The sequence below is a fragment of the Oncorhynchus tshawytscha genome, linkage group LG01, assembly GCF_018296145.1.
Source record: "Oncorhynchus tshawytscha isolate Ot180627B linkage group LG01, Otsh_v2.0, whole genome shotgun sequence".
NCBI lineage: Eukaryota > Metazoa > Chordata > Actinopteri > Salmoniformes > Salmonidae > Oncorhynchus > Oncorhynchus tshawytscha.
In genome coordinates this window covers 76,070,717-76,188,468 of record NC_056429.1, presented here as the reverse complement: position 1 = coordinate 76,188,468, position 117,752 = coordinate 76,070,717, and the positions used below count along the sequence as shown (strand labels likewise).

At 41.3% G+C, this 117,752-nt stretch overlaps 2 protein-coding genes across 5 annotated transcripts; one reads left to right on the top strand and one right to left on the bottom strand.

The window, feature by feature from the left end:
* Positions 1-12,339: 12,339 nt before the first annotated feature.
* LOC112256913 (kelch-like protein 31) lies at positions 12,340-17,459 on the bottom strand. 2 transcript variants are annotated; one of them, XM_024430486.2, is made up of 3 exons: positions 17,353-17,459; positions 14,653-15,858; positions 12,340-14,490 (listed from the first exon to the last, which is right to left on the bottom strand). In XM_024430486.2, the coding sequence occupies exons 2-3, from the start codon at positions 15,825-15,827 to the stop codon at positions 13,758-13,760; spliced, it is 1,908 nt and encodes a 635-aa protein (XP_024286254.1). In that variant the 5' UTR covers positions 15,828-15,858; positions 17,353-17,459; the 3' UTR covers positions 12,340-13,757. The 2 variants fall into 2 exon arrangements, with proteins under 2 accessions (XP_024286254.1, XP_024286265.1); XM_024430497.1 differs by having other exon boundaries at positions 14,653-15,855; positions 17,353-17,447.
* Positions 17,460-38,606: 21,147 nt separating this feature from the next.
* LOC112256896 (leucine-rich repeat-containing protein 1) lies at positions 38,607-114,438 on the top strand. 3 transcript variants are annotated; one of them, XM_024430455.2, is made up of 14 exons: positions 38,608-39,208; positions 73,988-74,105; positions 78,051-78,129; positions 80,031-80,120; positions 83,819-83,875; positions 84,416-84,479; positions 85,007-85,081; positions 86,893-87,037; positions 87,810-87,928; positions 88,450-88,533; positions 93,691-93,806; positions 97,603-97,775; positions 110,483-110,622; positions 112,377-114,438. In XM_024430455.2, exons 1-14 carry the CDS (start codon positions 39,050-39,052, stop codon positions 112,527-112,529), a joined length of 1,572 nt encoding a protein of 523 aa, XP_024286223.1. In that variant the 5' UTR covers positions 38,608-39,049; the 3' UTR covers positions 112,530-114,438. The 3 variants fall into 3 exon arrangements, with proteins under 3 accessions (XP_024286231.1, XP_024286241.1, XP_024286223.1); XM_024430463.2 differs by lacking the exon at positions 85,007-85,081 and having other exon boundaries at positions 38,607-39,208; XM_024430473.2 differs by lacking the exon at positions 88,450-88,533 and having other exon boundaries at positions 38,607-39,208.
* Positions 114,439-117,752: the final 3,314 nt, after the last annotated feature.

Sequence of the window (117,752 nt, the reverse complement as noted above, 5' to 3'; positions counted from 1 at the left end):
GAGAACATTAGCGTCGTTGCTCTTATTGCATTTATTGATAACCTATGTGTATTGAACACTATTCCTGAGGAAAAACAATGCAGTGTGGATGTTTTGGAGAAAGAATTGCTTGGGTATTGAGTAGACTGAGACCCCATTTCATTGATCCCCAATCCTTAGGTAAAGCTGTACAGTGCAATATGAATGTCAATACACACAATAGGCTGACTGGGGAGGTGATTCACACAGTCACAGTCCCGCGAAAAGAGCAATAGTACAAAGCTAATATTTGTGTAAACTCTGCACAGTTGTGTTCTGTGGGTGCCGCCGAGTAGACTGATACCCCATTTCATTGCTTCACATTCCAACCTTGTTTCTAAAAATGTCATGATTCCACCAATTGTAACCTTTCAAAGAGGTACTTTTATTTTGAAGGCAAACTGCAAATTCCACAATTGTGCCTAATCCTTATTGTGTCTAGCTTCACAACACATTTTTTATTTTCCTTATTTTACCTTTATTTTACAAGGCAAGTCAGTTAAGAACAAATTCTTATTTTCAATGACAGCCTAGGAACAGAGGGTTAACTGCCTGTTCAGGGGCAGAACGACAGATTTTGTACCTTGTCAGCTCGGGGATTTGAACTTTCGGTCACTAGTCCAATGCTCTAACCACTAGGCTACCCTGCCGCCACATAACCTGGTCTGGTCGAGCCTCACTAGCCAGTTGAAGCTAGGTGGCTGCTTATAACGTTAGCTTTTGGCACAAGGGTTAAGTAGTTGGCTAGCTATTTATTTTCATGAACTGAAGTTCAATTTCAATAGGCGAACAACAAGTGGCTACCGAGCTAATACTTACTCACAAGGATTCCTAAATCATTGCTAAGCATAATGAAAATGACTGCAGTTTCCACTGGTCATTGTTTTCGGGCTGGTTGTATTGGTGCTAGCTAGATACCAAGCTAAAGCTAGCTAGCTACCCCAGAAGTTGCGATCAAATAAATAATGCTTTATTATTGTAAACATATCGTTCGTGGCTGGTGTTTGCTTGTTTGCAGACTTTTTGGTACAGCTTTGACAGTCCTACTGATAGTTGCGGTGGCGCTTGGCTTGCACGTGCAAATTCAGAACACACAGCATTCTATAATAGAACTGTGTTATTTGATGTGTAAAACTAATGCTTATTTAATGCATCAAGTAGTATTATTGTTAACTAGTGTTATCTGACTTATCTTTTTTGACACGGAAAGACCCAAACGGCGTTCCATAGTATGTCGTGAAACTAATAGCAGTGACACTTTTACTGTGTATCTCCGATAGGGCAACATCTGAATGCTATTACTGTGTAACTCAGGTAGGGTAACATCTGAAAAATAGCTCACTTGGTAGTGTGTACCGGTGCTCAACCAGTTGTGAAAGCCAACATCACCCACGACAGAGAACGGTTGATTGTCAAGGGCAATGTATTCCATTATATTGGTGTTAATGGATTTCGCTTTTGAGTTGTCTCGCTGACATTTTCTTACTCTTTCAAATGACCGCTCGATTTGTTGATTGCTTGATCCACACAACAGACATTGTGAGCTAGGTTAAGAATGCTGTGTTGCACGTGTAGCACAGCATTTTACGTGGGTCATTACGTCAAAAAACTCAGCAAAACAAGAAACGTCCCTTTTTTAGGACCCTGTCTTTCAAAGATAATTCATAAAAATCCAAATAACTTCACAGATCTTCATTGTAAAGGATTTAAACACTGTTTCCCATTTTGTTCAATGAACCATAAACAATTAATGAACATGCGCCTGTGGAACGGTCATTAAGACACTAACAGCTTACAGGCAGTAGAGGCAATTAAGGTTACAGTTATAAAAACGTAGGACACTAAAGAGGCCTTTCTAGTGAATCTGAAAAACACCAAAAGAAAAATAACCAGGGTCTCTAATCATCTGTGTGAACGTGCCTTAGGCATGCTGCAAGGAGGCATGAGGACTGCAGATGTGGCCAATAAATTGCCATGTCTGTACTGGGAGATGCCTAAGACAGTGCTACAGGGAGACAGGATGGACAGCTGATCGTCCTCGCAGTGTCAAACCACGTGAAACAACAACTGCACAGGATCGGTACATCCGAGCATCACACACGGCACAACCCAAGGGGGGGGAGGGGTGACGCACCCCTCAAGTGACGCACCCCTCTTAGGGACGGCATGGAAGAGCACCAGTAAGCCAGTGACTCAGCCCCTGTAATAGAGTTAGAGGCAGAGAATCCCAGTGGAGAGAGGGGAACCAGCCATGCAGAGACAGCAAGAGTGATTAGTTGCTCCAGTGCCTTTCCGTTCACCTTCCCACTCCTGGGCCAGACTACACTCAATCATAGGACCTACTGAAGAGATGAGTCTTCAATAAAGACTTAAAGGTTGAGACCGAGTTTGTGTCTCTCACATGTGTAGGCTGACCATTCCATAAAAATGGAACTCTATAGGAGAAAGCCCTGCCTCCAGCTGTTTGCTTAGAAATTCTAGGGACAGTAAAGGAGGCCTGCATCTTGTGACCGTAGCTTACGTGTAGGTATGCACGGCAGGACCAAATCGAAGAGATAGGTTTGAGCAAGCCCATGTAATGCTTTGTAGGTTAGCAGTAAAACCTTGAAATCAGCCCTTGCCTTAACAAGAAGCCAGTGTAGAGAGGCTAGCACTGTAGTAATATGATCAAATTTGGGGGTTTTAGTCAAGATTCTAGCAGCCGTATTTAGCACTAACTGAAGTTTATTTAGTGCTTTATCCGGGTAGCCGGAAAGTAGAGCATTTGCAGTAGTCTAACCTAGAAGTGACAAAAGCATGGATACATTTTTCTGCATCAGTTTTGGACAGAAAGTTTCAGATTTTTTGCAATGTTACGTAGACGGAAAAAAGCTGTCTTTGAAATATTCTTGATATGTTCGTCAAAAGAGAGATCAGGGTCCAGAGTAATGACGAGGTCCTTCACAGTTTTATTTGAGACAACTGTACAACCATCAAGATTAATTGTCAGATTCAACAGAAGATCTTTGTTTCTTGGGACCTAGAACAAGCATCTCTGTATTGTCCGAGTTTAAAAGTAGAACGTTTGCAGCCATCCACTTCCTTATGTCTGAAACACAGGCTTCTAGCGAGGGCAATTTTGAGGCTTCACCATGTTTCATCGAAATGTACAGGTGTGTGTCATCCGCATAGCAGTGAAAGTTAACATTATGTTTCCGAATTACATCACCAAGAGGTAGAAGATATAGTGAAAACAATTGTGGTCCTAAAATGGAACCTTGAGGAACACCGAAATTTACAGTTGATTTGTCAGAGGACAAACCATCCACAGAGACAAACTGATAAGATGTAAACAAGGCCAGAATTTATCCGTGTAGACCAATTTGGGTTTCCAATCTCTCCAAAAGAATGTGGTGATCGATGGTATCAAAAGCAATACTAAGGTGTAGGAGCACGAGGACAGATGCAGAGCCTCGGTCTGACACCATTATAATCTCATTAACCACCTTCACAAGTGCAATCTCAGTGCATTGATGGGGTCTAAAACCAGACTGAAGCATTTTGTACACATTGTTTGTCTTCAGGAAGGGCAGTGAGTTGCTGTGCAACAGCTTTTTTTTTAAATTTTGAGAGGAATTGTAGATTCGATATAGGCCGATAGCTTTTTTATATTTTCTGTTTCAAGGTTTGGCTTTTTCAAGAGAGGCTTTATTACTGCCACTTTTTGTGAGTTTGGTACACATCCGGTGGATAGAGAGCCGTTTATTATATTCAACATAGGAGGACCAAGCACAGTAGTTTAGTGGAATAGGGTCAATATGCAGCTTGAAGGTTTAGAGGCCATGCTTATTTTCATCATTGTGTCAAGAGATATAGTACTAAAACACTTGAGTGTCGCACTTGATCCTAGGTCCTGGCAGAGTTGTTGAGACTCAGGACAACTGAGCTTTGGAGGAATACGCAGATTTAAAGAGAAGTCTGTAATTTGCTTTCTAATGATCATGATCTTTTCCTCAAAGAAGTTCATGAATTTATCCCTGCTGAAGTGAAAGCCACCCTCTCTCGGGGAATGCTGCTTTGCGACAGAATCAAAATGCATTTGGGATTGTTCTTATTCCTCAATTAAGTTGGAAAAACAGGATGATCGAACAGCAGTGAGGGCTCTTCGATACTGCACGGTACTGTCTTTCCAAGCTAGTCGGAAGACTTCCAGTTTGGTGTGGCGCCATTTTCGTTCCAGTTTTCTGGAAGCTTGCTTCAGAGGGTCTTTTCTGTATACCAGGGAGCTAGTTTCTTATGACAAATGTTTTTTTTTTTTTTTTAGGGGTGCGACTGCGTCTAGGGTGTTGCGCAAGGTTAAATTGAGTTCCTCAGTTAGGTGGTTAACTGATTTTTGTACTCTGACGTCCTTGGGTAAGCGGAGGGAGTCTGGAAGGGCATCTATGAATCTTTGGGTTATCCGAGAAGTTATAGCATGACTTTTGATGATCCTTAATTTGGGTCAGAGCAGATTATTTGTTGCGATTGCAAACGGAATAAAATGTTGGTCCGATAGTCTAGGATTATGAGGAAAAACATTAAGATCCACAACATTTATTCCATGGGACAAATCTAGGTCCAGAGTATGACTGTGGCAGTGAATAGGTCCAGAGACATGTTGGACAAAACCCAGTCGATGATGGCTCCGAAAGCCTTTTGGAGTGGGTCTGTCGACTTTTCCATGTGAATATTAGTCACCAAAAATGTGAATATTATCTGCCATGACTAAAAGGACCGATAGGGATTCAGGGAACTCAGTGAGGAACGCTGTATATGGCCCAGGAGCCCTGTAAACAGTAGCTATAAAAAGTGATTGAGTAGGCTGCATAGGTTTCATGACTAGAAGCTCAAAAGACAAAAAGGGCTTTTTTTTTGTAAATTGAAATTTGGCATCATAAATGTTAACAACACCGCCTTTGCGGGATGCGCGGGGGATATGGTCACTAGTGTAACCAGGAGGTGGGGCCTCATTTAACACAGTAAATTAATCAGGCTTAAGCCATGTTTCAGTCAGGCCAATCACATCAAGATTATGATCAGTGATTAGTTCATTAACTATAACTTCCTTGGAAGTGAGGGATTAAGTAGCCCTATTTTGAGATGTGAGGTATCACAATCTCTTTCAATAATGGCAGGAATGGAGGAGGTCTTTATTCCAGTGAGATTGCTAAGGTGAACACCGCCATGTTTAGTTTTGCCCAACCTAGGTCGAGGCACAGACACGGTCTCAATGGGGATAGCTGAGCTGACTGTGCTAGTGGCAGACTCCACTAAACTGACAGGCTAGCTAACAGCCTGCTGCCTGGCCTGCACCCTATCTCATTGTGGAGCTAGGGGAGTTAGAGCCCTGTCTATGTTCGTGGATAAGATGAGAGCACCCCTCCAGCTATGATGGAGTCCGTCACTCCTCAACAGGCCAGGCTTGGTCCTGTTTGTGGGTGAGTCCCAGAAAGAGGGCCAATTATCTACAAATTCTATCTTTTGGGAGGGGCAGAAAACAGTTTTCAACCAGCAATTGAGTTGTGAGACTCTGCTGTAGAGCTCATCACTCCCCATAACTGGAAGGGGGCCAGAGACAATTACTCGATGCCGACACATCTTTCTCGCTGATTTACACGCTGAAGCTATGCTGCAATTGGTGACATCTGACTGTTTCATCCTAACATCGTTGGTGCCGACGTGGATAACAATATCTCTATACTCTCTACACTCGCCAGTTTTAGCTTTAGCCAGCACCATCTTCAGATTAGCCTTAACGTCGGTAGCCCTGCCCCCTGGTAAACAGTGTATGATCGCTGGATGATTCATTTTAAGTCTAATACTGAGGGTAATGGAGTCTCCAATGACTAGGGTTTTCAATTTGTCAGAGCTAATGGTGGGAGGCTTCAGCGTCTCTACAGGAGGAGTAGAGACCAGAGAAGGCTCGGCCTCTGACTCCGACTCGCTGCTTAATGGGGAGAATCGTTTGAGAGTTTCTGTCGGCTGAATGAGCGACACCGGTTGAGCATTCCTACAGCATTTCCCTCCAGAAGCCATGAGAAAGTTGTCCGGCTGCAGGGACTGTGCAAGGGGATTTATACTACTATCTGTACTTACTGGTGGCACAGACGCTGTTTCATCCTTTCCTACACTGAAATGACCCTTGCCTAAAGATTGCGTCTGAAGCTAGGCTTGCAGCACAACTATCCTCGCCATAAGGAGATTGTTCTCCTGTATATTATGAGTACAGCGACTGCAATTAGAAGCCATCATGTTAATGTTACTACTTAGCTTCGGCTGGTGGAGGTCCTTATGAACCACGTCCAGATAAAGCGTCTGGAGTGAAAAAGTTAAATGACAAAAGTAGAGCGAGGGAAAAACAAAAAATATAAACAGTAATTAAAAAGTAAAAACCCTAAAGTTGTCATGTAGCAAAGTAAGGTTAGCAACAAAACACACAGCAGCACGTAAACAAGTCTGCCAGAAATGTCCGGGAACTTGCAGGGGCCTTGGTGGAAGAGTGGGGTAACATCTCACAGCAAGAACTGACAAATCTGGTGCAGTCATTGAGGAGGAGATGCACTGCAGTACTTAATGCAGCTGGTGGATACACCAGATACTGACTGTTACTTTTGATTTTGACCCCCCTTATTCCATTTCTGTTAGTCACATGTCTGTGGAACTTGTTCAGTTTATGTCTCAGTTGTTGAATCTTATGTTCATACAAATAGTTACACATGTTAAGTTTGCTGAAAATAAACACAGTTGACAGTGAGAGGAAGTTCATTTTTTGCTGAGTTTAGGCTTCAGCGTCAGCTTTGACATTGGTTTTGCACATCGGCATTGCACTAGACATCGGGCTGATATCGATGTTGCCATTTTTAGCTAATATTGGCCGATTCTTATATGTTCACCGATAAATCGTGCATCCCTACATGGAACGATTTCATCTCTGAGCTCCTTCCCTGACTGAGATCAGAGAGGGATCTACCTTGTAGTTGCTTGTATTAAAGATTCACTATTATACCTTAAATAGTCTCTGCCTGGATTCTTTGGATACAGTTTTCCACAACAGAGGCATAAACGGTCGCTTAGGGTCCTCGGCCACTATGGGGCCGCCGACTCCTGAGTTTTTTAGAAACTCAGTCGGGGATCTCAACTTACTATTGAGAGTTGAATGGTAGAATACACAAGGTGCAAGTTCGAAATTTGGTGCAAGTTCGAATCTTGTTTTGTCAGTCACTGACAGTCTCTCAATTAACCATGTCAGCAAATAATTTTTGATTGGTAAGTTAGTTTAGCCAGTTATCTATATGGACCGGGAATGCAGGGCACATACATTTCCAGGGGCCCTTACCTCCAGAGAGCCCACATTGTTTTTCTTAGTCACCCTCACTCAGATATCATTAACATGGTATATGCCATGGCAAAATTAGTAGAACTGCAGGAAATATGGTTTAAAACTGAAAAAAATGGTCTGCCCTATGGTAGAATTTGTAGAATTACATTAAATGTATTATGAAATTGCAAACATTTTTCCTCGCCCCATGGCAGAATGAGTAGAATTGCATGGAATTTGTTATACAACTGCACAAATGTCTCTCTGCCACATGGCAAAAGGAGTAGAATTGCATGATATTTGTTATAAAATTGCAAAATGTGTAAAACTGCTTTAAACTTGTTTTAAAACTGCAACATTTTCTCTACTTCCTTTTGCAAATATGTCGAATTTCAGTATGTTAACTTTAAAAAGTGACTGCCCCTAAAAAACAACTAATCCCTTGAAAATGGCCTATCCGGCGTCGATATGAGTCAGAAACTGTAACGATGTTCGCTGAGAGTCAGGAAACATTTCAGGGAATGAATGTTTTAATAAAATAAACAGAATAGAATATAATACAAAACAAGAACTTCGAACAATGCACAGACAATGATGCCTGGGGAAGGAACCAAAGGGAGTGACATATAGGGCAGGTAATCAAGGAAGTGATGGAGTCCAGGCGAGTCTGACTATGCGCAGGTGCGTGTAACGATGGTGACAGGTGTGCGCCATAACGAGCAGCCTGGTGACCTAGAGGACGGAGAGGGAGCACACTGACAGAAACTGTTATTCTAGTGGCAAAATTACTACAAAGTGCAAATAGGATCATTTTGGATATAAAATCAGTCTGATCTAAAACCTTGGTGTGTCACAACGAGTAAATTATGGTTGGTTTTGGATTACAATTATGTCAGCAAATCATGACCCCTTTTGCCAAACTCCACTTGCAAATCGCCCCTCCGGCCACTTCGCTTCCCATCATTGAATTGGGGCTCCCATGTTTCATAGCCCCCAACCAAAGTGTTCAACGGATCACGGCCGTTTGAGATTGAAAAGCCCTTTACCGATTGACCATGCAATGCATGCTAGCAGCAGGATGCACTGCCAACAACTCAGTTTTGGCATGGAAACATTCCAAAAGAAAGCAAATTATTAGTAGGAAAAACATTTGCCATGATTGTGATGTTGCCAGATTGACTTTAGATATGCAGTATAACTTTAGCCAGCTAACTAAGATTGATGGGACCACTTTATTTTAGCTAGCCAACTTTAGCATTTCTAGCTATTTTTGACTAACTTTGATAGTAACAGTAATGGCAACATTGCCATCTCTCTAAAGTAAATTTTACAACATCACAATATGGCAAAGTTGTTTCCTACTAGTTATTTGCCTACTTTAGCAAAGTCATCGTATTTCCATGCCACTGTAAATTAGTGTAGTTTACATGAAACAGTCACATTAGCCTCCGAGGTGCAACCCATTTCTAGGGCACAAATAAATATTGAATGCAGCTATGGTGCAGCCTGGTCTCATAGCCTAGATGTAACATAGTAAATGTAAATCTGGGACACTCAAATTAGCATGATATGTTATGTTTGGTATGGTCACATAAGACAGAAGGTTACTTAAGGCAAAAACGAAGGAAGAATGGTCACCCTGTCGCAGGACATCCCAGTCATCACCACCTCATACGATTGCATGCTGCAGTTGTTTGAGAGATGTCCAGTATGCAGGTGAACATGCAGCATAAAGGAGACAAGCAAGGGGGCCCTCATCAGCATCATGCAGACATGCAGACAGGTTGTCAGCAACCTTCACCTGTCAGCGGCAACAGCTTTCACAGGCTCATCATTTGTACAAATACAGAAGGTAAACCACTTCATTACTATGATACATTTGATAACCCAATTGTGAAAAATAATATATGTAAACTGACATTATTTGTTGCGTATTTCCTACTTAGAAGCATAGAATGTCCAGGGCATAACCAAGCTTGATGGAACCAGCCTAAGTGCTGTGCCCACTATTCTATTTCACTTCACATTTTATGATATCTGAAGTAAAATATAAAATGGCTGTTGGTTCCACCAGGCTAATCATAGTCACCATTGATAATGAAATCAGTGCTCTCTGTGTGTGTGTTTGTGTGTGACTGACCAGTATCTTTGATGAGGGGCCAGGAGCTGATCTAAGCTGCTATGCCCATCAATGGCAAAAACCTCACCTTCAGCCTTACTTCTTTCCTGTTCACAAATGGTTGCCGATGGGGAGAACATAATTAGTTACAGTGCCTTCGGAAAGTATTCGGACCCCTTTACTTTTTCCACATTTTGTTAGGTTACAGTCTTATTCTAAACTTGATGGAATAGTTCCCCCCCTCCTCATAAATCTACACACAATACCCATAATGACAAAGCAAAAACAGATTTTTAGAAAGGTCTGCTTATTTATAAAATAAAATAAATGGAAATATCACATTTACATAAGTATTCAGACTCTTTACTCAGTACTTTGTTGAAGCACCTTTGGCAGCAATTACAGCCTTGACTCTTCTTGGGTAGATGCTACAATCTTGGCACACCTGCATTTAGGGAGTTTCTCCCTTTCTTTTCTGCAGATCCTCTCAAGCTCTGTCAGGTTGGATGGGGAGCGTTGCTGCACAGCTATTTTCAGGTCTCTTCAGAGATGTTCGATCGGGTTCAAGTCCCCAGGCTCTGGCTGGGCCACTCAAGGACATTCAGAGACTTGTCCCAAAGCCACTCATGCGTTGTCTTGGTTGTGTACTTAGGGTCGTTGTCCTGTTGGAAGGTTGAACCTTCGCTCCAGTCTGAGGAGTGGCTTCCGTCTGACCACTCTACCATAAAGGCCTGATTTGTGGAGTGCTGCAGAGATGGTTGTCCTTCTGGAAGGTTCTCCCATCTCCACAGAGGAACTCTAAAGCTCTGTCAGAGTGACCATCAGGTTCTTGGTCACCTCCTTGACCAAGGCGCTTCTCCCCAGATTGCTCAGTTTGGCTGGGCAGCCAGCTTTAGAAAGAGTCTTGGTGGTTCCAAACGTCTTCCATTTAAGAATGATAGAGGCCACTGTGTTCTTGGGAACCTTCAATGCTGCAGATATTTTTTGGTACCTTTCCCAAGATCTGTGCCTCGACACAATCCTGTCTCGGAGCTATACAGACAACTCACGTTTAGTTTCTGTCATGGCCTCCAGCATTTCTTGAGGAGCAAACCAAAAAATGAGGCTAAATTAGTGGGTGCAGTTCCCCTTTTAAGCATACATTTTTCTTTCTGCCTTCAAAGGGGGTGTCATCATAGAATTAGGAATTAAAATACTAGAATGAACCTTCTTATGATGGGTTAAAGGTCAGCCTTTGTGGTCAGAAAATTGGTCAACCATGGTTTGCCAGTTCTATGATAAGATATTGTTTAGATAATGCATTTAAAGAATTTATGTGCACTGTATGTTTGTTAGCTAGCTAGCCAGACAGTTTTAGAGGAATGATTCCATAAATGTTTCTTATTAGCTGCCAGTATGACAACATTCCAATCAAACTATGCAGTCAATCCACAGGTTTACACTGGCTGAAATCAGTTGATGATAGGACAGTTGTAAATGCAACAAGTACTGATATTGTATCATATTTTAGCACTCACACAGCTTTCCACGAAAACCAAAAATGCTTATAAAGTATATAAACTGTTTGCATATATTTTAGACACTATTTATACATACAATTTGTATAAACCCATATAAACTGTATTTATAATTATATGACAATATTTTAGGTTGACAATAAATCTATTACACAATTTCTGATATATCACATGCCTTACTTTTATTTTCCTGCATAAGTAATATCCGGATTATGCCTCTACTGCCTTTCATTCCAATTAGACTGGTATGGATTTCTCACTGGCTGTCATTTTCACCCCATTCTGTAAGTTTGAAGGTTTATGACACAGCCTGTCTAGTCATTTAATAGGATCTCTATGAGGGCCACTAAAAAAATTGCCCGCTTGGTGGGGGTCCCCCACCTTGCCTCGTCTCTTTCTGGAGGTACAGGGTTCTGGTCTGGAGCCAATGGGCCTTCTTCTCTACCTCTATTTATTTCTCCCTTTGTCTCCTTCTCAAGTAATATTATTGTTCAAGTTGATCATTAAACATCTTTATAACTTAAAAATGTTTATTTTCTTAACCAAACTACTATATAGTAAAAAACAACAATATAGGTTTTTCAGAAAGACTGAATCGCTCTTTTGAAAATAGCAAAACGGGGCAAGCAAACTTGATGGAATAATGAGTAAGTCATATTGCCATTTAGAGTGACCTACATTGCTGACGTTACTGTATCACATATACACACTGTTAAGCTTAGATCTGTAATTTATTACTGACAACTCACAGATATTGGTTTTGAGATTATCTGTATTATCGAAGTTACAGGGCTAAAATTGTTTTTGCACACTTCGACACTGTGAAGAGGACTGAAAATGTCGCCCTCTGTAGTCTACTACTTGTACTTATTCTCTACATGAGGTTTGAACCTGATAGTCACAACGATTCAACAATGTGTGGAGTTAGACCATGAAATAAGGTGGCTCATGTATGATTACTCAAGTTCATAGGCAAATATGTCTCACCGCCATGGGATTTACTGCAAATAGGCCAAGTAAGCTCAGACCTGTTCTGCAGACCTGGGTCAAATACATGTAATATACTTTCAAATATAGAATGTATTTGAGGTGTGCTTGATTTAGCTCACTAATTTAATTAGACTATTCCCTTGGTTCCATTGAACAGGTCAAACTAAATAAACTACTCATGTACAGTTATTATACTGATTGATGATGAATAACTTTTTTGTAGATGTATGCCTACAAATGAAATGACTTGGCTTCTGTGGCCTCATGAAAGTTAGCAAACTCATATCAAAGGTAAAATGAAATATGTGTTTGCATATAGGACAGTAAATTATAGCTTTGTATAAATAACAGAGAAATAGTCAAGTTCAGACAATATTTATGTCGGTTTTTTTTATAGTGGTGTATAGCCTTGAAGAAAAAGGCTATAGGTGCAGTGAAAGGTGTTGTTTTACAGAGTCAGCCATAGTAGTACAGTATGATGAGACAATCCAGCTTCATCTACAAGTGAGGGCACCTTTTAAAAATGTAAACATAAGAACAAGACAAATTATGAGCTTTCAGGGAAATTAAGAGGCACTGTTGCAGAGTGCCCACACCCTTAACAGCTCAGGTTAATAGCTTAATGTTCCAGTATTCACCATTTTTTCTACAAAACATATTTGACCACTGTCAAATTCATTTTTGACCCCATTCAACCCTCATCATAAATAACTACATTCTCCCAGACAGTACATAGGATCATAATTTGACCTATATTGTCACAGCAAAATAATCCTGCAGCAACAGGATTTGAATGTTTAGTCCACAATGTTGCTTGATCGGTGGTTAGGCTATTAGCTGACCAAAAGTAGTCTACATGAAAATTGCTGTTAATATAACCATGTGTTAGTATGGGTTTTCAGTGAATTTATGGGTTTCACTAAGCTCATCAGCATTTCCTGCTATGCAGGCAGATCTCAAAAGAGTGATCAAATTCATCCCAATTCACATAACTGTACTGTGTAGTGTGTTAAATGCTCAAGTAAAAGAAGCATCAAATACTAACCAACAGCACCAACTCCTGGTAGGTACAATATATAATTTCTTCATGATTTATTAATCTAGCAACAGAGTAATTCCTTTACCTTCTGCATTGACATCTAATTTCAGAGACATTTTCTTTTCAAGCTTGAAATGTTATTTCACAGTTGTATACCTGTTTATGATGTTTTAAGTATACAGTATTCCATCATCATATGTCCAGTCTTTGTTTATACTATATACAGTGTATTTAGCTTTATGTTACTGGAAAATAATGATAGTGACATTATAATAAGGGTTCAATATATGGGCATGTGTATGTGTATTGTACAAATAATGCTGTTACTATTAGCATATATACCGTCAAATAAGTATTATATTGGGAATAACAACTATGGTCGGTGGAGTATAGGCTCATTCAACTATTATGGCTGAATAGGCCCCAAAATAAAATAAATGTTCCCATCATAATAGAAGATTTTAATTAGTCTCACAACACAAAACAACTTCCTGAATTGTCACACATTAAAGCCTTAATAAAAGTAATGAAAACAATTTGAATATATCTGATTCAATTCCAGATTAGTTGCATGCGTGACATTTGTATGTTATCACTTTTTATTTTTCTGACCTTAAGTAGGGATGATCACTTTCTGCATTGAAAGCCATAAAGGATTTTCTGAAATGAACTGGCTAGAGAATTTTTGGTCTTGCTTCAATTAGCAAGTAAACTACTTTTCAAACGACCTACCAGACTCTATATGCTGACTGGCGCAGATAAAACTGAGCTGGACCTGGACTCTCGTGTTTTGCGTGTGGGTATGGTAACGACACAGCATGAGATGCCAACTGTAGCCTCTGGCAACTCATCGTCCTCAGTCCATTCATTGAGGTCAGGGTTATACACCTGGATGCATTTCTTGTACTTCTTCTCAATCTCGTTCCAGCCTCCAAGAAGATAGATCTTATTATTCATGCTGACGATACCAGCAGTGCTCACTCCTGTGTTCAGGGGGGCAGAGTAGCTCCACTGCCCATTGTGAGGGTTGAAACACTCAACAGCTAAGACATCCACCCTCTCTCCACGGCCACCCAGCTGGCTGCCACCAATCACGTAAGCCCGTTCTCCGACTGTAGCAGCGGAATGCCAGCCTCTAGGGGAGCTCAAACTGTTCTTATCCTGCCACACATCAGTGGAAGGATCATAGCTGCACACAGCCCTGGAGTACGCATTGTTGATGTAACCACCGCTAACAAGGATTTTGCCATCAATGACGGAGCTGGCGTGGCAGCACCGGGGGATTTCCATGGGGGCTTTCATCTGCCATTGGTTGGAGGAGGGCACGTAGCACTCCATTGAAGCCTGGCATCCATCAGAGTTACGACCACCAATAGCGAACAAGAGGCCATTGAAGGTGTTGAGACTGAAGTGGGTGCGCTTCTGGATCATGTTGGTCAAATGAATCCAGGTGTTGAATCGAGGATCATACCTAATTGCCCCAAAAAATCTATTAGATACATATTATTATTCAATACACAATTGAATGTACAGTACAATAGCCTATCATGGTCTGTGTAATATCCGGCCATACTTTAAGAGCAGAGAAAATACATTTACAATAGAATAAGCTTATATAGAATCAAATCCTCACCTGCAGAAGTTGCTGACAGCATGTTTAGCCTGGTTCCTGGCATCATTCTGGTCTTCACCACCAGCAACATAAAGGAAGCAATCCAGGACTGCCACACACTGATTGAAGCTCTTGGCTGGCATCTCTGTGAGCCTATTCCATACATCGTCATCATCCCTGTAGAGGACCTCTTTGCTGAGAGACTTCTCCGTCAAGGCCGGTCGTCCACCCACTGTCAGCATGACCCGGATGCCACCACGTACCTTTGTTCTGCGGGACTGAAGAATGTTCTGCTGGTAGGGCAACAGGTGGTAATTCATGGCGTCCACTAGGAGACGATGGCACTCGGGGTCCTGCATCATTCTGGGCACACTCTGGACATGGTTGACCAGGTCCATGGCTGAGATGGTCCCGAATCGGATGTTGGTCAGAAGATCTGGGGCGTATTTCAGCCTCTTCTCGTTGAAGTCCAACCACTTCATGACTATCTGAAAGGCTGTAATCTCAGAGGGCAACTGCAGGGAATCATCACTGAGGAAGTCGTTGATCTGCTCGTAAGTGAGCTTCAGGAACTGCTCCATCTCAGAGAACTCTATAAAGTTCTCCCTCATGAACTTCTGGGTGGCCTGCTTTGTTTCTTTGAGGTTGTAGGTGTCGGCGATGTTGGCCACGTACATGCAGTTCTCCGCACTGAGCTCCTGCATGAGGAAGTCGCTGCACATCTTCACCAGGGTGTTGATCTGCAACAACATGGCTGCTGCGATGGTGCTGCCAATGCTGTACAACGACAGGGTTAGTTTCCCTGAGTAGGCGTATGTGATGGCTGTGGCCAGGCCTGTGGGTGAAAGGTCGTTCAGGTCGATCTTTGTGAGGGCGGAATCGCTCTTTAAGATATTCTGAATGTACTCACTGCAGGAGGCCATGACAACTTTGTGGACATCGAAGGACTTTGACTTGGTGGAGACGGTCAGGTCACAGAGGAAACTGTCCTGCCTCATGGTACTAAGACCCTCCAAGAGATTGGGAGCATAAACAGGGTCAGTGACTTCACTTGAGATGCAGCTGAAGCCATTTCCTCCCTCCAACAAGGTATTCAGCCCATTGATATTATTGATCGGGCTATCCTCGACCATTATGGTTATTTCATTGATATCCCCTTTGTTTTTTTTGGCAGTCTTGTTCTTTTTGGGAGCCATGTCTGCAGCAGAGGGACACAGCCCAGATCTACTGTAAAGAAAATAATAATATGACAGAGAGAGAGCTACCTTTTGATATTAACAATCACAATCGCAACACCAAATGGTAAATAATACATTGAAGGCAAATCTGACTGATGTACAGTTTACTAAATATTGTCATACAAAATATTGTCAAAATCAGATGTGTAATATAGTAGGTAATAATCATTACCTGTATTTGTGGTTATAAGTAGGTCTGCTTTTAGAAAATATCAGTCAAATCAAAGTTTATTTGTCACGTGTGCCGAATACAACAGGTGTAGTAGACCTTACAGTGAAATGTTTACTTACAGGCTCTAACCAATGGTGCAAAAAAAGCTATTAGGTGAACAATAGGTAAGTAAAGAAATACTGCATTTATGCTGCATTTATGCAGTACTGCATACTGCATTTATGCATGTTATATATGTTTCTGAAATGTTGCTGCTGCCATTTGACAATGTATGTTGTGGAATAATTGACTAAGTGGTTGAATAAATCTAATCAAATTTGCGCCAAATACAACAGGTGACCTTACAGGGAAATGCTTACTTATAAGCCCTTTTAACCAACAATGCAGTTTTTAGAAAAATAAGTGTTAAGAAAGTATATATTCAAATAAACTGTGAATAAGGGAATGAAGTGGCTACATAAGGCTGTCTGAATAATAAATAAAAAATTGTGTGCATTTATACTGCAATTTGGATATTTTAACCAAAGTTCAACACGTTAATGAAAATATAACCTTTTTTTTCTTCTGACATTTGGAGAGGATTGTGACAAGGGCATCACATTCCCAAACCACGTGAAGGCCTATTCTATCTTAGTTGCATTTTTGGCATTTATATTTAATACAAATTTAAAGCAATTTTGTTAGGCAATCAACGTCAATATGATTACTATAAACTGCCAACTCCCCCACCCATCAAATAAATTAAAACAACAGTAGGTATAGTAGGACTATACCGGAATAATGCTATAGCCCAAGTCAGCAAGACAACATTCCTTTCTCTGCATCTGTCATGATTTATCAGTACCATGTCCAGGAATAGCAACGCTTGATAGTTCAACCATGACGTTCCTTTTATAGACTTTGTGGCATGAGGACCTAGCCTAATGTCCTTCTAAAAAGTTCTGTTATTATTACGATTTTTTTTTAAAAGAAGTCCTAATGATCAACTAATCAATGAAAATATCCACGTTTGTAGAAATTATCCCAAACATTATTGAAAAAGTCATCAGATCTACAGCCAATAATAATACCAGCCTACAATAAAATATTGAGCCTATAGTAGAAACTTGCCTAGTTATTGGGAAATCTGATGGAAATACACTGACAATACAACTATGGTTGCAAACTTACACATCAGGCTACTGTAATGTGTCACTGTGCCAATATCAAACCAAACCAGTTGACACACATGTAGGCAACTTTTTTCACTGACATACACAGAGAAAATTCAGTGACATAGGAATAATATGGCCTAAACGGGGACTTACTTACCAAAGATATGAGAAGCCGGTGAAGAAAAGACTTGCACCTCCAGATAGTGTGCAGGAGAGAGAGACTCGCTATACTCAATGGTGCCAGAAGAGTTGGGCAAGCTCCTCCTCTGAGCATATGCGAATAGAAGTATTGCACAATACGTGTGAGGAAGACTCATGAGTTTGGAGACTCTGAAGGCTGAAACCATACTCCTAATCAGGCAATCCGACACCCTAACAATAGTATATTGATTTGTAATATGACAGCTGGGATCACCCTGAATAACTTTTCATATAGTGTAGACTACATTCAAATCCATCTTTCCGGCTTGATATCACAGGCCTAGTTGTCAACCAATTTTAATACCTCAAGAGCATCGAGAGCATCCTGACCGGTTGCAGCAACTGCTTGGCATCTGACCATCTTTACTCCACACACAGGGATGCATACAAAGCTCTCCTCCGCCCTCCATTTGGCAAATCTGACCATAATTCTATCCTTCTGATTCCTGCTTACAAGCAAAAACTAAAGCAGGAAGTACCAGTAACTCGCTCAATACGGTAGTGGTCAGATGACGCAGATGCTACACTACAGGACTGTTTTGCTAGCACAGACTAGAATATGTTCCGGGATTCATCCAGTGGCATCTAGGAATACACCACCTCAGTCATCGGCTACATCAATAATAAGTGCATCGAGGACGTTATCCCCACAGTGACTGTATGTACATATCCCAACCAGAAGCCATGGATTACAGGCAACATCCGCATCGAGCTAAAGGCTAGAGCTGCCGCTTTCAAGGAGCGGGATACAAATCCGGACGCTTATAAGAAACCCCTCTATGCCCTCAGACGATCCATCAAACAAGCAAAGCATCAATACCGGATTAAGATTGAATCCTACAACACCAGCTCTGACGCTCGTTAGATGTGCCAGGGCTTGAAAACTATGACGGACTAGAAAGGGAAACCAAGACGCGAGCTTCCCAGTGACCAGACGAGCCAAATGCCTTTTATTCTCGTTTTGAGGCAAGCAACACTGAAAGCTGGGACCGAGAGACTGAAAAAAAGCTTCTATCTCAAGGCCATCAGACTGTTAAACAGCAATCACTAACATTGAGTGGCTGCTGCCAACATACTGACTCAAATCTCTAGCCACTTTAACAATAAAAAATGGGATGTAATAAATGTATCACTATTCACTTTAAACAATGCCACTTTATATAATGTTTACATACCCTACATTACTTATCTCATATGTATATACTGTACTCTATACCATCTACTGCATCTTGCCTATGCCGTTCGGCCATCGCTCACCCATATATTTATATGTACATATTCTTATTCATTCCTTTACACTTGTGTGTATAAGGTAGTTGTTGTGAAATTTTTAGATTACTTGTTAGATATTACAGCATGGTCAGAACTAGAAGCACAAGCATTTCGCTACACTCGCATTAACATCTGCTAACCATGTGTATGTGACAAATCAAATTTGATTTGATTTGATTCTGGGACTAAACACCTCCTTCAAAATCAAATCAAATCAAATTTATTTATATAGCCCTTCGTACATCAGCTGATATCTCAAAGTGCTGTACAGAAACGCAGCCTAAGCCCCCAAACAGCAAGCAATGCAGGTGTAGAAGCACGGTGGCTAGGAAAAACTCCCTAGAAAGGCCAAAACCTAGGAAGAAACCTAGAGAGGAACCAGGCTATGTGGGGTGGCCAGTCCTCTTCTGGCTGTGCCGGCTCCCTCTGCAACTGGATCCTGGACTTCCTAACAGGCTGCGCCGAGGTGCTAAGAGTAGGCTACAACACGTCTGCCACGCTGATCCTTAACATTGCGGCCCCTCAGGGGTGTGTACTTAGTCCCCTCCTGTATTCCCTGTTCACTCACGACTGCGTGGCCAAACACGACTCCAACACCGCCATTAAGTTTTCTGACGACACAACAGTGGTAGGCCTGATCACCGACAAGGATGAGACGGTCCATATGGAGGAGGTCAGAGAACTGGCAGTGTGGTGCAAGGACAACAACCTCTCCCTCAATGTGAGCAAGACAAAGGAGCTGATCGTGGACTACTGGAAAAGGCAGGCCGAACATGCCCCCATTAACATCGACAGGGCTGTAGTGGAGCGGGTCGAAAGTTCCAAGTTCCTTGGTGTCCACATCACCAACGAACTATCATGGTCCAAATATACCAAGACAGTCGTGAACAGGGCATGACAAAACCTTTTCCCCTCAGGAGAGGGTCCCCAGATCCTCAAAAGGTTCTACAGCTGCACCATCGAGAGAATCCTGACCGGTTGCATCACCGCCTTGTATGGCAACTGCTCGGCATCTGACCGTAATGCGCTACAGAGGGTAGTTTGAAGGACCATTACATCACTGGGGCCAAGCTTCCTGCCACCAAGGACCTATATAATAGGCAGTGTCAGAGGAAATCCCATAAAATCCAGTCACAGTTGCAGTTCAAACTTAAACTCAAAGAATCAAAGAAGCAAGGAAGGTATTTTAGACGCACTAACAAGTGTAATTGCCTGTTTTAATCTGATTCTTTATTGTACAATTACTCACATCCTGGACAGTAATAGATTGACACCAATGATTCAAATTTGGCAGCCCTCATTTGCTTTGTCGACCGAATCCCAATTATTGTACATTAGGCTACTGATTTACGAAAGAAATCACATGGCCGATTATATTTTAAACACGCATATTGTCTGTAGAGCTGCTTCCTAAATCAATTCATGAAATGCTTGTTTTGTTTGACACTAATGAATGTTTGAAAGAGTTTACAAACAACTATAGTTAAAGTTTACATGGGAGTTTCTTGTGACTGATTGTATGCTGCTGTGTCTGAGAAGGCATTGGGAAGGCACCACTTTAGATTGGATTGGGAGTGTGGAGAAGCAGGGGTAGACATAACAAAGTAAACGTAAATCTGGGACACGCCAATTAGTATGATATGTTATGTTTCATATGGTATGCATTACTTTGTGGATGTCCATCATCCATTTTGTATGATATGTTCCGAATTGCAATTCGTACAATATGTTACGAATTTGCAAAACATCTGATTTAATAAGAATTCCAAATTGCTGTGGCTAACAGTGACTAGGTGGCTAATGCTGACGTTAGCTAGGGGGCTAACATTAATTAGGCTAGTGGTTAAGGTTAGGGTTATGGGAAGGGTTATCTAACATGCTAAGTAGTGGCAAAGTAGCTAAAAAGTCGTAAGAGGATGCAAAGTTGCTAAAATGCAAAAGTTGTCCGTGATGAGTTTTGAACATGCAACCTTTGGGTTGCTAGACAGTCGCTTTATACGCCCACCCCGACCAAGCATCCTACTTTCAATTTTGTCATAAGTAACCTTTGGACTTATGTAACCATTCCAAACGTTACATATCACACTAATTTCAGTTTTTCCCGGATTTAAGGTTACTATGTTACATCTAGCCTATGAGACCAAGTTGGGGTGGAGGAGAGTGTTGGGGGGAAGGGGAGATGCTCTGGTGCTATAATTAACAACCCAGTCAGTTGCCCAACTTGTGGCTGCTGTCGGTCAATTCAGCACTGAGTTGCAGAAACACTTACTGGAATGGTTTTGTTTGAGATAATTATGAATACAGATGTAGCGCTCACCATCTGTCATGTGTGAAGACCTTGTTTTAAGTGTGTGCCTTGTGTTTCTGGGCTGCATGTAGGGGCCTCTGCTGCAAACATGCATGCAGTAGGCTACGTAGGCAGCCACATTTTACAACCGAGGTGGATGCAGGCATTGCCCATTTATAGTTCATAGTAAAAGGAGTAGCCTAGCTGGGCGGGGGGTGTTCCCATACATAGCTCCTTCTCGGAATGCACCTTCAGCAATTCTGACTTTCTAGTCAACCGAAACAAGGATTACCATTTTGGGATGTATGTCAATTTGTTTCAGCTTTCATACACATTTTCATTTGTACTTTTTCACACAAATTCTGCATGATGTCCATGGTAGTTCATGATAAACAATATTGTTGGCCATTATAATCGTGCAAGGACAGTATTATAATGTATCCTAATCACAAGTGATTGGTGGCACCTTTATTGGGGAGGATGGGCTCATGGTAATGGCTGGAGCGGAATTGGTGGAATGGTATCAAATACATCAAACACATGGTTTTCATGTATTTGATGCAATTCCATTTGCTCCACTCCAGACATAATTATGAGCCACCCTCTCCTCAGCAGCCTCCACTGATCCTAATGTACACTGAAGGTTTATGCTAAACATTATGGTTTATGCATAGACATCTGTTTATTTACAGATCCTGAAAACCATAAAAAACTACAGGAGTTGGCTGTAACCCTAGACATTCTTGCAGTAAGACACTCTTATACTTAATTTTTTGTGTTAATATATTATATATAATTTAGCATGAAGAGTTGTGGCTTGCATGCACTGATTTTTAATCAATTGAATGTATGTTTGTCTTGATTCTGATTAGGAGACCGGAATCAGTAAAGCTGGAAACTGTTTGCAGGAGAAGCAGTCAGGCTTATTAGTCAGACACTATAAGAAATTGGTTCCAAAAGAGACCTCAAGGTACTTAACGTACTTGCTTTGACTCATTTGGAATAATTTGTCTGATGATTGTGTCCACTGTCCATTATCAGCATGTTTGAATTTCTTCCTAATACAGCCATACAGACACGGATGATGCTTTGCAGAACAAGTTTTTGAAAACTGAAGTGGAGGTTCAAAACAGCTTAAAGGAGGAGTGCTCAAAACAGTTACTTGGGTATGACGCTACAAGCTTGGCACACCTGTATTTGGGGAATTTCTCCCTTTCTTCTCTGCAGATCCTTTCAAGCTCTGTCAGGTTGGATGGGGAGCGTTGCTCCACAGCTATTTTCAAAAACGGAAATATCACATTTACATAAGTATTCAGACTCTTTACTCAGTACTTTGTTGAAGCACCTTTGGCAGCAATTACAGCCTCGAATCTTCTTGGGTACGATGCTACAATCTTGGCACACCTGCATTTAGGGAGTTTCTCCCCTTCTTTTCTGCAGATCCTCTCAAGCTCTGTTAGGTTGGTTGGGGAGCGTTGCTCCACAGCTATTTTCAGGTCTCTTCAGAGATGTTCGATTGGGTTCAAGTCTGGGCTCTGGCTGGGCCACTCAAGGACATTCATAGATTTGTCCCGAAGCCACTCCTGCGTTGTATTTGCTATGTGCCTAGGGCCGTTGTCCTGTTGGAAGGTGAACCTTCGCTGAGCTCTTGAGCGCCCTGGAGCAGGTTTTCATCAAGGATCTCTCTGTACTTTGCTCTGTTTATCTTTCTCTCAATCCTGACCGGTCTCCCATTCCCTGCCGTTGAATCCCCACACCATGATGCTGCCACCACCATGCTTCATGGTAGGGTTGGCACCAGGTTTCCTCCAGATGTGACTCTTGGTATTCAGGCCAAAGTGTTCAATCTTGGTTTCATCAGACCAGTGAATCTTCTTTCTCATGGTCTGAGAGTCTTTTAATGCCTTTTGGCAAACTCCAAGTGGGCTGTCATGTGCCTTTTACTGAGGAGTGGCTTCTGTCTGACCACTCTACCATAAAGGCCTGATTGGTGGAGTACTGCAGAGATGGTTGTCTTTCTGGAAGGTTCTCCCATCTCCACAGAGGAACTCTGGAAGCCTTTCAGGGTGACCATCAGGTTCTTGGTCACCTCCCCGACCAAGGCCCTTCTCCCCGGATTGTTCAGTTTGGCCAGGCGGCCAGCTCTAGGAAGAGTCTTGGTGGTTCCAAACTTCTTCCATTGAAGAATGATGGAGGCCACTGTGTTCTTGGGGACCTTCAATGCTCAAAACATTTTTTTTGGTACCCTTTCCCAGATCTGTGCCTCGACACAAAGCTGTCTCGGAGCTCTACAGACAATTCCTTCGACGTCATGGCTTGGTTTTTGCTCTGACATGCATTGTCAACTGTGGTACCTTATATAGACAGGTGTGTGCCTTTCCAAATCATGTCCAATCAATTTAATTATGCACAGATGGACTCCAATCATGTTGTAGAAACATCTCAAGGATGATCAATGGAAACAGGATGCACCTGAGATCAATTCCGAGTCTCATAACAAAGGGTCTGAATACTTACATCAATAAGTTATTTCAGTTTTTTATGTTTAATCAATGTGCAAAAATGTCTACAAACCTGTTTTGCTTTGTCATTATGAACCGGAAAAGGCAGGTCTATTCTGGTTCCATGTGCTTTTCTGCCAACCATGATGTCCTTGAACCAGCAATGTATCCGGGAACTGCAGAACAGTGACTGCGAGTATGGCTCAGGCAGGGAACCAGAGCTGGCTTAGCCAGTACTAGAGCACTGTACACCTGATCAGCTGCTTCATTTTGAAGAATGCAACCCGGTAAGAATCCCAGTCTTAGGCTGATTTTGAAGAGTCCTGATTTAAGTGTTGTGCCTGCAAGGGTTAATGCTGGAAAGACATCTGATAACCTAACTTGACCCTTACTTAACCCATAATCTAACTTGATCCATACTTGACCTATACCCTAACGTGACCCATACATGGGTAAAATGTATGCATGCATTACTGTAAGTCACTTTGAAAAAAAAAAGATTATATTTACCCCTGCGTGTCTACTCACAAGTACTTCCTGTATATCTGATAGGATTGCATAGGTAATGGCTTCACCTTGGCATGTGATAAGCTTGGTGATGTTTTTTCATGTTTCTTACACCAAGTTCTTCCACCTCATTGCTGTGAATAGTGATGGCTTAGATTTGTAAGGTTTTGTAAGAAATATTTTGTCAGTATCTACTGTGAGCAGATTTGTCGTTGCGACTGATCAGCCAATTGTCTCTGACAGGTGTACGTTGGATTGACTGATCACTTATGGGAAAATCACTGTCAGCAAGACTTTAGGAATACCCAGCTGGAAGAGTACGAGTCCTGGAGAGAGATGCACATGAGGCGATATGAGGAAAGAGAGTGGAAGCTCCAAAGACTGACCAAACCATAGTCTCTGCCCATTCAGGAAAACTCAAAGGTGTGTGAAGTTGCTGTTTATGTATAATTGTATTACTTTTTTATTGATTAATATAATTCACAGGAAATCCTTATCGTTCAAGCTCTTGGACAGGTCAAAACGGAGCCCTAGCTATCTTACCAATCAGCCATGTGATTGGTAAGTTGCTCAGTTGATGTTAATTTGTTACTCTATTTTTCAAATGAGATTCTCCTCTTCTTTACAAACTCCGGTCACAGTTTGAAGTTACTTATTTGTATTTATTTAACCTTTATTTTAAGAGGGAAGACATATTGAGACCTAGGTCTCTTTATCAAATGCACCGTGTATAATACAACATAAATATACACATAAAACACAATATATACTGTATAGACAGTACCAGTCAAAAGTTTGGACACACCTACTAATCCCCCCCCCAAAAAAATGTTCAAGTGTCTCAAGCAAAACACCCCCACACAATCACACCTCCTCCTCCACTCTTCACGGTGGGAACCACACATGCAGAGATCATCTGTTTACCTACTCTGTTTCTCACAAAGACATGGAGGTTGGAACCAAAAATCTCACATTTGGACTCATCAGACTAAAGCAAAGATTTCCACCGGTCTAATGTCCATTGCTCATGTTTCTTGGCACAAGTCTCTTCTTATTGGTGTCCTTTAGTATTTTTTTTGTGTGCAGCAATTCGATCATGAAGGCTTGATTCACATAGTCTCCACTGAACAGTTGATGTTGAGATTTGGCTGTTGAACTCTGTGAAGTATTTATTTGGGCTGCAATCAGTGCAGTTATTCTAATGAACTTATCCTCTGTGGCAGAGTTAACTCTGGCTATTCCTATCCTCTGGCGGTCCTTCTGAGAGCTAGTTTCATCATAGCACTTGATTGTTTTTGTGCACTTTCAAAGTGCTTGACATTTTCTGCATTGACTGATATTCATGTCTTGAAGTAATGATTGACTGTCTGATTTTGACTGATTTTCTGTATACCTACCATGTCACAACACAACTGATTGGCTCAAATGCATTAAGGAAAGAAATACGACATATTAACTTTTATCAAGGCACACCTGTTAATTGAAAGGCATTCCAGGTGACTACCTCATGAAACTGGAACATGCCAAGAGTGTGCAAAGCTGTCAAGGTAAAAGGTGGTTACTTTGAAGAATCTCAAATCTCAAATATATCTTGATTAGTTTAACGTTTTTTTGGTTACTACATGATTACATATGTGTTATTTTATGGTATTGATGTCTTCACTATTATTATACAATGTAGGAAATAGTAAAATAAAGAAAAACCCTTGAATGAGTAGGTGAGTCCTAACCTTCGACTGGTATTGTATTTATATGAAAATACAAAAACACGGGAATGTCACGGACCAGGGCGCAGCGTACGTAGAGTTCCACATGTTTAATCAGATGAAACTCACAATAATAATAAACAGCAAACGAAACGTGCCGTTCTGTAGAGCTCACAGGCATCAACACAAAAACAAGATCCCACAAAAACCAGTGGGGAAATGGCTGCCTAAATATGATCCCCAATCAGAGACAACGATAAACAGCTGCCTCTGATTGGGAACCATATCAGGCCAACATAGAAATCAACACAATAGATCACCCACCCTAGTCACACCTCGACCCAACCAAAATAGAGAATAAAAGGCTCTCTATAGTCAGGGCGTGACAGGGAAGCACAAAAAACATCACAAATCACCCAGAAAGACAGTTACATTCCTCGAACAAATAATTCCCCAATCAATATTTTCTCCGAACTACACCAAAACATCAAGATAAAGTGACCTGGAAACAGTTGGACCAGTTGTTTTCAAGTGATGTGAGCAAGACTACTCAAAAATAATGGCCAGACACTGGGTTAACAAAGACATGGCCATCTGTCCTCCGACCATCTGAGGCTGTGAATTGGTCTCGGTTGTGAAACTAGCTACAGGGCTAAATGAGACCCTTTCAATTTGTCAGAGTCCTCGTTGGCATTGTCGGGCTAGAGTTTGTTTATTAAAATAACTAACAGGGTTGGGGTCAATTCTGAATTGAGTTGCGAATTGCTATTTAATTCCAATATCAATTCACACCTCACACGAAACAGAATGTTTTAATTGAGTTTGAATGAAAGGAAGTAGAATTTAATTCAATGAAATTCATATGGATTATTTATTATACACATCACCATTTACATTTTTATTTTGACATCATGTATTCTTACCAATACCATGTAGCATAAGGTTGTGTTTTCTCATGTCATTGAACTTATTCGTTTTTCATTGGTGGCCCAAAAACATCTGACCATGGACAACGTTTGTTTTATTCCCGTGGTCTACACACTACTCCCCCAAATGAAAATGATCAGCAACAGTAGCTAAGCAGGTTCATAACATGGCTTTTAGAGATTGATGTGATGGTGCTGGCTGAAATACCTTTGAGGTTTCATTCTGGTTAGAGACCAGGGCTTGTCCTCGGTCTGATGTCTACTGGTGGTGTACATAGTCTCTGCCCTGCCTTTACTCTGACATCTGTAGCATGCCGTTATTTCAGGCCCAGTGGAACATCAACAAATCATCCTAAAAGACATTGTATACTAGATTGGACTAATTTGACATCATTTGGCAGTGTCAATACAACAGAAATGGTTCGTTAACAGAAATTGCTGATGGTGCTTTCGAACGGATGCTATTCAAAAACAGGACACCAAACATTTTCAATGTTAATCCTTTACTTGGTCTGTGTGTGTGGTTTGCAGTTTATCACCAACAGTGTATTGATATGAACCCTTTAAAGAGGAAATGCCTTTAAAAAGCAACAAATCCCTTTCAAAAACACCTATTGTGGCATCGATATAAGTCAGAAACAGTTATTCTAGTGTAAAAATTTACTGAAGTGTAAATAGGATAATTTGGGTCACAAAGTCAGTCTTGTCTAAAACGGAGTTTGTGACATCCGTGTGTCACAACGGGTAAATTAAGGTCTGGTTTTGATTTGACAATGTCCATTTGCCCACTAACATGCGGTGAACAGCTGCGGTGATTGCTCTCTATCTAATAGCATAGACAGTGAGACAGACCTGCCCAGCAGCTCCTACTTTGTTTACATAAGACAACACATTGCACATTTTTTTACTTGAGAAATACTGCATCAAACTCTTTAGTTAAAACCTCCGGTATTGGAGTTGTTGGCTCTGTGGGTTGGGCGGATGGGGCACCAGCATCCTCCTACTGAATCCATCTCACGATGTGTCGTGTTATTGACTATCATTAAATGTGAAGACTGTATATTATCAAATCAATTCTCTAAGTGTAATTTAATTACGCGATTAAACTAATCATGTAACTTTAATTAACTAGGAAGTCAGGTGCACCATAGAAAAATGATGTTTATAGAGTGTCAATTTCCTGAATATAACTCTTTAGATCTTTTCGACAGGTTGCGTTCCTAGTTGATACATCAGGCATACCCATGTTGTCGCATAGAATAGATGTTCCGTGGCTTTTGGGATTCTTCGTACTAGGCTACATACATTTCCAGCTGCAGACTGAAAAGGCCTCATCTAAGATTTGTTCCTTCTGTGGCAATGTTTTAAAGTTCAACCACTTCTAGCCGTGTAGCCAACGCTACATGCTGTATGGTCTTAGAAATTAAACCATTTGCAACCTTAGATTACACCGTGGTTTGCGTGGTCTGGTGTGAATTGCGTCACGGGGGATTTTATACTTGGGTAGAAAAGGGCCCTTCTCATCGTGTTTGTGCCCACCTGGGTGTGGCTACTGACTGTGCATAAGTTACCATAAAACAACCAATTCTCATTTAGAAGACTACATCACATTGTTAGATTTTCAAAAGTATTCTTATACTTATTCATTCATTTTATACAACATTCAGATGTAAACCTGACAGCTGGGAAATTTACACTTTAGGAGATACAGTTATGTGTGATTCCTGTCCTTCATGGGATCACCAAATGAAACACACTCGACATGACTGTCCCTTAATGTCCCTTAAGTGTCCACGGACCATTCCAACACTCTCAAAAATATAAATATTGTTTAGTTCTCCCATTTTGGGGATTGGGAGTTTTGACAGGAGAAGCACTTTGTTCTCCATAGACTCTCCCTCAATACTCTCCCTCAATACAGCATGGCAGTTTCTACCAGGTATTTATGACCGTTGTAAAACCTGATGTGGGAGAGCGAGTGAGAGAGGGGGGGAGCCACGATATACACCCCAAAAGGGCCATGTCATGAAACCGGGGTCCTTGGGATATGTTGCCTCCTCTGGATTTGAGGTCTTACCAATGCCTTGCCCAGCTCCTCGACAAAGAGTCAACTGGAGCTTCCCTCTATTCCAATCTGGGTTCAACGCCATCCACATGACAAACGCTGTTACGACTTCCGCCGAAGTCGGTCCCTCCCCTTGTTCGGGCGGCGTTCGGCAGTTGACGTCACCGGCCTTCTAGCCATCGCCGATCCACTTTTCATTTTCCATTTGTTTTGTCTTTGTCTTACACACCTGGTTTCAATCCCCCAATTACTTGTTCATTATTTAACCCTCTTTTCCCCCATGTTTGTTTGTGAGTGATTGTTTCTTGTATTGCGGTCCGTTATGTGTTGACGTGTATTGTATTATTGTTGAGTAAATTACGTACATTACTCTTATCTGCTGTCCTGCGCCTGACTCATCTACACCAGCTACACACAGACGCATTACAAACATGTTGTACCCCGAGATGTCCAATATGTAGAATATCACAAGTGGCCAGCGTAGGGTTCTTCTTTTGCAGCTGTAGTCAGTCACTAGCTTGTCTAAATTGTCCACCCATCCTTTTGTGGCATTGTAATCCATTATGATTTCTGGTTTTTGATGTTCCTGGCCACAGATTCTCCCATCCCTACGCAGCATACTCATGAGTACCACATTTGTGCCTTTCTTTGGCACGTAGGACACTATGGACTTGTCGGCCGTGAACACAAACTTAGAGGAATTGATAGGCTTGTTCCGTGTATTCAACAGTTAAGGTGGGAGCTCTGGCTTGTTTTTTTATACTGTTGCTACCATCGTCAGATTTCTCGAGGAGCTCCGGTCCCAGCTTGTGCGAATTAAAAAAGTTATCACGTGATGTTGTGGCCACGGAGTCTCTTTGTCACGTTCAGGACAACCCGCATCCCTTGGTTCTTTTCAGAGGCTCCCCCATCTTGCTTCCTCGTATACACTTGCAAGTTCCATGCATACGATGAAGCAGCGTCACAGGCAGCCCAGATCTTGATTCCGTATTTTGCGGGTTTAGATGGTATATACTGCCTGAAGGGGCAGCGGCCCCTAAATGGCATAAGCTGCGCATCAACAGTAACGTTGGGCCCAGGGTTGCAAAACAGGGGAAGGCGGTCCACCCACTTGTCACACACTGACCTGATTGCAGCTAGCTTGTCTCTCTGCCGTCGTATTAGTTGTGTCTCTCCTCCAATTTGCACCTGGCTGGGGTAGAGTGTGGGAAAGTACTGCATTTTTTTAACAACGTATCAAAATAAGGTATTGAAATAATGTATTGTAATGACATTGTGCAAGTTCCCGCAAGACATTATGTAGTTTCACACACTACAAAGGGTAAAGAGTGCGAGAAAAGCGGGAGATAGCACCAAGAACCTGCCTATGTTGGAACAGCAGGCCCAGGGAGGAAGAAGACAGAGTGAGGGCACACACACACACACTTTTCCACACTTTTATTACCCTCAGGTCCAGTGGACCCAAACACCACATATGTAAAATAAATGTGTAGGAGGGTACATAGTTTGCACTCAATGAAAATGTGTTATTTTACATGTTCTTCACAGAAAATGAGCTGAGCGGTTGAGATAATTTTGACAACCAATTTTAAATTAAATTAAAAATATTAATATTGTTTGGCATATTTAATTTCTCAACCAATGCCATTTAATAAAATTACCATTTGGTTTTCATTATCGGACTCCTGTATTTTGAAAACCAGGAAGTGAATTTTAGCAAAACCGAACCTCATTAATCACATGTTTTCAGTACTAATTGTGTATAAAATGGGAAAGTACAAGACTGTAAAATGTTGTTGACGTCTAAAACATTTTGGAATGATGAAATTATTAAAACGTTGCTTCATAATTTTAGAAACTCGTGAAAAATATGCTCTACCAGGTGGTTGAGTTGTCCATTAAAGGAATGCTATTTACTCAAAGCTAGCTATTATGGACAATTTTTTGGTCTGTGCAAATACACACCAATTTTCATATTCATATCAGTATTTGCAGCACGTTTTGTACATAGTCCTCCCATTTTGGAGAACCAAAAGTATTTGGACAATTCACTTGTGTATTAAAGTAGTCAAAACTTTCGTATTTGGTCCCATATTCCTAGTATGCAATGACTACATCAAGCTTGTGACTCATGAATACACACCCATTCCCTGTTATTGGTAATGGTGAGATGTTATCATGTCTTGGGGTTATGATCTTTGTGCCTCATCATTATTCATCATTCATTCAGGATGATCAGTTCTCATGGTAGCATCCACATTAATGTAGAACTGTTCAGAAACATATTCTCTTCTTATTCGCAATAAAAGTAACCCTAAAATGACAACATTATTTACCGTTAAAAGTATCACAACTCAGGATATGCACATTCACGACTCAGGATATGACGCAGATGCCAGGTCAGAGTTCGGCAGGTACAGGACGGCAGGCAGGTCAGATCCAGGAAGACTAGAAAACAAAAACTTGAGAACAGGAGAAACGGGAAACATGCTTGTAAGACCTGACAAAACAAGACGAACAGAAAACGCAGGTTTCTCACCTTGTCAGGAAAGTTTGCGGGATTCCACCCGGAGGGGTAGATCCCGAGTGGAAATTCATACACTCTGCCCGAGGTGATAGCAGGGAGCAGGGGTCCGGGGGCGGTCCACCTGTCGCCGATACCTAGAGGTGGTCTTGAGAAGAGGGGACCGGGTTCTCTTCCAGGTTCGTTGACAGCGGTGGACAAACATCTGGGCAGAGCGTATGCTGACTTCTTTCTCTTGCTCTGGGATGAGCTGGGGCTGATATCCCAAGGAACACTCGAAGGGCGAGAGACTAGTGGCCGAGCAAGGAAGGGTGTTGTGGGCGTATTCCACCCACACAAGTTGCTGGCTCCAGGCGATGGGGTTGGCGGAGACTAGGCAACAAAGAGCCGACTGGCCGTTAAACTGGGGATGAAAACCGGAGGATAGGCTTGCCAACAACCCAATAAGGGTGCAGAACGCCTTCCAGAACCGGGATGAGAACTGAGGACCACGATTGGAGACCATTTTGACTGCAAGTCCATGGATCCAGAAGACGAGCTGGGCCGTCTCCTTGGTAAAGGGTAACTTGGGAAGGGGAATGAATTGGGGAGCTTCGGAAAACCTATCCACCACCGCAAGAATAGTGGTGTTGCCATCTGACAGAGGGAGAACAGTGACTAAGTCCAGGGATATATGAGACCAGGTGCGGTGAGGAACAGGGAGAGGTTGAAGGAGGCCAGCTGGAGCTTGTCGTGGAGTTCTATTCTGTGCACACATGCAGGCGGTGATGAATGCAGAGACATCAGGAACCATGGTGGGCCACCAAAAATGTTGTCGGATGAAAGCCAGGGTCCGACGGGAGCCTGGATGGCCAGTCAGTCTAGAGGAATGTGCCTATACCAGGACCAGGGAATCTGCAGACCCTCCCTCCCCCCACTTGGGGTCAGATGGTGTAGCAACGGGGCTATACAGGCGTGAGAGCGTGTCAGGCTTCACATTCTTGGACCGAGGGCGGTAGGAGATAGTTTAATTGAACCGAGTGAATAACAGCGCCCATCGAGCCTGCCTTGAGTTGAGGAGCATAGTGGTGTGGAGATATTCCAGATTCATATGGTCAGTCCACACTAAGAATGGATGTTCCGCCCCCTCTAACCAGTGCCTCCACTCATCCATTTCCCATGTCATATTTCCTCTCAGCAGGGTTAAGATGATGGGAAAGGAAAGCACAGGGATGCAGCTTTTGGTCTTGGGCAGAACGCTGGGATAGGACGGTCCCCACTTCAACGTCCGAGTCGTCGCCTTCCACCATGAACTGACAGGACTGTTCCGGATGGATCAAGATGGGAGCTGTAGTGAATCGATGCTTGAGATCCGAGAATGCCCGGTCAGCTGCTGGAGACCACGTGAATGGAACATTGGGAAAGGTGGGTTCTGAGAGGGAAGCCAGGGTGCTGTAACCCCGGTTGAAACGGCGGCGCAACCTGCCACGGGAAATGAGCAAACCCCAGGAAACGTTGCAGCTGTGCTATGGATGTGGGTTGAGGCCAATCCACTACCGCTCTCACCTTGCCAGAACCCATCTGATTGGCCTGGAACACTGCAGGAGCGTTGGTCAGTCCGAAATGACATAACAAGGTACTCGGAGTGGCCGCTAGCTGTGTTAAAGGCTTTCTTCCATAAGTCTCCTTCTCGTATTGAAACCATATGGTAGGCGTTTCGAAGGTCCAACTTCGAGAAAATCGTGGCCCTCTGGAGAGGCTTGAATGCCAAAGAGATGAGTGGTAGAGGGTAACGGTTTTTAACCATGATGTCATTAAGGCCCTGATAGTCGATACACGGGCGGAGGTTTTTGTCATTCTTCTCCACAAAGAAGAACCCAGTGCCGGCGGGGGAGGCAGATGGGTGAATACTACCTGCAACAAGAAAGTTCTCAATGTACCTTTCCATAGTCTTAGTCTCCGGACCCAACAGTGAATAAAGCCGCCGCCGAGTCAGTGTAATTCCTTGGAGAAGATCAATTGTGCAGTCGTAGGTTTGATGCGGAAGGAGAGATGTAGTGGGGGCCTTGTTGAAAGCCTCCCGGAGGTCATGGTACTTCGCGGGAATGACAGAGAGATCCGAGGCTTCTCACAAGTCCACAAGAAGACGTCCCGTGGCAGGTTGCGCCGACTTCAGACAATGTGTGGCAGAACAGGCTCCAACACATGATAGAACCAGTAACACAGTTGATCAGGGGATTGTGCCTGTGAAGCCATGAAAACCCCAAAACCACATGCACGTGTGGAGATTCAATGAGCAGGAACTGCTAGACTCACTGTGATTACCTGACACTCACATGTTAATAGGAAACATATTGTGGGTGACTGCCAATAGAGCGCCCATCCAGCGCTCTGACGTCCATGGGGATGGAGAGGGGTTGTGTGGAGATTCCCAGCTCTGACACCAGGATAACGTCGATAAAGGACTCGTCAGCCCGAGTCAATGAGCACCCAGAGAAATTTGGACTGGTCACCACACAACAGGATGACATGGATAGGGGTACGAGTAATGGAGGATTGGACACTCCCCGTACCGCTCACTAGCGTACTCGTACCTACTGATGAGCCTGGTCTTCTAATGGACAGGTAGATATATAATGTCCTGTAGTTCCGCAATACAAACAGCTCTTGGTGCTCAGTCTGCGTAAGCGTTCAGCAGGAGACAATCTAGCCCCGCCCAGTTGCATGGGCTTGGGTGACATCGGATTTTCCCGGTGTTGTAGACGCCAAGGACTTCCGGGATTCTTTGGAGATGAGTTGGGAGCCATGGATGAGCGAGTGTGACCAGGAACGGACTTCCTCCCTCCTACGTTCTCGCAGCCGCCCATCGATCCCTATGGTCAAGGCTATGAGAGTTTCAAGGTCCATGGGAAGCTCCTGGGCTGTGAGCTCGTCTTTAACCACCTCCAATAATCCATGAAGGAATGTGTCAAACAGAGACTCCGGGTTGCAGGCACTCTGCATAGTCTGCCACACTACGGGGGTCTTGACGCAGTTGAAGTAGCTTCTGAGCAGCCTCCCTCCCGGACGACGAAGAATCGAACACTTTTCCAACCTCCGCCTCAAACTCCTCCAGACTGACGCAAATGGTGGATTGTTGCTCCCACACTGCCGTAGCCCAGGCGTGTGCCCTCCTGGACATCAGCATAGTCAGGTACGTTATCTTCGAGCGACCGGAGGGAAACGAAGAGGGCTGCAGCTCGAAGATAAGGGAGCACTGGGAGTGAAACGCCCGGCAGGTTCCTGGATCTCCAGCGTAGCACTTTGGAGGAGGTAAGCAGCGTTTTCGGGAAGCTGGGGTAGGCTGGGAAGAGGCTAAGCTGGTAGTGGGGTTACTGAGAGTTTTGGTGTTATCGTAGTGGCTTGCTGCCTAGTAGATAATCTGCGGAATTGCTCCAGCAATGCACTGAAAGCGTGATCATGGCATTCTGCCAAGGTCTGGACTCTTTTCATAAGGTTTTGAAGTAGCTCCCCGTGTCTTCCAATGGTGGCTCCTTGGGAGGAGAGAGAGTTATGAAACAGGTCTGAGTCTGCTGGGTCAGTCATGGCCAGTACGTACTATCACGACTCAGGATATGACCCAGATACAGACACAGGAGGCGGATAGTTCGATTCTTTGAATATTTATTATCACAAAGGGGCAGGCAAAAGGCAGGTCGAGGGCAGGCAGAGGTTCGTAAACCAGGTCAGAGTCCGGCATGTACAGGACAGCAGGCAGGCTCCAGGTCAGGATAGGCAGAAAGGTCAGAACTGGGAAGACTAGAAAACAAGAACGTTAAAACAGGAGAAACGGGAAACGTGCTGTTAAGACCTGACAAAACAAGATGAACTGGCAAAAGACAAACAGAAAACGCAGGTGTAAATACACAGGGGACAAGCACAAGACAGGTGAAACAGATTAGGGTATGACAATACTTTTGGTTCCCTACATTGGTGGGACCATGTACAAAAACTGCTGTAATTTCTAAACGGTTCACCCGATTGGATGAAAATACCCCCCAAAAGACCCCCTTTTGGAGCTCACTGTAGTTATTGGACCATTTTTGTCATTTGTACAACAAGCTGTTTGCCCATGCTGTTTGTAAAATAATCGATGTGTATGAATGATGAGTATGTTGGCCAAAATCTAAATTGCACCTGGAATAATAAAATCCTCTTGCATGTCAAAGATGATGGTACAAAAGAAATACAAAAAAACTGTTGTTTTTTTCTTTGTATTATCTTTTACCATATCTAATGTGTTATATTCTCCTACATTCCTTTCACATTTCCACAAACCTAAAAGTGTTTCCTTTTAAATGGTACCAAGAATTTGCATATCCTTGTTTCAGTGCCTGAGCTACAGGCAGTTAGATTTGGGTATGGCATCTTAGGCGAAAATTGAAAAAAAGGGTCCGATCCTTAAAAGGATAACCATAACAAAGTGTGTCCGCTCCCTCATGCTTGTGTACCCAAAATGTTCCCGCTTTGGGGTATTTTTCATTAGGGCACTGTGGAATGACTCCAGATAACCTGAGTTTACAAAAAGAAAAGGTCAGAAGAGAGGGGTAGACTAAATTGATTACATAGTCTGGAAGGTACGCTGTGGTCCTCAGGCTACCTCTAACCACCTGTAACCCCATAACATAACCCTACAAACACTACCCAACTCATGTTTATACCATGCTTACTGTAAATTGAGCTAACTTAGCCGCCAGATTGTAAATATTTTGGACAATTTACCTTCACCTTGTGGAGAGCTAGGGGTTGGAAGTGTATGTTGGTGGAATTAGATTCTGTACCACCTACAACAAAATACACAACAATACCTAATTTATCCACACCCAGTCTGCTAGACTGGCTAGCTAAGCATACCTAACATGGACATTTCAATATTGCCAGCTTGCTGTTAGCTAACGAGAGCCACTAAACTGGCAGCCAGCTGAGACTAGACTGCTACCCAGTTGAGACTGGCTGAGAACCAACTAACCTACCATAGACGATTTATACACATTCATCATTGCTACCAACACACAGAGTGAGTTGGCAATATTGAACATTTTATTTTTAGTTACATTAGTGTTTTCGAGAAAAAGGTGGAATATATGGCTACCAAATTGATATACTCTTTACTTGGTAACATTAGCTAGCTTATGTTAGCTAACGTCAGTCAAAGATAGAACGAACAAACAAACGTGTTTACTCTGCTGAAGGTAGCTACCACCCTAGCATACTACCATGTCATAGGCGAAATTGACTGACAGTTTGTTTACCAAAAGATTGCTATATGATTTAGCTTATGGCTTTCAGAGGTCAATACAGGACTGTAGCGTTATCTAGCTAGCTAACTTACCCAGCTAAGCTAGCAAACTAGCAAACGTTAGGTTACCTCTAATTGAGAATCTTCTGTGTTCTAGTGAAGTAAAACATTTGCTGATGTTCCATCACTTCTGAGCAGCTATCGAAATGGATTCCACATCAGTTCAGCCTTAAAATCCTTCTGATAATTGTGGGTCTCCGCAGCCAAAATTGCAGTCAGAGTGCAGTACAACTGCAGTGGACTGCAGTATAACTGCAGTTAGAGTGCAATATAAATGCAGTATGCTGCAAATACTGCGTCCTAAATAACACAGCATTTTTTACTGCAGTAATTTTGCAGTGTAACTGCAGTTAGAGTGCAAAATAACTGCAGTTCAACTGCAGTACACTACAGTTATTCTGCAATTGCTGAGTCCAAAATACCACAGTGGACTGAAGTTACTGCAGTTTCAAAACGGCAATCTTTTTTTGTAAGAGTCTTGATAGCCCAAGCCACTGGCAGAATCGGGGTGAATCTCTGGTAGGTAGAAGATAACTCATTTTCGTGCTTGTTTGTAATTAGCACAGCCAGGCACAGAACACTATACAAGCATGATGACAAACAGTGAAAAACAAATGTTTTCCAAAAAATCTTGCCTGGAGAAGTTCTGAGATTTACTGTGTGTTGGTCGTTCGAGGTAAACAACTCCATTATTCAAGTTTGTTTGCATGCCACTTCTACCTAGCGGGCGGTATCAGCATTAGCTATGAATGGCGGACTTCGTGGTTCACTATGAGCAGACCAATACACAGGGAGTTGAAACTTCCCGATTCTACCAGTGAAATTAAAATGTGCTAGTCCTAGCTTGTGGTTTGGATAATTGTGATGTTTATGATAAAAACATAATGTTGTTAATATAGTAATGACTATATACCGTGGCAAAGCCAGGGTGAAATTCCCCTTTAAATTTCATAAACCATGCATGATTATTTTTGGCCTTACATCCACTTGTGGACATAATGTGAGCGTTCTTTTCAGGGTGCTAGTGTTGTCATTAAGTAGGCACTAGCGCCTCTTAGTGGATAAGAGAAGAAAATTAGAGGCAAGTCAGTTGTGCCCATCATATTATCAAGGCTCTCATTTTGTCAACTGGCAGTGGTTCTCAAAATGTTTGGTTACTGTATACCCTAATCACATTCTGCTCTACCCAAGGTATCCCATCATCTGCAACTGATCATTATGCCTATGCTCTTGAGTCTTCTCAAGTATCACCTGTGGGTATACCATATAACACCAGGGGCACAAGTACCCCAGGGTTGAGACCCACTGACCTAGATTTTCACCAAGTGGAGACTAATTATTAATCCTGAAAACAAAGGCAAGCAATGACTTGAGTTCAGACGCTACACCCTCACTATTTAGAAAATGGGTTCTATATTTGTATTCATTACTTTTGATAAATGGACATACATTTGGGTGCATTCAGCATGACAGAACGGTGTTTAACAAGTCAAACGAAACTACAATACTCAACGACCAGTGAAGAACAGTGTGATTGTGGCCCAGAGGGCGGTTGTGCATGTGGGCTGCATGAGTTTTGCGATTTCTGATGGTCACACCCATATTGATTAGGCCAGACTTCGCCACACCCACCAAAAGGGAGCAAACGTAGCCCTACCTCAAAGGCGGTTGAAAAATGATGCACACCCTTTTGGTAATTCAGTACACTACAAACCGTCAAACGTATCAAACGTTGAACCAAACTGAATGCACCCCAGATTTACATGTTCAATTCAGACAGGGAGACCATAAAGACAGGTTGACATTTGAGAGAAATGCTTTATTTAAAAAAAAAACATCCATGCCGAAATGCATTTTTAAAATGTTATTTAGTTATTTGTACTCTACCTACCTACTCTAAAGTATAACTCCAGAATAAACTGTATAAAAAAAAGGTCAAAAGATATGTATAACTGTAAGCTATTTCAGGCTAAAATAACACTGAGCTGAGGTACAGTCGGCCAACTGAAGAATGAATCAGAAGCCTATCTATAATCCTCTCTGGCTTCTACTTTTCTAGAGGGGGAGGGAGATATACAAAGGGGGGAGCGGTTAGGATTTGGTGACGTCAGATTGGAATGAGGGAGTGAATGTTCCGGGTCAGACTGAGAGGAAATTAACTCTGGGACAAGGAAAACAGTACGTTACACGAAATAAAACAGAGATGTGATCGTTTTCTGGACACGATTAGAAAAACTACTAACATCCCAGTGGCGACGTGATTAAAGGATAAAGAACCAAGCGAAAATCAGGTGCCTACAACTATTTAAAGTGAGATAGACAGCGTATGTATTCCATGGTGTCCAGTGCAATTTATTTACGCCTGTGGAGGTGGTTTCGATGTTTGTTTTCTTTGAAAATTCGTTCGAATAGCAAGAAGGTGTTTGGCAAGCCATCTAGCTAGTTCAGTTCGAGTAGTAGCTGTCCGTATTCAGTTGCGCCTTCCGTTTCTTTTATTTGACGTCTTTTCGGGCTATTTTTTAAGAACGGATTTTGCCATCACCCCGTGATGTTTCAGTGTATACCCCTGTGGCGGTGCAATCGTCATGTTGAATTGATCGATAAGCGGCACTGTTCTCTGTTATACGTTCCGGATGAGATCTACCGCTACAGTCGGAGTTTGGAGGAGCTTTTGCTGGATGCTAACCAACTCAGTGACTTGCCCAAGGTAAGCAGAATGTTTTCCAACTGGCTAAGTTAGCTGCTAAGCTAAACCTGTAGAATGCGAAGTTCACTGATAAGGTTTACATGGTGGCATGTCAGGAAAAAAACACAAGTTGTAATTTAAATGTAACCAATGACCACGTGTTGTTGTTCATGTGATGGAAAATACCATAACCTGCAGTTTAAACAGATCGTTAGGTACATGATTGCATCTCAGGGGGGACATCATTACGCAATATCGCCATTCGTCAGGACAGAGAGGGAACGCGTATGTCGTAGGCATTTTCCTTGGACAGATTTTTTACGTGGAATGATGCGCACGCCTTATTATTTGACATTATGCAAACTGCAAAACATCGCCTACTACAAAAATGACACTTTCTACTGTCATGCTATTTGTTCTTTATTATGACGAGCGAAGACTAATCAGCTGCAAACTTCTGTTTTATGTAGATTGGTTATTGAATAATCATTAGGATCAACTTGATTGTCACACATATCTGGCTATGTGGATACTATATGGTAGTTGTCAGTATTTGAAAGATTAAAGGTGAAATAGGCCTGCCACAATGATGAGTATCTCTGGCCCTGTGGTTTTGAAGTGACTACAACAGTTAGGCCTAGGCTTAGTCCAATAATGGACTAAAGGAGCTTAACTTTATTAACTCTATTCCAGCAATATTTAAACATCATCAAATCAACAAGGCTATATGTGCTTAGTTTAATACACTGAAAACAAATTTGAAAGATATCAAAAACAATTAGTCTAATCAATTTTGCAAAATATCATGTGTGTGTGTGATGACCCACCCTACTTAGACTATTTGAACGCCAATGCCATCTCCCTCTCTTTCATGTTGTCAACGGTCTATGGATCTTTCATACAGATACAGTACACTTTTATTTTTTGTTGTCACAGGCTACCTAGCTAAAATGCTTGATCGCCTGACTTCCTCCCATGGGCAACAATGAACCAGCTAAGTTAGCTAGCTGGCTAGGTAATGTGAGCCTACTAGGCTACATATTGAACTTCAATCATCTCAGGCCAGTGGCACAACATATTCACTTATGGTTAGATAAGAAACACTGTCTTAATCATTGGCCTGTACAGAGAATTAAGTCAAAACCACAAGTCCAAATCCCCATCTCCATCCATGGCTTAGGAAAGGGCCAATTTAGCAAGCTAGCTACTGCAGGACATCAACATAAGCAGACAAGTGATTTGATTGGTCTGAAGCCACATCCCAACTGGCCTCCCTTGGGGGGTGTTTTGCTGCACCTGGACAACCCATAGTTGAGCTCAGCTCAATGCTGATTGGCTAATTAAGATTTTTTTTTTTTTAATCAAGGGAGACCAAATGCTTGCTGGCATCAATCAATCAAATGCTATGGCAGCAACATGTTATACTCTTTTGGTCCAGACAGCATCAAATACATGGGCTACACATACTGAGACAGAGGGACACTGTTTCCCTCGCTCGGATGATTTCTTCAGTGAGATTTGGCCACTTGCGAATTGATGGAAAGTTCTGAAAACCCAGAGAGAGATGAAAGATACATTTTATCATTTTAATTTCACAAGTGCAAACTATCTTTTAACCATTTCACTTGAGTATTTATAGTCAATCGAATGCTTAAATTGAGTGATCTGGGGAATGCAAATAGTTTTCCTTCACAGAAAATACTTTGGTGCAACACATTCGGCAGAAAATAGCTTAATTTTCATCAGATGACAAGAAGTGCAATGCAATTGGGCTGGCAACCACACAAGTAAATGAGCTTACAATGAATAATGGCTATCATATTTCTAATGTTTATCATAGAATGTAGCCAGCTACATTTCCTAATGTTTTGCAGAAAGTTAATCTTGCATTTTATCTAAGTATTTTAGATCTGCGTTTACAAAATGCAGCAAGATTTAACAAGTTAATTCTGCATTAACATGACCCCTGAGTCCAACCTGTCTTTCAACTGTTTTCCATAAATAAGCACTGTAACATGGAAATATGGCTGAGCGGGAACCCTAACTCTGTAAAGGTGCATGTCAATTTAACCTTTTGCTTTTTGAAAATGATTTCTCACTGATATGGAAGATAAGGTCCTTTTGCTTCCAAAATCATACCACAGGTGATGAGTGTTAATGTTCAGACAGAATTGGGGCTCTTACTTATGGCTGAGATCCCGTTAACGGGATCGACTTGACAACAGCCAGTGAAAGTCCATGGCGCCAAATTCAAACAACAGAAATCTAATAATTAAAATTCCTCAAACATACAAGTATTATACACCATTTTAAAGATAAACTTGTTGTTAATCCCACCACAGTGTCCGGTTTCAAAAAGGCTTTACGACGAAAGCATACCATACGATTATGTTAGGTCAGCACCTAGTCACAGAAAAACACAGCCATTTTTCCAGCCAAAGAGAGGAGTCACAAAAAGCAGAAAGAGAGAGAATTAATCACTATCCTTTGATGATCTTCATCAGATGACACTCATAGGACTTCATGTTACACAATACATTTATGTTTTGTTCGATAAAGTTCATATTTATATCCAAAAATCTCAGTTTACATTGGCGCATTATGTTAAGTAATGTTTTGCTTCCAAAACATCCAGTGATTTTTCAGAGAGCCACATCAATTTACAGAAATACTCAACATAAATGTTGATGAAAATACAAGTGTTATACATGGAATTAAAGATATACTTCTCCTTAATGCAACCGCTGTCAGATTTCAAAAAAGCTTTACGGAAAAAGCACACCATGCAATAATCTGAGTACAGCACTGACACAAAAACAAGCCATACAGATACCAGCCATGTTGTGGAGTCAACAGAAGTCATAAATAACATTAAAAATATTCACTTACCTTTGATCTTCATCAGAATGCACTCCCAGGAATCCCAGTTCCACAATAAATGTTTGTTTTGTTCGATAAAGTCCATAATTTATGTCCAAATACCTCCTTTTTGTTCGCACATTTTGTTCACAAATTCATGAGGCGCAGGCCAGACTAAACGTCAAAATAGTTCCATTACAGTTCGTAGAAACATGTCAAACGATGTATAGAGTCAATCTTTAGGATGTTTTTAACATAAATCTTCAATAATGTTTCAACCGGAGAATTCCTTTTTCTTTAGAAAGGAAAAGAAACGCAGCTACCTCTCAGGGTTGAAACAGCTCTCATTCTCTCCCCCTTCACAGTAGAAGCCTGAAACAAGGTTCTAAAGACTGTTGATATCTAGTGGAAGCCTTAGGAAGTGCAATATGACCACATAGACACTGTATATTGGATAGGCGAAGACTTGAAAACCTACAAACCTCAGATTTCCCACTTCCTAGTTGGATTTTTTCTCAGGTTTTTGCCTGCCATTTGAGTTCTGTTATACTCACAGATGTCATTCAAACAGTTTTAGAAACATCAGTGTTTTCTATCCAAATCTACTAATATTGCATATCTTAGCTTCTGAGCCTGGGTAGCAGGTAGTTTACTCTGGGCACCTTATTCATCCAAGCTACTCAATACTGCCTCCAGCCATAAGAAGTTAACAGAACTCCCCTGTACAGAAGACTCCTTAGTCCAATAACTAATGTCTAATGTAATGGACCTGAGAGTCATCAAGGGCCAAACTTAGGCCAATATGGCATTGACAAGGCAGTTACTGGAAGAACTGTGCAGATGCGAAGTTTGTTAATTAACAGAATTACGGTAAAATCAGTTTTTTTTTAATGGACCACGATTTCCAAAAACAAAGATGTCTTCAGAAAAATGGGGTGTCAGTTTATTGAACTACAGTAAGTGAAGTGGATTTACACCCGGTAACAGAGTTTTATGGGAGTGGAATTACATCATGAATCCCTGATCTGTACTACACAGAAAAGCATAATTGTAGACATGATTGTCCTTCTCTTCATAGTGCATCCTGAATAGGTTCACAAAGGTAGAAATAAGAGGTCGACCGATTAATCGGAATGGCCGATTAATTAGGCCCGATTTCATAACAATCGGAAACCTGTATTTTTTTTACACCGATTTAATAAATCGATTTAATAAATTTTTACACCTTTTATTTAATCTTTATTTAACTAGGCAAGTTAGTGGGTTAACTGCCTCGTTCAGGGGCAGAACGACAGATTTTTACCTTGTCAGCTCGGGGGATTCAATTTTGCAACCTTTCAGTTAACTAGTCCAACGCTCTAACCACCTGATTACATTGCACTCCACGAGGAGCCTGCCTGTTACGCGAATGCAGTAGAAGCCAAGGTAAGTTGCTAGCTAGCAATAGCCTCTCTGGGACGTGGGATGGTAGAGTCCAACCTCGCCAACAGCCAGTGAAAGTGCAGGGCTCCAAATTCAAAACAACAAATCTCAGAATTAAAATTCCTCAAGCATACAAGTATTTTACACCATTTTAAAGATAAAATTCTCATTAATCCAGCCACAGTCTGATTTAAAAAATGCTTTACAGCGAAAGCACCACAAACAAATGTTACGTCACCACCAACTCACAGAAAAACACAGCCATTTTTCCAGCCAAAGAGAGGAGTCACAAAAACCACAAATAGAGGTAAAATTAATCACTAACCTTTGATCTTCATCAGAGGACACTCATAGGACTTCATGTTACACAATACATGTATGTTTTGTTCGCTAAAGTGCATATTTATATAAAAAAAAATCAAATTTTACATTGGCGCATTACGTTCAGTAGTTCTAAAACATGCGGTGATTGTGCAGAGAGCCACATCTATTTACAGCAAGACTCAATATAAATGTTAATGAAAATACAACTATTATACATGGAATTAGAGATATACTTCTCCTTAATGCAACCGCTGTGTCAGATTTCAAAAAAACTTTACGGAAAAAGCAAACCATGCTATAATCTGAGTACAGTTTTCAGACAACAAAGCAGCCAAAAAGATATCCGCCATATTGGGTAGTCAACATTAGTCATATATACAGTGCCTTGCGAAAGTATTCGGCCCCCTTGAACTTTGCGACCTTTTGCCACATTTCAGGCTTCAAACATAAAGATATAAAACTGTATTTTTTTGTGAAGAATCAACAACAAGTGGGACACAATCATGAAGTGGAACGACATTTATTGGATATTTCAAAAAAATTTAACAAATCAAAAACTGAAAAATTGGGCGTGCAAAATTATTCAGCCCCTTTACTTTCAGTGCAGCAAACTCTCTCCAGAAGTTCAGTGAGGATCTCTGAATGATCCAATGTTGACCTAAATGACTAATGATGATAAATACAATCCACCTGTGTGTAATCAAGTCTCCGTATAAATGCACCTGCACTGTGATAGTCTCAGAGGTCCGTTAAAAGCGCAGAGAGCATCATGAAGACCAAGGAACACACCAGGCAGGTCCGAGATACTGTTGTGAAGAAGTTTAAAGCCGGATTTGGATACAAAAAGATTTCCCAAGCTTTAAACATCCCAAGGAGCACTGTGCAAGCGATAATATTGAAATGGAAGGAGTATCAGACCACTGCAAATCTACCAAGACCTGGCTGTCCCTCTAAACTTTCAGCTCATACAAGGAGAAGACTGATCAGAGATGCAGCCAAGAGGCCCATGATCACTCTGGATGAACTGCAGAGATCTACAGCTGAGGTGGGAGACTCTGTCCATAGGACAACAATCAGTCGTATATTGCACAAATCTGGCCTTTATGGAAGAGTGGCAAGAAGGCCATTTCTTAAAGATATCCATAAAAAGTGTCATTTAAAGTTTGCCACAAGCCACCTGGGAGACACACCAAACATGTGGAAGAAGGTGCTCTGGTCAGATGAAACCAAAATTGAACTTTTTGGTAACAATGCAAAACGTTATGTTTGGCGTAAAAGCAACACAGCTCATCACCCTGAACACACCATCCCCACTGTCAAACATGGTGGTGGCAGCATCATGGTTTGGGCCTGCTTTTCTTCAGCAGGGACAGGGAAGATGGTTAAAATTGATGGGAAGATGGATGGAGCCAAATACAGGACCATTCTGGAAGAAAACCTGATGGAGTCTGCAAAAGACCTGAGACTGGGACGGAGATTTGTCTTCCAACAAGACAATGATCCAAAACATAAAGCAAAATCTACAATGGAATGGTTAAAAAATAAACATATCCAGGTGTTAGAATGGCCAAGTCAAAGTCCAGACCTGAATCCAATCGAGAATCTGTGGAAAGAACTGAAAACTGCTGTTCACAAATGCTCTCCATCCAACCTCACTGAGCTCAAGCTGTTTTGCAAGGAGGAATGGGAAAAAATTTCAGTCTCTCGATGTGCAAAACTGATAGAGACATACCCAAAGCGACTTACAGCTGTAATCGCAGCAAAAGGTGGCACTACAAAGTATTAACTTAAGGGGGCTGAATAATTTTGCATGCCCGATTTTTCAGTTTTTGATTTGTTCAAAAAGTTTGAAATATCCAATAAATGTCGTTCCACTTCATGATTGTGTCCCACTTGTTGTTGATTCTTCACAAAAAAATACAGTTTTATATCTTTATGTTTGAAGCCTGAAATGTGGCAAAAGGTCGCAAAGTTCAAGGGGGCTGAATACTTTCGCAAGGCACTGTAGCATTATAAATATTCACTTACCTTTGATCTTCATCAGAATGCACTCCCAGGAATCGCAGTTCCACAATAAATGTTTGTTTTGTTTGATAATGTCCATCATTATGTCCAAAAAGCTTCCTTTTGTTAGGGCATTTGGTAAACAAATCCAAAAGCGCATTCAGGTCCCGCCGAACGAAAAGTTCAAAAAGTTCCGTTACAGCCCGTAGAAACTTGTCAATCTAAGTATAGAATCAATCTTTAGGATTTCTTTTACATAAATCATCAATAAGGTTCCAACCGGAGAATTCCATTGTCTGTAGAAAAGCAATGGAACGAGAGCTAACTCTCTAATGACCGCGCCTCAGAGTCTGTGGAAATCTGCCAGACACCTGGCTCAAACATTCCCTTATGATCCCCCACTTCACAGTAGAATCCTCAAAGTTCTAAAGAATGTTGACATCTAGTGGAAGCCTTAGGAAGTGCAACATAACCAATATCCCACTATCTACAACAGGGGCTGAGTTTAAAAAAACTACAAGCCTCAGATTTCCCACTTCCTCGCCTGCCATATGAGTTCTGTTATACTCAGACATCATTCAAACAATTTTAGAAACTTCAGTGAATATACTACTAATAATGTGCATATATTAGCATCTGGGACAGAGTAGCAGGCAGTTTACTCTGGGCACCTTATTCATCCAAGATACTCAATACTGCCCCCCTGTCACCAAGAAGTTAAACTTATCTTATAAAAAACAATCAATCAATCATAATCACTAGTTAAATACACAGGGTTGATGATATTACTAGTTTATCTAGCATTTCCTGCATTGCATATAATCGATGCAGTGTGTATCATTGCTCCAATGTGTACCTAACCATAAACATCAATGCCTTTCTTAAAATCAATACACCAAAGTATATATTTTTAAACCTGCATATTTAGGTAAAAGAAATCCAGGTTAGCAGGCAATATTAACCAGGTGAAATTGTCACTTCTCTTGCTTTCATTGCACACACTCAGTGTATATGCAACAGTTTGGGCCGCCTAATTTTACATAATTATGACATACCATTGAAGGTTGTGCAATGTAACAGGAATATTTAAACTTATGGATGCCACCCGTTAGATAATAGTGTTTCAAACGCCACTCGCTCTGAGACTTGGAGTAGTTATTCCCCTTGCTCTGCATGGGTAACGCTGCTTCGAGGGTGGCTGTTGTCGTTGTGTTCCTGGTTCGGGCCCAGGTAGGAGCGAGGAGAGGGACGGATGCTATACTGTTACACTGGCAATACTAAAGTGCCTATAAGAACATCCAATAGTCATAGGCATATGAAATACAAATGGTATAGAGGGAAATAGTCCTATAATAACTACAACCTAAAACTTCTTACCTGGGAATATTGAAGACCCATGTTAAAAGGAACCACCAGCTTTCATATGTTCTCATGTTCTGAGCAAGGAACTGAAACGTTAGCTTTCTTACATGGCACATATTGCACTTTTACTTTCTTCTCCAACACTTTGTTTTTGCATTATTTAAACCAAATTGAACATGTTTCATTATTTATTTGAGGCTAAATTGATTTTATTGATGTATTATATTAAGTTAAAATAAGTGTTCATTCAGTATTGTTGTAATTGTCATTATTACAAAAAAAAATAAAAATCAGATTTTAATCGGTATCGGCTTTTTTTTCGGGTCCTCCAATAATCGGTATCGGTGTTGAAAAATCATAATCGGTCGACCTCTAGTAGAAATATACAATATCCTCCTTCGCCTATATGGGTAGTTTTCTTTAAAAAAAAATTTAACGTTTTTTTCTCCCCAATTGTTTTAGTAGCTACTATCTTGTCTCAACGCTACAACTCCCATACGGGCTCGGGAGAGACGAAGGTTGAAAGTCATGCGTCCACCGATACACAAACCCAACCAAGCAGCACTGCTTCTTAACACAGCGCGCATCCAACCCGGAAGAGGGTTTAGAGCTTGAGGTAGTGACATCATGCAAGTACTTTGGAGTACAGCTAGACAGTACACTGTCCTTCTCTCAGCACGTATCAAAGCTGCAGGCTAAGGTTAAATCCAGACTTGGTTTCCTCTTATTTTTTGTTTTATATATTTGTATTTATTTTTACATTTAACCTTTATTTAAGTAGGGACGTCAGTTAAGAACAAATTATTTTTTACAGTGACTGCCAAACCTGGACGACGCTGGGCCAATTGTGCGCCGCCCTATCGCGGCCGGATGTGATATAGTCTGGATCGTAATTGCTCCTCTTTCACCACAGCTGCCAAACTAACCCTGATTCAGATGACCATCCTACCCATGCTAGATAACGGAGCAGTAATTTCTAGATCGGCAGGTAAAGTTGCTCTCGAGTGGCTAGATGTTCTTTACTATTCGGCCATCAGATTTGCCACCAATGCTCCTTATAGGACACCATCACTGCACTCTATACTCCTCTTTAAACTCGTCATCTCTGTATACACGTCTCAAGACCCACTGGTTGATGCTTATTTATAAAACCCTCTTAGGCCTCCCTCCCCCTATCTGAGATACCTACTGCAGCCCTCATCTTCCACATACAACACCTGTTCTGCCAGTCACATTCTGTTAAAGGTCCCCAAAGCACACACATCCCTGGGTCGCTCCTCTTTTCAGTTTGCTGCAACGAACTGCAGCAAACACTCAAACTGGACAGTTTTATCTCTTCATTCCAATACTCAATCATGGATACTCTTATCCATTGGCCCAGCGTCGTAGCAGTTGGCCCAGCGTCGTAGCAGACAGTTTTGGCTGCTTCGTGTGATGTATTGTTGTCTCTACCTTCTTGCCCTTTGCTGTTGTCTGTGTCCAATAGTGTTTGTACCATGTGTTGTGTTGCTGCCATGCTATATTGTCTTAGGTCTTTCTCGTTATGTAGTGTTATGGTGTCTCTCTTGTTGTGATGTGTGTTTTGTCCTATATTTTTTTTTAAATCCCAGCCTCCGTCCCCGCAGGAGGCATTTTGCCTTCTTGTAGGCCATCATTGTAAATAAGAATTTGTTCTTAACTGACTTGCCCAGTTAAATAAAAAATGAAATAACACATATGGAATCATGAAGTAACAAAAAAAGTATTAACAAATCAAAATATAATTTAGATTTGAGATTCTTCACAGTAGCCACCCTTTGCCTTGATGACAGCTTTGCACACTCTTGGCATTCTCTCAACCAGCTTCATGAGGTAGTCACTTGGAATGCATTTCAATTAACAGGTGTGCCTTGTTCAGTTAATTTGTGTAATTTATTTCCTTAATGCATTGGAACCAATCAGTTGTGTTGTGACAAGGTAGGGGTGATATGCAGAAGATAGCCCTATTTAGTAAAACACCAAATCCATATTATGGCAAGAACAGCTCAAATAAGCAAAGAGAAATGACAGTCCATCATTACTTTAAGAAATGAAGGTCAGTCAAGTCACAAAACCATCAAGCGCTATGATGAAACTGGCTCTCATGAGGACTGCCACAGGGAAGCAAGACCCAGAGTTACCTCTGCTGCAGAGGATAAGTTCATTAGAGTTAACTGCACCTCAGATTGCAGCCCAAGTAAATGCTTCACAGAGTTCAAGTAACAGACACATCTCATCAGCTGTTCAGAGGAGACTGCTTGAATCAGACCTTCATGGTTGAATTGCTGCAAAGAAACCACTACTAAAGGATATCAATAATAAGAAGAGACTTGCTTGGGCCAAGAAACACGAACAATAGACATTAGACTGGTGGAAATGTGTCCTTTGGTCTGATGAGTCCAAATTGGAGACTTTTGGTTCCAACCGCTGTGTCTTTGTGAGATGCAGAGTAGGTGAATGGATGATCTCCACATGTGTGGTTCCCAACATGAAGCATGGAGGAGGAGGTGTGGGGGTGCTTTGCTGGTGACACTGATTTATTTAGAATTCAAGGCACGCTTAACCAGCATGGCTACCAGAGCATTCTGCAGCGATACGTCATCCCATCTGGTTTGCGCTAGTGGTTAGAGCATTGGCCACTGTTCCCCGGGCGCTGAAGACGTGGATGTTGATTATGGCAGCCCTCCGCACCTCTCTGCTTCAGAGGGGTTGGGTTAAATGTGGAAGACACATTTCAGTTGAATGTGTTCAGTTGTGCAACTGACAAGGTATCCCCATTTTGTTTTTCAACAGTGCAATGACCCAAAACACACCTCCAGGCTGTGTAAGGGATATTTGACCAAGAAGGAGTGTGATGCAGTGCTGCATCAGAAGACCTGGCCTCCACAATCAACTGACCTCAACCCAATTGAGGTGGTTTGGGATGAGTTGGACTGCAGTGTGAAGGAAAATCAGCGAACAAGTGCTCAGCATATGTGGGAACTCCTTCAAGACTGTTGGAAAAGCCTTCCAGGTGAAGCTGGTTGAGAGAATGCCAAGAGTGTGCAAAGCTGCCATCAAGGCAAGGGTGACTAATTTGAAGAATCTCAAATATATATTTTGATTTGGTCAACACTTTCTTTGATTACTACATGATTCCATTTGTGTTATTTCATTAGTTTTCATTATTATTCTACAATGTAGAAAATAGTAAAAGAAAAACCCTTGAATGAGTATGTGTGTCCAAACTTTTTATTGGTACTGTATTTCTGCCTTCATTTCCCAAAAGTGTAGACCCGTAGCTTTCATTTGACACCCAATTTGATATGACTATGAACTTCACATGTTGGTGCTCATGGGTCATTTTTACATGGAAATGACCCAAGGTAAAACATTAGTGAACACGGAGAAAACGTGCTTTTTCATCCCATTCATCATTCTCTAAGCTTTCATTTAATATCTTTCTGTGAGAGTAGAAGAGGGGAGCTCCCTTGCTTTGCATGCCATGCTGTAAGAAAGACCACAACCATAGTTGATGGTGCTCCTTGGCATGTAACTAATACGATCTAGGCTAGCTGAGTGAGCGCAAGACTGTCAAACAGAATAAACCCTCCAGATCACTGTTGTACTGTAATGTGCTCTGCTCATTGTGTGGTCCCATCACATTTGCTATCAATGTGGTGATGTAACACTTGCCTTAACACAAGACAGGCCTATAGTATTTACATTTGGTCATTTCCATGTAATAGGACCCATGAGCAGCAATGTGAAGTTTATAGGAGCATTTCAAATTTGGTTTCAAATGAAAGCTAGGAGTCTATTTTGGGGAAATTAAGGCATAGATACATTTTTCAACCGTGTTACATCCCAGAAATGTGTAAAAGGCAATGGCTTTGATTTCTGGTCACTCAGATGGGGAAAGGGGTCTTTAAAAAAGTATACTAGAAAACATCTTTAGATATTAAAAATACACCAACACAATAATGTTGAAGAAACGGCCCCTGACAATTAATATCAACTTTTTATATTACGTTTTTCAGAAAGTATTTGCCTACTGTAAGTTTAAGAAATGTTGCCTAATGTCTTGTCATTTTTTTAAACCAAAAACCGACATATCTTTAAGATATTTTCAGGAAGGATTATGAGAGTTCACAGAAGTACCAAGTAAAGGTAGACCTACAAATGTAGTTATAGTTAACATGATTAAATAATAATATTTAATAGTGTTATAGTTAACACTATTAAAGCTGACCCCCCCCCCCCCAAAAAAGTTAGCGTTTTTACCGATAACTATTTTGTTTATGAATTATTAAGTTATTAAAGCGCTTCACTCTGTTATCAAACCGGTAACAGTGACCGCAATTGAATTGGCCACAATGGGGGAATCAGAGTATTCACAAAACACAGTAAGGGTAGGGCAAATCACTTTTTGGTTGCAAATTATGGTGGAAAATAAGTATTTGGTCAATAACAAAAGTTTCTCAATACTTTGTTATATACCCTTTGTTGGCAATGACAGAGGTCAAACGTTTTCTGTAAGTCTTCACAAGGTTTTCACACACTGTTGCTGGTATTTTGGCCCATTCCTCCATGCAGATCTCTAGAGCAGTGATGTTTTGGGGCTGTTGCTGGGCAACACGGACTTTCAACTCCCTCCAAAGATTTTCTATGGGGTTGAGATCTGGAGACTGGCTAGGCCACCCCACCTCTTAGGAAGCCACTCCTTCGTTGCCCGGGTGGTGTGTTTGGGATCATTTGTCATGCTGAAAGACCCAGCCACGTTTCATGTTCAATGCCCTTGCTGATGGAAGGAGGTTTTCACTCACAATCTCACGATACATGGCCACATTCATTCTTTCCGTTACACGGATCAGTCGACCTGGTCCCTTTGCAGAAAAACAGCCCCAAAGCATGATGTTTCCACCCCCATGCTTCACAGTAGGTATGGTGTTCTTTGGATGCAACTCAGAATTCTTTGTCCTCCAAACAAGATGAGTTGAGTTTTTACCAAAAAGTTATATTTTGGTTTCATCTGACCATATGACATTCTCCCAATCTTCTTCTGGATCATCCAAATGCTCTCTAGCAAACTTCAGACAGGCCTGGACATGTACTGGCTTAAGCAGGGGGACACGTTTGGCACTGCAGGATTTGAGTCCCTGGCGGCGTAGTGTGTTACTGATGGTAGGCTTTGTTACTTTGGTCCCAGCTCTCTGCAGGTCATTCACTAGGTCCCCCCGTGTGGTTCTGGGATTTTAGCTCACCGTTCTTGTGATCATTTTGACCTCACGGGGTGAGATCTTGCGTGGAGCCCCAGATCGAGGGAGATTATCAGTGGTCTTGTATGTCTTCCATTCCCTAATAATTGCTCCCACAGTTGATTTTTTTCAAACCAAGCAGCTTACCTATTGCAGATTGTCTTCCCAGCCTGGTGCAGGTCTACAATTTTGTTTCTGGTGTCCTTTGACAGCTCTTTGGTCTTGGCCATAGTGGAGTTTGGACAGGTGTCTTTTATACTGATAACGGGTTCAAACAGGTGCCATTAATACAGGTAACGAGTGGAGGACAGAGGAGCCTCTTAAAGAATAAGTTACAGGTCTGTGAGAGCCAGAAATCCTGCTTGTTTGTAGGTGACCAAATACTTATTTTCCACCATAATTTGCAAATAAATTAATAAAAAATCTGATTCCCCCCCCCCTCATTTTGTCTGTTATAGTTGAAGTGTACCTATGATGAAAATTACAGGCCTCTCATCTTTTTAAGTGGGAGAACTTGCACAATTGGTGGCTGACTAAATACTTTTTTGCCCCACTGTATGTGTGTGTGTGTATATATATATATATATATATATATATATATATAATTTACCAGCACAAACAAGGCTTTAGATTTTTTTTTGTTAATTTCTATATATATAAAAAAAACAACTACAATATGACATTTACATAAGTATTCAGACCCTTTACTCAGTACTTTGAAGCACCTTTGGCAGTGATTACAGCCTCGAGTCTTGTATGACGCTACAAGCTTGAGACCTTTTATTTGGGAGTTTCTCCCATTTTTATCTGCAGATCCTCTCAAGCTTTGTTAGGTTGGATGAGGAGTGTTGCTGCGCAGCTATCTTCAGGTCTCTCCAGAGATGTTCAAATCTGGGCCCTGGCTGGGCCACTCAAGGACAATCAGAGACTTGTCCCCAAGCCACTCCTGTGTTGTCTTGGCTGTGTGCTTAGCCTTGTTGTCCTGTTGGAAGGTGAACCTTCTCCCCAGTCTGAGGTCCTGAGCGCTCTGGAGCAGGTTTTCATCAAGGATCTCTCTGTACTTTGCTCCGCTCATCTTTGCCTCAACCCTGACTAGTTTTCCAGTCCCTGCCGCTGAAAAACATCCCCACAGCATGATACTGCCACCTCCATGCTTCATAGTGGGGATGGTGCCAGATTTCCTCCAGAAGTGACGCTTGGCATTCAGGCTAATGAGTTCAATCTTTGTTTCATCAGACCAGAGAATATTGTTTCTAATGGTCTGAGAGATTTTGGTTGACTTTTGGCAAACTCCAAGTGGGCTGTCATGTGCCTTTTACTGAGGAGTGGCTTCCGTCTGGCCACTCTACCATAAATGCCTGATTGGTGGATTGCTGCAGAGATGGTTGTCCTTCTGGAAGGTTCTCCACAGGAACTCTAGAGCTCTGTCAAGAGTGACCATTAGGTTCTTGGTCACCTCTCTGACCTCTTGGTTAGCGAGGTCACCACTTGTTCCTTCTACCCGATTGCTCAGTTTGGCTGGGCTGCCAGCTCTAGGAAGAGTTTTGGTGGTTCCAAACGTATTCCATTTAAGAATGATGGAGGCTGCAGTGTTCTTGGGGACCTTCAATGAAGCAGACATTTTTTGCTACCCTTTCCCAGATCAGTTGAATTTACCAAAGGCGGACTCCAATCAAGTTATAGAAACATCAAGGATTATCAATGGAAACAGGATGCACCTGCTCTCATAGCAAAGGGTCTGAATACTTATAAATAAGGTATTTCTGTTTTTAATACATTTGCAAAAAATTGACTTTCACTTTCATTATGGGGTATTGTGAGTAGATTGTATTTTTTTCCAATGTAATCCATTTTAAAATGCGTAACGTAACAATGTGGAAAAAGTCAAGGGGTCTGAATACTTTCCGAATGCACTGTATACCACCTTCACTTATTTGCTTAACCAGAAACCAATTAACCAAATTGTCTATACAGACAGAGATTCAGTAAAACAAAATCACATTAATTGATTATCAAACAAGTCGGTGAAGTCACAGGCTTTTGGTCGGGAGTAGGCCTAGGCTACTAGGCGACTGCGAGTGTAGAGCAAAATAATCCATTAGTTAATCTCCATAACATGGCAAAATGTTCTAATAAATGAGCATACTAGACAAGATGATCATGGGCAGCACTCACCTCAATTTAGGTAACATTTTCCCAGCCTAATTGTAGCCTAAACAATATCCAAATGGAGATTCGGGGAAAACAAAAATCTGAGTCCACACGCTTGTCTCACAGCATGATGGTACTGTCCTAAGACGGTGCTGAATTTATAATCTAGTTGATCACACGCGGGTAGGCTATTGCTTCAAATGTATTACAAGGAGTGGATGACTTTGGGAGTTTCAGTAAGCAACAATTTGATACATGCCTTGAATTGCATTTACCTACTTATTCCAATATTTCAGTCATTCAGGGATATTTATTTCCATATAAATTATTTCATGCATCCATCTAGTTGTGGTTAAGAAAACAGTGGTGGGTAGGGCTGTTGTGGTGACCGTATTACCGACACCCCGGCCGTCACGAGTCATGAAGGCAGTCAAATTCCACATGACCATTTAGTCACAGTAATTAGGCTTCTCCAAGCTCTGCTACTGCTGGTCATTAGTAGCCTACCAAACGTGCTAACTGCCTGGTACTTAGCACTCTATTGTCCCTCTAATCACTCTGACATCAATGCAAAGGTATTCAAAATCTAATCAAACACTTCATGAGAGCCCTTGAGCTCATGTTGTGCAACATTTCTATAGGTTATGCAATTGCGGGAGAATACAGAGTTTTGATGGCCTCTTAAAAAGTGGATCCCATCTTTCTATAGGCTAAGCCTACGATATTTATTTTATTTATTAACTTTCCTAATATTAAGCACATAAGTTATACTCCTGTTGTAAATATAAGCAACCTGGCTGGCATAAAAATAAACCAGGGGGAAAAGCATCCACCATTCGCTATTTAAGTGCATAGATGACATGTTATTTTTCCTACGGCCCCTGTTTCGATCCAGGTGCATATGTTATTTAGTATATGTAAAGACAAGATTTAAATCAAGAATAGCCTGATGGGTAACAATATTAGCCTATCACTTATGAATTATATATTGTCACTTGTGAATGATGCCCAGCACAATGGCTTTTTTTTGCAACTTGTTTGAACCATAGTCGTCTAGCTCATATGTTTTAAGGTTTGTATCACAACTAAAGTGGCCAAATAACTTCTTAATTAAGCACATTAATCTGCTTTACAAGGGGTGTAGAGCCTAACTGGCATACATTAACAGCGAGTGAGTTTCCAATATTATGATAATAGCTAAAAATGCCAACATCGGTATCGGCCCGATGTCAGTTTAAAGCCGACGTTAAAAAACATTTTTTTTGTTGACCAAAAACGTCTGGGTGGATTTTCATTGGGTTTTTGCCTGCCATATCAGTTATGTTATACTCACAGACATTATTTTAACAGTTGTAGAAACCGCAGAGTGTTTTCTATCCAATGTTACCAAGGTTTTGCATATCCTAGCTTCTGGGCTTGAATAACAGTGGTAGGCCCTAGTGGTAGGCTATGCGAAGAGATGGGTGAAGTGACATGCCTTGCAAAGTTTAGAACCTGTAGGAGGATGGTTAACGGGCTAACCTAGCAACCATCAAGAGTTTAAGAGCTTTAGTGCATGCCAATGCCGCCTCGGCATTACGGCTATGTTTCATACTAAGTCGTAGGCAGAACTTTACCGAAATGATTACTAGGTTGTTGGGTGGAAATACAAACTTTTGCTTTGATACTGTCAATACCTTTCAGATATAAAGAAAATGCAGAAAAAAGTTGATTGTGTAATAAAGTTTGTGGAAAAATGTCGTAGTATGAAAGGGATAGTATTGTTATGGGTCAACATGATTGTTTCTTTGTTCTGTTGTACTCTAGTTCTAGCATCACACCTGAAGTTTATTGCCATTGTCTTATGTTAAGTAAGATGCTAACTTAGCCTAATATACAAAAGACAGTACGAGTCAAAACCGGACCCCTTTCTCCAATATGCAAGTTTTAAAGATCTAGGCTAGCGTGCTAGACCAGACCTAAACGCCTTCATCTATGTAATAATCTCCCCCTTTTAAAAACCGAGCCAGCAGAGATGTTGTACAAGGTAACCATGTCAAATGGCTTGGAATGTTTGACATTCCCCTTTACCCCTAGCCATGTTGGTTATTGTGTCCTCTTGGGGTCCCTCATTTAGAGACTGAGTCAGTACCAGTAGTTTGTGAGGTTAATTAATTTGGCAGCTGTTTGAACAAGTCTTCCTTGAGGATCTGTGACTTCGACTGGTCTTAATTATGCTTGTACAGTTGTTTAGAAAACCTTTGTTAGGCCACAGGAAAATGCCTAGGTTAAGCTAAATGTAGGGTAGTTTTGGTTGTCTTAAGTTTTCAAACTAATACCTTTTGGGTAATATTATGTTCAAGGTAGAAGGTAGACACTAAACTTGACTATATTATAGCCTAAAACATGAAATGGACTATTAGTGATGATCAAATAGCCTAGCTCACAGACCAAACTAGCATATCACGCTAACAATGCTGTGCATGTGACTATTAGACACATGCACAGCATGGTATCCAATTGTTAGTAGCTACTATCTTGTCTCATCGCTACAACTCCCGTACTGGCTCGGGAGAGACGAAGGTTGAAAGTCATGCGTCCTCCGATACACAACCCAACCAAGCCGCACTGCTTCTTAACACAGCGCACATCCAACCCGGAAGCCAGCCGCCCCAATGTGTCGGAGGAAACACCGCCCTTAACCACTGCGCCACCCGGGAGGTCCACCATTTTCTCTTTTTAAACAGTTGCTCTTCTTTTTGTAAAGAAACTGGTACAGAGACAAATTAGAAGTTTAGTTTGTTGGAGTCATTAGGCTATCCCTCAGTCTGACTTAACCCAATTAGATTCCAAATAATGACTTAGTAGTGGAGAACGGTTTAAGTATAACCTATTTGTGAGTTTGTCTGCATGGTGTGGAGGGTGGTTTAGAGGGCTGCGGGTCCAGACCGAGATCATTGCGGCACGGATGATTTTATTTTTCATGCTGCGGGCGGGAGCTGGGGGTCACACTGACAACTTTGGGAAGATATTAGAGGTCGATTAATTGGGGCCGATTTTCAATTTTTCATAACAATCGGAAATCGGTATTTTTGGACACCAATTTTGTCTTTTTTATTTTTACACCTTTATTTAATCTTTATTTAACTAGGCAAGTCAGTTAAGAACACATTCTTATTTTCAATGACGGTCTAGGAACGGTGGGTTAACTGACTCGTTCAGGGGCAGAATGACAGATTTTCACCTTGTTAGCTCGGGGGATCCAATCTTGCAACCTTACAGTTAACTAGTCCAACGCAATAACGACCGTTGCACTCCACAAGGAGACTGACTGCCTGTTACGCGAATGCAGTAAGCCAAGGTAAGTTGCTAGCTAGCATTAAACTGATCTTATAAAAAACAATCAATCATAATCACTAGTTAACTACACATGGTTGATGATATTACTAGATATTATCTAGCGTGTCCTGAGTTGAATGCTCAGTCAGATTATATGCAAGTATCTAAGTATCTGACTGAGCGGTGGTAGGCAGAAGCAGGCGCGTAAACATTCATTCAATAAGCACTTTCGTGCGCTTTGCCAGCAGATCTTCATTGTGCGTCAAGCATTGCGCAGTTTATGACTTCAAGCCTATCAACTCCCGAGATGAGGCTGGTGTAACCGAAGTGAAATGGCTGGCAGGTTAGCGCGCGCTAATAGCGTTTTCAAACGTCACTCGCTCTGAGCCTTGGGGTGGTTGTTTCCCTTGTTCTGCATGGTTAACGCTGCTATGAGGGTGGCTGTTGTCATTGTGTTCCTGGTTCGAGTCCAGGGAGGAGCGAGGAGAGGGACGGAAGCTATACTGTTACACTTGCAATACTAAAGTGCCTATAAGAACATCCAATTGTCAAAGGTTAATGAAATACAAATGGTATAGCGAGATATAGTCCTATAATTCCTATAATAACTACAACCTAAAACTTCTTACCTGGGAATATTGAAGACTCATGTTAAAAGGAACCACCAGCTTTCATATGTTCTCATGTTCTGAGCAAGGAACTTAAACGTTAGCGTTCTTACATTGCACATATTGCACTTTTATTTTCTTCTCCAACACTGTGTTTTTGCATTATTTAAACCAAATTGAACGTTTCATTATTTACTTGAGGCTAAATTGATTTTATTGATGTATTATATTAAGTTAAAATAAGTGTTCATTCAGTATTGTTGTAATTGTCATTATTACAATTAAAAAATAATTAAAAAATCGGCCGATTAATCATATCGGGGTTTTTGGTCCTCCAATCATCGGTCATCGGCGTTGAAAAATCATATTCGGTCGACCTCTAGAAGATATTTTATGTGAATGAAGAGGTGAGCAGGGAGAGGGAGAGATGGCAGTGAACTTAACTTGCACTGGTACACTCAATTTTGCTAGTTATTTATCTGATTATGTAGTACCTGTCTTGACTGCATCAAATTGAGAGAAGCTAGTTAAGCTAGCGTTAGGTAGACTAATTGAGACTACATAACTTTTAACTGTGTGCTTTCTCCCCTTCCCGAATCCTACAGAAAATAACAACCACTCTATTCAAATTATTAAGTAGCAGCCTACCTGTTGGCTTTTGGTGTTGTAGCTTGTCCTTCTCATTTAACTTTTAGTTCTGTCATTTTAATTCCATCTTCCTTTAATTAGCCTAGATATCTCCTAATAACTACACAGAGGCTCTATGACTGAAGCCTAGTGCTGGTTTGACTCGTGATTGAACGATAACAACAAGCTACATGCTCCACTCTCGTGAAACTCAAGAGCAGCAGCAGCATAAATTATACAATTTTCTCCCTCTGCTGGATGCGCAATGTAAACCATCTGCATTGTAAATGTCGCAGTTTAAACATAAAGAAAAACAATTAATCACATCCCTGGTGTCGAGGTTCAGCTTGGGCGGTATACCAGGGTATTTGGAAGTAGCCACGGGATGGTTTTTCAATAGCGTTTAAACTATTTTGTTTATTTTAAATTTCCAATGCATTTTTATATTTGTAGATACTTGTGTAATACGTTAGATAAATCAGATTGCGTTCTTCATTTTCACCTGTAATATTATTTTACATTATGAAGCTCACCGTAGTTCCCCAGAACATTTGAGCCGTTTACATGTTTGTTTGTAAATAGTACAACGGGAGAATGCGGGCGCAGGTGAGTCCAGCTGTGTATTTACGGGTTGTTTTTTATATTGAAAGTCAAGTGTCTTTTTGCAGTGTTCAGGGATGTGCAACTATAGTTTTCCTTCACAGGAAATACATTAGTGCAACACAGTCGGCAGAAAATAGCTTCATTTTCAACAGTAAATAAGCTTACAAAAAGCAAGGTATTTTTTATTGTTGCAAAGAACGATGCATGTCCATCATATTTCTAATGTTTATCATAAAAATAATGTAACCAGTTACTTTTTAAAATGTTTTGCTTAAAGTCAATCTTGCATATTACCAGGCTGGCTACACTGAGAAGTTGCTACACCAGTCAGAGTGCTGTGTTTTGATAGAATGCCCATTTGTGAATTCTCATCTGAGTGGAGAAGTGCAACTGAAGCACAAAATGAGTTTGATGCTGAGATTAAATTAAAATAAGAAGCATTTTAGATCTGCGTTTAAAAAACGCAACACGATATTTCTTAAGCATGAAAATCGAATAATTCTGCTTTAGGGCGACCCTTAACAAGCAAGTTAAACATATCTAAGTAAGTGGCTGAATTAATAAGCTCACGGGGCATCATATTGTGTTAGCTTTGACATGTTTGAGAAGTCAATGCCTGTTGGATGAGTAATATGTGCAGCTGCCACTGCAGCTTGATTCCCTTGCATTTTTGCCCCTCTCCTCTCAGTTCTAGGCCCGTCTGCTCCTCCCCTATCTTCTGAGAGCAGGCAGGCCCGTTGCCCAGACTCCACACAGACCGTGTGTATATAGTACTGCTCTTCCTTCAGACAAGCGTGCATCAAACTTTGTTCATTTGCACAATGTTTCTCGTTCACATTCGCTTGTAAATGTCCAAACTCACCCAAAATGACATTTGGTAGTTACCTACAGTGCCTTAGGAAAGTAAGACACCTTGACTTTTTCCACATTGTTACGTTACAGCCTTATTCTAAAACACATTTTCCTCAGCACTCTACACACACTAACCCATAATGATAAAGCGAAACCAGGGTTTTAGATTTTTTTTCAAATGTATTAAAAAAGAAACTCAGCAGAAAAAGAAAAGTCACTTTTTCAGGACCCTGTCTTTTCAAAGATGATTAGAAAAATCCAAATACAGATCTTCATTGTAATGGGTTTAAACACTGCTTCCCATGCTTGTTCAATGAACCATAGAAAATGTATGAACATGCACCTGTGGAACGGTCGTTAAGACACTAACAGCTTACAGACGGTAGGCAATTCAGGTCACAGTTATGAAAACCTAGGACACTCGAGGCCTTTCTACTGACTCTGAAAAACACCAAATGAAAGATGCCCAGGGTCTCTGCTCATCTGTGTGAACGTGCCTTAGGCATGCTGCAAGGAGGCATGAGGACTGCAGATGTGGCCAGGGCAATAAATTGCAATGTCCGTACTGTGAGACGCCTAAGACGGTGCTACAGAGAGACCGGACGGACAGCTGATTGCAGTGGCAGACCACGTGTAACAACACCTGCACAGAATCGGTACATCCGAACATCACAGCTGCGGGACAGGTACAGGATGGCAACAACAACAACTCAACTCCAGCCACTTTAATAATGGAAATTGATGTAAAAATGTATCACTAGCCACTTTAAACAATGCCACTTAATATAATGTTCAAATACCCTACATTACTCATCTCATATGTATATACTGTACTCTATATCATCTACTGCATCTAGCGATCTTTATGTAATACATGTATCACTAGCCACTTTAAACTGCCACTTTATGGTTATATACCCTACATTACTCATCTCATGTATATACTGTACTCTATACCATCTACTGCATCTTGCCTATGCCGTTATGTACCATCACTCACTCATTCATATATCTTTATGTACATATTCTTTATCCCTTTACACTTGTGTGTATAAGGTAGTAGTTGTGGAATTGTTAGATTACTCATTGGTTATTACTGCATTGTCGGAACTAGAAGCACAAGCATTTCGCTACACTCGCATCAACATTTAACCATGTGTATGTGACAAATAACATTTGATTTGAACTGCCCAAGTTACATCAGGAATGCACAATCCCTCCATCAATGCTCAGACTGTCTGCAATAAGCTGAGAGAGGCTGGACTGAGGGCCTGTAGACCTGTTGTAAGGCAGGTACTCACCAGACATCACAGGCAACAACGTAGCCTATGGGCACAAACCCACCGTCGCTGAAACAGACAGGACTGGCAAAAAGTGCTCATCACTGATGAGTCGCGGTTTTGTCTCACTAGGGGTGATGGTTGGATTTGCCTTCATCGTCGAAGGAATGAGCATTACACCGAGGCCTGTACTCTGGAGCGGGATAGATTTGGAGGTGGAGGGTCCGTCATGGTCTTGGGCGGTGTGTCACAGCATCATCGGACTGAGTTTGTAATTGCAGGCAATCTCATTACTGTGCGTTACAGGGTAGACGTCCTCCCTCATGTGGTACCCTTCCTGCAGGCTCATCTTGACATCACCCTCCAGCATGACAATGCCACCAGCCACACTGCTCGTTCTGTGCATGATTTCCTGCAAGACAGGAATGTCCGTGTTCTGCCATGGCCAGTGAAGTGCCCAGATCTCAATCCCATTCAGCATGTCTGGGACCTGTTGGATCGGAGGGTGAGGGCTAAGGCCATTTCCCCCCACAAATGTCTGGGAACTTGCAGTTGCCTTTGTGGAGGAGTGGGGTAACATCTCACAGCAAAAACTGGCAACTCTGGTGCAGTCCATGAGGAGGAGATGCACTGCAGTACTTAATGCAGCTTGTGGCCACACCAGATACTGCTACTTTTGATTTTGACACATTATTCGATTTCTGTTAGTCACATGTTTGTGGAACTTGTTCAGTTTGTCTGTAGTTGAATCTTGTTATGTTCATACAAATATTTACACATGTTAAGTTTGCTGAAAAATAAATGCAGTTGACAGCGAGAGGACGTTTCTTTTTTGGCTGAGTTTGTATACCTTATTCACGTAAGTATTCAGACCCTTTGTTATGAGACTCAATTGAGCTCAGGTGCATCCTGTTTCCATTGATCACCCTTGAGATGTTTCTATGGCTTTATTGGAGACCACCTGTGGTAAATTCAATTGATTGGACATGATTTGGAAAGGCACACACCTGTCTATATACGGTCCCACAGTTGACGGTGCATGTCAGAGCAAAAACCAAGCCATAAGGTTTAAGGAATTGTCTGTAGAGCTCTGAGGCAGGGTTGTGTTGAGTCACAGATCTAGGGAACTGTATCAAAAAATGTCTGCTGCATTGAAGGTCCCCAAGCACACAGGGGCCTCTATCATTCTTAATTGGAAGAAGTTTGGAACCACCAAGACTCTTCCTAGAGCTGGCCACCCAGCCAAACTGCGCAATTGGAGGAGAAGGAACCCGATGGTCACTCTGACAGAGCCCCAGAGTTCCTCTGTGGAGATGGGAGAACCTTCCAGAAGGACAACCATCTCTGCAGCACTCCACCCATCAGGCCTTCACGGAAGTGGCCAGACAGAAGCGACTCCTCAGTAAAAGGGATATGACAATCAGCTTGGAGTTTGCCGAAAGGCACCTAAAGGACTCTCAGACCATGAGAAACAAAATTATCTGGTCTGATGAAAGAGTTTGAACTCTTTGGTATGAATGCCAAGCATCACGTCTGGAGGACACCTGGCACCATCCCTACGGGGAAGCATGGTCGTGGCCCTCCTCAAGCTGATTCCACTACTGCCCTCATGGAACTTCACTGGACTTCATTCAAACTGGAAACCATATATCCTGTGGCTGTATTTATTGTAGCTGGGGACTTTAACAAAGCACATTTGAGGAAAAGGCGACCTAAATTCTATCAACTTATTGACTGTAGTGCTCGCCTGGAAAAACACTGTTGACCATTGTTATTCTGACTTCCGGGATGCATACAAGGCCCTCCCCCGCCCTCCTTTATGCAAATCTGACCATGACTCCATTTTGCTCCTCCCTTCCTATCGGCAGAAACTCAAACAGGATGTAACCGTGCAAAGGACCATTCAATGCTGGTCTGACCAATCAGAATCCACACTTCAAGATTGTTTTGATCACGCGGGCTGGGATATGTTCCGGGTAGCTTCATAGAATAATATCGATGTGTATATACCGAGACAGTTACTGAATTCATCAAGAAGTGTATTGGAGATGTTGTTCCTACTGTGACTATTGCAACCTACCCTAACCAGAAACCGTGCATACAGTTGAAGTTGGAAGTTTACATACACCTTAGCCAAAGACATTTAACTCAGTTTTTCACAATTCCTGACATTTAATCCTAGTAAAAATGGCCTGTTTTAGGTCAGTTAGGATCACCACTTTATTTGAAGAAAGTGAAATGTCAGATTAATAGTAGAGGTTATGATTTATTTCAGCTTTTATTTCTTTCATCACATTCCCAGTGGGTCAGAAGTTTACATACACTCAATTAGTATTTGTTAGTATTGCCTTTTATATTGTTTGACTTGGGTCAAAAGTTTCAGGTATCCTTTCACAAGCTTCCCACTATAAGTTGGGTGAATTTTGGCCCATTCCTCCTGACAGCTGGTGTAACTGATTCAGGTTGAAAGGCCTCCTTGCTCACACACACTTCATCAGTTCTGCCAACAAGTTTTCCATAGGATTGAGGTCAGGGCTTTGTGGTGGCCACTCCAATACCTTGAATTTGTTGTCCTAGAGCCATTTTGTCACAACTTTGGAAGTATGCTTGGGGTCATTGTTCATTTGGAAGACCCATTTGCGACCAAGCTTTAACTTCATGACTGATGTCTTGAGATGTTGCTTCAATGTATCCACATAATTTTCCTACCTCATGATGCCATCTATTTTGTGAAGTACACCAGTCCCTCCTGCAGCAAAGCACCCCCACAACCTGATGCTGCCACCCCCATGCTTCAAAGTTGGGATTGTGTTCTTCGGCTTGCAAGCTTCCCCCTTTTTCCTCCAAACATAACAATGGTCGTTATGGCCGAACAGTTCTATTTTTGTTTCATCAGACCATAGAACGTGTCTCCTTACTGAGCGGTATGACTGCTGTGTGGCCCCATGGTGTTTATACTTGCGTACTATTGTTTGTACAGATGAACGTGGTACCTTCAGGCGTTTGGAAATTGCTCCCAAGGATGAACCAGACTTGTGGAGGTCTACAACATTCTTTCTGAGGTCATGGCTGATTTCTTTTAATTTTCTTGTGATGTCAAGCAAAGAGGCACTGCGTTTGAAGGTAGGCCTTGAAATACATCCACAGGTACACCTCCAATTGGTCTCAAATGATGTCGATTAGCCTATCAGAAGCTTCTAAAGCCATGACAATATTTTCTGGAATTTTCCAAGCTGTTTAAAGGCACAGTCAACTTAGTGTATGTAAACTTCTGACCCATTGGAATTGTGATACTTAATTATAGTGAAATAATTTGTCTGTAAACAATTGTTGGAAAAATTACTTTTGGCATGCACAAAGTCGATGTCCTAACCGACTTGTTAAAAAAACTATAGTTTTGGCAAGACATTTGTGGAGTGGTTGAAAAATTAGTTTTAATGACTCCAACCTAAGTGTATGTAAACGTCTAACTTCAACTGTAGATGGCAGCATTCACGTAAACCTGAAAGCGCGACCCACCACATTTAACCATGGCGAGGTGACTAGGAATATGATAGGATACAAACAGAGTAGTCATTCCCTTCTCAAGGCAATCAAACAGGCAAAGGTCAGTATAGAGACAATGTGGAGTTGCAATTCAACGGCTCAGACACGAGACGTATGTGGCAGGGTCTTTAGACAATCACGGACTACAAAAGGAAAACCAGCCACGTCGCGGACATTGTCTTGCTTTTGGACAAGCTAAACACGTTCTTTGCCCGCTTTGAAGATAACACAGTGCCACCAACGTGGCCAGCTTCCAAGGACTGTGGGCTCTCCTTCTCCGTGGCCGATGTGAGTAAGACATTTAAACGTGTTAACCCTCGCAAGGCTGCCGTCCCAGATGGCATCCCTAGCAGCATCCTCAGAGCAAGCGCAGACCAGCTGGCAGGTTTGTTTACAGACATGTTCAATGTCTCCCTGTCCCCTATCTGCTGTCCCCACATGCTTCAAGATGGCCACATTGTTCCTGTACCCAAGAAGGCAAAGATAACTGAACTAAATGACTACTGCCCCGTAGCACTCACTTTTGTCATCATGAAGTGCTTTGAGAGACTAGTCAAGGATCATATCACCGCACCCTAGACCCATTTCAATTTGCTTACCGCCCCAATAGGTCCACAGATGATGCAATCACACTGCACACTGCCCTATCCAATCTGGACAAGAGGAATACCTATGTAAGAATGTTGTTCATTGACTACAGCTCAGCATTCAACACCATAGTACCCTCGAAGCTCATCATTAAGCTCGAGGCCCTGTGTCTGCACTGTGTCTGATGGGCTGTCCTAGGTGGCGAAGGTAGGAAACAACATCTCCACTTCGCTGATCCTCAACACTGGGGCCCCATAAGGGTGCATGCTTTGCCCCCTCCTGTACTCCCTGTTCACCCATGACTCCGTGGCTATGCACGCCTCCAACTCAATCAAGTTTGTAGACAACTCAACTGTAGTAGGCTTGATTACCAACAACGACGAGACCGCCTACAGGGAGGTGGTGAGGGCACTGGGAGTATGGTGTCAGGAAAACAACCTCACGCAACGTCAACAAAACAAAGGAGATGCTCGTGGACTTCAGGAAACCGCAGTGAGAGCACCACCCTATCCACATTGATGGGACAGCAGTGGAGAAGGTGGAACGTTTAAAGTTCCTCGGTGTACACATCATGGACAAACTGAAATGGTCCACCCACACATAGTGTGGTGAAGAGGCTGAAGAAATTTGGCTTGTCACCTAAAACTCTCGTAAACTTTTACAGTTGCACAATTGAGAGCATTCTGTCGGGCTGTATCACCGCCTGGTACGGCAACTGCACCGCCCACAACCGCCAGGCTCTCCAGAGGGTGATGCGGTCTGCACAATGCATTACCGGGGTCAAACTACCTGCCCTCCAGGACAGCTACACCACCTGATGTCACAGGAAGGCCAAAAAGAACATCAAGGACAACAACCACCCGAGCCACTGCCTGTTCACCCCGCTATCATCCAGCAGGTTAGGTCAGTACAGGTGCATCAAAGCTGGGACCGAGAGACTGCTACAGTGGGGAGAACAAGTATTTGAGACACTGCTGATTTTGCAGGTTTTCCTACTTCCAAAGCATGTAGAGGTCTGTAATTTTTATCATAGGTAACTGTGAGAGACGGAACAAAAATCCAGAAAATCACATTGTATGTTTTTTAAGTAATTAATTTGCATTTTATTGCATGAAATAAGTATTTGATCACCTACCAACCAGTAAGAATTCCGGCTCTCACAGACCTGTTAGTTTTTCTTTAAGAAGCCCTACTGTTCTCCACTCATTACCTGTATTAACTGCACCTGTTTGAACTCGTTAACTGTATAAGACACCTGTCCACACACTCAATCAAACAGACTCCAACCTCTCCACAATGACCAAGACCAGAGAGCTGTGTAAGGACATCAGGGATAAAATGTAGACCTGCACAAGAATGGGATGGGCTACAGGACAATAGGCAAGCAGCTTGGGGAGAAGGCAAAAGCTGTTAACGCAATTATTAGAAAATGGAAGAAGTTCAAGATGACGGTCAATCACCATCGGTCTGGGGCTCCATGCAAGATCTCACCTCGTGGGGCATCAATGATCATGAGGAAGGTGAGGGATCAGCCCAGAACTACACGGCAGGACCAGGTCAATGACCTGAAGAGAGCTGGGACCACAGTCTCAAAGAAAACCATTAGTAAAACACTACGCCGTCATGGATTAAAATCCTGCAGCGCACACAAGGTCCCCCTGCTCAAGCCAGCGCATGTCCTGGCCCGTCTGAAGTTTGCCAATGACCATCTGGATGATCCAGAGGAGGAATGGGAGAAGGTCATGTGGTCTGGTGAGACAAAAATAGAGCTTTTTGGTCTGAACTCCACTCGCCGTGTTTGGAGGAAGAAGGATGAGTACAACCCCAAGAACACCATCCCAACCGTGAAGCATGGAGGTGGAAACATCTTTTTTTCAGGATGCTATTCTGCAAAGTGACAGGATGACTGTGCCGTATTGAGGGGAGGATGGATGGGGCCATGTATCGCGAGATCTTGGCCAACAACCTCGTGGCTGGGTCTTCCAGCATGACAATGACCCGAAACACACAGCCAGGGCAACTAAGGAGTGGCTCTGTAAGAAGCATCTCAAGGTCCTGGATTGGCCTAGCCAATCTCCAGACCTGAACCCAATAGAACATCTTTGGAGGGAGCTGAATGTCCGTATTGCCCAGCAGCAACAGCCCCGAAACCTGAAGGATCTGGAGAAGGTCTGTATGGAGGAGTGGGCCAAAATCCCTGCTGCAGTGTGTGCAAACCTGGTCAAACCTGGTCAAGAACTACAGGAAACGTATGATCTCTGTAATTGCAAACAAAGGTTTCTGTACCAAATATTAAGTTCTGCTTTTCTGATGTATCAAATACTTATGTCATGCAATAAAATGCAAATTAGTTACTTAAAAATCATACAATGTGATTTTCTGGATTTTTGTTTTAGATTCCGTCTCTCACAGTTGAAGTATACCTATGATAGAAACTACATGCTTTGTATTTTATTTATATATATATATATATATATTAATTATTGGGTGTTGTGTTTAGCTTGATGACGGGGGGAAACACTAAAACCATTTTATAAGGAGTCAAGGGGTCTGAATACTTTCCCAATGCACTGTATGTATAACTTTGAGCTGGATTCCCTGTCTTTGCAATTTGTTTATTTTTGTTTGTGTGTACGTTAGCATTTTTTTGCTAGCAGACTCCATGGAAATTCGCTATTACGTGTGCTAATTTATTTAGCGTTCTGGTAATGTATGTCCAATTGGCTTTTTTTGTGGGGGGTTTTGGCGCCCCCTTGTGTACTAAGCCTGTAACCCCGGTGTGATTGAAGGACGGACTGAGGATATGAAAATCTGGATACCGCCCTATCCTAGTCGAGGTGCAATCAAAAAATTGTGAAAAGGCGCAGCGTGCACATAGGCTACCATGTTAAGTGAACGATTGCAAGATCGAACGGTTGCAAGATCGAATCCCCGAACTGACAAGGTTAAAATCTGTCATTCTGCTCCTGAACAAGGCAGTTAACTCACTGTTCCTGGGAAAATAAGAACTTGAAAATAAGAATTTGTTCTGAACTGACTTGCCTAGTTAAAGGAAGGAATGGAAGGAAGGAATGTGCAAGTGTCCGCAGTCTGTCCAACTCTGCTCTCTTCAAACTATCTAGCCTATTGGCTGATATAGACTATACCGATAACTTAATATAATGGGTCACATAAGAATCACAGGTAATTTAATATTTCTTCAGTTATTTGTGTGAATTTTGATGTTGCCTATTGGGTGCAAAATAGCTGGCACCATGGCTGGCAAGTGAGCTGTCACATTCGCCTAAAATAACATTGCGGTACTGGGGGGAAGCGGTCGGACGATAAGCCAGCAGGAGCGGGCGGGTACGGTATGAAAAGCTGTGGTTTTGGGCGGCAGCGGGATGAAGAAATCTGTCATGCGCAGATGGGTTCCTTGTGTTGGGTGTGCTCTGGGGGTGAATAACGGTAACAGGAAGAGCAGGTTAGGCTAGCTGACATTGTATTCTGGAGCAGCTGATTGACCTGTCTTGTTGGGACATTGGAATAGGCCTAGTCTATAATGAACACACTAGAGGCTTGTGTGCTCCTCTGTCTGGCCAAAGGATCATTGAAACCATGAGTTTCAGGCCAGGACAAACATTCTATGAAACCAGTGTAGGTTTTATCCACACATCAGATGGCCAAGGTTGTATTGTCCGGGTGTGTGTGTCTGTGCCTCCATCCCAAGAATACCAGTTTACAGTTCAGTTATCATTAGGCTAGGTTTGTTGTTGACATAGCAGAATGTGTTATTGTGAACAGGAAAATGTACATTTCCAAAGAACTCAACTACAATGTAATATTTTTATCAGTTAACCTCACACGGTCAACAAGAAAGGCACATGTGGACCTATTAGCTTGCCTATTTCATTCTCTAGTTTACATTTTAGCATATCATTGTCTCTTCTATTATTTTATTATTATTATTATTATTATAAGTAGGCCAAATCACAGCCTGGCTACCATTCAAACATAAAATGCAGTTGGTGTTGAAGCTGTAGGCCTAGAAAGTCCCAGTATTGATCTTTCTTTCACGTGAAGATGGGCAGGCCTTTGTCATAAAGACAACCTGCAATAGTTATGAAAGTTATATCAATGGTAAAGGATGATCAAAACATTGATGGATTTGAAGGACTCCTTATTACCTTTTGAGTTCATAGCACCTAAGAATCACTAGGCTATTTAGACTATTTAGGCTAACTCGATTTCTGTCCTGAAGTTATAAAACCTTGAACATTTCTGGAAGTTTACTTACCGGTAGAAGGTCTAGGCTACATTTTCATTTTAAATTAATGTAAAATATGGAAGCCTAGATTGAGTGTGCTCTTGAAAATGCAAATTGGAGTCCAGTTCACCATCACTGATGGCATTGTTTGCAATCAAAGTAAGCTACTTGTCCTTAAAATAGGCCTACTTCAATAGAGATTTTTTTATACCTGTTATGCTGTAGCTTATTATTCATATTCAATTAAGGTGGAGGGCTATTCCCTCACGACTTCTGTTAGTCTCACTATAGGTCTCTACTCCTAGGGTCGATGTGCATTTACACAGGCAGCCCAATTTTGATCTTTTTCCACTAATTGGTCTTTTGACCAATCACATAGCTCTTTTGCCCAAACGTGCAAAATCTCACAATTGGGCTGCCTCTGAAAACGAAGCCTAATTCAGAAACTTGTGCCAATTATTTGCATATCTCATACCCATCCAATTTATACCACCTTTGCACAAGCAGCCAAATTCTGATCATTTTTTCACAAATTGATATTTTATACAGTCAAATCAATCGATAATCAGAGGCTACACCAGTGTGAATCTGCATCTCTGATATGGTTCATGTAAAACTGAAATTAGGCCTAGATATAGAAATAAAAAAATCTGATTTTGAGTTTTTAGGGTGGCTGTGTAAACACTACATTTTCAAGAATACTATGGTTGTATGTTTTTGAAACAAGTCTTTTGGGGTTAATATTTATGAAACAGAGATGGTGTCTGGAAGTGTCAGGATAAGGCAGCAAGTAGGTCATCATCCAGATAAAAGAACAGGCTAGTTGATTACATCAGAGAACTGCGTAGGAACTGAACAACATTTGCCAGACCACTGACTACCACTCTTAAGCCTAATTGCTTTACTTTTTGCTGGTTAAAACTTATTTAGTGAGTTGATTGTGGTCAAGTATGGTCTTTCAGTTAGCCTGTTATTACATATGTTTAACAGTAGCTAGGTGTCCATCCAGTCGGCGACAGATTTTATGTAAAAACTATGCGCATTTTCCCACCAGACATTTTTCCATCAAACTGACTTGTTGATAAGTCTATGTATGAGGACGTAGTGCACATAGAAATAACTTTACTCTGTTTTTATAGCAAATGTTTACAGATAACAACCTCATCATGTAGGCTCTGGATAAGAGCGAGATTCTTTTTGTTGGTTAAACGGCAGCCAAGCATCCATCATCATGTCACCAGAACAGAACCCTCGATATTTATTGGAAAGGAGCCTCAAGCTCATCACCGTGTGCTTTCACCACCCTGTGAATTTCATCTTAACTTATTTTGTAGCCTTATAAACTGCATGCTTTCCCAAGTTGTAGTGGGATAACAACAAACAAATTGTCTATCAACATTTAATAAATTGTACTGACATTCCCTGTTTCCATCAACCCGGTTGTGATTTTAAAAAATATAAAAAATATTATGTGTCAGGTAATTCATCCACATGAAATGGTTGGATGGAAATCTGGTTAGTCACTCAACATTTTAAAGTGGCAATCAGAAGTTGAAACAATAACAAAGCCTTTCCCTGCCCCCGTTTTGGTAAAAAGTTGAAGCATGGGGCTGGAGAAGTGACCACTCTCAAATGAAAAGACCGAGGTTTTGACGCAAGGACTGACCATACATGATATCAAATGATAGTGTTAACCATATTTTGAGGTTATAGAGTGTTTGTTTAAATGTTCTTCGTTTGCAAACATTTGAGTTAAACAAGCTTATATTTTGCATTCTGATTGACTGTTCTTGTCTACTTGCAGTGTTTTAGGTACTGTGTGCACCCTAGGAATAATAGCTGCTACTTCGGCAAAAGCTAATGGCAATACGAATAAACCAATAAAAAGACAACAGTTATTTTTCAAGAATCAAGTGGTACATCATTCATTTTATAAACCCCAAAATGGATGTACAGTGGGGCAAAAAAGTATTTAGTCAGCCACCAATTGTGCAAGTTCTCCCACTTAAAAAGATGAGAGGCCTGTAATTTTCATCATAGGTACACTTCAACTATGACAGACAAAATGAGAAAAAAAATCGAGAAAATCACATTGTAGGATTTTTAATGAATTTATTTTCAAATTATGGTGGAAAATAAGTATTTGGTCACCTACAAACAAGCAAGATTTCTGGCTCTCACAGACCTGTAACTTCTTCTTTAAGAGGCTCCTCTGTCCTCCACTCGTTACCTGTATTAATGGCACCTGTTTGAACTTGTTATCAGTATAAAAGACACCTGTCCACAACCTCAAACAGGCACACTCCAAACTCCACTATGGCCAAGACCAAAGAGCTGTCAAAGGACACCAGAAACAAAATTGTAGACCTGCACCAGGCTGGGAAGACTGAATCTGCAATAGGTAAGCAGCTTGGTTTGAAAAAAATCAACTGTGGGAGCAATTATTAGGGAATGGAAGACATACAAGACCACTGATAATCTCCCTCGATCTGGGGCTCCACGCAAGATCTCACCCCGTGAGGTCAAAATGATCACAAGAACGGTGAGCAAAAATCCCAGAACCACACGGGGGGACCTAGTGAATGACATGCAGAGAGCTGGGACCAAAGTAACAAAGCCTACCATCAGTAACACACTACGCCGCCAGGGACTCAAATCCTGCAGTGCCAGATGTGTCCCCCTGTTTAAGCCAGTACATGTCCAGGCCCGTCTGTTTGCTAGAGAGCATTTGGATGATCCAGAAGAAGATCGGGAGAATGTCACATGGTCAGATGAAACCAAAATATAACTTTTTGGTAAAAACTCAACTCGTCGTGTTTGGAGGACAAAGAATTCTGAGTTGCATCCAAGAACACCATACCTACTGTGAAGCATGGGGGTGGAAACATCATGCTTTGGGGCTGTTTTTCTGCAAAGGGACCAGGACGACTGATCCGTGTAACGGAAAGAATGAATGGGGCCATGTATTGTGAGTGAAAACCTCCTTCCATCAGCAAGGTCATTGAAGATGAAACGTGGCTGGGTCTTTTCAGCATGACAAATGATCCCAAACACACCACCCGGGCAACGAAGGAGTGGCTTCCTAAGAAGCATTTCAAGGTCCAGGAGTGGCCTAGCCAGTCTCCAGATCTCAACCCCATAGAAAATCTTTGGAGGGAGTTGAAAGTCTGTGTTGCCCAGCAACAGCCCCAAAACATCACTGCTCTAGAGATCTGCATGGAGGAATGGGCCAAAATACCAGCAACAGTGTGTGAAAACCTTGTGAAGACTTACATAAAATGTTTGACCTCTGTCATTGCCAACAAAGGGTATATAACAAAGTATTGAGAAACTTTTGTTATTGACCAAATGCTTATTTTCCACCATAATTTGAAAATAAATTCATTTAAAAATCCTACAATGTGATTTTTCTAATTTTGTTTCCTCATATTGTCTGTCATAGTTGAAGTGTACCTATGATGAAAATTACAGGCCTCTCATCTTTTTCAGTGGGAGAACTTGCACAATTGGTGGCTGACAATACTTTTTTCCCCCACTGTACAGTAGCAACTGCAGCTTGCCCCTTTTAATTGGGTTCATAGGTTTCTGGAAAGTGTTTTTTGTTTTATCAATGATACTGTTCCATCACATTTTCAGGATGGGACAAATAGTAGGCCATTGGAAAAAATATGGTTCTCATTTGTTCACACTGAATGCTTTACTAGGTCCATGTCAACTATACACCCAGTCTAATATGTGTGTTTTGTCTTTTTCAGCCATTTTTTCAGCTGCTAAAGCTACGAAAGCTGGGCCTGAGTGACAACGAGATCCAAAGACTTCCTCCAGAAATTGCAAACTTCATGCAGCTGGTAGAACTTGATGTCTCTCGTAATGGTGAGAAGAGAGAACCACTGGTCTTAAACACTGTTGGAAGGATCTTCAACCCCACCAAATAAACTCACATTGATTCAACCACGGGTGCTATGAATGAACAAACATTTTAAAACTGTTGATATTTTGATAACAATCAATCAAATGTATTTTTAAAGCCCTTTTTACATCAGCAGATGTCACAAAGTGCTATAAAGAAACCCAGCCTAGAACCACAAACGGCAAGCAATGCAGATGTAGAAGCACGGTGGCTAGGAAAAACTCCCTAGAAATGCAGGAACCTAGGAAGAAACCTAGACCTTGGATATAAGATGTTATTACTATGATAGGCCTATATGTTAGAAAATGTAGCGAGTAAGTGCTAGACAAGCAATAGAAGTAGCTCAAACCACCAGTCATGCTCAGCACTATCCATCCTCTCGCTTTCACTGTACACATCAAACATATTCTCAGAGCCATAATGGTGTGGTTTCTCTCATAACGTCTGGACTAAAAGGGTTAACATTCCTCAAAGAAAGCTGCCAACACAGAGCTTCCTAGCAGGACCAAATCCAGAATGCTTCCCAGCAGGACCAAATCACATGCAACTCTCCATGTTTGGCGCAACAACCATGATAATTTAGTGGCGATTCAAATTATTTTAAATAGACATAGACCGTTCTCCTTTATGTTTTATCTGTTTACATTGTCTGGATCAGTAGCTTTTAGTGTAATGTCTAGTTGGATGGACTTTCTGAACTATTTTGTAATCTTGATTGAGGGATGTCATAGTTAATGATTTTATAGTTTGGTCAAGAAAGCTTGTCTTCATTTTATGTCCAATGTTTGATACTCGATACCAGTGGTTCCCAAACTTTTTATAGTCCCGTACCCCTTCGAACATTCAACCTCCAGCTGCGTACCCCCTCTAGCACCAGCGTCGGCCGACTCTCAAATGTTTGTTTGCCATCATTGTAAGCCTGCCCACACACACTATATGATACACTCATTCTTACGTTTAATAAATGTGTTTTTTTTCACAACGTGGGAAGTGACAAAGAGCTCTTGTAGGACCAGGGCACAAATAATATCATTCTAATCAATAATTTTGCTCTTTATTTAACCATCTTGCATATAAAACCTTATTTGTTAATTGAAAATTGCGAATAACTCACCACAGGTTAATGAGCAGGGCGTGCTTGAAAGGATGCACATAAATCTGCAATGTTGGGTTGTATTGGAGAGAGTCTGTCTTAAATAATTTTCCACACACAGTTTGTGCCTGTATTTAGTGTTCATGCTAGTGAGGGTTACAAATTCACTCTCACATAGGTACGTGGTTGCAAAGGGCATCAGTGTCTGAATAGCGCGATTTGCCAAGGAAAGATACTCTGAGCGCAGCCCAATCCAGAAATCTGGCAGTGGTTTCTGATTAAATTCAACTTTCACAGAACCACTTGTTGCAATTTTGATGATGCTCTCTTGTTCAGATATCGGTAAGTGGACTGGAGGCAGGGCATAAAAGGGATAACAAATCCAGTTGTTTGTGTCATCTGTTTCAGGAAAGTACAGTGAGGGGGAAAAGTATTTGATCCCCTGCTGATTTTGTACGTTTGCCCACTGACAAAGAAATGATCAGTCTGTAATTTTAATGGTAGATTTATTTGAACAGTGAGAGACTATCAACACAAAAATCCATAAAAACGCATGTCAAAAATGTTATATATTGATTAGCATTTTAATGAGGGAAATATGTATTTGACCCCTCTGCAAAACATGACTTAGTACTTGGTGGCAAAACCCCTGTTGGCAATCAGAGGTCAGATGTTTCTTGTAGTTGGCCACCAGGTTTGCACACATCTCAGGAGGGATTTTGTCCCACTCCTCTTTGCAGATCTTCTCCAAGTCATTAAGGTTTCGAGGGTGACGTTTGGCAACTCGAACCTTCAGCTCCCTCCACAGATTTTCTTTGGGATTAAGGTCTGGAGACTGGCTAGGCCACTCCAGGACCTTAATGTGCTTCTTCTTGAGCCAATCCTTTGTTACATTGGCCGTGTGTTTTGGGTCATTGTCATGCTGGAATACCCATCCACTACCCATTTTCAATACCCTGGCTGAAGGAAGGAGGTTTTCACCCAAGATTTGACGGTACATGGCCCCATCCATCGTCCCTTTTGATGCGGTGAAGTTGTCCTGTCCCCTTAGCAGAAAAACACCCCCAAAGAATAATGTTTCCACCTCCATGTTTGACGGTGGGGATGGTTTCTTGGGGTCAAAGGCAGCATTCCTCCTCCTCCTCCAAACACGGCAAGTTGAGTTGATGCCAAAGCGCTCCATTTTGGTCTCATCTGACCACAACACTTTCACCCAGTTGTCCTCTGAATCATTCAGATGTTCATTGGCAAACTTCAGATGGGCATGTACATGTGCTTTCTTGAGCAGGGGGACCTTGCGGTGCTGCAGGATTTCAGTCCTTCACGACGTAGTGTGTTACCAATTGTTTTCTTGATGACTATGGTCCCGGCTGCCTTGAGATAATTGACAAGATCCTCCTTTGTAGTTCTGGGCTGATTCCTCACCGTTCTCATTATCATTGCAACTCCACGAGGTGAGATCTTGCATGGACCCCAGGACAGGGGAGAGTGACAGTTCTTTTGTGTTTCTTCCATTTGCGAATAATCACACCAACTGTTGTCACCTTCTCACCAAGCTGCTTGGCAATGGTCTTGTAGCCCATTCCAGCCATGTGTAGATCTACAATCTTGTCCCTGACATCCTTGGAGACTTCATTGGTCTTGGCCATGGTGGAGAGTTTGGAATCTGATTGATTGATTGCTTCTGTGGACAGGTGTCTTTTATACAGGTAAGAAACTGAGATTAGGAGCGCTCCCCTTAAGAGTGTGCTCCTAATCTCAGCTCATTACCTGTATGAAAGACACCTGGGAGCCAGAAATCTTTCTGATTGAGAGGGGGTCAAATACTTATTTCCCTCCATTAAAATGCAAATCAATTTATAACATTTTTGACATGCGTTTTTCTGGATATTATAGACTGATCATTTCTTTGTCAGTGGACAAACGTACTAAATCAGCAGGGGATCAAATACTTTTTCCCCCTCACTGTACCTGCGTAATTTTGCACCCAACTCAATCAGGTTTTTACAATTTGACATTGTCCGTAAGCTTGAGTTCATTTGCACACAAAAAAAATCATAGTGATGGAAAGACCTGTGTGTTGTCCTTGTTAATGCAGACAGAGAAGAGCTCCAACTTCTCAATCAAAGCCTCAATTTTGTCCCGCGCATTGAATATACTTGCGGAGAGTCCCTGTAATCCTAGATTGAGATCATTCAGGCGAGAAAAAACATCACCCAGATGCCAGTCGTGTGAGAAACTCGTCATCATGCAAATGGTCAGACAAGAGAAAATTATGGTCAGTACAAAGAACTTTAAACTCGTCTCTATTCAAAAAAAGTGTCAATACTTTGCCCCTTGTTAACCAATGCACTTTTGTATGTTGTAAAAGCATTACATGGTCGTCTGTCAGGCATTCCCTTGGCAGCAAGAGCTTCTCGGTGGATGCTGCAGTGTACCCAAGTGGCGTTGGGAGCAACTGCTTGCACGCTTGTTACCACTCCACTATTTCTCCCTGTCATGGCGTTTGCGCCAGTACAGATACCAACATGAGCAGCAGCTACGTTTGGCTACATACGGACCGTCAGTGGAATTCCTGCAAGAGTAACGGTTGTGATTGGATGATAATTATTTGACTATGCTACCTGTATTTGACATTGTAATGTTATTTCGCTGAACTCTAAATGGTTTAATTTCATTTTTGGCAGTGAAACGAGGCTACTCGGGCGAGGAAAAAAACCTCACCCAAATGCATAGCCACGTTGGAAAATATAAATGGACAGTGTGTGTTGATCAAGATGTACCTAACATGTATTTCTTTTCATCCCCCATATAGACATCATGGAAATTCCAGAGAGCATTTCTAACTGTAAAGCTCTCCAAGTAGCAGACTTTAGTGGAAACCCATTAACAAGGTAACTGATCTTTGAATTCATGTCGGCATAAATGTTTATTAAATGGGAGTGAACAAAACAAACATATCGTAGCAACACAGTAGTGTAGCAGCACTGTAGTAAGTTATATCTTGGAAATTGACAACTAGAGAAGGAGTCGTTCAAAAACAAGCAGAAAACAAGCTATATTGAGAGGAAAATGGCGTAACTTTTATAAAGGTATTTTCAGACAGGATTTCTTTTTTGCTCTAACTGCTGTTCAATGGACCCGTTTTAGTGACAATTTTGTTGATGACATTGAAGAACTACAGTATTAGATCTGTATTTAACAGGTAATTTATACTAATGAATATTGTATGGGACATTTTTTGCTCCAGTTTGCCTGTCAGCTGTCTCATGGTGAGGTCTGTATAGTTTGCATCCTAGTGGAGGCCGTCACAATGCCATATGGTTCAGTTTGGGACTGGCCATGCCCTGGGATGTGCAATTTGCCTACCTAGTAAACAGCCTAGATCTCTCAAACTCAACTCTGGACCTCAAAGCCAGTTCCACTGCATTTTTACATAGTTCCCCTGTAATCAGGGACTCATTTAGACCTGGGACACCAAGTGTGTGCAATGAATTACCAAGTAGAACAGAAAAACCAGTAGGCTCTGGACCTCGTAGGGTAAGAGTTGAGTACCCCTGGCTTTACAGCTACTCAGTCGGGGAAGGGAATATGTAGTGCTCTGACCTGCAGATGATATCATATGGTTAAGCGTTGTTCTTTGGATTGTAATGTGGTACGGCATTACAAACCTTTCACACTCCCACACTGACAGAATCATTGTGTGTCTGAGATTGTCTCTGGGTGACCATGTTAGATAGAAGGGAATCGTGTCATAAAGGCTTAAAACTATACAGTGCATTTGAAATGTATCTATAGTCTAATTGTTATATATAACAATTCAATCAGATTTACATAGCTATTCAGACCCTTTACTCAGTACTTTGTTGAAGCACCTTTGGCAGTGATTACAGCTTAGACTCTTCTTGGGTATGACTCTACAAGCTTGGCACACCTGTATTCGGGGAGTTTCTCCCATTCTTTGCCTGATTGGTGGAGTGCTGCAGAGATGGTTGTTCTTCTGGAAGGTTCTCCCATCTCCATGGTGGAACTCTGTCAGAGTCACCATCAGGTTCTTGGTCACCTCCCTGACCAAGTCCCTTCTCCCCTGATTGTTCAGTTTGGCCAGGCGGCCAGCTCTAGGAAGAGTCTTGGTGGTTCCAAACTTCTTCCATTTAAGAATGGAGGCCACTGTGTTCTTGGTGACCCTTCCCCAGATCTTTGCTTCGACATAATCCTGTCTCGGAGCTCTACGGGCAATTCCTTTGACCTCATGGCATGGTTTTTGCTCTGACATGCTCTCTCAACTGTGGGACCTTTATATAGACAGATGTGTGCCTTTCATGTCCAACTAATTGAATTTACCATAAGTAGAAGGAGAAACATCTCAAGGATGGTCAATAGAAACAGGATGGACCTGAGCTCAATTTCAAATTTCATAGCAAAGTGTCTGAAAATGTATGTAAATGAGGTATTTATAATTTCTAAAAACCTGTTTTCGCTTTGTCGTTATGGGGTATTGTGTGTAGATTACATTACATTTTTAAAAAAAATCCATTTTAGAATAAGGCTGTAACGTAACAAAAAGTGAAGGGGTGTGAATACTTTACAAATGCACTGTCATCAAATGGAAAGAAAAAGTTAGTTTAAACTTTCCTGTCAGAGAGGAAAGTAGTCAGCCTGTATTAGCTTTATAGTATATTTTATAGTATTCGTATTGCCTATATATACAGTTGGATCCATTGATTTTTCAGGAATCTGCCACCATTTATTTCAGCTGCAAAGATTTTGATTTGAATTCCTCTTGTTTTTGCAGATTGCCTGAGAGTTTTCCAGAGCTTCAGAATTTAACATGCCTTTCCATCAATGACATTTCGTTGCAGGCTCTTCCCGAAAACATTGGAAAGTAAGTGCTTCTTTCTGGCATTAAAAAAATAAATAATTTGTTTCATAGTCCTGTCATACAGAAACGTGTTTAATGGTTTGGAATTTAGTTCTCACTTATGTGCTTTTGATGTTCACATGGTCTGTGACTTTGAACATAAAAAGAATGAGTAAGAAATTGTATGCTACTGTCGGTCATTTTTCTTAGTCACAGGTGGTTATGAAACTGCTTCCTGTTTTTAAGTTCTGAACAATGTAATGACATACTGTGACTACAAATTGTCTGTAACTGACATTTTTGGAAGTTGCTGACACTCACACCCTCCTTCAATGGACGTGGTTTGGAGCTGTGTGTGTTTCCATGACGATCTATTTTAATAAATACTGCTATGTTACTGTGTAATATCTTTTGGTAGTTTCATGATGATCCAGGGTATAATTTCATGGTGTTATTTGATTTATGGCATAATAACTTACAACTACCCTTGTATCAGTAAGTTCTGCTTCTTTCCTGTCCCCCTCTATCCCCAGCGACCCTGAAATTTCCTGTGTAATTTCCTCCAGCCTGCCAAGTTTGTTTACGTTTCACTTGCAAAAGAATGCCAGCCCTCTCTCTCTCTTCAAATAACTGAATAATAGATCATACAGTTATCATGCAGTAGACTGTATGTTGACTACAGACAGCAGCTACAGTCATAATCTCTCTTTAGGCTCCTACTAGGATTTATCATCATCAGATGAGGCACTAATATTATATGACGCCTCCAACACTCACCGGCCGTATATCGTTCTGTACTCGTTGACAGGCCCCTTTTGTGTTATGCACAATGCAGCAACAGATTTTGAAGGAACACTTGAAAAAATTGAACTAGTGTAAAACTAAATAGGCCTCTGTTTTGACTTGACATGTTTCTGTAAATTAGGGATTACTGTATGTAGCATAACTTTACATGGTTAATGTAAATATGGTGTTTTGCAGAATGATTCAGCTGTGTTTCTCTCTGTGATAAGTAGGTCTAGATTATAGACTGAGTAATGTTACTTATTGTGCTCGATTAAGTCATATTAAAGCTGTGTTGATCTGAGTTACCATGGTGACCTAGTAAGAGCTCTGTGACAGTTGGTGAAGATGTGAGAAGACAGACCTACTCGTGCATAAATGCACAGTATTAGGCCAGATATTGATTGTTCATCCATTCACTCACTCGCTCGTCTAGCTGTGGAGGGCTGAAATGCTGTCACCCAAATGGTGTAGGCTTAATGGATTTGTAGGGGAAAAAAACTATTTTCTACACCTCTGTTAATCTCTCGTTAATCTCTCGTGGACAGACGCACGTAACATAAATGGTATCGTAGTGTCTGTCAACAGACTGTGGGATGCGACTAAGGAGGAACTTTGTTCCGATGTGCAGTTTTTTTCATCACTGATCATTTGAACAAATCACAGTTCTGCATCTTTCAAAATTTCGAAGGGGATGGGACATTTGACCCATACTTGCCTGTAACTTCAGAGAGGGGAGGGTGGAGCTACCCCTTGACTTTTTCCACGTTACAGCCTTATTCTAAAATTGATTCAACTGTTCTTTCCCCTCATCAATCTACAGACAATACCCCATAATTACAAAGCAAAAACAGCTTTCTTGAAATTTTTGCCGAAAAAAATGAAATTACATTTACATACAGTACCAGTCAAAAGGTTGGAGACACCTACTCATTCAAGGGTTTATTTCTATTTTTACTATTTTCTATATTATAGAATAATAGTGAAGACATAAACTATGAAATAACACATTTTGAATCATGTAGTAACCAAAAACATGTCAGACAAATCAAAATATATTTTAGATATTTGAGATTCTTCAAAGTAGCCACTCTTTGCCTTGATGACAGCTTTGTACACGCTTGGCATTCTCTCAACAAGCTTCATGAGGTAGTCACCTAGAATGCATTTAAATTAACAGGTGTGCCTTGTTAAAAGTGAATTTGTGGAATTTCTTTCCTTTAATGCGTTGGAGCCAATCAGTTGTGTTGTGACAAGGTATACAGAAGATAGACCTATTTGGTAAAATACCAAGTCCATATTATGCCAAGAACAGCTCAAATAAGCAAAGAGAAATGACAGTCCATCATTACTTTAAGACATGAAGGTCAGTCAATCCAGAAAATTTCAAGATCTTTGAAAGTTTCTTCAAGTGCAGTTGCAAAAACCATCAAGCACTCATGAGGACTGCCACATGAAAGGAAGAACCAGAGTTACATCTGCTGCGGAGGATAACTTAATTCGAGTTAACTGCACCTCATATTGCAGCCCAAATAAATGCTTCACAGAGTTCAAGTAACAGAGGAGACTGCTTGAATCAGGCCTTCATGGTTTAATTGCTGCAAATAAACCATGACTAAAGGATATCAATAAGAAAAAGAGACTTGCTTGGGCCAAGAAACACAAGCAATGGACATTAGACTGGTGGAAATGTGTCCTTTGGTCTGATGAGGCCAAATTTGAGATTTTTGGTTCCAACCTCCGTGTCTTTGTGAGACGGAGAGTAGGTGAATGGATGATCTCCGCGTTTGTGGTTGCCACCGTGAAGCAAGGAGGAGGAGGTGTGGGGGGCTTTGCTTGTGACACTGTCAGTGATTTATTTAGAATTCAAGGCACAGTTAACCAGCATGGCTACCACAGCATTCTGCAGTGATATGCCATCCCATCTGGTTTGAGCTTAGTGGGCCTATCATTTGTTTTTCAACAGGACAATGACTCAATACCTCCAGGCTGTGTAAGGGTTATTTGACCAAGAAGGAGAGTGATGGAGTGCTGCATCAGATGACAATGGCTTCCACAATCACCCGACCTCAACCCAATTGAGATGGTTTGGGATGAGTTGGACTGCAGAGTCAAGGAAAAGCAGCCACCAAGTGTCCAGCATATGTGGGAACTCCTTCAAGACTGTTGAAAAAGCCTTCCAGGTGATGCTGGTTGAGAGAATACCAAGAGTGTGCAAAGCTGTCATTAAGGCAAAGGCTGGCTACTTTGAAGATTCTCAAATATATATTTTGATTTGTTCAACGCTTTTTTGGTTACTACATGATTCCATATGTGTTATTTCATAGTTTTGATATCTTCACTATTATTATACAATTTAAAAAATAGTAAAAACATTAATAAAAAACCTTGAATGAGTAGGTGTGTCCAAACTTTTGACTGGTACTGTGTACATGTTTACTTTTTGCCATTTGATTCGCAATAACCCATGATTGATTTTTAGGCTTTAATTTTCCAGTCCACAAGATTTTTAGATTTCTCTGCTCCTCGTTTAACTAATGCAGTTAGGCCTATATTTCACCACTGATGTCCAAGCCATATCTTCTGAGACTGGAAGCAAATATTTGCCTAGTTAAATAAAGGTTAAATTAATAAGAAATATATACCTTGGCAAGAAACGTCTAGTTACAGATTGTGCATAATAATTTATTCTCAGCAGAGCTTCATAGCTCCGCTGCTGCGATTACTAATTACAACTATTTTCCTTTCTTTTGGGAACAAAGACATTACCTCCAAGCCATTATGTGCTCCTAAAAGCCTCAATTCTTGGAATTCATCGACTCTGTCCTAGATGGCTTCAATCAGTAATCCTCATGATTACTGTATTTTCTGTTGTTCGTGATCATTTGGGGACAATAACAAACACCAAATGGCCCTCCCTCTTTTGCCTCTCTCCACAGCCTCTCCAACTTGGTATCACTGGAACTCAGAGAGAATCTGCTGACATATTTACCAGAGTAAGTACTTACCCTGGATAGATACTGTATGTTTCAGGGCAAACAATTAATTGGAGGCAGAAGACAAATAGGCCTGCTTTATTAGTCCATGCAAGATGGAAATTCTTATTTCACTCTGCTCCCAACCCCCCAGACATCAGTGTTCCACAAAGTGTAAGAAGTAACGTCTGTGTGGCTACATTACAAGCATGTAACAAATTTGGTAGACCACAGATGAAGCCTTATGTGTTTCAGATGACGTGTGTGTGTGTGTGTGTGTGTGTGGACTTTAGAGGTGATATAGAATGCAGTGTACCCTCTAAAGAGTTGTTGGTCTATATTCAGCCAATGCGCGACTATTATGTGGCACAACAACAGTCTCCCTATGTGGCCAATACATTTTCACTCGCACATGGTTCAAATTAAACAGCAGTGAAACAGACTGAAAATGAGAAGCAGATACAATATAAATCCGTCACTGTATGATGATTATTTAATTTTTTCAAAGCCTATATGTCATCTTTTAAAAAAACTTTATAACCCCTCTTGTGCATTCCACAGGTCACTATCGCTACTTCACAGACTTGAAGAACTTGACCTAGGGAACAATGAACTTTACAATTTGGTGAGTTTCTGACTTTGCGAATCTCAGTAAAATGTTGATTTCTTGGAATAGCATTCACACAGAAGAAAACAATTTGCATAGCTACGCATGTGTAGAATGGGCAGCCCTCAAATCTCACTGAACACTTTTCTTGTTATGTGAAACATAATTGGGTGTACTGATAGAAATTCCTCCCTCTTATCATCCTGAAGGGGTAGTGTGACAGGGACGTAGAGTTTTTAAGTTATAGTCTGTTACAACATAATGTCAGGTTTGATGTTTATAAAAAGGTAACTCTGAGACGGAGGCACACTCCCTGAGAGAGTGACTGAAACCAGACAAGGCTAGGGAATGACAGTTTACACAGGGTTGAAATTATTCCACAGTCTTGTTTACATTTGCCTCAGTCGTGTATAATTGTCTCTATTTCTCTCTTTCTCTCACACTTTTTTTCTCGGTCTCTGTCTCTCTCGCTCCCTTTTCTCGGTGTCTTTCTCTCTCTCTGTGTCTGTCTCTCTCTTTTGCCTCCAATACTTCCTCCCACACAGCCAGAAACAATAGGATGTCTTGTCAGCTTAAAGGACTTGTGGCTGGATGGAAACCAGTTGGCTGAAATACCTGCAGTAAGATTTTTCTGAGATATTTAGACTAATAATTGTCATTTTTTAAGTGCCTTGATATTATGGGTCTCCCGAGTGGCGCAGCGGTCTAAGGCACTGCATCTCAGTGCAAACGGCGTCACTACAGTCCCTGGTTCGAATCCAGGCTTTATCACTTCCGGCTGTGATTGGGAGTCCCATAGGGGTGCAGCACAATTGGCCCAGCGTCATCCGGGGTAGGCCGTTCTTAGGGCTGCAATCCCATTAACAGGATCGATATGACAACAGCCAGTGAAAGTGCAGGGCTCCAAATTCAAAACCACAAATCTCATAATTAAAATTCCTCAAACATACATGTATTTTATACCGTTTTAAAGATCATCTTGTTGTTAATCCCACCACAGTGTCCGATTTCAAATAGGCTTAATAGCGAAAGCACCACAAACGATTATGTTAGGTCACCACCAAACCAAAGATTGGAGTCACAAAAAGCACAAATAGAGAGAAAATTAATCACTAACCTTTGATGATCTTCATCAGATGACACTCATAGGACTTCATGTTACACAATATATGTATGTTTTGTTTGATAAAGTTCATATTTATTTAAGTTTACATTGGCACGTTACATTCAGTAGTTCCAAAAACATCCAGTGATTTTGCATAGCCACATCAATTTGACAGAAATAATTATCATAAAGTTGATGAAAATACAAGTGTTAGACATGGAATTATAGATATACCTCGCCTTACTGCAACCGCTGTGTCAGATTTCAAAAAAGCTGTACGGAAAAAGCAAACCATGCAATAATCTGAGAACGGCGCTCAGAAAAAAATACAATTATCCGCCATGTTGGAGTCAGAAATCAGAAATAACATTATAAATATTCCCTTACCTTTGATCTTCATCAGAATACACTCCCAGGAATCCTAGATCCACAATACATTTTTAATTTGTTCGATAATGTCCATTATGTCCAAGTAGCTACTTTTGTTAGGGCGTTTTGTACACAAATCCAAATGCTTGTGCAGGTCCAGCCGAACGTCGGACGAAAAGTTCAAAAAGTTATATTGCAGGTCGTAGAAACATTTCAAACTAAGTATAGAATCAATCTTTAGGATGTTTTTATCATAAATCTTCAATAACGTTCCAACCAGAGAATTCCATTGTCTGTAGAAAAGCCATGGAACGCAGTTCGCTTTCATGTGAAATGCGCATGACCAGGTCCTGGCTCTCTGCTAGACCACTGACTCAAAGAGCTCTCATCCGGCCCCACATCACAGTAGAAGCCTCATTCAAGTTTCTAAAGATGGTTGACATCTAGTGGAAGCCCTAGGAAGTGCAACTTGAACCATATCCCACGGTGTATTCGATAGGGCTGAGTTCAAAAACTACAAACCTCAGATTTCCCACTTCCTGTTTGGATTTTTTCTCAGGTTTTGGCCTGCCATATGAGTTCTGTTATACTCACAGTTTTAGAAACTTCAGAGTGTTTTCTATCCGAATGTACTAATAATATACATATATTAGCATCTGGGACTGAGGAGCAGGCCGTTTTCTGGGCACCTCTGGGCACCTTTCATCCAAGCTACTCAATACTGCCCCTGCAGCCATAAGAAGTTAACTGACTAGTTAAATAAAGGTACAATTACAGTTGAATTTGCATGATATATGGTTTGATTCCCCAAAAAGTGAAAGGCTAACACCTATTTTTTAGGCTAAATTAATATTGCGACTTCTGTTGATATAATGCAATCACGAGATGCACCATTATCGTTAGTCACTAACACAGACTGTGAAATGTATTTACAATTGAAGTGTGTTCAACCCGTAGGAGATGGGCAGCATGAAAAGCCTCCTGTGTCTAGATGTATCAGAGAACAAGCTGGAGCACCTTCCAGAGGAGATGGGTGGCCTGGTCTCCCTTACTGACCTGCTGGTGTCCCAGAACCTCATCAATGCTCTGCCAGAGGGCATAGGTCAGCACGCTGCTGCACTGTACACGACAATAGTGTGTGTGTGTGTTTGTGATTTTACTATCCTTGTGGGGATCAGAAGTCAGAAATTCGGTCAAGTGGGGACATTTCGCTCGTCCCCACAAGGAAAAAGGCTTGGGGTTAAGGGGTTGGGGTTGAAGTTCGGGTTAGGTCAAGGTTGGGGAAAATATAATTTTGAATGGGAATCAATTGTTTTGGTCCCCACAAGGATAGTAAAATACATGTGTGAGCGATGTGTGAGCGATGTGTGAGCGATGTGTGAGCGATGTGTGTGTGCATTTGTGTGCACTCATGCGTTTGTATGCATGCGTGTTTGTGTACATGTTTGTTATTGGTCACTTGTTTCACCATGTCATGCATTGGACCATGCTGAAACTGATTAGGTCAAAGATGGGATCAACATCAATGTAAACTGAGCATAAACCGGCATCTGAACAGATGAAACAATGTTTAGTACTTTTACCAAAAGAGAGAGTCCACATTTGGTAACTGAACTGATTTAATAACACAGGTGATGTGCCTCTTAGGGCACAATGTAACTTTGGATGAATGGAAAATGAAATGTGACAGTCATTAAATCCATATAAAATTATTTGATGTTTTATTGATCTGTTGTTTCATTAGCCATAGGCTCTAGTGTTGGTTGCAAATCAACTAACTTGTTTTACAAATTATATTGATTGCCATGCTATCCTCACTACTCTCATATGTCTATATCAAAGTATGTCACTTTTTTTTTTTTTTTGCTCTGCAGGAAAACTAAGGCGACTGTCGATATTGAAAGCAGACCAGAATCGGCTTGCCCAGCTACCAGAGAGCATTGGCAACTGTGAGAGTCTCACTGAACTGGTGCTCACTGAGAATCGGCTACAGGTGTGTTTGTGGTTGCGCTATACTTGCTCATATATACATATTATTATGAGGGCAGGTTTGATAAGTAAGACCCAATTACTTTTCTTTTATGTAATTGAGATCACAAGACACATGGCTGACTTTTTCAGCCCACGACAAACACTTTAATTTGATATAACTCAACTCTAATGGCTGCCCTCTTTGGTCCTTTGAAAGACCTTGTGACTTACATTGTAGCATAACAAATTGTATTTTTACTTCTGAGGGGATGTATTCTCTTATTATTGTGTAACCTTTGACCTCCATTATGCCCTTAGTTTTCACTTCCTAATAGGCTAAAAACATCTAAGTGTGCGCCAGGAACTTATCCTCTTTACCACTAGCCAATCAGATATGTTTATGTCATCCTCACAGTGGGACTGTGCAGGTAATCCCCATGCTCAGGCCACTAGCCGGTCTACTGTCACTGCTACACCGATTACTGTATGTGCGAACTCTAGATGTTTAATGTATTATTTCTTAATTGTTGTTTCTCTCTTTAGAGTTTGCCAAGAAGTATTGGTAAACTAAAGAGACTTTCCAACTTCAACTGTGATAGGAACCGACTAGCGTCATTGCCAAAAGAGGTATGCTATAGTCTTTCAACATGTAATCATTTGAAGCAAATGTGAAACTTGTTGATGAATGGTAGGTCCTTCATGATTCACAGGAAACCACAGTCCATAGTCTAGTGCAGGTATTCCCAACCTGGGGTACGGGTATGCGCAATGCCATCGGAGGTACGCCAATACAAATGTGGTTCACATACAAAATAACTTTTTAAATATTTTAAATGTAAAAAATGTAATTATTTTCAAACAGTCCATATATATATTTTCCCACATGGCTGTACATTTGGGTGAGTTTTTCTCTCTCGCCTGAGTAGCCTCGTTTCACTGCCTAAAATGAAACCATCTAGTGTTAAGCGAAATAACAACAATGTCAAATACAGGTAGCCTAGTCAAATAATTAACATCCAATCACATCAACCGTTACTCTCTCACGGGAATTCCACTAACGGTCCGTATGTAGCCAAACGTAGCTGCTTCTCATTCCGTTGGCTTGAAAACTGATAAATGGTTAAAAACAAGTAAGGCCTTGTCCATACCAGCAGTACTACACCTGCACCTGTTGACGACACGCGTTGTTCTGCTTCCACAAGCACATCCAATGTTAGCATCAGTAATTCTACATTTGTTGTTAGCCCAGCTAGCATGGACACTGACAATTGTGATTCTGATGCAGCCGAAGAGCTACTGCCCCCTTACCTGGGAAAGCACCGAACAACAGACAGGGACGTTGGACCAACAAATAGGCGCAAATAGGATGAGAACTACATTGATTTGGGGTTCACATATATTGGGAGTAGTGCCTTTCCTCTGCCACAGTGTGTTATGTGAAAAGTACTATCTCACAACTCGATGAAACCTTCACTCATTTAGAAACAAAAAATGCCAATTAGAAGAATAAGCCACAGAAGTTTTTTTGTGCGAGAATTAAGACGACTTTCAAGTAGTCAGACGAATATAAAAGCAACAGATACCATTAATAAGAAGGGGCTAGAAGTGTCTTACATGGTGAGCTGCTGAGTGGCTAGGACAGGCAAGCCCCATACCAATGTGGAGGACTTCATTCTTCCTGCTGCCCCGGATATGGCTGGGACAATGCTGGGGGAAAAGGCAAAAAAACTATACAGACAATGCTTTCATCAAACGACACTGTTTCACGACATATCAGTGACATGACAGGAGATGTTTTGCAACAATTATTGCTTCGCATACAAGGCCAGTGAATTCTATGCGTTACAGCTGGATGAGTCAACAGATGTGGCGGGCCTGGCACAGCTCCTGGTATATGTTTGTTATTTTTATGGGGGTTAATTAAGGAAGACATCCTCTTCTGGAAACCAGGACAACAGGAGAGGATATTTTTTATTTTTTAAAGTATTGGACAGCTTTGTGACATCAAATGGACTTTGGTGGTCAAGATGTGTTGGTATCTGTACTGATGGTGCAAAAGCCATGCCAGGGAGACATGGTGGAGTGGAAACGTGCGTGCAAGCAGTTGCTCCCAACGCCACTTGAGTACACTGCAGCATCCATTGAGAGGCTCTTACTGCCAAGGGAATGCCTGACAGCTTGAAAGACATTTTGAACACTACAGTGGATAACTTTGTTAAAGCAAGGCCCCTGAACTCTCCTGTATTTTCTGCACTCTGCAATATGGGCAGCGACCATGTAACGCTTTCACAACATACAGAAGTGCGTTGGTTATCACAGGGGAAAGTATTGACACATTTATTTTATTGAGAGACGAGTTTAAAGTTTTTTACTGACCCCAATTTTCACTTGTCTGACCGCTTGCATGATTATGAGTTTCTCACATGACTGGCCTATCTGGGTGATGTTTTTTCTCACCTGAATGATCTGAATCTAGGATTACAGGGACTCTCCACAATTATATTCAATGTGCGGGACAAAATTTTGCATTAACAAGGACAACACACAGGTCTTTCCATCACTGTATGATTTTGTGTGCAAATGAACTCAAGCTTATGGACAAAGTCAAATGTGATTTAGCGAAGCACCTGAGTGAGTCGGGTGCACAATTACGCAGGTACTTTCCCGAAACGGATGACACAGACAACTGGATTTGTTATCCCTTTCATGCCCTGCCTCCAGTCCACTTACCGATATCTGAACAAGCGAGCCTCATCAAAATTGCAACAAGCGGTTCTGTGAAAATTTGAATTTAATCAGAAGCCACTGCCAAATTTCTGGATTGTGCTGCGCTTAGAGTATCTTTCCTTGGCAAATCACGCTATTCAGACACTGATGCCCTTTTTTATTTATTTTTTATTTATTTCACCTTCATTTAACCAGATAGGCAAGTTGAGAGCAAGTTCTCATTTACAATTGCGACCTGGCCAAGATAAAGCAAAGCAGTTCGACACATACAACGACACAGAGTTACACATGGAGTAAAACAAACATACAGTCAATAATACAGTACCTTTGCAACCACGTACCTATGTGAGACTGGATTCTTGACCCTCACTAGCATGAACACTAAATACAGGCACAAGACTCTGTGTGGAAAATGATTTAAGACTGCGACTCTCTCCAATACAACCCAACATAGCAGAGTTATGAGCATCCTTTCAAGCACACCCTTCTCATTAACCTAGGATGAGTTATTCACATTTTTCGATGAACAATTAAGGTTTTATGTGTAAGATTGTTAAATAAAGAGCAAAATTATTATTATTTTTGCCCTGGTCCTATAAGAGCTCTTTGTCACTTCCCACGAGCCAGGTTGTGACAAACTCACACTCATTCTTATGTTTAATAAATATATTGTATAGTGTGGGTGTGTGTGGGGCAGGCTTACAATGATGGCAAAAAACAACATTTGAGACTGCACTGACCCTGGTGCTAGAGGGGGTACGCAGCTGGAGGTTGAATGTTTGAAGGGGTACGGGACTATAAAACGTTTGGAAACCACTGGTCAAGTGTATTTGTGCCAAGCTTTTATTATCTTAGCTATATTTTTTATGTTGTCAGGACACGAGGCTGCTTCCTTCTGAGTTTCTTTCTGGGATACAAGCACTTTTCCTTCTTTTTTTTGTTTTTTGGCTCAAAGTTTTCTTCCATCTCCCGTTGTGATCTTACCGTATCGATCACGTTTTGTGATGCAGCAGTGAAGTAGTTCCACTGGACATTGTGATTTACAACCCCGTTCTTGTATTATCTGAATGAGTGCGGACTGGATCCAAAGCAATTTCTTCCCTTGCTGCGGTGAGCCACTTCTTCTGTGGGTGCTCTAGAATCAATGTGTGAGTGAAGTTGCTTATTTTGATGTAATGCTATGTTAACCATTTTACCCCAATACTGTAAGCAAAATGCTTGTGCATGCTAGGTCTGAACATGCTCAGAAAAAGCTAACATAAACCTTGATTGCATCTCATTTTGCCTTCATGATTTACCCTGCTGCTCGGACAAATGGATGTAAAATCATAGAAGCCTCAGTCATGAGTCAGTAGAATCTGGTTAGTGCATCCCCCAGTGATCACTGTATGATTTGCATGCAGAGCTTTGCTGGACTAAACCTGACCCCCTCTGATTTTAATGGGTATTGTAAAAAGGCTAATCCTTACACCTGCTAACCAGCAAATCTGGTCTCTGTGAGCTGAATCCCATTCAGTGGAAGCGTATGCTACAGTGGTACTATGCAGGCAAAGGTCGATTTGTCATATCGACCTGACCTGGAGCACTCTCACAGGCACAAAATCCATCTCCCACTGTGACTGTCTTCACCCTAGATAGACATGGCTGTGTGACTCTTCATTATGTGTGTGACTTTACTGTCTGTCTGTACTTTAGCATGATTTCAACTCTCCGGCTTCAGCTCTCCGGCTGTTGGCATGCTATCTTTTGTTTCCAGGGGATTCAAGCACAGACAAAACAAGCGCACACACACACTACTGACTGCAGTTCTCTGGTGTATTCAGCACTGGTTTATTGTCCCAGAATGCCTGCTTCGTGTGTGTGCGTGTCAGAGATACTGTTGTTTATTCTAGCCTCTTGTCTATTAAAGCGAAGGCAAGCTCCCTCTGGTTAAAGTTTAATCTGAAAGAGCCCTTTAGTAGTTATACAATGCCCCTGTGTCTCAGTGTGAGTCCACAGAACTTTGCACAGATAATGCCATTGTTTTATTATCTCTAACCATTAACATTTCTAACAGTAACAATAGTACTAGACAACTACTTGTTTACCACAGGTGTCGGGATGTAGCTATGTTCTTTTTAATTAATAGTCATGACTGATAATTGGCTAAAAGTTTCAAAACCTGATCTTGTTGTGATTTTAAATCCACACATTCAAGGTAAGATATCTGCTGGACATTGGCTTATTTCCATTTTAATTGAACAGTTGCATATTAATTTAGTAATGACCCAAATAAAAAGGTCTGCAATTTGTTCATATTTCCAATGCACAATTCGAATGAATTTCATAGACAAACAACGTACCCGGTATTGACGTTGTTTAAGTGTGGGCCCATGCATGTAGTACTTTGTTAATTCTACTTCTGAGGTAATGGCTAGACTTTGAGTAGAACCTGTGTGTTGCCTACTAACTGTAACTCCTGCTGATATTTGGACTTCTCTTCGAGGCACCTCTTTAAATCAATCTTTAGTACTCCAGTGAGAGCATCAGCTTAGCCAGATCCTTTTAACATGATGAGACTCCATTACTGTATTTGGTCCCTGTTCAGGTCTGTCTGGCCGCTGGCTGATAGTAGATTACAGTCTGACTACAGCACTTTAGCTGGCCCATCCGGTCCCTACTTCAACACACTACTAATTGCAGCTAATTTTAGCTCCTACTTTGCCAAACTCCATAGCCCAATTCCATCAAGATGCCCAATTCTGTGGCAAAGCTCCCAAATGCTCTTAATGGTTTACCTATCTATGCCCATTATGCTAAATAGATTTTAGCATTTTTTTAAAATACATTTTTATAAACATATATACATTTTCTGTGATTTAGAAAATGCTAAGGTATAAAGGTAAATACTTCATTTTTATTATATTTTTTACATGAACTGTTCAAGATGTTTGTGTGCCTCAAAGAACACCTTCTCTGTTCGTATATGGAATTTTGTGGGTGTGTGATGATAAATTAAAACAGTGTCTTTTAGAGTTTTAAATTGTCTTATTTGTATGCCTTTCTTCCCTAATCCAGATTGGAGGCTGCAGTAGCCTGAATGTCTTCTGTGTTCGAGGGAACAGGCTGACAAGAATTCCCTCTGAGATCTCTCAGGCCACAGAACTGCATGTGTTTGATGTGTCTGGAAATAGGTAGGCTACATAGAAATTAAATTCAATGTATATTTATTAGCATATTATCATATTCACATTACATCAAATACACAACAGGTCAAAGTTTTAGAACACCTACTCATTCAAGGTTTTTTCTTTATATTTTTTTACTATTTTCTACATCGTAGAATAATAGTGAAGACATCAAACTTATGATATAACACATGGAATCATGTAGTAACCAAAAAAGTGTTAAACAAATCAAAATATTTATTTTATTTTAGATTCTTCAAATAGCCACCCTGTACCTTGATGACAGCTTTGCATACATACTATTGGTATTCTCTCAACCAGCTTCACCTGGAATGCTTTTCCAACAGTTTTTGTTGGAAAATATTTCCCACATATGCTGAGCACTTGTGGGCTGCTTTTCCTTCACTCCAACTCATCCCAAACCATCTCAATTGGGTTGAGGTCGAGTGATTATGGAGGCCAGGTTATCTGATGCAGCATCATCACTCTCCTTCTTGGTAAAATAGCCCTTACACAGCCTGGAGGTGTTGGGTCATTGTCCTGTTTAAAAACAAATGATAGTCCCACTAAGCCCAAACCAGATGGGACGGCGTATCGCTGCAGAATGCTGTTGTAGCCATGCTGGTTAAGTGTGCCTTGAATTCTAAATAAATTACAAGCAGTGTCACCAGCGAAGCACCCCCACACCATAACACCACCTCCTTCTTGCTTCATGGTGGCAAATACAGATGCGGAGATCATCCGTTCACCCACACCATGGCTCACAAAGACAAGTCGGTTGGAACCAAAAATATCCCATTTGTACTCTAGACCAAAGGACAGATTTCCACCGGTCTACTGTCCATTGTTCATGTTTCTTGGCCCAAGCAAGTCTCGTCTTCTTATTGGTGTCATTTAGTAGTGCTTTCTTAGCAGCATTTTGACTGAAGGCCTGATTCACACAGTCTTCTCTGAACAGTTGATGTTGAGATGTCTGTTACTTGAACTCTGTGTTAGAATGGTGCCGGAAGAGATGACTGCCATTTTACGGACTCCTAACCAATCGTGCTATTGTGTGTTGTTTTTTTTTCACGTTATTTGTAACTGTGACAAGTGACAAATAAAATTTGATTTGAAGCATTTAGTTGGGCTGCAATTTCTGTGATTGATAAGAGGTCGACCGATTATGATTTTTCAACGGCGATACCTATTATTGGAGGACTAAAAAAAGCCGATACCGATTAATCGGACGATTTTAATTATTTTTTAAAATTTGTAATAATGACAATTACAACAATACTGAATGAACACTTATTTTAACTTTTATATAATACATCAAAATCAATTTAGCCTCAAATAAATAATGAAACATGTTCAATTTTCTTTAAATAATGCAAAAACATTTCAGTTCCTTGCTCAGAACATGAGAACATATGAAACCTGGTGGTTCCTTTTAACATGAGTCTTCAATATTCCCAGGTAAGAAGTTTTAGGTTGTAGGTATTATAGGAATTATAGGACTATATCTCTCTATACCATTTGTATTTCATTAACCTTTGACTATTGGATGTTCTTATAGGCACTTTAGTATTGCCAGTATAACAGTATAGCTTCCATCCCTCTCCTCGAACCAGGTAGGAGCGAGGGGAACAACCACTCCAAGTCTCTTAGCGAGTGACGTTTGAAATGCTATTAGCGCGCACCCCGCTAACTAAGCTAGCCATTTCACATCGGTTACACAAGCCTAATCTCGGGAGTTGATAGGCTTGAAGTCCTAAACAGCGCAATGCTTGACGCACAATGAAGAGCTGCTGGCAAAACGCATGAAAGTGCTGTTTGAATGAATGCTTATGAGCCTGCTGCTGCCTACATCGCTCAGTCAGACTGCTCTATGAAATCATAGACTTCGTTATAACATAATAACACACAGAAATACGAGCCTTAGGTCATTAATATGGTAGACTCCGGAAACTATCATCTCGAAAACAAGATGTTTATTCTTTGTGAAGTACAGAACCGTTCTGTATTTTATCCAATGGGTGGGATCCATTAGTCTAAATATTCCTGTTACATTGCACAACCTTCAATGGTATGTCATAATTACGTAAAATTCTGGCAAATTAGGCGGCCCAAACTGTTGCATATACACTGACTCGGCGTGCAATGAACACAAGAGAAGCGACACAATTTCACCTGGTTAATATTGCCTGCTAACCTGGATTTCTTTTAGCTAAATATGCAGGTTTAAAAATATATACTTCGGTGTATTGATTTTAAGAAAGGCATTTATGTTCATGATTAGGTACACATTGGAGCAACGATACGCACCACATCGATTAAATGCAACGCAGGACACGCTAGTTAACTACACATAGTTAATGATATTACTAGTTTAACTAGTGATTATGATTGATTGTTTTTTAGAAGATAAGTTTAATGCTAGTTAGCAACTTACCTTGGCTTACTGCATTCGCGTAACAGGCAGTCTCCTCATGGAGTGCAATGAGAGGCAGGTGGTTAGAGCGTTGGACTAGTTAACTGAAAGGTTGCAAGATTGAATCCCCTGAGCTGACAAGGTGAAAATCTGTTGTACTGCCACTGAACGAGGCAGTTAACCCACCGTTCCTAGGCCGTCATTGAAAATAAGAATGTGTTCTTAACTGACTTGCCTAGTTAAACAAAGATTTAATAAAGGTGTATTTTTAAAAAAATCTGCCAAATCGGTGTCCAAAAATACAGATTTCCGAATGTTATGAAAACTTGAAATCAGCCCTAATTAATCAGCCATTCAATTTTTATTTTTTATTTATTTTTATTTTACCTTTATTTTCACTAGGCAAGTCAATTAAGAACAAATTCTTAACTGACTGTTATGACAGCCTAGGAACAGTGGGTTAACTGCCTGTTCAGGGGCAGAACGACAGATTTGTACCTTGTCAGCTCGGGGATTCGAACTTGCAACCTTTCGGTTACTAGTTACCAACGCTCTAACCACTAGGCTACGCTACTAGGCTACCCTGCCGATTAATCGGTCGACCTCTAATTGGTAACTTTATTGATTTTCCTCTGCAGCTGGGTCTTCCATTCCTGTGGCGGTCCTCATGAGAGCCAGTTTCATGAAAGCACTTGATGGTTTTTGTGACTGCACTTGAAGAAACTTTCAAAGTTCTTGAAATGTTCCGTATTGACTGACCTTCATGTCTTAAAGTAATGATGGACTGTCGCTGCTCTTGCCAAAATATGGACTTGGTCTTTTACCAAATAGGGCTATCTTCTGTATACCCCCCTACCTTGTCACAACTCAACTGATTGACTCAAATTAACTTTTATTTAACCTTTATTGAACTAGGCAAGTCAGTTAAGAACAAATTCTTATTTACAATGACGGCCTATCAGTGCCTTTTAACAAGGCACACCTGTTAATTGAAATGCATTCCAGGTGACTCTCATGAAGCTGGTTGAGAGAATGCCAAGTTGACAGCTTTGCACACACAAGTCCTACGGTTGCTATTTGGAGAATACACTTTTTTTGGTTACTACATGATTCCAAATGTGTTATTTCATAGTTGTGATGTCTTCACTATTATTCTACAATGTAGAAAATTGTAAAAATAAAGAAAATCCCCTGAACAAGTTCTAAAACTTTTGACCTGTAGTGTATATTATTTATCTTATTATACTCCAGGTCCAGTAATGCTTTTAGATGTAGCAAAGTAAGTCATAATATTTGACACCAATGTAGACTCTGAGCTGTCCACAAATCAATAAGGGTCACTAAATATTCTCTGCAGTCTTTCAATAACACATTATCATCTCTCTCCAGACTACTCCACCTACCCATATCTCTGACCATGCTGCGACTCAAGGCCCTGTGGCTGTCAGAGAACCAGTCCCAGCCTCTAATCACCTTCCAGAATGACATGGATCCAGAGTCGGGGGAAAAAGTGCTCACCTGTGTTCTCCTGCCCCAGCAGCCTTTAGAACCTGACAGTAAAGGTAAGGTCTTGTCATGTACTACCAACTCTGTGGTCTTGTGGATAGAGTATCCGCCCTGATATTGGGAGTTCGATACCCGGCCAAGTCATTTTTATTTAACTAGACAAGTCAGTTAAGAACAAATTCTTATTTTGCAATGACGACCTACCCCGGCCAAACCCTCCCCTAACCCGGACGACGCTGGGACAGTTGTACTCCGCCCTATGGGACTCCCGATCACGGCGGGTTGGGATACAGCCTGGGATCTAACCAGGTTTTGTAGTGACGCCCCTAGCACTGAGATTCAGACCGCTGCACCACTCGGGAGCTTAAAGACTGTAAAAATGTGACCTGATGCGTCTCTGCTTGGCACTCTGCATTAAAGGGAAGATTTGTTTTATCCTTCCAATATGACATTTCACTTTACATTCGTATTTCGGGAGAAATGTATAATTGATATAATTTTTATTTATTTATTTCACCTTTATTTAACCAGGTAGGCTATTTGAGAACAAGCAGTTCGACACAAAGAACAACACAGAGTGACACATGGAATGAACAAAACATGCAGTCAATAATACAGTAGAAAAAAAAGGAAAAAGTCTATATACAGTGAGTGCAAATAAGGGAGTTAAGGCAATAAATAGTCCATGGTGGCGAAGTAATTACAATATGGCAATTAAACACGGGAATGGTAGATGTGCAAAAGATGGATGTGCAAGTAGAGATACTGTGGTGCAAAAGGAGCAAAATAAATAAATACAGTATGGGAATGAGGTAGGTAGATGGACTATGAACAGGTACAGTGATCTGTGAGCTGCTCTGACAGATGGTTCTTAAAGTTAGTGAGGGAGATGGGAATCTCCAGCTTCAGTGATTTTTGCAGTTTGTTCCAGTCAGAGGCAGCAGAGTACTGGAAGGAAAGGCGACCAAAGTAGGAATTGGCTTTGGGGGTGACCAGTGAGATATACCTGCTGGAGCGTGTGCTACAAGTGGGTGCTGCTATGGTGACCAGTGAGCTGAGATAGGGTCAAATCAAATTTTATTTGTCACATACACATGCTTAGCAGATGTTAATGCGAGTGTAGCGAAATGCTTGTGCTTCTAGTTCCGACAATGCAGTAATAACGAACAAGTAATCAAACTAACAATTCCAAAAAACTACTGTCTTATACACAGTGTAAGGGGATAAAGAATATGTACATAAGGATATATGAATGAGTGATGGTACAGAGCAGCATAGGCAAGATACAGTAGATGATATCGAGTACAGTATATACATATGAGATGAGTATGTAAACCAAGTGGCATAGTTAAAGTGGCTAGTGATACATGTATTACATAAGGATGCAGTCGATGATATAGAGTACAGTATCTACGTATGCATATGAGATGAATAATGTAGGGTAAGTAACATTATATAAGGTAGCATTGTTTAAAGTGGCTAGTGATATATTTACATCATTTCCCATCAATTCCCATTATTAAAGTGGCTGGAGTAGAGTCAGTGTCATTGACAGTGTGTTGGCAGTAGCCACTCAATGTTAGTGGTGGCTGTTTAACAGTCTGATGGCTTTGAGATAGAAGCTGTTTTTCAGTCTCTCGGTCCCAGCTTTGATGCACCTGTACTGACCTCGCCTTCTGGATGACAGCGGGGTGAACAGGCAGTGGCTCGGGTGGTTGATGTCCTTGATGATCTTTATGGCCTTCCTGTAGCATCGGGTGGTGTAGGTGTCCTGGAGGGCAGGTAGTTTGCCCCGGTGATGCGTTGTGCAGACCTCACTACCCTCTGGAGAGCCTTACGGTTGAGGGCGGTGCAGTTGCCATACCAGGCGGTGATACAGCCCGCCAGGATGCTCTCGATTGTGCATTTGTAGAAGTTTGTGAGTGCTTTTGGTGACAAGCCGAATTTCTTCAGCCTCCTGAGGTTGAAGAGGCGCTGCTGCGCCTTCCTCACGATGCTGTCTGTGTGAGTGGACCAATTCAGTTTGTCTGTGATGTGTATGCCGAGGAACTTAAAACTTGCTACCCTCTCCACTACTGTTCCATCGATGTGGATGGGGGGGTGTTCCCTCTGCTGTTTCCTGAAGTCCACAATCATCTCCTTAGTTTTGTTGACGTTGAGTGTGAGGTTTATTTTCCTGACACCACACTCCGAGGGCCCTCACCTCCTCCCTGTAGGCCGTCTCGTCGTTGTTGGTAATCAAGCCTACCACTGTTGTGTCGTCCGCAAACTTGATGATTGAGTTGGAGGCGTGCGTGGCCACGCAGTCGTGGGTGAACAGGGAGTACAGGAGAGGGCTCAGAACGCACCCTTGTGGGGCCCCAGTGTTGAGGATCAGCGGGGAGGAGATGTTGTTGCCTACCCTCACCACCTGGGGGCGGCCCGTCAGGAAGTCCAGTACCCAGTTGCACAGGGCGGGGTCGAGACCCAGGGTCTCGAGCTTGATGACGAGCTTGGAGGGTACTATGGTGTTGAATGCCGAGCTGTAGTCGATGAACAGCAGGTATTCCTCTTGTTCAGATGGGTTAGGGCAGTGTGCAGTGTGGTTGAGATTGCATCGTCTGTGGACCTATTTGGGCGGTAAGCAAATTGGAGTGGGTCTAGGGTGTCAGGTAGGGTGGAGGTGATATGGTCCTTGACTAGTCTCTCAAAGCACTTCATGATGACGTATGTGAGTGCTACGGGGCGGTAGTCGTTTAGCTCAGTTACCTTAGCTTTCTTGGGAACAGGAACAATGGTGGCCCTCTTGAAGCATGTGGGAACAGCAGACTGGTATAGGGAATGATTGAATATGTCCGTAAACACACCGGCCAGCTGGTCTGCGCATGCTCTGAGGGCGCGGCTGGGGATGCCGTCTGGGCCTGCAGCCTTGCGAGGGTTAACACGTTTAAATGTCTTACTCACTTCGGCTGCAGTGAAGGAGAGACCGCATGTTTTCGTTGCAGGCCGTGTCAGTGGCACTGTATTGTCCTCAAAGCGGGCAAAAAGTTATTTAGTCTGCCTGGGAGCAAGACATCCTGGTCCGTGACTGGGCTGGCTTTCTTCCTGTAGTCCGTGATTGACTGTAGACCCTGCCACATGCCTCTTGTGTCTGAGCCGTTGAATTGAGATTCTACTTTGTCTCTGTACTGGTGCTTAGCTTGTTTGATAGCCTTGCGGAGGGAATAGCTGCACTGTTTGTATTCAGTCATGTTACCAGACACCTTGCCCTGATTAAAAGCAGTGGTTCGCGCCTTCAGTTTCACACGAATGCTGCCATCAATCCACGGTTTCTGGTTAGGGAATGTTTTAATCGTTGCTATGGGAACGACATCTTCAACGCACGTCTAATGAACTCGCACACCGAATCAGCGTATTCGTCAATGTTGTTGTCTGACGCAATACGAAACATCTCCCAGTCCACGTGATGGAAGCAGTCTTGGAGTGTGGAGTCAGCTTGGTCGGACCAGCGTTGGACAGACCTCAGCATGGGAGCCTCTTGTTTTAGTTTCTGTCTGTAGGCAGGGATCAACAAAATGGAGTCGTGGTCAGCTTTTCCGAAAGGGGGCGGGGCAGGGCCTTATATGCGTCACGGAAGTTAGAGTAACAATGATCCAGGGTCTTTCCACCCCTGGTTGCGCAATCGATATGCTGATAAAATTTAGGGAGTCTTGTTTTCAGATTAGCCTTGTTAAAATCCCCAGCTACAATGAATGCAGCCTCCGGATAAATCGTTTCCAGTTTGCAGAGAGTTAAATAAAGTTCGTTCAGAGCCATCGATGTGTCTGCTTGGGGGGATATATACGGCTGTGATTATAATCGAAGAGAATTCTCTTGGTAGATAATGCGGTCTACATTTGATTGTGAGGAATTCTAAATCAGGTGAACAGAAGGATTTGAGTTCCTGTATGTTTCTTTCATCACACCATGTCACGTTAGTCATAAGGCATACGCCCCCGCCCCTCTTCTTACCAGAAAGATGTTTGTTTCTGTCGGCGCGATGCGTGGAGAAACCCGCTGGCTGCACCGCTTCGGATAGCGTCTCTCCAGTTAGCCATGTTTCCGTGAAGCAGAGAACGTTAGTCTCTGATGTCCCTCTGGAATGCTACCCTTGCTCGGATTTCATCAACCTTGTTGTCAAGAGACTGGACATTGGCAAGAAGAATGCTAGGGAGTGGTGCACGGTGTTCCCGTCTCCGGAGTCTGACCAGAAGACCGCCTCGTTTCCCTCTTTTTCTGAGTCGTTTTTTTGGGTCGCTGCATGGAATCCACTCCGTTGCACTGGTTGAACACAGGATCCGCATCGCGAAAAACATATTCTTGGTCGTACTGATGGTGAGTTGACGCTGATCTTATATTCAGTAGTTCTTCTCGGCTGTATGTAATGAAACCTAAGATGACCTGGGGTACTAGTGTAAGAAATAACACGTAAAAAAAAACAAAAAACTGCATAGTTTCCTAGGAACGCGAAGCGAGGCGGCCATCTCTGTCGGCGCCGGAAGTGGGGCTTTACCTAGCAGAGACTTGTAGATAACCTGTAGCCAGTGGGTTTGGCGACGAGTATGAAGCGAGGGCCAGCCAACGAGAGCGTACAGGTTGCAGTGGTGGGTAGTATATGGGGCTTTGGTGACAAAACGGATGGCACTGTGATAAACTACATCCAGTTTGCTGAGTAGAGTGTTTGAGGCTATTTTATAGATGACATCGCCGAAGTCAAGGATCGGTAGGATGGTCAGTTTTACGAGGGTATGTTTGGCAGCATGAGTGAAGGAAGCTTTGTTGCGAAATAGGAAGCCAATTCTAGATTTAATTTTTGATTGGAGATACTTAATGTGAGTCTGGAAGGAGAGTTTAGTCTAATGTAAAGAGGAGCACTAGACGAGCAGGAGTGAAGCCACTGTCCACATAAGACGGTAAAGACCCACATATTGAGTCCTCGTTGTTTTTGCGAAATTAAATTGGCACTCTGAATAAAGCCAATTTATCATTTGACCATATCCTGGGATTTTTTTATTTGTCAGCTAAAAAAAGGCTTTTAGCATAGCCCCTTTTACACTTCTGCTTGCTTACCCCTACTAGCTAACCACTAGCAGCCTTGAAACGCATTACTTATTAGCAGTTCAGTTTCTTTACATAGTAGACATTGAAAGTCTATAACCAAACTGGCAAAAACTCTGTTGTTGGCCGATGGTAGCTATAGCTAGCCACCTGCTAGCCCGAAGGCTATCATTGCTAATATTGCTAGCAGCAACAGTAAATCCAGGTATACTGGTTAACTAACACACATTGGCTACCATGATATTCTGCAAGTTATATCTTGCCTAGCTAAATAAAGGTCCAAAAAATAATATTAACTCAGCCCCAGCAAGTAGTTCAACAAAAATAAAGACATACCCTATATATCCAATAGTACCCCTTCAAACCACACCCGTTGCTGACAGGTGTATAAAATTGACAGGTGTATAAAAACATTGGCAGTCGAATGGCCTTACTGAAGAGCTCAGTGACTTTCAACGTGGCACCGTCATAGGATGCCACCTTTCCAACAAGTCAGTTTTTCACATTTCTGCCCTGCTGGAGCTGCCCCGGACAACTGTAAGTCATGTTATTTTCAAGTGGAAACATCTAGGAGCAACGAAAGCTCAGCCGCGAAGTGGTAGGCCACACAAGCTCAAAGAACGGGACCGCCGAGTGCTGAAGCTCGTAGCACATAAAAATCGTCTGTCCTCGTTTGCAACACTCACTACAAAGTCCCAAACTGCCTCTGGAAGCAACGTCAGCACAATAACTCTTTGTCTGGAGCTTTATGAAATGGGTTTCCATGGCCAAGTAGCTACACGTAAGCCTAAGATCGCCATGCGCAATGCCAAGCGTTGGCTGGAGTGGTGTAATGCTCGCCGCTATTGGACTCTGGTGCAGTGGAAATGCGTTTTCTGGAGTGATGAATCATGCTTCACCATCTGGCAGTCCGACGGACGAATCTGAGTTTGGTGGATGCCAGGAGAACTCTAGAACTCTCATAGTGCCAACTGTAAAGTTGTAATGGCCTTGAGTTTTTTTCATGGTTTGGGCTTTATTCCAGTGACGGGAAATCTTAACTCTACAGCATACAATGACATTCTAGGCAATTCTGTGCTTCCAACTTTGTGGCAAAAGTTTGAGGAAGGCCCTTTCCTGTTTCAGCATGACAATGCCCCCGTGCGTGAAACTCTTGTTTTTGTCGCACTGCTTTGGAAGAGCATTCCAGGTAAAGCTGGTTGAGAGAATGCCAAGAGGGTGCAAAGCTCTCATCAAGCAAAGGGTGGCTACTTTGAAGAATCTTAAATATATTTTGATTTGTTTAACACTTCGTTTTGGGTTACTACATCATTCCATATGTTTTATTTCATAGTTTTGATGTCTTCACTATTATTCTACAATGTAGAAAATAGTAAAAATAAAGAGGAACCCTTGAAGGAGTAGGTGTGTCCAAACTTTTGACTAATATTAGTTTTTGATAATTCTATTTCACATTGTGAAAATAAGTGTGTGTGTAAAATGTTTATGAACTTTTGCATAAAGACATTTTTAGGAAGACTATCATCAATCTACATTGCTGTCATTTCTTTCAAATCTAACAAACAACCATTTTCATCACCAGTAACAAAATGCTAACATCCAAGAACTGCTAGCAAACTTGCTAGCACAACAAGTGAACAACTTTAGGAGGGTAAGCTTGCCAAATAGAGACCCCTGGAAATCATCCCACGAAAGTAAGAACTGCAATTAAACTGAAAATATACGGTCAGAGGAGAATTATTATTCTGATAAAGGAATTTTGGGTGGGGGGTGAAATGGAGGCATGCTAGAACAAAAGAAACGCAACGCCATGTGTAAATTAATAACAAATGAGTGCAGGAAATTTAAGAAATTCATAAATTCAGGAATTGAACAAATAACTGCAAATGGAAAACCATTGGTTGAGTTCTGGAACTTGAGGCTACAAATTTAAATTCCTATGCAATGTTCTACAAATAGGACTAGTTCACTGTCAGTTTTGTCCTCCTATTATTTTTGTTGAAGTTTTGTTGAACAGTAAAAAGCAATCAGAATGGAGAAAAGCCCATTCAAACCACTTGGAATTAATTTGTTGCCATGCACTACCCATAAAGCATATTTAGAACTTTTATTATTCAGAAACCTCAAATACCATCCTACCTTTAAAAATGCCAGGATATCATATTTTAAGTCACTTAGCTTTATGTTCTACTGTCAAAACCACTATGACCACCGCAGCTGCCTACAGTAAAAAGAGACCTGTAATGTCAGTGATTCTTTCTATATGGGTTTCAATTTGTATTACGTGATCTTGGTCATTGGCAATTTCATTACCTAAAAGCTTTCTCAGGGGTCACTGGCCTCTCTATACACCTACTGTATGTAATCATTTATAGATCAGCTATAAGCGCCTTTACTTCAAATTCTACCCCATAGTGAAATTAGTTTAATCCCACAGGTTATATCCTATTCCCATTCTATGTCACTCCTTTGCATATTCTCCAGAGTCCTACAAGCATTAGATTTGGTCCGAACATGATCAAAACCGTGGGGCACTTATCACACATCTACTTCAATTTCTGAAGCTGGTAACTCGAATGAACTTGTCCTCTGCAGCAGAGGTAACTCTGGGTCTTCCATTCCTGTGGCGGTCCTCATGAGAGCCAGATTCATGATGGTGTTTGATGGTTTTTGTGACTGCACTTGAAGAAACTTTCAACGTTCTAGAAATGTTCCGTATTGACTGACCTTCATGTCTTAAAGTAATGTTGGACTGTCGTTTTTCTTTGCTTATTTAAGCAGTTCTTGCCATAGTATGGACTTAGTCCTATTTGGTAAAAGACCATCTTCTGTATACCCTCCTACCTTGTCACAACACAACTGATTGGCTCAAACGCATTAAGAAGGAAAGCAATTCCATAAATTCACTTTTAACAAGGCACACCTGTTAATTGAAATGCATTCCGGGTGACTGCCTCATGAAGCTAGTTGAGAGAATGCCAAGAGTGTGTGAAGCTGTCATCAAGGCAAAGGGTGGCTATTTGAAGAATCTCAAATATTACATTTTTTGATTTGTCTTAACACTTTTTTGGTTACTACATGATTCCATGTGTTATTTCATAGTTTTGATGTCTTCACTGTTATTCTACAATGTAGAAAATAGTCAAAATAAATGAAACACCCTTGAATGAGTAGGTGTTCTAAAACTTTGTGTGTGTGCGCACACTCAGAAAGTGTTCAGAGATCTGGACTTTTTACACATTTTGTTATGTTACATACTTATTCTAAAATGGATTAAATAAAATAGAAAATCCTCATCAATCTACACACAATACCCCATAATGACTAAGAAAAAACAGGTTTTTAGATTTTTCCTAATTTATAAAAAATAATAAACCGATACCTTATTTACATAAGTATTCAGACCCTTTGTTGTGAGACTCGAAATTGAGCACAGGTGCGTCCTGTTTCCATCCATCATCCTTAAGATGTTTCTTCCTGTGGAGTCCACCTGTGGTAAATTTCAGTTGATTGAACATGATTTGGAAAGGCACAGACCTGTCTATATAAGGTCCCACAGTTGACAGTGCATGTCAGAGCAAAACCCAAGCCATGAGGTAAAAGGAATTGTCCGTAGAGCTCCGAGACAGGATTGTGTTGAGGCACAGATCTGGGAAAGTGTACTAAAAAATGTCTGCAGCTTTGAAGGTCCCCAAGAACACAGTGGACACAGTCATTCTTACACTGAACCCAAACCGGCTGTGGGCGTGCGCCATCGGGCATAAATGTATTTTGTCCGACCACAACAAACGCTATCACGACACACAGGTTAAAATATCAAAACAAGCTCTGAACCAAATACATTAATTTGGGGACAAGTTGAAAAGCAGTAAACATTTATGGCAATTTAGCTAGCATTTGTCCTATTTAGCTAGCTTGCTGTTGCTAGCTAATTTGTCCTGGGATATAAACATTGAGTTATTATTTTACATGAAATGCACAAAGTCTTCGACTCCGACGATTAATCCACACAAAACGGTCAACCGAATTGTTTCTAGTCATCTCACCTAGGCTTTTTCTTCTCTTGACTTTATATTGCGATTGGCAACTTTCATATATTAGATGCATTACTACCACTGAACCCGCTCGTCTTTCAGTCACCCATGTGGGTATATCCAATGAGGAGATGGCATGCGACATGAGCGTTGTAGTCAGCCTGTTAAATGGGAGAAGTTTGGAACCACCAAGACTCTTACTAGAGCTGGCCGCCGGCCAAACTGAGCAGGGGGAGAAGGGCCTTGGTCAGGGAGGTGATCAAGAACCCGATGGTCACTCTGACAGAGCTCCGGATTTGCTCTGTAGAGATGGGAGAACCTTCCAGAAGGATAGCAATCTATACAGCAGTCCACCAATCAGGCTTTTATGTAGAGTGACCTGACGGAAGCCACTCTTCAGTAAAAGGCACATGACAGCCCGCTTGGAGTTTGCCAAAAGGCATCTAAAGACTCTCAGACCGTGAGGAACAAGATTCTCTGGTCTGATGAGGTCAAGATTGAACTCTTTAGCCTGAATGGCAAACGTCACGTCTGGAGGAAACCTGTCATCATCCCTATTGTGAAGCATGGTGGTGGCAACATGTTTTTCAGTGGCAGGGACTGGGAGACTAGTCAGGATCGAGGGAATGATGAACGATCTAAAGTACAGAGAGATCCTTGATAAAAAATCTGCTCCAGAGCACTCAGGACCTCAGACGAAGTTCGAACATTCACCGTTGAACAGGACAATGACCCTAAGCATACAGCCAAGACAATGCATGAGTGGCTTCGGGACAAGCCTCTGAATGTCCTTGAGTAGCCCATCCAGAGCCCAGACTTTAACCCAATCAAACATCTCTGGAGAGACCTGAAAATAGCTGTGCAGCGACGCTCCCCATCCAACCTGAAAGAGGTTGAAAGGATCCGTAGAGAAGAATGAAAGAAACTCCCCAAATACAGGTGTGCCGAGCTTGTAGCGTCATACCCAAGAAGACTTGAGTCTGTAATCCCTGCCAAAGGTGCTTCAAAAAAGTACTGAGTAAAGGGTCTGAAATACGTTTGTAAATGTGATATTTCAGTTCATAAAAATAAAAAGTGCAACATATCAATATAAATGTGTCGTTATGGTGTATTGTGTGTAGATTGATAAGAAAACAAATATATTTAATTAATTTTACAATAAGGCTGTAACAGAATGTTCAAAAAAATCAAGGTGTCTGAATATTTTCCGAGTGCACTGTATAACAATTTCATAGCATTTTTATTCAACCACCTGCGGGCCGGATTAAGTGGGATCCCATTGCCTTGAGTTTGTCACAAGCTCTAATCGATCTTGATCTGATCCTATGCTGCCACCAAGGGCCTGCTCCTTTGCTATGTATTGGAAAATAAAAAAGACCTCAGTGGATTGGACAGCTTTTTACAATTATTATTATTTTTTATTTATTTAACTAAATTATTATTTATAATGACGGCCTAGGAACAGTGGGTTAACTGCCTTGTTCATGGCCAGCATGACAGATTTTTACCTTGTCAGCTCGGGGATTCGATCTAGCCACCTTTCGGTTACTAGCCCAACGCTCTAACCAGTAGGCTGCCTTCTGCCCCAGATAAAGAGGCTTAACTCCCAACTGAACTTCTGCCATTAAAATCTTTCTCTGCTGGGCGAGGAGAGGCTCGCTCTCTGACTCAGCTGAGGCCTGGTGGAATCTAGGCCTGATCCAACTGTTGATAGTGATTATTTTGCGCGATCTCCACAACCTGGTTGCCGCACCCATATGTCATGTTTTTATTTTATTTGAATCATTGAGTGAATGACTACGGAGCATGTTCCTTGTTTACGCCCATCCCCCTTAGTCCCTGACGTGCCTCGGAATGAGAGGACTATGTACTTATGTTCCATTCCATGACCCTCATTCACTTGTGGAGCAGCAGATGAGGATCTACAACTTGTGGAGGTCAAGTCAGTGAGCTTGAATTTGGGGGGAGATTGTCTAGCTCTAAGCTTGTGACTAAGCTGGGTTTTGAAACTGTGATCTGGATGTTTCCAAGCGCTCATCTGGGTGGTGGGGGGTTGGGGGTGCAGATTGAGTGATGCAATCATACCGAACACATTGATTTTAATCCGTTGGTTAATTCAGGCCACTTTTGTGTTTGTTTTTACACAGGTCTTGCATGCTTGAAATGTATGTGAACATAATTTTGAAAAGCCAATTATTAACCTCTCTGGTTTCAGTGGGACGGTAGCGTCCCACCTCGACATCAGCCAGTGAAATTGCAGGGCGCCAGATTCAAAACAACAGAAATCCCATAATTAAAATTCCTCAAACATACAAGTATTATACACCATTTTAAAGATACACTTCTTGTTAATCCAACCACAGTGTCCGATATCAAAAAGGCTTTACGGCGCAAGCACACCATGCGATTAAGTTAGGTCAGCGCCTAGTCACAGAAAATCATACAGCCATTTTCCAGCCAAGGAGAGGGCTCACAAAAGTCAGAAATAGCGATTAAATGGATCACTAACCTTTGATCTTCATCAGATGGCACTCACATGACTTCATGGTACACAATAAATGTTTGTTTTGTTCGATAAAGTTAATCTTTATGTCCAAAAACCTCAGTTGAAATTGCCGCGTTATGTTCAGTAATCATTGTCTCAAACAAACATCCGGTGAAATTTCAGAGAGCCACATCAAATTACAGAAATACTCATCATAAACATTGATGAAGGATTAAAGATAAACGTCTTGTTAATCCAGCCGCTGTGTCAGATTTCAAAAAGGCTTTACGGCGAAAGCAAACCATGCAATTGCGTTAGGTCAGCGCCTAGCCACAAAAACTATACAGCCATTTTTCAACCAAGGAGAGTTGTCACAAATGTCAGATATAGCGTTAAAATTAATCACTTACCTTTGCTCTTCATCTGGTGGCACTCCCAGGACTCCATGTTACACAATAAATGTTTGTTTTGTTTGATAATGTCCCTCTTTATGTCCAAAAACCTCTGTTTTGTTGGTGCGTTTAGTTCAGTAATCCAAAGGCACAAAGTGCGCTCTCAACATCCAGATGAAAAGTCAAAGTACAATAAAAGTTAGTAGAAACATGTCAAACGATGTTTAAAATCAATCCTCAGGTTGATTTTGTCATAAATAATCAATAGTATTTCAACCGGACAAAATCTTTGTCAATAGATCACGCGCTGGACTCGTGTCTGGAAATATCCACTGTCCACTCATTGAAAGTGCTGTATCTCCCTCTTTTTTCAGAGTAAAAGCCTGAAACAATGCATGAAGACTGGCCACACGTAGAAGAAGCCATAGAGAATGTGAACTGGGTCCTAAGTCTTTGTATGGTGGATAGGCTTTCAATGGAAAAACAGCCTTTCAAAATAATAGTACTTCCTGGATGGATTTTCCTCAGGTTTTTGACTGCCATATCAGTTCTGCTATACTCAGACATTATTTTAACAGTTCTGGAAACTTTAGAGTTTTCTATCCAAATCTACCAATTATATGCATATCCTAGCTTCTGGGCCTGAGTAGCAGGCAGTTTAATTTGGGCATGCTTTTCATCCAAAATTCCCGAATGCTACCCCTTACCCTAGTGAAGTTAATAAAGATGTGAATGATTACTATCCTCACACACACATCAAATGTATCCTGTTTTAGGCTCAGACAACCTTGCTCGCTGCGGTGCTCTGGAAAGCCTGGTGAATGACGTGGTGGATGACACCTGGGACGACAGGGCCATGAACAGGATCAGTGCCATCCACTTCCTGGATGATAACGATGACGACGATGATGAAAAGGTGAGGTGAAGCGCTAGAAGTGTGTGAAGGGGAATGACAGGAGGCGATGAGGTCGAAAAGACCTTTCACCATTCACAGGGGTCGTTTGAAACGTCAACTGTCAATACTCACTAAACAAGGAATAGAGATTTATGTATTCAACTAATAAAAAGCGTTGTTGAGTCCATTAACTGTTTGAAAACTAGGTTTGATCTTTCAGATCTTTTAAATTACAGTCGGGTCCAAAATGATTGTTAGCCTTGATAAAGATATGCAAATAAAGACTGTATAATACAAATACTGAGCTATATTGTATGTAAAAGGGAAAAAAAGACAATTGCTCAGATAAAGATTTTGTTTAACAATTTAATATTTTTCCTCAAAGATAAGTACAAATTATTGGCACCCTGGTTTTAAATAATACCTTTCAATAACTCACTGCACTAAGCCTTTTAAAGGGATCTTAGACCATTCCTCCATACAGTTTTTCCTGATCCTTGATATCCTTCGTCTGCGCTTATGGACTTGCCCTCTTCAATTCAAGTCTCATAAAATATTTTTAGAAAAGGGCTCAATTCCATTAATAATAGAATATACCATTTAGCAGACGCATTTATCTAAAGCGACTTAGTCATGCGCACATTTTTATTTTTACGTATGGATAGTTATCTTCGGAAGGTAAGGTATTGAAAACACAGGTCCCAATCATTTTGAACCCTAGCTTTTTGAGAAAAAATGACTTGATTTAACAAAATCTCTTTTCTCTCTGCAACTGTAGTATAAAATAGTATCCCCATTTTCTTTAGCATACAATATATATACAGTATTAAAGAAAAATATTTTATCAAAGGTGCCAATAATTTTGGACCTTAATGTATGTCCAAGTGCATATGTACACTCAGTTGCCAGTTTTAGGTAGACCCATATCGTACCGGATCATAACTACGTGCTTCCAGAACAGCCTGAATTATTTGGGGACATGGAAATGTTGCTCAAATGGTATCAAGGGACCCAAGGTGTACTAGGCCCTGGACTCATGCTGCTTACACCAAATCCTGACTCTGCCATAAGCATGACACACCATGAACCGGGATTTGTCGGACCAGGCAATATTTTTTTTTCCACTCCTCAATTGTTCACTGTTGGTGATTGCGTGCCCGCTGGAGCCGCCACTTGTTTTTAGCTGATAGGAGTGGAACCTGGTGTGGTCATTTGCTGCAATAGCACATCCGTGACAAGGACTGAGATGCGAATTTCACACCACTGTTGTTCTCCACCGTTATTTGCCTGTTTGTGGCCCACCTGTTCGCTTGCACGATTCTTGCCATTCTCTTTCGACCTCTCATCAACAAGCTGTTTTCATCCACGGGACTGCCACTTACTGGATGTTTTTTGCACTATTTTCAGGAAAGCCTAGACACTACCGTGCATGAAAAGCCTAGGAGGCCAGCCGTTTCTGAGATACTGGATCATACCACGGTTAAAGTTGCTTAGGTCACCCGTTTCGCCCATTCTAATGTTCAATCGAACAATAACTGAATGCCTGTCTGCCTGCTTTACAGTATATAGCAACTCATGGCCATGTGACTCACTGTCTGTAGGAACGAACCATGCATAAACTGGTGACTGAGTGTATAACATATTATATACGTTGCTATGAAGGTAATATAATACATGACAGAATGACAGACCTGTTGATTAATCTGGGTCCATTCAGTCTTACAGATCCGTCTCACTGTTTCTCCTCCCTGTCCCTCTTTATTTTCTCCCCACAGGGAACGCTGATGCGACGGGCCACTCCTCACCCAGGCGAGCTGAAGACTATGAAGAAAGCAGCGGAGAACCTCCGCAACGACCTGAACGCTGCCAAAGGCCTGGATTCCAACAAAAACGAGGTCAATAATGCTACAGTCACCACGTCTGTGTGACTCTTACCTCAGAAACATTCTTACCTCTTGTGTCTCTCACCATGTTCTCCTGCACAACCCCTTGAACCTACTTTTCCCCACAAACCCCTCTGCGATCTACCTACCCCTCCTGCAGCTCATCCCTGGGACTCTGCTGTGATCCTCTTGTCCAGTATCTTACTTCATCTCCAATACCCTGCACGGTATCTGGCTCAGACTACCAGGGCCCATGTGCCTTCTTTTCAAACTATTGTGCTATCTTTTCAAACAGCAATAATATGCACAGGTGTGTTCCTTTTTAAAGGTATTTTTTAAAGTTAGTGCTTTTTAAAGATTTATTTTTTCCTTTTTTTTTTACAGACAATAGGTAGTTGCACTACTGTAAGTCTTAAGTATATTAAATAATGTTGACATTTATATATATTTGTTTTATTTTTTAAATACTGGGGGAATATTTCTTTTTACATTTTGGGGATACTTAGTTTTTGGACCTACTGATTTAAGGATTATTGTATAGTCATTTGTGAATATCGATACTTTTATACTTTTTGGCAGCTCAGATGGTGTAAATTAAAACAATGTATAGCAAGTTTCTTAAACTATCGCAGAATTTAAAAAATGTTATCTTGGTATTTGGTACGTATTTTATTTCCTTTTTAGTGTTTTCCTTTTAAGTAAAAAAAAACAAACAAATGCAGTTGCTAATGTCTTATCAAAACAATATAATTCCCTTTGGGTGAGTAGACTGCCTCGAATCTTCTTTTCTACTCCATTGTCTAACTGCTTAATCAAATCCTAAACTCATTTTTATATAGACATGTTTGGTAAGTTTGTAATTAAGTTTGGAACATGTACCATAACCACTCTCCCACAACAGATTGAGTGGAAGTGACAAGGCTGTCTGTCTTTCTTTCATTGCGATTCACTGCTTTGAAATGTTTTCTTAATACCAGATACCAGAAACAGCTGCATTTTAACATTTGCCACTTTCTCCCTTTAACACATGAGCTTAGACTTTCAATGGCCAATTTCATTACAAACAAGGTAATAAGAACCAGGGTGGAATCTTTTGAAAATGCAGTTTAAGCATACACTAATGCACTTCTTAGTTTATTGCGTCTTAATAAAACGGAATGTTCTTCAAATGGTACACTACAACATTGATTTAACTTTTTGTTTTAAATGTATTTCAAGGAGAGGACCATATAAATTTGTTTTAATGTGGATTTCATCTTTTTAAATTATTTTTATTTTAATGATCAAGCTGCACAAAAACACAATTTGAAATTGGCATGGACACTGAGCCTACAGATTTGGACGACTTTTAACCACTGATAAAATAAAATGGGTTTAAAACCAAACATGATTCGTTATTCCCCTTAACTTCGTTTTTAGTCCATTACTCTTTAGTGTTTCAGCCTTTAGTCCTTTATGAAAAATGTAGACCTTCTGTTTTTGCTTCACCATCTCACAATTGTTAACACGTCATCTAACGTCTCATATCTGTTAACATGTCAAATCATAAATGCCATATTTTGTGTATTCAAGCCGCACATGCCCTTATCATTGATTATTCTTAAATACTGTATGTATTTGCCATTCAAATTGAATTAGATTTTAACCGTTTAATTTCCATTTTTTTAAGGAAATCACTCAGTTTTAACAAAGCCCATTGATAAAAAGCTCATCAGGGTGGTCATTCACACGTTAGTACTTTTTCCTCAACCATTCATCTCCTGTTTTGTCCATCCAACTTGCATTGCATGACTTGTGTATATAGTATGCAACACCTCACCTAACTGTCATGTGCTGTATGTGAAGTCTGTAAGTATGGACTGCATTCAATGTTGCATTCACAAAGTTTAAATTCCATGTGTTTATCTCAAGTAGATGTTTATATTGTATTAATACAATGCAATGAGTATCGTTATCCCTAACCGTTCCCTGGTTTTATTTAGGCTTGTAAAGGCAAATTATACATCCCCTGAACAGCTTGTATGATTTTCAAGTCTACAGTACCTTCAGAAAGTATTCATACCTCTTGACTTATTCCACATTTTGTTCTTACAGCCTGAATTCAAAATGGATGAAATATATTTTCCCCACCTATCTACACACAATACCCCATAATGACAAAGTGAAACATGTTTTTAGACATTTTTGCTAATTTATTGAAAATGAAATACAGAAATACCCGCCTGAGTCAATACAAGTTATTGTATTGTAAGTTATTAATACAAGAATTACCGCTGTGAGTCTTTCTGGGCAAGTCTCAGAGCTTTGCACACCTGGATTGTGCAATATTTGCCCATTTATTATTTTCAAACCGTTTCAAGCTCTGGCAAATTGGATGTTTATCGTTGCTAGACAACCATTTTCAAGATTTGCCTAGGGTTTCAAGTAGATTTAAGTCAAAACTAACTCGGCTATACAGGAACATTCACTGTCTTCTTGGTAAGCAACTCCAGTATAGATTTGGCCTTGTTTTAGGTTATTGTCCTGCTGAAAGGGGAATTAATCTCCCACTATCTGGTGGAAAGCAGACTGAACCAGGTTTTACTCCAGGATTTTGCCTGTGCTTAGCTCCATTCAGTTTCTTTTTGTATCCTGAAAAACTCCCCAGTCTGTAATGATTACAAGCATACTCATAACATGATGCAGCCGCCACTATGCTTGAAAAATATGGAGTATACAGATAAGCCTAGTTAGTGTTGGACTAGTAACCGAAAGGTTACTGTATCAAATCCCGAGCTGACAAGGTAAAAATCTGTCATTCTGCCCCTGAACAAGGCAGTTAACCCACTGTAGGCCGTCATTGTAAATAAGCATTTGTTCTTAACTGACTTGTCTAGTTAAATAAAGGTTCTTTTTTTTTTTTTTATAAATAAAAAAGTGTTGTATTGGATTTGCCCCAAACATAACACTGTATTGAGAACAGGATGCATGTTTTGGAATAGTTTTCTGTACAGGCTTCCTTTTCACTCTATCAATTGGGTTAGTATTGTGGAGTAACAAGAATGTTGTTGATCCATCCTCAGTTTTCTCGTATCGCAGTCATTAAACTCTGTTTTAAAATCCCTGGGTGGTTTTCTTCCTCTCCGGCAAGTGAGTTCAGAAGGGCGCCTGTATCTTTGTAGTGACTGGGTGTATTGAAACACCATGCTCAAAGGGATATGTTTACCCATCTACCAATACTGTAGGTGCCCTTCTTTGTGAGACATTGTAAAACCTTCCTGTCTTTGTGGTTTAATCTTTGTTTGAAATTCACTGTGGGACTGAGGGACCTTAAAGATAATTGTATGTGTGGGATACAGAGATGAGGTAGTAATTCCAAAATCATGTTAAACGCTATTATTATTAAACAGGCCATGCAGTTTATTATGTGACTTGTTAAACAAATGTGTACTCTTGAACTTATTTAGGCTTGCCATAACAAATGGGTTTAATACTTAATGACTCAAGACATTTCAGCTTTTAATTTTTAATTACTTTGTAAAGATTTCAAACAACTTCATTCCACTTTGACATAATGGGGTATTGTGTGTGTGTAGGCCAGTGACCATAAATCCCATTTTTAATCCATTTTAAATTCAGGCTGTAGCACAACAAAATGTAAGTCAAGGGTTTGTGAATACTTTCTGAAGGCACGATATCACCCTGCTTCCGAAGTGTTCTGGTCCTTAATAGATAACCAATAGAACTGTATAGCTTACTTTTCCTTATCTGCCATTTTGTAAAGGAAGTGTGTACATCTCCCAAAGGGACTGTCTCTCTGATTTCATCATTCCTGGAAAGGCAGAGCTCCCTATTTCCTGCCATGTCAGTAGACTTCTATAATTGATTAAAGCCTCTAGATTGCTACAATATCCTTTGGTCTTAACAGCTGCAATGATGTACGTGGTGCTTTGTCTCTGAAACCTAACAGAAATGAAATACAATCATCTACTGATAAATATGCATAGAGCTGGTCGTGACCGGCACTGAATTGCATGAGCATGCAGTTAAGTGTGTAAAATAATGAACAAGAATGTAAACTAACTGAGACTGGAGAATAAAGTTTCCTTTCATCTGAAATGTAGACAGATATACTGTCCGGTAAGAATATAATTTCACAAGAACTAATTATCTCTGAAAACAGTACTGCTACATTACATAGCATTCCTCCTCATGCCATGGTGCTTGTTTTGGCAGCCTGTCTAGTGCCTGCACAGTGAACTCACTGTATCATGATTCCATTTTAATCCTTCAAAAATACAAATATTTAATCTGAGCATTATTAGTGCCAATGATCTAAAGGTACATTTAAATTTAGTTCATAATCAAATAAAGTGTATTGTTGCTTAACAATACATAATCTAACACATTTTCTGTGTTAAATTACAATTTATGTATAATGTGCATCTGGTTTCCTCCTGGCTTTGTATTCTTTGTATTATTGTGCAATAACTTCTGGATTTATCTCATTTTGAACAGCAATGCCTTAAATGTTCAATTCAGCTATTTTGACTTTATCAAATATTTTCTGGGTAACAATTAAGTACCTGATTTGTTTTTAAATTAAAATCATAAAAAATAAACAAATAGCTTCTTAGCAAAGAAAAACCTCTCGAACAAGGATTTTGCTAGGAGTGTTTTGAGTGGGCAAGGTAAAACTGATAATTAGCTGTTATTGGCAGAGAGTTTTGGAACTCTTTCTTATTGGTCTATTAACTACTTTACTGCATGTGTTACTATGAAAGGCCAAAACTCCCTCCCACCAAAACAGGCAGAAATTTCAGCTGGACTTTTCAAACATCTCTTACACTAAAAGGGCATTATCATTTTCACAATTTCAGTATTAATCCAACCTCAATAGTGTGGATATAAATATATATAAACATCAGAAAAATCTCATTTTTGACTGCTCTAGGCCTTTAAGATGGAGATCATTTTAATGTTCAAAATTAAATAGCTTTTGGGGTCTTGGCTATTTCACAGCACTTGGACACAGTTCACATACACTACATGACCAAAAGTATGTGCAAACATGCTTGTTGAACATCTCACTCTAAAATCATGGGCATTAATATGGAGTTGGTCCCCCCCTTTGCTGCTTTAACAGCCTCCACTCTTCTGGGAAGGCTTTCCACTAGTTGTTGGAACATTGCTGCGGGGACTTGCTTCCATTCAGCCATGAGCATTAGTGAGGTTGGGCATGGATATTGGACGATTAGGCCTGGCTCGCATTCGGCGTTCCAATTCATG

Excerpts from the sequence above, each read along its gene's own strand:
- LOC112256913 (XM_024430486.2), bottom strand. The coding sequence starts at position 15,827 with ATGGCTCCCAAAAAGAACAAGACTGCCAAAAAAAACAAAGGGGATATC. Across the intron at positions 14,491-14,652 it reads GCTGTCAGCAACTTCTGCAG|GTATGATCCTCGATTCAACA; the intron begins GTGAGGATTTGA and ends TGGGGCAATTAG.
- LOC112256896 (XM_024430455.2), top strand. The coding sequence starts at position 39,050 with ATGTTTCAGTGTATACCCCTGTGGCGGTGCAATCGTCATGTTGAATTG. Across the intron at positions 83,876-84,415 it reads CTGCTGACATATTTACCAGA|GTCACTATCGCTACTTCACA; the intron begins GTAAGTACTTAC and ends TGCATTCCACAG. Across the intron at positions 97,776-110,482 it reads TTTAGAACCTGACAGTAAAG|GCTCAGACAACCTTGCTCGC; the intron begins GTAAGGTCTTGT and ends ATCCTGTTTTAG.